We start from the raw sequence: 144,179 nt of genomic DNA, 5'->3' as shown, positions 1-144,179 counted from the left end.
TCAAGCCATTTGAGATATTTTTCTACTAGCTTAGTCGTTCAGACATAAATTCACCCTCCCGGTCGTAAACAGGCTCACACATGGCTGGGATTCGTCCGGGGTTAAATGGGTTATTAAAAGGTGCGGTCTGTGATATGTCCCTGTATATCCCTTAGTGGCAGGGCTCCCGATGGGCTGAAACACGAGTCTCAGATTGCAGCTTTAACGTCTGTGAGGTTAGTTATGTGAGGAGCAGTGAACTGAACATGCTACCTGCCTGCCTGTCTGGCTGCACGCACGCGTCCCCCCATTTATGATTCCATTGCTCCCCATTCTGTGTGGGTAGAATTCTGCCCGGGGAGGGTTCTCTTGTCTCACACGTCTGTTTGTCAGACAACATGACATTTGAAATGGCATTAAAAATCACCACATAATAATTACAATTGGGTGAGTGTCAATTCCATTTCAATTGCTGAATTGAATAAGAATTTAATCCGGAATAGAACTCAATTCCAGAACTGACTGGAATTTAGATGGAATTATTAACAGAGTCGTAACTGTTCCCCATTAGTAAACCATTAAGCATGAATGAGGGGTACTATTAGTCACTTATCACAACGTCATTACCCATCAGCCATCACTGCAACACCAACCACGCGTAAGGAAACAAGGAGTCCGCCTTCTGTTATTACTCTGGCAATAGACGAGGAGCAGTTTAGAGATGACGAACAGCTGGCTGCTCATTCATGTAATTATCTGTATTGAGTCAGGTTGGTGTGGCTCATCATAGCATACTTGTATCACCTCAACCTCTCAGAAAACCTCTGATTTTTGTAACAAATTTTACCCAATCTTTGCAGTGTAAAAAAAAGTTTCCATGTAGAGAACACAACATTAAATTTTAAATTGATCCAATGCTACATTATAAAAAAAAAGTTGAAATAATTTTAATCAGCTTATGCATCTTTTACACTGATTTATTTTCACCAAAGACCAGCTATAGTGATGACAGGATTTGGAATACAGGCAACAATAGTGATGACGGGATTAGAACACAGACAATAGTGATGACATGGTCTGGAATACAGACAACAATAGTGATGACGGGATTAGAACACAGACAATAGTGATGACATGGTCTGGAACACAGACAACAATAGCATAATAAGTGCTAGTTTGTTAAACAATGTGCTATTGTCTCTCTGTCTGGGGAGAGGGCAGCACTCAGAACGGTGATGATCTATTCAGTTAAACAGTTGTATTCACTGTGTCACCGTGGCCATTCAACCCTGCTAATTAGGTATCGTCCTTCTATGGGCTTGTTCGGTCTCTTTAGGCCACCCTGGCTCTGTGAAACGAACAAAAGCTGTCATTATTATAGAATAACTTTACCATTAAGGTTCGAGCCCTGAATGCTGATTGGTTGAAAGCCGTGGTACACCACGGGTATGACAAAACATGTTTTTTTACTGCTCTAATTACATTGGTAACCAGTTTATAATAGCAATAAGGCTCATCAGGGGGTTTGTGGTATATGGCCAATATACCACAGTTAAGGGCTGTATACAGGCACTCCATGTTACGTTGTGCATAAGAACAGCCCTTAGCCGTGGTATATTGGCCATATACCACACCCCCTTGTGCCTTATTGCTTAAATAGACCACATCACCCTCTGTCTACATGAAACTGTCAGGGGAAATAACGTTCCACTTAAGTGAAAAGATGAAGAAGTAGTGCCTCTCATATAAATATAGGCCTACCAGACAACCTTTATCCTTAGAGGTGCTCTAGGCTAACTACAGTAAAGGGCCTCTCTTTTAACAGGACTCCCCATTCCCCTACCCTTAAACACTATTAAAGTATGGCCTGTGTGGGGTTGTATAACAGTAACTGGTACTTTCATAACCCCTTTCTACCCCTAAACTCATGGAACACTGAGCAGAGAACTGGTAAAGACCCAGTGCAGTAAAGACTGTGATTTTCCTGTGTTTTATATAACTTTTCACACTATTAGGTTGTAATAATAATGTGAATTTTTAACAATAAAATAAGCTACTGTTGTTTCTTTTTTACCATTTTAATGGAAAACAATCACAGTAATGTACATAATTGTTACCCAGAAATGATTTGATATTGAGATAAAAAGGGCTGCATTGGTCCTTTAAAGCTGTTCTGTTCCAAGAAGCCAGTCAAGTGTAAGAGTTCGGGAATGCTGGAGCCTGAAATAACACACACAAGGATGTACAGGAGGGTACAATAGACAGACACACACACTCATGTGAGCACACACACACACACACACGTGAGCACACACACGCATGCACTCATGTGAGCACACACACGCACACACACACTCATGTGAGCACACACACACACACACACACACACACACACACACACACACACACACACACACACACACACACACACACACACACACACACACACACAGAGAGAGGTTTGAGAATCAGTCAGCACAAGCCCACCCTGACACAATCGGCCTTCTGATGTAAGCTGATTTTTGTGGTCACAGTTAATGTTTACTGCATTCATGACTTGGTTCATTGCAAAGATGATGCTCACTTATAATCAGTCCTTCTACTATACACTGACAGTTGAAGTTGATCCTTGGGAACGTTTCATATTTATACAGTATTCTGTGTAGATAACAAAATATCCATTACCTTCTTCAAAGGTCCCTTACATTTCACTTCTGGGTTTTGATTCGTCTTCTTCTTCGGTGGGGTTTATCGGCGGTTGGCATCCAAAGTTATGGTGCATTACCGCCACCTACTGTACTGTGGGCTAGAGACAGGGAGGAACAAAATCATACCGTTGCTCTTAAAAAAGATAACAAAATATTTGAGACTATATCTAATAATTCTACTCAATATACTCTTTAAACTAATTTCCTGTATCCCCTTACCAGATCCCTCATACCAGATCTCATCCTATCTCTTTCCCTCTGATACTGCCCACACTGCAGCGAGACATGCGTCCCCTGGGTTGATTGCGCACACCTGTTGAACTTCAGTGACATGTGCATAGGTTTATTGACCCGAGGGAGTTCTCCAAGTTTTGACGGACTGATTGACAATGGAGACTCCTCTCCACTTGACTATTGTTCTCAATTACCCGACCTCTATTTTACTACTCTTGATCGGCGGCTTTTCTCTTGGATCGTCCCCGACCACGTCAAATCTAGCTGACGAGTTTGGCGATTTTACTTTGTACCAACATGGCAATATCTTGTCACCCCTTCTGAAGGCGCTGACAGCACAGGGAGTTCCATGGCAAGACACGGCCCCAAGAATGAAACCTGATTCGAGATATGTTCGATACATGAAAAGACTGTACAGGATGTCTTCGAGACATGAGAGGAGTTTGGAAGGGAACAACCACCTGTACAACACAGTTCGACTTATAACCCCGCGGGGTGAGTGCCTGGAGCAAAGCAAAGGTGAGCTCTTAAGTTTTGGGTGAAACTTAATTTACATGGAAATGCAATGGCGTGAGTGAGGTCTGTTTTACATAGGGACACTAGTTCAAAACCGAGTGTACAAAATATTAGGAACACCTGCTCTTTCTATGACAAACTGACCAGATTAAAGTTATTATCCCTTATTGATATCACTTGTTAATTTCACATCAGTCAGTGTAGGTGAAGGACAGAAGACTGGTTCAAGGATTTTTAAGCCTTGAGACAATTGAGCCATGGATTGTGTATTCCATCAAGGCTGACTCTAGCGTTTTGGGGACCCTAAGCAAGATTTGTGCATGTGCCCGGAAGGTTTTCTGCCATGTTTACTACAAGTTTAGATAGCTGGCTTAACTAACAATCTGAAAATTGTTAGCTGAGCAATTTGAGTGACGGACAAAATAAATAAAAAAATTCTGATTCACAACCAAGTTTCTAACTTGCATCTTGTTTATTCTACTATACTAACTCTCAACAGGAAGTTGAGACCCCACTGAGTTAATAAAATTAAAAAAACCTAACCCTAACCCTTTTTTTGGGGGGGGGGGGGGGGTCGATGTCCCTAGCAGCCTGGGGTCCTAAGCGACTGCTTATGCCAGGAGTTGAGTGTGCCAAGAGGGTGAATGGGCAAGACAGATTATTTTAAGTTCCTTTGAACAGGGTGTGGTAGTAGGTGCCAGGCACACCAGTTTGAATTTGTCAGGAACTGCAATGCTGCTGGGTTGTTCACGCTCAACAGTTTCCTGTGTGTATCAAGAATGGTCCACCACCCAAAGGACATCCAGCCAACTTGACACAACTGTGTGAAAGCATTGGAGTCAACATGGGCCAGCATCCCTGTGGAATGCCTTGTAGAGTCCATGCCCTGATGAATTGAGACTGTTCTCATGGAGAAAAGGGGTGCAACTCAATATTATATTCCTAATGTTTTGTGAACTCAGTGTATTTGATGTAGCCTAGTTTTTAGAACTGAGCAAATAAACAGAAAGTGCTGACTTATTCCGACACATTTGGCCCCCCCCATGCATTAGCATCCCCATGCATTAGCATCCCCACGCATTAGCATCTGGGTCTGGTCTGCTTAGTTTATTGACTGTATATGAACCAGAAAAAATAAGCAAGTGAGGTGTCTCGCTTCCTCTTCAATCTCTGGTTCTTCATCTTAATTTCCAATGTTTCCTACAGAGTTCTTCATGCAACACCTCTCCTACAATCTGGACCGTGTCAGAGTCAAGGAGCAGCTCCTAAAGTCTGTCCTGCTGTTCTCCTTTGACCAAGAGCAGGCCTTGTCCATGACTACCCAATGTTACCTAGATGTGAAAGAGCAGGCTGCCCAGGATCAGTGTCTTCTCTGCCCCAGCACCCATCACTCAGTCAACTTCCTGTTCCACACGGACCGCAGGAGGAAGTGGGTTGAGGTGATTGATGATTTAGTTAAATCTAATTAAATGGAAACAACTATTTCTTCCCTTAGGGATATTGTATTAAGACTAAAAAGGGCTTTATTTGATCATTTCAAAGCACAATTCGACCACATATGTGGATACACTGCATTTACAATCACAGAGGATGTTAAACCACAATAATGTTAACCTATTTTCATTGTGGTGCTCAAGGTGGACATCACGGCGTTCCTCCAACCTCTCATCCAGTCCCACAAGAAGGACATCCATTTGCTGATCAACCTGACGTGTGTGGAGGGCAGAGGCAGGGAGGCTAAGGCTGGAGGAGAGGAGAGGAGCGGTAGGGGCCCCGTGGAGCTCCACCTAAGGTCTCCGTCCTTGCTCCTGTACCTCAATGACACCAGCGAGCTGGCACACCAAAGATGGCTGCCCACCAGGTCACAAGGTCATCCGAGGTCAGCCAATGAGATGGACACCTTTGAGAGCCTGGCGGAGTTCAAACCAGAGCGAAGGATCAGCCGGAGCAAGAGGAGAAGACTGAGGAGAGAATCTCCAGATCTGTTGACGAACAACGCACGAGGCAAAACGAGCCCGAAGACCATCCTCCCGGACCTCCTCCCGAGTTCTGACTTCCCTACGAGCGACTGTGCTTTGTACGACTTCAGAGTGAGCTTCAGTGAGCTCAAACTGAGCCATTGGATCATTTTCCCCCACAGGTACAACCCCAGGTACTGTAAAGGCACCTGTCCCAGGGCTGTGGGGTTCATCTACGGCTCCCCCAGACACACCTTCTTCCAGAACATGATCTACCACATACTGGACTCCTCCGTGCCACAGCCTTCCTGTGTTCCCTTGGAGTACATCCCCCTGAGTGTTTTAACCCTTGAAGGTGACTCCATTGCCTACAAGGAGTTAGATGAAATGATCGCTACGAGGTGCACATGTCGCTAAAGGCCCACCTCCAGGGTCCGGCTCAATTCCATTTGAACTTGGTGTAAAAACTGAACAATCTCAACTGAAATTCCAATTGTTCTCTATACTTTTCAATGTAAAAAAAAAATCCTCTCGCTCGGGCTGATCCTTCGTTCTGGAAATTGACTGAATTGAAATGGAATTGACCCCTACCTCACTGTTTTACCAGCCTCAACACTTTGACTGTTAACCTACCTTCTGCACCAACTGCCGCTAGACTTATTCCATCCTCCTCAAGCGCATGACTTTAGCAACCTTTGACTTTTTCACAATCGCCTATGTAACATCCTGGTCTGGGGACTTCATGTCAAGTCATCAGTGTCTTTGTCAAAACATTAGTGCGTGGAGTTAGAGATTTTTTTATATCTAGAACAGATGCATATCTAAATAGAAAATATGGCATTGATTTCCTTTGTTTACATGTTTATGTGATAGGCAGGAATGTTGTGAAGATGTCTTATCCCTGCACTTACTGTCTGGTTTGTTTGCTTTGTTTGTTTTTTTGCATTGCGTTGACACATGAGAACATGGATTGATTTTTAAGTTATTAATTTTGTTAATTTATTTTGGGTGTTCTGCCATCTTTAGTCTCTTCTTTCACAATAACTGGTACATTTTGTTCTGGACAAAATATTTAAAAAAAAGTGGTCCTATATACTCGTATCCAACACTTTCACGTTTCATTTTATTCCTGGGGATTGCAGGCTGTTGTTTCACAGACAAACTCTTCTTTCATACGGTCCAGAATGTAAGTTATATTTTATAGACAACTTGATTTGTGTGTGTATTTATTACCCTCTGGGTCATGAAATGACTGCATACCTAATATATTGACGAATTTAACTCAAATGCAAATGAAATGTACTGTACGGTTTTGTTCGGCTCACTGATTATCACAAAAAAGAATAAATGAATAATTAGCTAAATATTTCCTTGAAAAAAAATAAAGAGCATGCATAGATCCTTGAGTATTTATTCAATATAAGTTGTAAGTAAGTTGTATGGTTGTTTGTTCTGACATAAATACACATTTGACTGCTGAGACACACACCATTGTGTAGCGTAAAGTTTGTGCGTCTGCAATCATGTCAGAATTTGCTCCTATACTAGATGGAGAGTTTACACACTGCTTGACAAAACTTTATCAGCTTGATTTTTCTGCCTTGTGTGGGATCAGAAGTGCCATGCCCACAGGGGCACGTGTCCCCTCAGATTGGTCTGACTGCACTTTCAAAGTTCTTGCCATTTTCCAGATGGACTGACCTTCATGTCTTAAAGTAATGATGGGACTGTTGTTTCTCTTTGGCAGGAACAGCTCAAATAAACATAGTATGGACTTGGTCTTTTACCAAATAGTGCTATCTTCTGTATACCCCCCAACCTTGTCACAACACTGATTGGCTCAAAGTGCATTAAGAAGAAAATAAATTCCACAAATGAACTTTTAACAAGGCACACCTGTTTATTGAAATGCATTCCAGGTGACTATCTTATGAAGCTGGTTGAGAGAATGCCAAGAGGGTGCAAAGTTGTCATCAAGGCAAAGGGTGGCTACTTTAAAAAATCTCCAATATAAAATATATTTTGATTTGTTTAACACTTTTTTTGGTTACTATGTGATTCCACATGTGTTATTTAATAGTTTTGATGTCTTCACTATTATTCTAGAATGTAGAAAATAGTAAAAATAAAGAAAAAATCTTGAATGAGTAACTGTTCTAAAACTTTTGACCGGTACTGTAGATGATAAATACCTTAGTCAGAAATCCCAGGAGTGGTCAGTGCACGTCACCTGACCCGTATGGTAAATTTCAGGAAGGAGAAAAGCCTGTGGATATTATTGTTGTTGGAGGAGACACTACCTGAATATGTGAAGCTTGGATATGTGAGGTATGCATTGATACCATCTGTGTCCCAAACCATTACAGTGTGGGAATTGTAAAGGATATGGTCATGTGTCAAATGTTTGCAGACAGGAGAAGTATGATATTGAAGAATCTGTCAATGAAAATGTTACAACTGTGGTGGGGATCATACTCCAGACTTCCTTGGGTGCCCTGTTAGGGTAAAGGAGGTTGAGGTGTCAAGGATCAGATTTATACAGTTTATCTCCTATGTGGAGGTGGTGAAGAGAGTCGAAGGGGAAAGAGGAAACAGTGTTGAAGATATGGAGGTGGATGCATTGCAACCAGTTGATAATATTTTAAGTCAATCGGGTGATCTGGATACAAAGTGGATTTTGTGGTATTTATAGCTTTAGTGATTTATTGTACAGTACAAGTGTCTAAGAAGTCAAAGAAGCTGGATATATCTGCAGTCGAGAAGTTTTTGGGGCTGCAAAACTTCACGGCAGAAGCACTACAAGAACTTTTGTCGCAAGGAAATGTCCCGCCCTCACAGGACGCTTCTGAGCCTGTGTTGGGATCTGATTAAAATAAAACATTTTTACAAAAAAGCAGGTTGATTTTGTTTGGTTAACTTCTTTTTTTGGTAGTTAGTATGATATTTTATTTTTACCCACATTTTTTCAAATTTTTGGGATCCTTATTGTCAATCCGCGCAGTAGTTGGCGGAATGCACATATAATTGTTGCGAACGCCGTTATACCATAGAAGAAAAAGAACGGAAGTGACGTAAAGGCTTGCTTCCGCTGGACGTTGAACCAAACCAGAGCAAAGACGTCATAAACCGCTATTAATCTGGGTCTTGAGTAGCAGTACGGTAAGAGATACTGAAAGTTGAAGGTTTTGTGGTTAATTTTACAATTTGAATCACCTGTATACGTGTCATCTGTGTTTGTCTTGGGGATTTTACGAAATTTTAATTATTGGCGTGAATGTCAAGCAAGGTCTTCACGTTAGCTATGGAGGTTAGCTACTGGCTAACTTGTAGCAGGTTGGTCCCGTTTGCAATCACTTTTGTGCAATATTTTTCTAGGTAGCTAATTAGCTAGGTTGTATCGTCTTCATATTTTCTACTATCTGTCAGACACGAGTTTACGTGTTGTAATGTCACTGGCGAAATGACATGTCATCTAATGTTTGGTGTTGATGTTAACTTGGCTAACGTGGTAGTTAGCTATCAATCTAATTTAGCTCGTAACGTTAGTTAATGTAATGTTTGGTATCCAGTTATGCTTGGAAATAAAACGAAGGTATCACGTTCACATTTCTAATCCAGTCTATTGACAGTTACATTTTTACTAACAACCATAACCAATTTGTTCTTTTATAAATGTGATTACATGAAATGTCTATATTAGTCAGAATAGATTCCGACCCTATTCTTACTCAGAGCTGCACTGGGGTCGGACAGGCTTCCTGTTTAGGTTAAGACACTAAGGAGTCGGTACCGGATATGGCTCTGGAAACATACCTAAATCCAGGGATGAGAAATTGCGTTGTATTCAGAATTGTCCTATTATCCCAACACGTTTTAATAGCACTCCTTCAATATTCTCGGTGTAACAGTTGGAATAATGGGACAATACAACACCATTTCTCATCAATAGATTGAGGTACATTTTTAGAGCCATATCTCGCGCCAGCGCCGCTGTGTATTAATCTAAACAGAAAGCCTGTCTGACCCCAGTGCAGCTGTAAGTAAGTGAAGGGTGGTAATATATTCTGACTACTATTGTGGAAGACTGGCTGGTTGCCAATTCTTAAGAGGAGGAAATGCACGTTAGCCTGGCAACCCAAACTCCTTGCTCTGGGCCAAACGTTATGCCCACGGACCTTAGTTTCTTCTCCTCAATGAATCGGAGTACCGCCATGACGATTTTCTAGAACGCAAACATTCTTACTGTTCTGATTTGCCCCAGAAACCGATGGATTGGGCCAGAGCCAGAACACGTGGGTAAAGCTGCTTGACTTTGTTTTTGTAAAACATCTCAAATTTTTACTTCACCACAAACTAGGACTGACCCCATTTAGTCGATTGTTTGGTCAATAGGGTTGGTCGAATGAGATTACTTTAGATGAGCAGTAGCAAAAAAAAATCATGGTATACAAGACACCTGAGTGTCCATCCATTGTGGAGGCCGTGGGGATGTGATAATAAAATTGTATAAGGTTATTACGTAAGAACAATGGTGTAACACTAATAAAAAAAACATATTTTCTAACAAATGTGCTTTCTTCCGTGTTGGATAGTGTTTGCTGTCTGTGGTTCTGAAACACATCAGTGCGCTGTTGAATTGGTGCCTTTTCCCAAACCATGTTGCGAAGTTAACCAGCATATTTGTGTTGAGAACAATTCAGTGCAGGTAGCAGCAGAATGAGATGAGAACAGCCCTTGTCTTATTGTCCAAGAAAAGTGAGAACTGAAGAAACCCCATCTTAATTCTATAATCAATAACCTTAAAAAGACAGTGACTGACTAGCACCCCTTTCTCTCTCTCCTCCCTGTTGCAGCGACCACCACAGAACATCGGTGCTATTTTAACAATGCCGCAATTCTGAGCCCGGCCCAGTACGATCAAATCAATTGCTGATCGGACTCCCTCTAGTCATTTGTCTTAATTAATCAAGCTTAAAGTATCAGACAAGCTCAGTGCATATAGTTGATTTGATTAAAACACATAGGATGTGTTAATGTATGGAGGAATACACATTACATTTTTTGGGGGGGACTAATCAATTGTTCCAAAGAATGTGACTTTTGGTGGACCAGTATATTGTTAGTTGTGTGACGACTGCATTGCAACATCTAAACTACTGTACCTTTTTTCCTCATCGATACTCCTACCTTGTCATTTCAGATCTCTCTAGACACCATGGGTCGCCACTTTGGAGATTTGGCCAAGATCAGGCATGTGATCACCTACAGTCTGTCCCCCTTCGAGCAGAGGGCTTTCCCCAACTACTTCTCTAAAGGAATCCCCAACGTCTGGAGACGATTCACATCATCCGTCTTCAAAGTTGCTCCCCGTAAGTAATCCCAGAGTTTGGACGTTGGTTTTAGTGAAGAACCAGGCAGGATATTGTTAGTTATCAAACATCTCCAGACAAAGTCTGGATTTATTTCTGCTCTAGTCTTAATAAATATGGCCTCATAGCCCAATATTAGACCACTGATTAATTAATTAATAATATGAGGTCTAAGGGCAGTCCATAGCGACAACGATTGAAATGAGTCATGTTCCACTGACTACCTGGTAGCAGCATGTCCGATGTCCGGTGTCTACATCCATAATCAGTTCTCCGGTTGGAGAATCACCATTTGCATCGCTGGGCAGTGAACAAGAAACTATTAAATCCAGTTTAGATGCTACCATCCCCAAAATAAAACATGGAATTCATGTTTGATCTCACTTTGCGTGCACAACGGTCTGTTTCACACCGGTTTCTGTTAATCAGCCTCACCATATGGGCACCATGCTGCCTCAGACATGATGTAGATGAAACGTGTGCACGCAAAGCCAGAACAAAACATTGGCATCCATATTAGTTTTCGATTTGGGGAGGAGGTGGGGTAGCATCAACTGATTTAATAGTTTCTTGTTCACTGCCCGGTGACGCAAACTGTGATTCTCCAATCGGAACAGTTCTACTGATTTTATGGATGTAGCTTGGGACCTGGGACACATGCTGCGAGCAGGCAGTCATTGGCAGACCATGACACATCTCACATGTTCATCTCACTATGAAATGCCCTTAAACCTTTAAATTAATGAGAGGTGTAATATTGGCTGGGCCTCATGTAGATATTCTAAAAAGCCATGTCTGTTGTGACTTAGTCTACGCGAACGGTGCTCTGAGGCACACTGTAAAGACCTCTTTCGATACAATTTGTCTGCCCGTGTTAAAATCACTGACTCTTTGGATGTTTTTAAATAGCCTAACTCTACATTCATTGCTTCCTGTATATTTCAGTGTATGCCTCCCAAGCCACATCCCTGTTTTCAGTCGCTAACCGGTCTTCTCCTGTTCTTCTTTTCCAGCAATGATCTGCATGTACCTGACATACACCTGGGGCAACCATGTCCACTCAGAAGGAAAGAGGAAGGTTGCTGCAGACTACGAGAATGAAGAGTGAAACCTTCCATCTTGCTCTCTCTGTCTATTCCTGTTTAAACCTTCACTGTATGTTTTGTCAATAAAGACAATATTTATCTGAATGTTTTTCCTATAAATTTGATACCATCTCACCTGTATATTTGAAATGAATGGTTTGCCATCTTTCACATGACGGGACACTGCAGAGATGTATAAATAAGAACGATGTGTCACTTAGAGTAAAATTACAATGCAATATTACACCGCAATGAGGTTACTGCCCAATGCAACAGGTCTGTATACAGTATAGTATACTGTCTATACGGCAGGTAGCCTAGTGGTTAAAGCGTTGGGCCAGTAACGGAAAGGTTGCTGGATTGAATCCCAGAGCTGACAAGGTAAAAAATATTTTCTCCTGCCCCTGAACAAGGCGGTTAACTCACTGTCCCCTGTTAGGCTGTCATTGTAAATTAAAGGTTTGTTCTTAACTGACTTGCCTAGTTTACATTTTTTTAAATGTAATTATTTTAAGTAGTGGGCTAAGTCAGCCTATAACACCATAACCTTTCTAATAATGGAATTGTAATATCATGCAAGAAACAAGTTTAATGTCATTATGGTTCTAGACTACGATAACACCTTTCAAGAATGATTGAGTATTTCCTGAGTTAAATTAACCATAAAAATAATCTAATTCAATACATATTGTACCTTTGAATAATTTGTCACAAAAGGATCCAGAATGGTCCATATAATTAATTAATGGATTTGGCTATTTCAGCTCGTTACTGACGGGTGTATAAAGTTGCGCACACACAGCCATGCAAACCACAGACAAACATTGACAGAATGGCCTTACTGAAATCCGTCAGGAGAACACTACCTGCCTGAATGCATTGTGCCAACTGTAAAGTTTGGAGGAGGAATAAAGTTCTGGGGCTGTTTTTCATGGTTCAGGCTAGACCCCTTAGTTCCAGTGAAGGGAAATCTTAACTCTACAGCATACAAAAAATGATTCTGTGCTTTCAACTGTTTCAGCATGACAATTTATTTTACCTTTATTTAACTAGGCAAGTCAGTTAAGAACAAATTCTTATTTTCAATGACGGCCTGTTCAGGGGCAGAATGACAGATTTGTACCTTGTCAGCTCGGGGATTCGAACTTGCAACCTTTCGGTTACTAGTCCAACACTCTAACCACTAGGCTACCCTGCCCACAATGCCCCAGTGCACAAAGCGAGGTCCTTACAGAAATGGTTTGTTGAGATCGGTGTGGAAGAACTTGAATGGCCTTCACAGAGCCCTGACCTCAACCCCATCGGACACCTTTGGGATGAATTGGAAAGCAGACTGCGAGCCAGGCCTAATCGCCCAACGTCAGAGCACGACCTCACTAATGCTCTTGTGGCTGAATGGAGCAAGTCCCTACAGCAATGTTCCAAAATCTAGTGGAAATCCTTCCCAGAAGAGTGGAGGCTGTTATAGCAGCAAAGGGGGATGCAACTCCATATTAATGCCCAAGAGTTTGGAATGAAATGATCGACGACCAGGTGTCCACATACTTTTGGTCATGTAGTTTAACATGAACATGCCGTTCTTGTGCTGGTCTCTGTAGACATCCGCGTTGCTTCCAACAATTTTCAAATGCTTTGGCCCTAGTGTCTGGTTTTCGAGACTTGTGCAATCTTCATCATGGGACTTTTATACTGAAATCTATAATGTTGAGGTGTACAACGTGAGCTTGTTCGAAGGCATCAACAATTTGCCGGCAAGTAGCGCACTCAGTTGCATTTTCATGGAACTAGGGTGGGGATAATGAATTAAACCAGAACGTACATTCAGTTTGCGGTCTGGTCTGTCCTATTTAGGGAATTAACTGTAAGCCTACTTTGTGCTTTTCCATAGTATTATCTGTTTATTAAGTAACATTTTGCGAAGATGTCTGTGGTAGGATTCGACGTCGGGTTTCTGAACTGCTATGTTGCGGTAGCTAGAGCCGGAGGAATAGAAACTGTAGCCAATGAATACAGCGATCGATGTACACCGTAAGTGACACTTATATCTGTATGTATTGTAATTTTGAACATGTTTGCCTCCTAAAGTGATTTGAGAAACTAGAAGGATTGGAACACATTTTGTGGCCTTGGCAGCAAGACAGACAAGGGAGGTGCGCCAGCCGGCTAATATTAGCCGAGCCGCGTTGCAACACAGCATGTTCATGTTATTGCTATCTAGAGAGATCCACCCATGACTTGTAAAAACGAGCAATCCTTCTACTCTGTTAGCTATTTGACCAATTAAACGTTACGGCATTTGACTTGTGATACCTTAACTTACATTCCCCACGGGGGGGGGGGGGGGGGGGTCATTTGTTTTAATGAAGTATGAATGGATGCATGACTGGGAGGAGGCCTGCAATCTCTCGACATCAATGGACTTGTTCATAGGAATCATTTGTATACTGCTCTGTATTACTAGCCAGCTAATAAAACGCATTTAGATGGGCAATTTAATACTACTGTGTTTTATCTTAGCTGGCGCTGTTATCTTATTACGGAAAGCACGGTGAAAACTGACAAGCATTTTACTGATGTTTATTCCGCTGTCATTCTTTCAGAGCATGCGTGTCATTTGGACCACGGAATCGATCTATTGGTGCAGCTGCAAAAAGCCAGGTATGTTTTAATAGAGGACGCCCTCTACTTGATTATTTATTTGACTGGTGACACATTGAGGGTGTGAATCTTCTAGCAAGTTATATGGTTTTCTGCTTATGCATAGAAATAGGGATTTCATAACCAGGCCAATATTTGATTACCTGATGGAACTATTAAAAACAGAAGATAATAATTATGCATTCATGTCCTCAAAGGACCCCAAATAAAACCACAGGGTCAATTTAGTCAGTCTTTTATATCTAAAGTATTTGATTGGGGATTTAAGCTATTCCATAATTTTCATTAATGTGAGATAATTATTTATTTTGCATAATGCAGCATCATTTCCCTGCTAATCCCAAATCAGGTCGTCACAAACTGCAAGAACACAGTCCAAGGGTTCAAGAGATTTCATGGCCGGGCGTTTTCTGACCCGTACATCCAGCGTTTGAAATCCAGCCTTGTTTACGACTTAGCGCAGATGCCTTCGGGCACCACTGGCATCAAGGTAAGGAGAGATAACAGTGACGATTAGTTCTCCTTAAAAAGCTGGGGAATACATGAGTAGGCTTAATGGAGAGAGAGAGATTACTCATCATCCTAGTCTAATCTGTAATCAACATAGATATTGGTTGTCTATCTATCTGTCTGTCTTTGTCGCATAATATTTTCACGTGTTATTCTGTATTGTACTCTACCTGTGTGAACCCCAAAAGCAATCATTTACGATGACAACTGGTGTCTGTGTGTCCTTTAGGTGATGTACATGGAGGAGGAGAAGGTGTTCAGCATTGAGCAGGTCACTGCCATGCTTCTGACCAAGATGAAGGAGACAGCTGAGCATGCACTGAAGAAACCTGTGGCTGACTGCGTGGTCTCTGTGAGTATCAATCTGCAGCGTGCTAGGTGTGCACTGGGCGCTACACTTTGCTAGAAGGACCAGGAATTTGGTCACATGACTAAAAGACCGGATGCGGAAAAACAATTTCTAGGCCTGCTGGCTAATCTCAGCCTGTATCATCCTCCCCAGGTCCCCTGCTACTACACGGACGCCGAGAGGAGATCAGTGGTGGACGCAGCACAGATCGCTGGACTCAACTGTCTGAGGCTGATGAATGAGACAACTGCAGGTATAGAGAGAGCTGTGTTGACCCCTAACAAAGTTAGTGTAGCTATTTAACTCAACCACACCTTATTGTTTGATATTAAGGTGATTTGCTCTTTCATAATAAAGAATGATTATGCATATCTTCCGTCCAGTGGCGTTGGCGTATGGAATCTATAAGCAGGACCTCCCTGCTCCAGAGGAGAAGCCCAGGATTGTGGTGTTTGTAGACATTGGACACTCTGGATACCAGACCTCTGTCTGTGCCTTCAACAAGGGCAAGCTAAAGGTAGGTGTATTTAATCAGGAGACAGAGGAGGCTATGGGGGTCATGCTGATTCTACAAAATAACCGTTTTTATTGAAAACTGAAATGTCCACAAAGAATTTATAGACAACTTCAATAACCTTTTGGCTATTAAACAAAACAAGTGCTCTAGTGCCTAGAGTTGTTCTGGCCAGGTTACATGGGCTCAGGAAAAATAATAATTAGTTTTTGCTCATATTCATGTTTTTTTTAATACCATTTTCGTATCCCTCAGGTTCTGGCGACGGCCTGCGACCCGGAGTTGGGCGGGAAGGACTTTGACGAGATGCTGGTGAGACACTTCTGTGAGGAGTTTGGGAAGAAGTACAAGCTGGACGTGAAGACCAAGCCCAGGGCTCTGGTCAGGCTCTACCAGGAGTGTGAGAAACTCAAGAAGCTGATGAGCGCTAACTCCTCAGACCTGCCCCTCAACATCGAGTGCTTTATGAATGACATTGACGTCTCTGGAAAACTCAACAGGTATAGTGTTTTGTGAGTCTATGAGATTGTTTTCTCAACTGAACACCTCGGAATGCAAGGCCGTGGTCCTTGATATAAACAGGTCTTTCATGATCTATTAGATGAGTCCTTATTTTGGTCTGTGGTGCAATGACCACATGACGAAGTTATGCTGAACAAAAATATAAATGCAACATGAAACAATTTCAAAGAGTTTACCGACTTACTGATTTCCTTATGAACTGTGAATTGAAATAAATTAATTAGGCCCTAATCAATGGATTTCACATGACTGGGAATACAGAGTCTGTTGGTCACAGATACCTTAAAAGAAATTGGTCTCACAATGGGCCTCAGGATCTCATCACGGTATTTTTGTGCATGCAAATTGCTATTGATAAAATACAATTGTGTTCATTGTCCATAGTTTATGCCTACCCATACCATAACCCCACCGCCACCATGGGGCACTCTGTTTCAGTACTTTGACATCAGCAAACCGCTCGCCCACACGACATCATACACATGGTCTGCGGTTGTGAGGCCGGTTGGTTGTACTGCCAAATTCTCTAAAACGACGTTGGAGGCGGCTTATGGTAGAGATATGAACATTCAATTATTTGGCAACAGCTCTGGTGGACATTCCTGCAATCAGCATGCCAATTGCACGCTCCCTAAAAACATGAGACATGTGTGGCGTTGTGTTGTGACAAAACTGCACATTTTAGATCAGCCTTTAATTGCCCCCAGCACAAGGTGCACCTGTGTCATGATCATGCCATTTATTCAGCTTCTTGATATGCCACACCTGTCAGGTGGATGGATTATCTTGGCAAAGGAGAAATGCTCACTAACAGGGATGTAAACCAATTTGTGCACAACCTTTGAGAGAAATAAGCTTTTTGTGCGGATGGAACATTTCATGGATCTTTTACACTAGTTGCATTTTATACTGTTGTTCAGTGTATTATTGTAAGTATAGTGACACCATAGAACGCATGGTGGTCCTTGACATCTGGTAGTTTTATCAGAGAAATTGCATGTTGATGATGCATACACATATGTAGGATCTTATTTGACCAGTTTCTCACAGCAGGAAAATAATCTTGCAGCAACATTTATAATTAATGGACATTTTGGCAGGGTTTGATAGATTTTTTTTATTTAGGGGAAATCAAGTGTGACATTTTTAGGTGAAAATTCCCAACTCTTTAGGAGCCTTTTTAAACCTTTTCTACACTACACGTTTGCATTTCCTGCTGTGCAAGAAGTTGCAACAACAGGGTGATCAAATGAAGGTCCTGCATGTGTATTTTCTCTCTAGGGTTCAGTTTGAGGAGATGTGTGCTGACGTTCTGGGCAGAGTGGAGGCACCACTGCACAACCTGATGGAGCAAGCCAGTGAGTATCGTAGGTTTGCATGTAGCATTACAATTGAGCATTATCTGTGTAGGCATATTGTCTTTTTATAGTTTTGAGTTATGTCAGTTCTGATTGGTGCCTTCCTGATTCCTGTCCAATCAGAACTGAAGAAGGAGGACATCTATGCGGTGGAAATAGTGGGCGGGGCATCCCGTATTCCGTCTGTCAAAGAGAGGATCAGTAGATTCTTTGGGAAGGAGCTGAGCACCACCCTGAATGCTGATGAGGCCGTGGCCAGAGGATGTGCCCTGCAGGTCTGATGATCTCTGTTTCCCCACTCCTGACCTTAACATGACCTTTTGAACATCCAGGATTTGCTCAGCAAATTAGAAAAGGAAACGTAGCCTCCAAACGCTTCTGTTACTATACTATGTAGTAATGATCGGGATTACAACGTTTATAGATATCATTCTTACCAGTAAGACCTAATTCTACTGGAGTATGGTGATGGAATAATGGTTTGCCTCGCTGCTAAGAATATCCCCTGTCTGCCTCCTCAGTGTGCAATCCTGTCCCCTGCTTTCAAAGTGCGTGAGTTCTCCATCACAGACGCAGTTGCTTACCCAATCTCTCTGAAATGGAACTCTGCTGCAGAGGAAGGCTTGAGGTAAACTACAATACCTATCTGGATTTATTATCACCTTGATTTATAGATTATTTTTTTGTGTGATAGCTTCATTGTAGTTATTTTAGTGCTAACTAGACTGTTGTGTGTTGTCCATTGTAGTTATTATACTGCTAGTAAACTAGACTGTTGTGTGTTGTCCATTGTAGTTATTTTACTGCTAGTAAACTAGGCTGTTATGTGTTGTCCATTGTAGTTATTTTACTGCTAGTAAACTAGACTGTTGTGTGTTGTCCATTGTAGTTATTTTACTGCTAGTAAACTAGACTGTTGTATGTGTTGTCCATTGTAGTTATTTTACTGCTAGTAAACTAGACTGTTGTGTGTGTTGTCCCATTGTAGTTATTTTACTGCTAGTAAACTAGGCTGTTATGTGTTGTCCATTGTAGTTATTTTACTGCTAGTAAACTAGACTGTTGTGTGTTGTCCATTGTAGTTATTTTACTGCTAGTAAACTAGACTGTTGTATGTGTTGTCCATTGTAGTTATTTTACTGCTAGTAAACTAGACTGTTGTGTGTGTTGTCCCATTGTAGTTATTTTACTGCTAGTAAACTAGGCTGTTATGTGTTGTCCATTGTAGTTATTTTACTGCTAGTAAACTAGACTGTTGTGTGTGTTGTCCATTGTAGTTATTTTACTGCTAGTAAACTAGGCTGTTATGTGTTGTCCATTGTAGTTATTTTACTGCTAGTAAACTAGACTGTTGTGTGTGTTGTCCCATTGTAGTTATTTTACTGCTAGTAAACTAGGCTGTTGTGTGTGTTGTCCATTGTAGTTATTTTACTGCTAGTAAACTAGGCTGTTATGTGTTGTCCATTGTAGTTATTTTACTGCTAGTAAACTAGACTGTTATGTGTGTTGTCCATTGTAGTTATTTTACTGCTAGTAAACTAGGCTGTTATGTGTTGTCCATTGTAGTTATTTTACTGCTAGTAAACTAGACTGTTATGTGTTGTCCATTGTAGTTATTTTACTGCTAGTAAACTAGGCTGTTATGTGTGTTGTCCATTGTAGTTATTTTACTGCTAGTAAACTAGACTGTTATGTGTGTTGTCCATTGTAGCGATTGCGAGGTATTCCCAAAGAACCATGCTGCACCCTTCTCCAAAGTGTTGACTTTCTACCGGAGGGAGCCTTTCTCTCTGGAAGCCTACTACAACACCCCCAACGAGCTGCCGTACCCCGACCCCACCATAGGTATGTACACGGCGTTGACTCCACTATGAACAACGCTCCTGTGGGTCCTTTTCTGTCTGCCAACAGTGTCTTCTATAGAAACGTAGTCAGTTATGCATCATAGCAGCAATGGCCTGTTGACCACAGTTTGCAGTATGAAGCTTATCATCGACTTGCCCATTGATTTTTGTATATATTTATTTGTTGTTGTTTATAACTGTTTTTGTCAAGTGTCAGTAATGTAAGTTTCCCCCTAAGGGGACAATACATTATAGCTCAGTTTGTCATCAGCATTTCCTGTCACATGTACCGACTATGTGCCATTACCACCTTTTATTTCCTGTGTCCTTTCCTATAGGTCAGTTTGTGATCCAGAAGGTGGTGCCCCAGGCGTCTGGGGAGAGCTCCAAGGTCAAGGTGAAGGTGAGGGTCAACATCCACGGCATCTTCAGCGTCTCCTCAGCCTCGCTGGTGGAGGTCCAGAAGGCCGAGGAAGGAGAGGAGCCCATGGACACAGAACAGCAGGCAACACCAGAGAAGGAGGAAGAGAAGGAGGAAGAGGTGATTGTTAACACACCTATTCATTCACATTTTATGTTGCTTTTAAACATTTTTTTTTAAACCAAAGTGTCTTATTCAATATTCACTACACAGACAATTACAATTAACTTTCCAAACCAGAGTCCAATGAAAGCTAGGCCTACAAATGCGCTATTAAACCACACAACCTTTTGGAAGAGGGGATTCAGTTAGATACACTACTATATTTTGATGTTATGTGTGTCTGTCCAATCATTGGGCAGAGATGTGGCGTTAATGAAGTGACCTGCTCTCTCTGCAGGGCAACATGCAGACTGACCAGAATGAGACAAAGGCCCAAGGAGATGGACAGAAAGAGGCAGAAGAGGAGAAGACGACGCCGCCGGAGAATGAGGAGATGGAGGTTATATTGCATACGACACATTTGACATCTATGATCCTAACGTTTATGGTAGCATTCTGCACTTTCTGTCCCGGAGGACTGCAGTTTGTACAGACTTAGACAAAAGCAAGTAGCCTGGTCCCAGGTCAGTTTGTGTTGTCTTGCCAACGACCAGCTGACCAGACAGAACAAACCCATCTCAGGGGCAGGCTGAAAAACGCTCACCGGGAGTGAAGGGCACTACTTTATGGATATTTAGTCTTAATGATGCTGTTTCCCTCTCCTCTCTCCCCAGACCTCCCCAGAGGAGAGTAAGACCGAGAAGAAGTCTGACCTGCCTCCCCAGGCCAAGAAGCCCAAAGTTAAGACAAAAGTCTTGGAGCTTCCCATTGAGAACAGCCCTCAGTGGGAGCTGGCCGTCGACATGCTCAACCTCTTTGTAGAAAATGAGGTAATTCAACCGGACATCGCTGGATTGGTTTTTATGTTCAGCTGTTGTTTCTTCCTACCGCTATCCTCTCTTACTGCTATCCTCTCCTACTGCTATCCTCTCTTACTGCTATCCTCTCCTACTGCTATCCTCTCTTACTGCTATCCTCTCTTACTGCTATCCTCTCTTACTGCTATCCTCTCTTACTGCTATCCTCTCCTACTGCTATCCTCTCTTACTGCTATCCTCTCTTACTGCTATCCTCTCTTACTGCTATCCTCTCCTACTGCTATCCTCTCCTACTGCTATCCTCTCTTACTGCTATCCTCTCTTACTGCTATCCTCTCTTACTGCTATCCTCTCTTACTGCTATCCTCTCTTACTGCTATCCTCTCTTACTGCTATCCTCTCTTACTGCTATCCTCTCTTACTGCTATCCTCTCTTACTGCTATCCTCTCTTACCGCTATCCTCTCTTACCGCTACCCTCTCTTACCGCTACCCTCTCTTACCGCTATCCTCTCTTACTACCGCTATCCTCTCTTACCGCTATCCTCTCTTACCGCTATCCTCTCTTACCGCTATCCTCTCTTACCGCTACCCTCTCTTACCGCTATCCTCTCTTACCGCTATCCTCTCTTACCGCTATCCTCTCTTACCGCTATCCTCTCTTACCGCTATCCTCTCTTACCGCTACTTACCGCTATCCTCTCTTACCGCTATCCTCTCTTACCGCTATCCTCTCTTACCGCTATCCTCTCTTACTATCCTCTCTTACCGCTATCCTCTCTTACCGCTATCCTCTCTTACCGCTACTCCTCTCTTACCGCTACCCTCTCTTACCGCTACCCTCTCTTACCGCTACCCTCTCTTACCGCTACCCTCTCTTACCGCTACCCTCTCTTACCGCTACCCTCTCTTACCGCTACCCTCTCTTACCGCTATCCTCTCTTACCGCTACCCTCTCTTACCGCTATCCTCTCTTACCGCTATCCTCTCTTACCGCTATCCTCTCTTACCGCTATCCTCTCTTACCGCTATCCTCTCTTACCGCTATCCTCTCTTACCGCTATCCTCTCTTACCGCTATCCTCTCTTACCGCTATCCTCTCTTACCGCTATCCTCTCTTACGCTATCCTCTCTTACCGCTATCCTCTCTTACCGCTATCCTCTCTTACCGCTACCCTCTCTTACCGCTATCCTCTCTTACCGCTATCCTCTCTTACCGCTATCCTCTCTTACCGCTATCCTCTCTTACCGCTATCCTCTCTTACCGCTATCCTCTCTTACCGCTACCCTCTCTTACCGCTACCCTCTCTTACCGCTATCCTCTCTTACCGCTACCCTCTCTTACCGCTACCCTCTCTTACCGCTACCCTCTCTTACCGCTATCCTCTCTTACCGCTATCCTCTCTTACCGCTATCCTCTCTTACCGCTATCCTCTCTTACCGCTACCCTCTCTTACCGCTACCCTCTCTTACCGCTACCCTCTCTTACCGCTACCCTCTCTTACCGCTATCCTCTCTTACCGCTATCCTCTCTTACCGCTATCCTCTCTTACCGCTATCCTCTCTTACCGCTATCCTCTCTTACCGCTATCCTCTCTTACCGCTATCCTCTCTTACGCTATCCTCTCTTACCGCTATCCTCTCTTACCGCTATCCTCTCTTACCGCTACCCTCTCTTACCGCTACCCTCTCTTACCGCTATCCTCTCTTACCGCTATCCTCTCTACCGCTATCCTCTCTTACCGCTATCCTCTCTTACCGCTATCCTCTCTTACCGCTATCCTCTCTTACCGCTATCCTCTCTTACCGCTATCCTCTCTTACCGCTACCCTCTCTTACCGCCACCCTCTCTTACCGCCATCCTCTCTTACCGCCATCCTCTCTTACCGCTATCCTCTCTTACCGCTATCCTCTCTTACCGCCATCCTCTCTTACCGCCATCCTCTCTTACCGCCATCCTCTCTTACCGCTATCCTCTCTTACCGCCATCCTCTCTTACCGCCATCCTCTCTTACCGCTATCCTCTCTTACTGCCATCCTCTCTTACTGCCATCCTCTCTTGCCATCCTCTCTTACTGCCATCCTCTCTTACTGCCATCCTCTCTTACTGCCATCCTCTCTTACTGCTATCCTCTCTTACCGCTATCCTCTCTTACCGCTATCCTCTCTTACCGCTATCCTCTCTTACCGCTATCCTCTCTTACCGCTATCCTCTCTTACCGCTATCCTCTCTTACCGCTATCCTCTCTTACCGCTATCCTCTCTTACCGCTACCCTCTCTTACCGCTACCCTCTCTTACCGCTACCCTCTCTTACCGCTACCCTCTCTTACCGCTACCCTCTCTTACCGCTACCCTCTCTTACCGCTACCTCTCTTACCGCTACCCTCTCTTACCGCTACCCTCTCTTACTGCTACCCTCTCTTACCGCTATCCTCTCTTACCGCTACCCTCTCTTACCGCTATCCTCTCTTACCGCTATCCTCTCTTACCGCTACCCTCTCTTACCGCTATCCTCTCTTACCGCTATCCTCTCTTACCGCTATCCTCTCTTACCTGCTATCCTCTCCCTCTCTTACTGCTATCTCTACTGCTATCCTCTCTTACCGCTATCCTCTCTTACCGCTATCCTCTCTTACCGCTATCCTCTCTTACCGCTATCCTCTCTTACCGCTATCCTCTCTTACCGCTATCCTCTCTTACCGCTACTCTTACCGCTACCCTCTCTTACCGCTATCCTCTCTTACCGCTATCCTCTCTTACCGCTATCCTCTCTTACCGCTATCCTACCGCTACCCTCTCTTACCGCTACCCTCTCTTACTGCTACCGCTACCCTCTCTTACCGCTACCCTCTCTTACCGCTATCCTCTCTTACCGCTATCCTCTCTTACCGCTATCCTCTCTTACTGCTATCCTCTCTTACCGCTATCCTCTCTTACCGCTATCCTCCTCTCTCTTACCGCTATCCTCTCTTACCGCTATCCTCTCTTACCGCTACCGCTCCTCTCTTACCGCTATCCTCTCTTACCGCTATCCTCTCTTACCGCTATCCTCTCTTACCGCTATCCTCTCTTACCGCTATCCTCTCTTACCGCTATCCTCTCTTACCGCTATCCTCTCTTACTGCTATCCTCTCTTACTGCTATCCTCTCTTACTGCTATCCTCTCTTACTGCTATCCTCTCTTACTGCTATCCTCTCTTACCGCTACCCTCTCGCTACCGCTACCGCTACCCTCTCTTACCGCTATCCTCTCTTACCGCTATTCTCTCTTACCGCTACCCTCTCTACCGCTATCCTCTCTTACCGCTATCCTCTCTTACCGCTATCCTCTCTTACTGCTATCCTCTCTTACTGCTATCCTCTCTTACTGCTACCCTCTCTTACCGCTACCCTCTCTTACCGCTACCCTCTCTTACCGCTACCCTCTCTTACCGCTACCCTCTCTTACCGCTATCCTCTCTTACCGCTATCCTCTCTTACCGCTATCCTCTCTTACTGCTATCCTCTCTTACCGCTATCCTCTCTTACCGCTATCCTCTCTTACCGCTATCCTACCGCTATCCTCTTACTTACCGCTATCCTCTCTTACCGCTATCCTCTCTTACCGCTATCCTCTCTTACCGCTACCCTCTCTTACCGCTACCCTCTCTTACTGCTACCCTCTCTTACCGCTACCCTCTCTTACCGCTACCCTCTCTTACCGCTATCCTCCTCTCTACCGCTATCCTCTCTTACCGCTATCCTCCCTCTCTTACCGCTACCCTCTCTTACCGCCACCCTCTCTTACCGCCATCCTCTCTTACCGCCATCCTCTCTTACCGCCATCCTCTCTTACCGCTATCCTCTCTTACCGCTACCGCCATCCTCTCTTACCGCTACCGCCATCCTCTCTTACCGCCATCCTCTCTTACCGCCATCCTCTCTTACCGCTATCCTCTCTTACCGCTATCCTCTCTTACCGCTATCCTCTCTTACCGCTATCCTCTCTTACCGCTATCCTCTCTTACCGCTATCCTCTCTTACCGCTATCCTCTCTTACCGCTATCCTCTCTTACCGCTACCCTCTCTTACCGCTACCCTCTCTTACCGCTACCCTCTCTTACCGCTACCCTCTCTTACCGCTACCCTCTCTTACCGCTACCCTCTCTTACCGCTATCCTCTCTTACCGCTATCCTCTCTTACCGCTATCCTCTCTTACCGCTATCCTCTCTTACCGCTATCCTCTCTTACTGCTATCCTCTCTTACTGCTATCCTCTCTTACTGCTATCCTCTCTTACCGCTACCCTCTCTTACCGCTACCCTCTCTTACCGCTACCCTCTCTTACCGCTACCCTCTCTTACCGCTACCCTCTCTTACCGCTACCCTCTCTTACCGCTACCGCTATCCTCTCTTACCGCTACCGCTATCCTCTCTTACTGCTACCCTCTCTTACTGCTATCCTCTCTTACTGCTATCCTCTCTTACTGCTATCCTCTCTTACTGCTACCCTCTCTTACTGCTATCCTCTCTTACCGCTACCCTCTCTATCTTTGTTATCTTTCTGTCTGTTCTGTATTCTTCCGGCTGTTTCTATATACTTATATTTGACATGATTCTCTCTGTGTTTTGAGTCGTGCTTAAAGAGTGTTCTGTGGTAACTGGAAGTGGTTGATTTTGTCTGTTTCGACAGGGTAAAATGATCATGCAGGACAAGCTGGAGAAGGAGAGGAACGACGCTAAGAACTACGTGGAGGAGTATGTGTACGACATGAGGGACAAACTTCACGGCAGGCTGGAGAAATTCGTCAGTGAAGCTGTGAGTACTGTGTCTGACATTAGCTGCCCATGAAACACCCAGCAGGTTTCTTAATGGGATACGTTGGGACTGTGTCAGTGAAGCTGTGAGTACTGTGTCTGGCATTAGCTGCCCATGAAACACCCAGCAGGTTTCTTAAAGGGATACGTTGGGACTGTGTCAGTGAAGCTGTGAGTACTGTGTCTGGCATTAGCTGCCCATGAAACACCCAGCAGGTTTCTTAAAGGGATACGTTGGGACTGTGTCAGTGAAGCTTTGAGTACTGTGTCTGGCATTAGCTGCCCATGAAACACCCAGCAGGTTTCTTAAAGGGATACGTTGGGACTTTGTCAGTGAAGCCCTGTAACTACTTCCCTACAGTCAGATGACCTCATGGAAGTAGATAAATGACTTCTTTGCCAAAATCCTGAAGTATCCCTTTAGCAACAAGATATAAAGGACTTTATAATACTGTCTATCAGAATTGTATTCTTTGTAATATGTTTAAATGTCATCCATTGCGTACTGTATGTTAATGACAGTATGTTGAATTTGAATGGTGTAGGATGGGATAACCTGTCTTTAACTGAATGTTAATGCCTGTGGTGTAGGATGGGATACCCTGTCTTTAACTGAATGTTAATGCCTGTGGTGTAGGATCGGGATACCCTGTCTTTAACTGAATGTTAATGCCTGTGTTTTGACTGTGGTGTAGGACCGGGATATCCTGTCATTACAACTGGAGGACACAGAGAACTGGCTGTATGAAGACGGAGAGGACCAACCTAAACAACAGTACATCGACAAACTGGCCGTGCTGAAGGTAAAGCTTAGTGTTATACACTGTCACTGTGGTACAGTCTCCCACACCCTAATTAGTCCCAGGTAATGTTATATGTATTATAGTCACACCGGCATGCATTGTTTGAAGCTCAGTGTTAAATTAAAATCTCCCTACCATCATATCTAAGCCAGTATGACACCGACGTTGATGACAAATCAACTTGATTGGAGGTACACAACACACTCCCGTGCCTCTCGCCATGAGCCGTCCGGCCGTTAACCAAGAACCAGATACCTGATTTTTTTACAGGGTTGTTAGCAATTGAGTTTTCAGAGTATTTTCTGCGCCTACCTAGCTCAAATCCTAGACGTCCGATGACCACTAGGTTCCCTGCCGCCCGTTTTAAGAGCGTTGGACTAGTAACCGGAAGGTTGCAAGATCGAATCCCCGAGCTGACTAGGTAAAAATCTGTCGTTCTGCCCCTGAACAAGGCAGTTAACCCACCGTTCCTAGGCTGTCATTGAAAATGAGAAATTGTTCTTAACTGACTTGTAAAATAAAAAAAACGAGACTATAGCGTCCGTAAAGTGAAAATAATGTCGGATTGACTTAAGTTTGACGATGTAACAGTTTTTATTACATAATGTATCTCTCTCACGTGAACATTTCCGTCCATTAATAACCAACGATGTGCTACCTTTTTGTTGTTGTTGTAGCATTTCTGACAATGCTAACATTTCCAGCCGAGTTCTATCTAACAGGGTTGAGCAACTCTGTTGCTCGGCAACAACACAGCTGCTGCTGCCTGCAACAGGCTGCCAGTCATAAGAAGTGGCTAAGAACAAAACTAGGCTACTGATAACTTAAATACCACCATATAACTAGTTGAGGTTAATTAACAAATGCAAACATGTATATTTTGATTAGCTAGGTAGCTAGCCGACATTACCTACTCTGTTTTTACAATGTTTGAATGCTAAGCAATCGGCAAACACATTGTTTGAAGTACAATATACCAACATAGCTACTGTAGTAGGTCAAATCTGTGTGCTGGAAAACCTTGGTAGAGCGTGGGTGGAGTAGGCACTGTGCTCATGTGAAATGTCATTTTTCGGCTTCAGACCAATGACTACTTCTCACATAAAATGTTAGTTTTTAATTGTCATTATGAGTTAAAGTCCTGCCAAGTCAATTGTGTGTTCCGCAAATGTCTGTTATATTTCGACAAGCAGATGAAAGTAGCATCACCAAATTTTTAAAAAGGAGTTTAATTGCTATGAAAATGACTAGTTTCCTCCTCATTCTAGTTCAAACAGGTTGTATTATCAAGTGTTTCTGACGTAAGTGTTGTCTGCTGTCTCCAGAAACTGGGCCAGCCTATCCAGGAGAGGTACATGGAGTCTGAGGAAAGACCCAGAGCCTTTGATGACATGGGGAAACAGATCCAGATGTACATGAAGATCGTTGAAGCTTATAAAACCAAGGTACCGCTGCCCTTATACACCCAGGGTACCGCTGCCCTTATACACTCAGGGTACCGCTGCCCCAATACACCCGGGGTACCGCTGCCCTTATACACCCGGGGTACCGCTGCCCCTATACACCCGGGGTACCGCTGCCCCTATACACCCGGGGCACCGCTGCCCCAATACACCCGGGGCACCGCTGCCCCTATACACCCGGGGCACCGCTGCCCCAATACACCCGGGGCACCGCTGCCCCAATACACCCGGGGCACCGCTGCCCCAATACACCCGGGGCACCGCTGCCCCAGAGGTATAGAAGTAATGACACATTGGACTCATAATGCTCCATAGAAATACAACAATCATTCTTAAACTATTGCAAATATCAGAAGTTGACAATGGTTGCATTTCAGGAATGACCAAATGTGTTTTGTATTATGCTACTAAATGGACGTAATATACATAATTATTATGGGGCGGCAGGGAGCCTAGTGGTTAGAGGAGGCAGGGAGCCTAGTGGTTAGAGGAGGCAGGGAGCCTAGTGGTTAGAGGAGGCAGGGAGCCTAGTGGTTAGAGGAGGCAGGGAGCCTAGTGGTTAGAGGAGGCAGGGAGCCTAGTGGTTAGAGGAGGCAGGGAGCCTAGTGGTTAGAGGAGGCAGGGAGCCTAGTGGTTAGAGGAGGCAGGGAGCCTAGTGGTTAGAGCGTTGGACTAGCAACCGAAAAGTTGCTAGATTGAATCCCCGAGCTGACAAGGTAATCTTATTGGAGCACAATCGAACATTTCTGCAGAGACCTGAAAATAGCTGTGCAGCGACGCTCCCCATCCAACCTGACAGAGCTTGAGAGGATCTGTAGAGAAGAATGGGAGAAACTCCCCAAATACAGAAGTACCAAGCTTGTAGCGTCATACCCAAGAAGACTCGAGGCTGTAATCACTGTCAAAGGTGCTTCAACAAAGTACTGAGTAAAGGGTCTGGGTACTTATGTAAATGTGATTATTTTATTTATACATTTGCAGAAATGTCTTCCCCTGTTTTGCTTTGTTGTTATGGGGTATTGTGTGTAAATTGATGAGGGGGAAAATCCATTTTAGAATAAGGCTGTAACTTTACAAAATGTGGAATGAATCACATGGTCTGAATACTTTCAGAATGCACTGTATATTAGATGGTTCCTTTGCTTGTCTTTCCATTCCCCAGGAGGAGCAGTATGACCATCTGGACCAGGAAGAGATCAACAAGGTGGATAAGATGGTGAACGAAGCCATGATCTGGCTGAACAGCAAGATGAACCAGCAGAGTAAACTGAGCTTGACTGTGGAGCCTGCTGTTAGAGTCCGAGAGATACAGGACAAGACTAAGGTGGGACTTACTACCTACAGTACTGCTAACTACCTACAGTACTGGTAACTTACAACTAACTACAGTACTGCTAACAATTCCTTTACCGCTGGCTGTCTGCAGTGGCGCTGGCTGTCTGCAGCGGCGCTGGCTAACTGCTAATACTGTTAGTCAGAGAGATACAGGTTAGAACAGCTACAGTACTAACTGTTAGATGTTTTGATATTCTAACAAAAATATAAACTTGCGGTTACTGCTTATGAATTCAACATTGGTGTGTTATGAAGTCCTTATGTAGGAATCCTTCTAGTGAAGCGTTACCCAACCTTGCAACCAAGCTACAGTATACTGTCAATATTGCCTTTTGATCATGATTATCATTCTACTACTGTAATACTGCATGCCGGCATTCTGCTTATCCAACTTAACACTGCTTGTGTAACAGTATAGACTTTACGTCCGTCCCTTCGCCCCGACTTGGGCGCGAACCAGGAACGCTCTGCACACATCAATCAACAGTCACCCTCGAAGCATCGTTATCCATCGCTCCACAAAAGCCACGGCCCTTGCAAAGCAAAGGGGAACTACTACTTCAAGGGCTCAGAGCGAGTGACGTCACCGATTGAAACGCTACCAGCGCGCACCACCGCTAACTAGCTAGCCGTTTCACATCGGCTACACTTGCACAGTTATTTGTAACTTTCACTCTTCCTACTATTTCCTCTCAATAGGAGCTGTACTCTTCCTGCAACCCCATCGTGACCAAGCCCAAGCCCAAGGTGGAGCTGCCTAAAGACAACAAGGCAGGGGAACAGAATGGACCAGTCAACGGCCAGGAGAAAGCCCCAGCAGAGGGCACCGAGAAGGGGACCGCCGACAGCACAGGCAACCCCCCCTCCACGGAATCCACGGAACCTAGACCTGACATGGACCTTGACTAAGCGGACACAGACAGCAACCAGTGTCTCATCTCCCAGGGGCTGTGTGTTCATCTGAAAAGTGTCTCCTTTCATGTTTCCTTGTCACCTTCCCCTTTCAGACCTGATAGGACTGGATAGATGAGTTCAACTAAGCATTATGGGGGGGAAACAACCTCTACCTGAATGGTCTACCAAAAGGCATGCTGGATATATTAACTACAGTACTGTAGCACATTGCTCATGTCTTATCTATCTTGTCAGATCTGTTGAGATAAGGAAGGAATCAACCTAGGCAGCAAGGGAAGGAGGCATGGTGATGAGATTGAGACGCAGCCCAGAGCTACTAGTGGAGTGTCAACTATTTTGGCTTTGTCTGAAATGGCTCCCTATTTACTATATAGTGCACTACGTTTGACCAGTGTCCATATGGTCCTGGTCAAAAGTAGTGCACTATATAGGGAATAGGGTGCCATTTCAGATGTTGCCATTCACTCCACATGTCAATGCAGGCGGCGTACTGTAATTTCGGCACATTTACCCCTAGTACCTGATGAAAATGATGGTGTATTTCTGCTGCCAATAGCATGCCCATTATTTTATTGCTGATATAAAATGTAAAGAAGCCAACTGCAATAAGCCTGTTACAATGAGCGCTGCATGATGGTGTTTCTGTTGTGTGCTCTCCAACTGGTCCAGGTCATTGTTGCAATTTGGTTTTAATAAAGTTATTGAAAATTGCTTCATGTAGCCCTTATTTGAGCATTTTAGAGGAATGCCGTTTCGTTCTCAGGCTATATTTTGACAAGCCCAAAGGCCGGCAGATGGCGATATTGAGTCGTTTCAATTTCGCCATCTACCGGCCTGGCCTATATTTGGACGATGTATGGATATCTAGAGAATTATTTTTTCTTTTTTCTCCCCCCTGATTTATTAAACGTTACCAATGCATAAATGCAATGAAAAAGGTTTCACTCATCTGTCAAATAACGACTGCAGTTATTCAGTATAATACGCTACTTTAATTATAAGTAATTTTACAATTATATCTAAAACCTGCTCCGGCTATCACGTGCCGGCTATCACCCAGTTACTCAACCATGCACCTTAGAGGCTGCTCCCCTATATACTTTAATAAACATACTGCTTTACTCATTCCATGTTTACACTGTATTCTATTCCGCTGTATTTTAGTCTATGAAACTCAGACATTGCTCGTACTAATATTTATATATTAATTCCATAATTTAACTTTTTGATTTGTGTGTATTGTGAAGTGTTAGATTCTACTGCACTGTTGGAGCTAGGAACGCAAGCGTTTCCCTACACCCGCAATAGCATCTGCTAAATATGTGTGCGACCAATACAATTTAATTTGAAAAGAAGGCCTGCCTATTCATCCCGTTAAACGTTCAGCGTTCCTCAATCTGTAATCGAGGCTTCCAGCAAGAACTCCGCCCGCCTCTTCCTCGTGTCTGCAGCTGCGTCAGTCATATGACAGAGGTTCCTGCTTTCTTAAACAAAGTATTTTAAAGCGGAAAGGCGGATGCGGTAAGTTGATCAATGCGTTTGTTTTTAATTTACTTAATGCACAAAGTAAGACGCTAGTACAAACGTCATCAGCGGCCGATATTGGATATGCATGATACCGTTTTCAAGTACAGTGGATTCAACATTTGCATTTAATTCAAAGAGCTCTTCAATGCATTTTCGTATAGTTTGATTTGGTCTACTTCCCCCGTTAATTCGGGTAGGGATACTTTAGTACGTCTTCCTGCTGCAAGTCCTCATTTTATGGGTCTAAAGTCTGCTTGTTTTGGTGGAGAACAAATATTGCTTAAAGATCTGTTCCTTCTGATACAATAACATCTGTATTCACCATCCAAGTTTGGCTGTGATTTTAAAGCTTTTAATTTAGGACCATGAAGCTGATCATCCTGAATGATTATGACCAAGTTGGTGAGTGGGCTGCCAAGTACATCAGGAATAAAATCCTTCGCTTCAACCCTGGACCAGACAGATTCTTCATTCTAGGACTCCCCACAGGTAAGCGATCTGTTGATTCTACAGGGCACACCTTCCTTTCCATTTGTACAGGCAATGGTGCAATCATAATAATCATACTTCAAATGTGTCTACATAAAGACATTAACATAGATGTATTTGACGTGTAAAACTATAGGTATTTTGTTGAAAATAACAATAATTTCTCCCCAATGTACACCCCAGGAGGTACTCCTCTGGGATGCTATAAGAAGCTGATTGAGTTTTATAAGAAAGGAGAGATCTCTTTCAAGTATGTCAAAACGTTCAACATGGACGAGTATGTGGGTAAGCTTCACCTTTACAATACTTCTCTATTTCACCTATTTCTACACCATACAGTATCAACATTCTTCACAGCATGAGAAGCCATACAAAACTGTGATTACTGCTTTTAAAATCATGCAGGTATTCCTAGGGATCACCCAGAGAGCTACCATTCCTTCATGTGGAATAATCTCTTCAAGCACATTGACATCAAATCGGAGAACACCCATATTCTGGATGGCAATGCTGCCAACCTTGTAGAGGAGTGTGATTCCTTTGAGGAGGAGATCAAAGCAGCTGGAGGAATTGACCTCTTTGTTGGAGGTCAGTAGGGAGGGAGGAAGGTAGGGCAGGTAGGGAGGATATTGATACGATGGTATTAAGTATATTTATTATATTTACTCTGTTATACAGTGCGTTCGGAAAGTATCCCGGGCCCCTTGACTTTTCCAAATGTTACTTTACAGCCTTATTCTAAAATTGATTAAATCATTTTTTTCTCTCTCATCAATCTAAACACAATACCCCATAATGACAAATCAAAAACAGGTTTTTAGAAATGCGTGCAAATTTATTTATATATACCTTATTTACATAAGTTTTCAGACCCTTTGACATGAGACTCTAAATTGAGCTCAAATGCATCTTGTTTCCATTGATCGTCCTTGAGATGTTTCTACAACTTGATTGGAGTCCACTTGTGGTAAAATCAATTGATTGGATATGATTTGGAAAGGCACACACCTGTCTATATAAGGTCCCACAGTTGACAGTGCATGTCATAGCAAAAACCAAGCCATACTAAAATGTATAAAAACGTTTTTTGCTTTGTTATTATGGGGTATTGTGTGTAGATTAGAGGTATAAAAAAAACAATAATATATTTTAAAATAAATCTGTAATGTAACAAAGTGTGGAAAAGGTTAAGGGGTCTGAATACTTCCCGAATGCACTGTAAGGTCCCACAGTTGACAGTGCATGTCATAGCAAAAAACAAGCCATGAGGTCGAAGGAAATGTCCTTAGAGCTCCGAGACAGGATTGTGTCGAGGCACAGATCTGGGGAAGGGTACCAAAAAATGTCTGCAGCATTGAAGGTCCCAGCGAACAAAGTGGCCTCCATTATTCTTAAATGGAAGAAGTTTGGAACCACCAAGACTCTTCCTAGAGCTGGTCGCCCAGCCAAACTAAGCAATCAGGGGAAAAGGGCCTTGGTCAGGGAAGTGGCCACGAACCCGATGGTCACTCTGACAGAGATCCAGAGTTCCTCTGTGGCGATGGGAGATCCTTCCAGAAGGACAACCATCTCTGCATCACTCCACCAATCAGGCCTTTATGGTAGAGTGGCCAGACGGAAGCCACTCCTCAGTAAAAGGCACATGGCAGCCGACTTGGAGTTTGCCAAAAGGCACCTAAAGACTCTCAGACCATGAGAAACAAGATTCTCTGAACGGATGAAACCAAGATTGAACTCTTTAGTCTGAATGCCAAGCGCCACGTCTGGAGGAATCCTGGCATCATCTCTATGGTGTAGCACGGTGGTGGCAGCATCATGCTGTGGGGATATTTTTCCGCGGCAGGGACTGGGAGTCTAGTCAGAATCGAGGGAAAGATGAACGGAGCAAAGTACAGCGAGATCCTTGATGAAAACCTTCTCCAGTGCACTCAGGACCTCAGACTGGGGAGAAGGTTCACCTTCCAACAGGACAACGACCCTAAGCACACAGCCAAGACAATGCAGGAGTGGCTTCGGGACAAGTCTCTGAATATCCTTGAGTGGCCCAGCCAGACCCTGGACTTGAACCCGATCTAACGTCTCTGGAGAGACCTGAAAATAGCTGTGATTGGACACTCCCCATCCAACATGACAGAGCTTGGGAGGATCTGCAGAGAGGGGTGGGAGAAACTCCCCAAATACAGTTGTGCCAAGCTTGTAGCATCATACCCGATAAGACTCAAGGTTGTAATCGCTGCCAAAGGTGCTTCAACAAAGTACTGAGTAAAGGGTCTGAATACTTATGTACTCAGACTCTTTATGACGTTATGTATTAAGGGTCATAATGTATTAAGGGTCATAATGTATTAAGGGTCATAATGTATTAATTAAGGGTCATAATGTATTAATTAAGGGTCATAATGTATTAATTAAGGGTCATAGTGTATTAAGGGTCATAGTGTATTAAGGGTCATAGTGTATTAAGGGTCATAGTGTATTAAGGGTCATAGTGTATTAAGGGTCATCGTGTATTAAGGGTCATCGTGTATTAAGGGTCATAATGTATTAAGGGTCATAATGTATTAAGGGTCATAATGTATTAAGGGTCATAATGTATTAAGGGTCATAATGTACTAAGGGTCATAGTGTATTAAGGGTCATAGTGTATTAAGGGTCATAGTGTACTAAGGGTCATAGTGTACTAAGGGTCATAGTGTATTAAGGGTCATAGTGTATTAAGGGTCATAGTGTATTAAGGGTCATAATGTATTAAGGGTCATAATGTATTAAGGGTCATACATAGTGTATTAAGGGTCATAGTGTATTAAGGCTCATAGTGTATTAAGGGTCATAGTGTATTAAGGGTCATAGTGTATTAAGGGTCATAGTGTATTAAGGGTCATAATGTAGTAAGGGTCATAGTGTACTAAGGGTCATAGTGTACTAAGGGTCATAGTGTACTAAGGGTCATAGTGCACTAAGGGTCATAGTGTACTAAGGGTCATAATGTAAAAAATGCACACCACAAGCACAAACCAGTTCAGAAAACAACAGACATTGAAACGTCAATACCAAAATCCAACAAATGTAACCCACCCTGTCTGTTAGGTATTGGACCGGATGGCCACATTGCCTTCAACGAGCCAGGCTCCAGTCTATTGTCCAGGACCAGAGTGAAGACCCTGGCTCAGGACACCATCCTGGCCAACGCACGCTTCTTTGACGGAGATCTATCTAAAGTACCCACCATGGCTCTGACTGTGGGAGTGGCCACTGTCATGGACGCCAGAGAGGTTAAGAGCTGATTTCAAGATGTCTGTCTCTGCTTTATGTTTCTGGTCTGTCTTCTCTTGTAACTCATTTTGTTCATGGACAACTGGTCCCTTTACAGCTCCTATACTTATTCAATGATTATATAATGAGGCTGTTACACGTTGCCTTATGATGTCATTTTGCTGCTTCTTTGTTGTAACAATGTAATACTAGTCTATAAGAATGTAATGACAATCTATAACCATGTAATAACAGTTTATAGGATGCTGATGATGATATCTCCTTAATGTCTCCAGGTCATGATTCTCATCACGGGAGTACACAAAGCGTTTGCCCTGTACAAGGCCATAGAGGAAGGGGTGAACCACATGTGGACGGTGTCGGCCTTTCAGCAGCACCCTCAGACTGTGTTTGTGTGTGACGAGGATGCTACCCTGGAACTGAGGGTTAAAACTGTCAAGTACTTCCAAGGTGAGGGTCTACTTCCTTACTTAAAGGACTTGGTCCTCACAGTTCATTCCACGATTGTGCTGCGTGCGTGGCTTTACGAACAAGTGCTACATCAGTTTTCAAATTCATTGTGTTTTGTTTTATTATTGGCCCGGGAGGAATACATTATTTTCTTCAATAAAAACAGAATTGTGAATGAAGTGGAAATCTAACTCACTTGACCTATTGTTATTTCTCCTACAGGGATGATGCATGTGCACAACAAGTTGGTGGATCCACTGCCTCCCAACTAAGACGAGGGCGTTGCAAAAACATCGGGAAAACCTGCAATAACCAGGATGCCGGACCCTCCGGGATATGACAGTGGCCACGGGTGGAGGATCAACTGTGTGTGTTGTACTGTGTTTTACTTAAAGTTACATTTTATGTAACATAATAGTATGCCTACTTGTAGTAGGCTACATTTGATTATGTAATACATTTATCTTCGATAAAAAAAAACAGTTTTCTTAGTTCCATTGTTAAATTCGATACAAAACTTGACTTTGAATGTATTTTTAATGTGTTATTGTAATAAAAATAACTCTTGAGAATGACTCAAGAGTATTTGTTATAGCTGGGTACGTGGTGTTTTCATTATGCTGACGGTTCGGCGGGGTCACGTGACAGTGCAAGGGGCGGAACAACACACCAGACCTGGAAGGAAGGGGAGATGGCGGAGCTGTGCTACTTTCAATCTTAGCGTATCAATATTAGATTCAGCTCAGTTTGCCAAACAAGTGATCATTCTCAAACACTCAACGTCCATCCAGGAATGGCCGAGCAAATCAGCAACGTTAGATATCAGGAGGTAAGTTTTATTTTTTATTATAACCAATAAAATTCGCTTACGGCTCAACTAGACAGCATTGGAAAACGAAACGTCGTTGTGACTTTGGGCCCAGTTTTTCTAACGTTGTTGCTCATTTGTGTCTTCAACGTTTTAACTTGACAGTTACGGTTAACACGTTCGCTTGCTACCTCGTTTATGGTGGTTAAGTGTAGTTAGCTAGTTAGTATGACTCATTTAACTAACTACAGGGGGACGGGCCACAGGCCCATTTGTTATGACGACCTAACTGTTGACATGTCCCACCCTAATAGGCCGTGGACAGGCTAATCCGTGGAAAATAGTGTTGCCGCTAACATAGTTAAATACCTACCAGTATCTAGTTTAACTATATATAGTATCTAGTTTAACTAGATACCTTGCTAGCTACCTTAATCATAGTAGTGATGATAAAATATATCAAGATTGCACAAGAACACGCTACTAGCAGGCCTACATTCATTGATAGGTGTCGACAACCAATCTGCTAATGCCACAGAGGTATACCACAAAGCAGGATCAATTAGTTAGCCAGCTAACTCGCCTAAATATTCTGAAATAAGATTGTTTCGAGACAAGCAATGGTCTAATTGATTCAACAACCAAAAACGTATCCAGTGCCTTCAGAAAGTATTCACACCCCGTAATTGTCCCACATTTTGTTGTCAATGATCTACATAAAATACTTGCAACATTTGTAAAAAAAAATAAAAAAAATATTTGATTATTATTCAACCCCCTGAGTCAATACATGTTATATTCACCTTTGGCAGTGAGTACAGCTGTAAGTCTTTCTAGAGAAGTCTCTAAGACCTTTCCAAATCTGGATTGTACAATATTTGACCATTAATATTTTTTTAATTCTTCAAGCTCATTGCTAGACAGCCATTTTCAAGTCTTGCCATATATTTACTAGCAGATTCAAAACTGTCAAATAGGCCACCTGGTAACATTCAATGTTGTCATGTTAATAAGCAACTCCAGTGTATATTTGGCCATGTGCTTTAGGTTATTGTCCTACAGAAAAGTGAATTTGTCTCCAAGGGTTTGTTGGAAAGCAGACTGAAACAGGTTTTCCTCTAGGATTTTGCTTAGCTCTATTCTGTTTCTTTTTATCATAAAAATACACCTTAGTTCTTGCTGATGACAAGTAAACCCATAACATGATGTAGCCACCACCATGCTTGAAAAAACGAAGAGGTACTCAGTGATGTGTTGTTGGATTTGCCCCAAACATAATGCTTTGTTTTCAGGACATAAAATTAATTTCTTTGCCATTTTTTTTATTCCAGTTTTAGCCCTACTTTAGTGCCTTATTGCAAACAGGAGGCATGTTTTAGAATATTGTTTATGCTTTCTTTTCACTCTGTCAATTAGGTAAGTATTGTAGAGTAACTACAATGTTGATCCATACTCAGTTTTCTCCTATCACAGCCATTAAACTCTGTAACTGTTTTAAAGTCACCATTACCCTCATGGTTTCCTTCCTCTCCGGCAACTGAGTTAGGAAAGACGCCTGCACCTTTAATGACTGGGTGTATTGATACACCATCCAAAGTGTAGTTAATAACTTCACCATGTTCAAAGGGATATTCAATGCCTCTTTTTTATTTTATTTAGTTTTTTAATGTTTTTGTTTTTAACCATTTACCAATAGGTACCCTTCTTTGTGAGACATTGGAAAACCTCCCTGGTCTTTGTGGTTGAATCTGTGTTTGAAATTCACTGCTCGAATAAGGGACCCTAAAGATAATTGTATGTGTGGGGCACAGAAATGAGGTAGTCCTTCAAATATCATGTTTAGGGTTGCACATTTTGGGGAATATTCAGAGGTGGAAACTTTGTGGGAATTAACAGAAATATATGTAAATGAATATTAATGCCATTTAAATGGAGATGTTTTTTGTAATGGATATTCTTTCCATATCATATGGAGACAGAAACATAAACCTTTAACCTCATCATAAGTAGACATAATTGCAAATTATAAAATTATTCCAATAGAAAAATAAAATAATTTCAGTTACGAATTGAACCTGAATTAAATGAGTTGACTCTTCACACGGGGTGATTTCACTGAACAACAAAAGAAAGGGAATATTGAATGATCCATCGCATCTCCCAAAATCGTTTTCAACATACATCTGTAAAACGGAAGTCTAGAAACTAAAGCTTTGGTGGGCTTCCCCTCAGGCTTCCATGTCTTGTCCCTGAACCTCCTCAATGTCCACCTCATCTTCACTGTCACTTTCTGACCTTGTTGAGGATGGCTTGTCAGGCTCAAAAAGCCTCAAGTTTGCACGGATGGTCAAAAAAAAATCCAGCCCTTGTATTGGTCAGCCTGTGGCGTGCTTTGGTGTGTGTGTGTGTGTTCCCAAACAAGGTCTGGAGGATGATGGAGGCAACAGGGGAAAGAGCCTCAGATCCACAAAGTCCCTTCTACCAGGTGGCTGATGAGATATGTTGGCACGACTGCCATATTGCATCTCCATGCCAAAGCCCTTGCTTGGAAATGTACTTCGCCAGACTGCCAAGAACCTTGGCCTCATCCAGGCCAAGGTGGCGAGACACGGTAGTGATGACACCATAGGCCTTGTTGATCTCTGCACCAGACAGGATGCTCTTGCCAGCATACTTGGGGTCCAACATGTACGCTGCAGGGTGTATGGGCTTCAGGCAGAAGTCTTCACACTTTTTGATGTATTTCAGAACTACAGTTTCCTCTGTTTGGAGCAACAGTGAAGTGGGCAGGGCCGTACGGATTTCTTCTCTTACATCTGCAAGCAGAGTCTAATCATCAGACAGGATGCCATTGTCTCCCTCAATCCGTGCAATGGCTACTGCTATAAGTTTCAGGAGTTTCAGGATGCTTACCACTCTCTTCCAAAATACATCATCCAGGAGGATCCTCTTGATGGGGCTGTCCATATCGGTAGACTGTGATATGGCCATTTCTTGGAGAGACTCCTTCCCTTCCAGGAGACTGTTAAACATGATGACAACACCATCTCAACGGGTGTTGCTGGGAAGCTTCAACGTGGTGCTCTTATTCTTCTCACTTTGCTTGGTGAGGTAGATTGCTGCTGCTGATGACCCTTCATATACCTGACCATTTTCCTTGGCTCTCTTGTAGAATGTATCCATTGTTTTCAGTGCCATGATGTCCTTGAGGAGCAGATTCAATGCATGGGCAGCACAGCCAATGGGTGTGATGTGAGGGTAGGACTCCTCCACTTTAGACCAAGCAGCCTTCATGTTCGCAGCATTGTCTGTCAGCAGTGCAAATACCTTCTGTGGTCCAAGGTCATTGATGGCTGCCTTCAGCTCACCTGTAATGTAGAGACTGGTGTGTCTGTCTCTTTTCTGTGTTTTTTTAGAGTACTGGTTGAGGGACGGAGATGATGTAGTTAATTATTCCTTGCCCACAAACATTCAACCACCCATCAGAGATGATTGCAATACAGTCTGCTGTCGCTATGATTTGCTTGACCTTCACTTGAACTCTGTTGAACTCTGCATCCAGCAAACAGCAAATGAGTAGATAAATCATGTCTGGTTGGAGGGGTGTATGCTGGGCAAAAAACATTCAGAAATCTTTGTTGCATTCTTCACATATGATTTGGCACAGTATTTGCAAATGTATACAGCTTTTCCTTCTAAATTAGCTGCAGTGAAATGTCTCCACATATCAGAAAGTTTTCCTGTCAAGATTAGAAAAGAAATGGTAAAAAAATACAACTCCATGTACAGATAAATAGTTAAGCCGTTAGGTTAAACAACTCCTTTGTAAGATAATTGAAAAAAAATGATGAAACATGTATGGAAACAGGTGAATTAACACTACTCAGTTAGCAGGCTCAAGCCATGTAAAACCCACATGGTAGCAAAAACTAACTAGCAGAAATTGTTAAGTTAGAAATTATTTAAACACACTTTGTTGTAGGCTACTATTTAACAAAAAAATCACGTATGTCGTATAAAATATATTCAGCCCACCTGGTATTGTAATGAAAACTTAGCAGAAAGCATGTAGTCCTTGTCTCAGACAGTGTAGTAGTGTGGGCTCAATAGCATCTCATTAGTGTGCAAGATCATGAGAATCAGCTGTACATGTGATGGAAGAATGCACTGTGCATGCAGAGGGTTGCAATTCCATTGAATTGAGGATAGTTTAACCAAAATATGCCACAAGACCTAGAATTGCCTTATGTGTATCCCACATTTGTCTGACGGCCAGAATAGTGCAACATCAGCATCATCCCACTGTGTGTGTGTGTGTGTGTGTTGCATCCAGCTGGTGAATGAGGAGGAGCCAGCAGCAGCTCAACCCCCTCAGGAGGAGCCAGCAGCTGTCCTGGATGCCCCTCCCCCCTACAGCAGCATCTCAGCTGCCAATGCAGGTAATTGGCCTCTGTCCATCCATAGCACTACACACAGTAACTTGCAATATATTGACTCATCTCATATGGGGTTGAGGTCGGATTCAGATGCAAGTCAGGAATGTAATATTGTAATATAGTTATTCTAGTGCTGAAAAGAAAAGGCTACAGTGTCAAACTGGTGTTTTTAGTGAGCTCCCAACATTCACCTTGCTACTAGCCAACCGTAATGTGCTGCGTCACGTGTTCTGCACCTTTTCCCCTGCAGCGTTCTTCGACTACAAGGAGGATGCAGGCAGGTTCCCCAACCCCCCGTCCTACAACGTGGCTACCACACTGCCCTCCTATGATGAAGCAGAGAGGACCAAAGCGGAGACCGGTGTCCCTCTGGTCCCTGGCAGGGTCGTGGTATGTCTGTCCTCCTTTCACAGCGGTTTTCATTCATTCATTGTTCAGGCGTTGATAACTCCAGATTCCCTAGTATTTATCATTGTGAGAGCCTGCATCCTAAATAAACACATTTTGACCATCATCTTTGGAACGTGTCTGACAACCAAAACATTTCCTTTTTCTCCTGTCAGGAGGATGACTTTGACGATGCTGACCAGCTGCGCATAGGGAATGATGGCATCTTTATGCTCACCTTCTTCAGTAAGTCTTCTCTCTGTTTCCTGTACAGTGTAGTTGTTGTTCTGGACAGACGATGTCTGTCTGCATCTCGTGGGGTCATGGGTACACTAAACAAAGCAACGACATTAAGCCGAGCCAGGGACTGTCATAAGCCGAGCCAGGGACTGTCATGAGCCTAGCCAGGGACTGTCATGAGCCGAGCCAGGGACTGTCATGAGCCGAGCCAGGGACTGTCATGAGCCGAGCCAGGGACTGTCATGAGCCGAGCCAGGGACTGTCCTGAGCCGAGCCAGGGACTGTCATGAGCCTAGCCAGGGACTGTCATGAGCCGAGCCAGGGACTGTCATGAGCCGAGCCAGGGACTGTCATGAGCCGAGCCAGGGACTGTCATGAGCCGAGCCAGGGACTGTCATGAGCCTAGCCAGGGACTGTCATAAGCCGAGCCAGGGACTGTCATGAGCCGAGCCAGGGACTGTCATGAGCCGAGCCAGGGACTGTCCTGAGCCGAGCCAGGGACTGTCCTGAGCCGAGCCAGGGACTGTCCTGAGCCGAGCCAGGGACTGTCCTGAGCCGAGCCAGGGACTGTCCTGAGCCGAGCCAGGGACTGTCCTGAGCCGAGCCGAGCCAGGGACTGTCCTGAGCCGAGCCGAGCCAGGGACTGTCTTGAGCCGAGCCGAGCCAGGGACTGTCTTGAGCCGAGCCGAGCCAGGGACTGTCTTGAGCCGAGCCGAGCCAGGGACTGTCTTGAGCCGAGCCGAGCCAGGGACTGTCTTGAGCCGAGCCGAGCCAGGGACTGTCTTGAGCCGAGCCGAGCCAGGGACTGTCTTGAGCCGAGCCAGGGACTGTCTTAAGCCACGCCAGGGACTGTCTTAAGCCACGCCAGGGACTGTCATAAGCCAAGCCAGGGACTTGTCCAACCGGTTCATAAAGTGGAATTTTGTGCAATTAGAAAAGCTGTTGTATAATCTTTCACAAAGCCTCATGGTCTATGTGTGGTGAACGACAAGCATGTTAACTGATGAGCCTCTTCTTATTGGTGATCTATGATTGATTTATTGATTGGTTATTTGTCCTCTCCTCTCTCCAGTGGCATTCCTGTTCAACTGGATCGGTTTCTTCCTGTCCTTCTGTTTGACCACTTCTGCAGCCGGCCGCTACGGCGCCATCTCTGGGTTTGGCCTGTCTCTCATCAAATGGGTTCTCATAGTCCGGGTAAGATCAACACACATCGCCTCGGTGTTCTTTACTACACTGGTCCTGCAGTACTACGGGGAGTTCAGGCTTTTGTTCCAGCCCAGCCCTAAATGCTTTGGAATGCTACTGTGTGTACGACTGGTCCCCCTAATGTTATTTTACTGTCTTTTGAACGTTTCCAGTTTTCCACCTACTTCCCCGGCTACTTTGATGGTCAGTACTGGTTGTGGTGGGTGTTCCTGGCTTTAGGTAAGTGAAGCTTAAGTCTGAGCTCTTATTTGGATGAATGAATTAATGTGTATGAAATGTGTGAAAGATAATCACGGAACGGATGCTGTTGTCTTTTTTTTGTGACTCTCCAGGCTTCATGCTGTTCGTCAGAGGGTTCGTCAACTACTCCCGGGTTCGCAAAATGGCCGACCCTACTTACGCCACACTGCCCCGAACGAGAGTCCTGTTCATCTACTGAAGGTGAAGGGCCCTAATTCACACAACATTCCTGTGTTACAGCAGAATACGACCTTATCAAATCATAAGCCTGGTCCTCTATTAAGAAATACCAGTATTAGTAATCTATCAACTCATATAGATTTTCTCCACTCACTAGTTTCCTTCCAATGTAGTCTGGTTACCTGTAAATATACCATAAACAAACACTGTCCATAGTAAACCAGCCTTTCTCTACAGAGATGCTGATCTCCACCATTAACTTATCTCCTGTTTACTTTTCACAGCCGGTTTTTGAATAAACAAAACGTCCCCGAATCTGGATAGAGAATCCTGGTTGTTCAGCAGGAGTCTAAAACCAAACTACTCAGATAAGCATCACGACATGGCAGGATGGAGGGAAAAAAAAAACACCATCTTGATGACTACAACTCTTGTAACATTCAGGAATTAAATACACCAATTGTTTTGTTTTATTTTGAAAAAAATGTAATTAATGGATAATGATAGTATGTACATTAGTGGCGAATGTTAGTGCTATTTTACATTTTTCAGTCTGTAATGTATGTGTAATGCCTTATATCATTTGATGGTAGTGTACTAGCATGCATCTGCACCTCAAGGGATCAGTCTTATTTCACTAATGCTTTATTCAAAGCCCACAGGTGTAATGCATTACGATGCAGTCATAATGCATTATAAGCACTTGTCATAAGCACTTGTACCACCTTTATGTTCATAGTAGTCATGAGATGGGGGGAATATTAACGTATGGTTTTACAATTTCTGAGTTTGTAATAAAAACATTGGCATTTTATACATGCTTATCACAAGTAATAATGCGCTATGCCTGTTGGCTTCATCTATGAAGCATCGCCCTTATTTCTGGCCAGTAGAGGGCAGAGTTCGTTGCTAAAAATTTGTCATGAATTATTCCTATAAGACATAATCCTACCTTTTTATATGCACACCTACCTCAAACATAAGGTATCCTATGTGCACATCTTAAGGTAAAGATTTTTGTCCAAAGTGTTTTTTTTGTTGTACAAGTCATAGAGTTTTGTGTAGAAAAAGAACCATTACGTATGGAAAAACTATAATGCTATCAGAGAATGTAAGCAGGTGCACTTTTTAGAAACGTTCTAATAAAACGCCGGGGAGTTCCTCCCAATGAAATCAACAATACACGACCAAATGGTAGTACCTGTAGTTATTCAGTGAGTATAGAGCTTTCATAAGGGTGAAATGGCAATTTATAACTAGTCATAGGGGCGATATGGCAATTTATGACTGGTCTGTGACCGTACTAATTCGATTTAGTAAGAAGACGAGCAATTGTATTCGTCGATCTTTCTCTTTAGGAAATTGTTGGCATATTGTTAACTGCAAATGATCTCAAACATGCTCTGTTGCATCCCCCTGTATGCCAGCCAGTCTGTTTTAAACCAGTTGTTTAGATTTCTTGCTTCGCCCTTAATGTGGACTGGTACAGCACAGCTACAATCCAAACCCAGTCCTAGACACACATCTCTCTGATCCTCTGTGTGAAATAGTACAGCCGCATCCTTGGGATTTTATTATGAGATATTGTTTTAAACTGTAAAAAAGCTTCATGTCTAATAAATGTCACTTTCAAAAGCAAGATTGATCTCTGGTCCAGGTTTTGTGTGCAGGCTTTGCCAGAGATTTAAGGCTTTTTGTAAAATGTTGTGCAGCACTGACACCTTGTGGTTGAAAGACACAATGACGACACCAACTGCTACAGTTCCCATAGGTTTAAAAAATGGTTTTCAATGTACATTATGTGATATTTTCCATCAGCTTTCTATAACAATTGCCTGGTGAGAGACACTACTCATATTTCCATATATAGGCTACATATCATTGGTGTTGTCATGATTCAATATTACATTTAAATATATGCCATTTGGCAGACACATCTAAAAAGAATGACAGTAATGTGTGCATAAATTTTAAAGTCCGGCTGGTCCCAGGAATCGAACCCGCTATCCTGGCGTTGCAAACACCCTGCTCTACCAACTGAGCTACAGTGGGCAACAGTCATCAACAAAGATATACATTCTAGATGTCTAGTTAGCAGCATAAAGTAGATTGCAGTTATAGTGTGGAGTGGAATGCTTAATTTGGTTGAGTTTTAGCATGATTCTACCAGTCAGATGTCCATCACATAGCTTATAATAGTTTATACAGATGACAGCATCTATAACAGGTACGGCGAAAGCATAACTGCTGTTATAACCTGTAACACAAGCTTCAGTACTTAGTTTACATGTAAAATACTGTTTGATTAGCCTGTCTGTTTGCCTGCAATTTCCCACTGAGCACCTTGGAATGGATGTGTCTGAAATGGCACCCTATTCCCAATATAGTGTACTACATTTGGCCATTTCACATCCACCCCTGGCTTTACACCCTTCACTCCCCTGTGCCCTCCAATCGCCGTGGCAAGAAGAAGATGGCCTTCTGCCCTATGTGGGTTCTGGAGCCCAGTTTGGGTTTCCCGTTCTTCTTCAGTCCCACGTACCAACTCCTGTCTTGGTACTTCTGGGCCTGGTAGGTGTTGTAGTGGTTCACCTCAATCTTCTCCAGGAAATAACACTGATCAGTTACTATGGACTATATGGGAGAGACAGAAAGCCAGTCATCACAAACATATGCTGATTGTTGATTAGATTACCTGTGGGTGGTCAAAGGCTATAGGTAATCCAAAAACAGATTGGTAAGGTTCTGGGGGTCGGCTCCCGAGTGGTGCAGTGGTCTAAGGCACTGCATCTCAGTGCAAGAGGTGTCACTACAGTCCCTGGTTTGAATCCAGGCTATATCACATCTGTCTGTGATTGGGCGGCGCACAACTGGCCCAGCATCATCCGGGTTTGGCCAGGGTAGGCCGTCATTGTAAATAAGAATTTGTTCGAAACCGACTAGCCTAGGTAAATAAAGGTTACATTTTAAAAGGCTATAGGTAGTCCTAAACAGTTTGAATGATGTAAAATAATTATTTGAAGGATAATAATTGTGAATGTTTCCTATCACGATCCTAAATGAATGTGTTGACACCAATGTTAAAACAGCACTGTTTCTGTGACTTATGGCTAGGTTAGTTAGGGAGGGTATCCTAAATGAATGTGTTGACACCAATGTTAAAACAGCACTGTTTCTGTGACTTATGGCTAGGTTAGTTAGGGAGGGTATCCTAAATGAATGTGTTGACACCAATGTTAAAACAGCACTGTTTCTGTGACTTATGGCTAGGTTAGTTAGGGAGGGTATCCTAAATGAATGTGTTGACACCAATGTTAAAACAGCACTGTTTCTGTGACTTATGGCTAGGTTAGTTAGGGAGGGTGAAGAGGTCATCATGACAACGGGGTCATACAGACAGTTTAATACTCACTGAACTGTAGAGCTTTCCTTCACTGCTCATGGCCAAGTAGCGTCCTGCCTCTGTCCCCTGGATGACAACCACACCACGGTCCACAGATTTCACCCGCAGGACCGCTAAGGAACGGGTACAAGGCAACGTCAGATTGACAAAGACAGAGCCCCCCACACACAGGAGGACAAACTAACAAAATAAGTTCAAGACAAGCATTCCAACCACGCTTAAAAATAAAATTCCACACGATAACAAATAGACACAAACTAGAAGGACAAACCGAAATTAAGTGACATAGACAAGCATGCTGGAATTTGGTTACTATTTCAAACACGGGTTAGCTACCTTTGTTGTCGTCGAGATTTGGTTATCATGTCATTGTGCAACATTCAGAGACTTTGCTTTGTGAAAAAGGTCATCTCAATAGCCTCAGTATGAATGCTAGATGTTATGCAACTGGGAGCGTGTAATAACTGTAACGTATTACTTATAACATTGTCTGCAAATCTGCAAGAGTATTTCTGAAGTGTTCTCTGTCAGCATATTTTCAGACAGCGCATGCATAAACAGCTGTGTTGTTACAGTCCAAATATATCCCACACATTCCGATCACGATACAGATCGGATTTCAGTCATTCACACCCACACTGTCCTTGATATTGAGCCATACAATTATTATGGAAAATTCTTAGTGTGGGAGACTGATGATTATCTTTACTGTAGTTTAACAGCCTGGAAATGTCCATTATTTTAGGTCGATTGTGAACTTTTGCAAACCATTACAGCATGCATCAACATAAATGTATTACAGTTGAATATAAAGTTAATTATGCAGATAAATACAAAACTTCTTGAATGGATGAACAATTCAATAAACTAAATAATAGCCGAATTAATAACAGATGTTTGTATTATTTACATACAGTAGTATTTTTGTTCATTTGATAAACAAAATCCACTGAAATATTATAGTATTTCTGTTTTTACTGTGAATGTCATTCTCGTCCCTCTTGCCTTCCACGGTCCCATCCGGGAGAATCTGCAGATGATGTCCGCCATTCATGCAGTATAGGCGGGTCAGCTTTTTATTGTCGAGCAGGTTACTCCCGAATCTCTCATTATCCTGCCCCACCGGTAAAAACGTTATTTCTGCATCCGTCATTTTTGGAAAAGCTCTCAATTAAAATAGCGACGGTGGGTCAGACCACCTGACATTAACCACTTGATGCGCTCTGCGGCAAGAACGAAAACAACCCGTTAGTAAAATCGCCGTTTGATGGCAAACAGGAACATGTTTGGACTTTATAGTCACCCGTAGAAACAACAATGATCTGTGGTCACGCGCGTTTTGGTCGCGGGGGAGCTGAGCACTGACCACCAAAGAAGTACATGTAGCCTACATTTTTTCGCACCCAGGATGTGGAGGATTAAAATTAGAAACACACTATTAGGATACAACAGTGACACCTGTTACACATACACCTGCTGGCAGTTCCTGTTATCTTGAACCAGGGCCTGTAAACTATTCATGAAGCATCAGAGTAAGAGTGCTGATCTAGGATCAGGTCCCTCCTGTCCCTATGATGTTATTCATTATGATCTCTCAAGACAAAGGAGATGATTGTGGACTGCAGGAAAAAGAGGACCGAGCACGCCCCCATTCTCATCGACGGGGCTGCAGTGGAGCAGGTTGAGAGCTTCCTTGGTGTCCACATCACCAACAAACGAACATGGTCCAAGCACACCATGACAGTCGTAAAGCGAGCACGACAAAACCTATTCCCCCTCAGGAGACTGAAAAGATTTGTCATTGGTCCTCAGATCCTCAAAAGGTTCTACAGCTGCACCATCGAGTGGTTGCATCACTGCCTGGTATGGTAACTGCTCGGCCTCCGACTGCAAGGCACTACAGAGGGTAGTGTGTACGGCCCAGTACATCACTGGGGCTAAGCTTCCTGCTATCCAGGACCTCTATACCAGGCGGTGTCAGAGGAAGGCCCGAAAAATTGTCAAACTCCAGCCACCCTAGTCATAGACTGTGCTCTCTTCTACCACACGGTAAGCGGTACCGGAGTGACAAGTCTAGGTCCAAGAGGCTTCTAAACAGCTTCTACCCCCAAGCCATAAGATTCCTGAACATCTAATCAAATGGCTACCTAGACTATTTACATTGCCCCCCCTCCCCTCTCCACACCACCGCCACTCTCTGTTGTTATCTATGCGTGGTCACTTTAATTAACTACATGTACATACTACCTCAACTAAGCGGTGCCCCCGCACATTGACTCTGTACCGGCACCCCCCTGTATATATTGTTATATTTTTACTGCTGCTCTTTAATTACTTGTTACTTTTATCTCTTATTTTTTATCCATATTTTTTTAAAACTGCACTGTTGGTTAGGGGTTCCTAAGTAAGCATTTCACTGTAAGGTCTCTACACCTGTTGTATTCGGAGCATGTGACTAATAAAATTTGATTTGAAAAGGCTAAACTGATCTGAGATTACCACTCCTGCTGTTAGAGAATACAGGCCCTCGCCTCTTTATCCAAAGAGATTTGAATCACAATGAGACTAATCTGAGCAAATAAATGAATGTTTCATTCAAACCTATTCTAACAAGAGAAATCATGGCTACTAGGCTACAAGGTAAAATTATCCATCCCAGTTCACAGGAATCCTTGGGGGCCTCATCTTTCACCATACTGTTGTAGCCTACAACAATAATAAATAATACTTAATTGAATGGAACCCTTAAACAAAGTAATACAACAAAGACTACACCCTTACAAAATACATTTAGGACAACATTGGCAAGAAAAAGTCATTTGGGAACCAGTAAGTAGGATACACATTCCTGTTGTGTCGTTGACTATCATTAAATGTGAAGACTGTATATTATCAAATCAATTCTCTATGTGTAATTTAATTACGCGATTAAACTAATCATGCAACTTTAATTAACTAGGAAGTCGGGGCACCACGGGAACATGTTGTTTATAGTGTCAATTTCCTGATATTTTCTTATCTCATCAAAGCAGCCACTTATTAATGAATTTGACCTCATCAGTCTCATTACTGAACGTCGCAAACCCTTGGATATCTGCAGGAACCCTAACATAGAATCATGAATCAGCGATATACAAATTGGCTTAATTATTTATTCACTTACTAACTTAATCAATCACAGAATTAAATAAACACACACACACACACTAGGTCATACGTTGGTTACTACATGATACAAAGAAAAAGTCGCTAGCATACAAAACCGATATGACAGCTTGGTAGACAAAGGAAAGGGGTGGGGCAGTTCAAGAACGGGAAACTCAAGAGTGGATTCACTACATAAATAGAAATTGCTAATATTTTGAACATGAAAACACACTAATTTGAAAATAAATTGCAGTTTTACATATTTACGAGTCTCTGCCTTTGTTGTCCCTCTCTGTGATTGCCAGTCCATCTGCTGGATAGTCAGTCGACAGAGAGCCTCTGGTTTGTCCACTAGAGATCACGGGGGCATGGCCACTGACTAGTTAAAACTTTGTATCTATATATATATATATATATATATATATATATATATATATATATATATTAGATATTTTATACCACATTCAGACGCAAACCCAATAATTGAGAAGTGTACACAACCAAAGACACAGTGATGTGTGTGTCCTCTCCTTCATGAGATGAAATGAAACACACTCGACATGACTGACCTTTAAGTGTCCACGGACCATTCCCACATTCTCAAAAATAGAAATATTGTTTAATTCTTCCATTTTGGGGATTAGGAGTTTTGTTTCCCATAGACTCTCTCCCTCCATACTGAGACTTTCTACCAGGAATTTATGACCTCACTCTCCCACGTCAGGTTTTTCAATGACCATTGTAAAACCTGACGTGGGAGAGTGAGGCTCACAATCTACACCCAAAAAGGCCACATTGTGACATTCCTGAGGTGGGAGCCAATCTCCCCTGACAACCAGGATATGACTTGAGAGTTTGCGTGACATCAGGGTCAGTCAACTGTCCATCCAGAAAACCCTCTACAACAGTCTCACTAGAGACCATCAGGAATCTGGTGTAGGGGCTACAGCATTGTAGCTTGGTCCAAGATCTGGAATCTGGTGTAGGGGCTACAGCCTTGTAGCCTGGTCCAAGATCTGGAATCTGGTGTAGGGGCTACTTTCTTGTAGCTTGGTCCAAGATCTAGAATCTGGTGTAGGGGCTACAGCCTTGTAGCCTGGTCCAAGATCTAGAATCTGGTGTAGGGGCTACAGCCTTGTAGCCTGGTCCAAGATCTGTTTGGTATGCACACAACCATAGTAGTTGGCCAAACAGTACAAACATATCTGGGATCAGCCTATGGGGCCTCAATAAGGAACAACAAGCTATTTTCTCCCAACATTATCACTGGCTTTGGTGCATCAAGTGTGGTCATAGAAATTCTGTGTAGAAATGCTGAGACCAAGAGACTAGCAGTAGCAATATTAGACTGACATGAAAGTGGAGGTTGGTGTAGGAGCTTCTTTCAGTGCCAAGATATTCAAAGTCCATTTCATAAACTAGAATAGGTCTCCTGGCAGCTAGCCAAGGAAATCATTTGATCTAGTCCTTGGGCTCCCGAGTGGTGCAGCGGTCTAAGGCGTCACTACAAATCAAATCAAATCAAATCAAATTTATTTATATAGCCCTTCGTACATCAGCTGATATCTCAAAGTGCTGTACAGAAACCCAGCCTAAAACCCCAAACAGCAAGCAATGCAGGTGTAGAAGCACGGTGGCTAGGAAAAACTCCCTAGAAAGGCCAAAACCTAGGAAGAAACCTAGAGAGGAACCAGGCTATGTGGGGTGGCCAGTCCTCTTCTGGCTGTGCCGGGTGGAGATTATAACAAAACATGGTCAAGATGTTCAAATGTTCATAGATGACCAGCATGGTCGAATAATAATAAGGCAGAATAGTTGAAACTGGAGCAGCAGCACAGTCAGGTGGACTGGGGACAGCAAGGAGTCATCATGTCAGGTATTCCTGGGGCATGGTCCTAGGGCTCAGGTCCTCCGAGAGAGAGAAAGAAAGAGAGAATTAGAGAGAGCATATGTGGGATGGCCAGTCCTCTTCTGGCTGTGCCGGGTGGAGATTATAACAGAACATGGCCAAGATGTTTAAATGTTCATAAATGACCAGCATGGTCGAATAATAATAAGGCAGAACAGTTGAAACTGGAGCAGCAGCACAGCCAGGTGGACTGGGGACAGCAAGGAGTCATCATTTCAGGTAGTCCTGGGGCATGGTCCTAGGGCTCAGGTCCTCCGAGAGAGAGAAAGAGAGAAGGAGAGAATTAGAGAACGCACACTTAGATTCACACAGGACACCGAATAGGACAGGAGAAGTACTCCAGATATAACAAACTGACCCTAGCCCCCCGACACATAAACTACTGCAGCATAAATACTGGAGGCTGAGACAGGAGGGGTCAGGAGACACTGTGGCCCACTCCGAGGACACCCCCGGACAGGGCCAAACAGGAAGGATATAACCCCACCCACTTTGCCAAAGCACAGCCCCCACACCACTAGAGGGATATCTTCAACCACCAACTTACCATCCTGAGACAAGGCTGAGTATAGCCCACAAAGACCTCCGCCACGGCACAACCCAAGGGGGGGGGCGCCAACCCAGACAGGATGACCACATCAGTGACTCAACCCACTCAGGTGACGCACCCCCTCCAGGGACGGCATGAGAGAGCCCCAGTAAAGCCAGTGACTCAGCCCCTGTAATAGGGTTAGAGGCAGAGAATCCCAGTGGAAAGAGGGGAACCGGCCAGGCAGAGACAGCAAGGGCGGTTCGTTGCTCCAGAGCCTTTCCGTTCACCCTCCCACTCCTGGGCCAGACTACACTCAATCATATGACCCACTGAAGAGATGAGTCTTCAGTAGAGACTTAAAGGTTGAGACCGAGTTTGCGTCTCTGACATGGGTAGGCAGACCGTTCCATAAAAATGGAGCTCTATAGGAGAAAGCCCTGCCTCCAGCTGTTTGCTTAAAAATTCTAGGGACAATTAGGAGGCCTGCGTCTTGTGACCGTAGCGTACGTGTAGGTATGTACGGCAGGACCAAATCAGAGAGATAGGTAGGAGCAAGCCCATGTAATGCTTTGTAGGTTAGCAGTAAAACCTTGAAATCAGCCCTTGCTTTGACAGGAAGCCAGTGTAGAGAGGCTAGCACTGGAGTAATATGATAAAAATGTTTGGTTCTAGTCAGGATTCTAGCAGCCGTATTTAGCACTAACTGAAGTTTATTTAGTGCTTTATCCGGGTAGCCGGAAAGTAGAGCATTGCAGTAGTCTAACCTGGAAGTGACAAAAGCATGGATTAATTTTTCTGCATCATTTTTGGACAGAAAGTTTCTGATTTTTGCAATGTTACGTAGATGGAAAAAAGCTGTCCTTGAAATGGTCTTGATATGTTCTTCAAAAGAGAGATCAGGGTCCAGAGTAACGCCAAGGTCCTTCACAGTTTTATTTGAGACGACTGTACAACCATTAAGATTAATTGTCAGATTCAACAGAAGATCTCTTTGTTTCTTGGGACCTAGAACAAGCATCTCTGTTTTGTCCGAGTTTAAAAGTAGAAAGTTTGCAGCCATCCACTTCCTTATGTCTGAAACACATTCTTCTAGCAAGGGCAATTTTGGGGCTTCACCATGTTTAATTGAAATGTACAGCTGTGTGTCATCCGCATAGCAGTGAAAGTTAACATTATGTTTTCGAATAACATCCCCAAGAGGTAAAATATATAGTGAAAACAATAGTGGTCCTAAAACGGAACCTTGAGGAACACCGAAATTTACAGTTGATTTGTCAGAGGACAAACCATTCACAGAGACAAACTGATATCTTTCCGACAGATAAGATCTAAACCAGGCCAGAACTTGTCCGTGTAGACCAATTTGGGTTTCCAATCTCTCCAAAAGAATGTGGTGATCGATGGTATCAAAAGCAGCACTAAGGTCTAGGAGCACGAGGACAGATGCAGAGCCTCGGTCCGATGCCATTAAAATGTCATTTACCACCTTCACAAGTGCCGTCTCAGTGCTATGATGGGGTCTAAAACCAGACTGAAGCATTTCGTATACATTGTTTGTCTTCAGGAAGGCAGTGAGTTGTTGCGCAACAGCCTTTTCTAAAATTTTTGAGAGGAATGGAAGATTCGATATAGGCCGATAGTTTTTTATATTTTCTGGGTCAAGGTTTGGCTTTTTCAAGAGAGGCTTTATTACTGCCACTTTTAGTGAGTTTGGTACACATCCGGTGGATAGAGAGCCGTTTATTATGTTCAACATAGGAGGGCCAAGCACAGGAAGCAGCTCTTTCAGTAGTTTAGTTGGAATAGGGTCCAGTATGCAGCTTGAAGGTTTAGAGGCCATGATTATTTTCATCATTGTGTCAAGAGATATAGTACTAAAACACTTGAGCGTCTCTCTTGATCCTAGGTCCTGGCAGAGTTGTGCAGACTCAGGACAACTGAGCTTTGAAGGAATACGCAGATTTAAGGAGGAGTCCGTAATTTGCTTTCTAATAATCATAATCTTTTCCTCAAAGAAGTTCATGAATTTATCACTGCTAAAGTGAAAGTCATCCTCTCTTGGGGAATGCTGCTTTTTAGTTAGCTTTGCGACAGTATCAAACAGGAATTTCGGATTGTTCTTATTTTCCTCAATTAAGTTAGAAAAATAGGATGATCGAGCAGCAGTAAGGGCTCTTCGGTACTGCACAGTACTGTCTTTCCAAGCTAGTCGGAAGACTTCCAGTTTGGTGTGGCGCCATTTCCGTTCCAATTTTCTGGAAGCTTGCTTCAGAGCTCGGGTATTTTCTGTGTACCAGGGAGCTAGTTTCTTATGAGAAATGTTTTTAGTTTTTAGGGGTGCAACTGCATCTAGGGTATTGCGCAAGGTTAAGTTGAGTTCCTCAGTTAGGTGGTTAACTGATTTTTGCCCTCTGGCGTCCTTGACCCTGGTTCAAATCCAGGCTGTATCACAACCGGCCGTGATTGGCCCAGCGTCGCCCGGGTTTGGCCGGTGTAGGCCGTCATTGTAAATAAGAATTTGCTCTTAACTGACTCGCCGAGTTAAATAAAGGTTAAATAAAGGTTAAAGAATAATAAAAAGGTCATACAAACCAAACCAATAAGCCCCAGAAAGGAAAAGCCACTTTATTGGATGAACCCGTGCTTATCGTCATCATGTGATTATTAAAAGTATATCTGACAACAAGGTGACTTTTTTCATTATTCAGATAAAAAGTGAGTTAACATGATCAATCTAATCTGCATACAATTATTATTAATTTTTTTTGTTTGAATTTTACCCCTTTTTCTCCCCAATTTGGTGGTATCCAATTGTTGTAGTAGCTACTATCTTGTCTCATCGCTACAACTCCCGTACGGGCTCGGGAGAGACGAAGGTTGAAAGTCATGCGTCCTCCGATACACAACACAACCAAGCCGCACTGCTTCTTAACACAGCGCACATCCAACCCGGAAGCCAGCCGCACCAATGCGCCGGAGGAAACACCGTGCACCTGGCCACCTTGGTTAGCGTACACTGCGCCCAGCCCGCCACAGGAGTCGCTGGTGCGCGATGAGACAAGGACACCCCTACCGATCAAGCCCTCCCTAACCCGGACGACGCTAGGCCAATTGTGCGTCGCCCCACGGTCCTCCCGGTCGCGGCCGGTTACGACAGAGCCTGGGCGCGAACCCAGGGACTCTGATGTGCATACAATTTCTTGTTTTGAAAAAAGGTACCACACACAACGAAGACGTAGTTCAACATTTAATGGAAGGAAAAGCATCAACATGACCTACTACAGATGAGCAATAATACAGATATAGAAAATTATTATTATTTGTGGGAGTAATACAACACATTGTTTTTCTTTACATTGGGTTATATGTACATAATTGAAATAGTCTATAAGCTAAACAAGTCATCTTCAAAGGAAAGCATATACCAGATCATCATCATCATCATCATCATTCTGCCCTTGATAATACGTTTCAAAAGTGAACGTCTGTTTTTATACAAAATAGAATTTCAAAATAATATTTGGGGTAGTGCAAATTGTCAGGTTCAAAGCTGGTTGATTACTTTCACAAACAGTTTGTGTGAAGTTTTTTTTTGACTGACTACTATATTCATAATATTAGTACACACAAAAATACATATAAAATGTGTTCTAGGACAGTCCTGTACGTCTGTCGTTCCAAGAGCTACTGAAACTACAGGGAAACTTTGAGTCTGGATTAGCTTTGGCCACCTGTTAGACAATCTAATATACTGGAACTCTGGCTAAATCAAAAATGGTATATATTGACACTTGAAAGTGTTCCTGAAAATCTGTCCTGCAGAGTTCATTCACTAAAGTGAACATTTTCTGTCTAAAATAGCTTATATTGGAAAAGAAAGAAAATAAAATGACAGTACATGTCTATAATCTCTGTTTAGAGCAACACATGTAACTCAGGTATTTGTCATTTCTATTTGCATATTTTCAGATTTTCTTGTAAAAAAAAAAGAGAAAAAAGTACTGCACAATACAATTCCACAGAGACCAATACATTTTTGGATAAGGGGAGGTGAGTAGTTTGTGGTTTCATACCGGTTATATGAAAGGCAACAGCAGAGAATGATTTACAGCCACACTGAATGTGAAAGTAACCCATAGGAAATCCACAAGCAGTTTAAAAATGGGGAGAATTCATTTACTAATTTTATCGAACTACTTTTGTATCACCATTGAAAGAAAATAAATGTTTTCCTTTAGGATAGATTGGGAAGTTAACGATGGTTAATCAAGTAGTGTGAAAAATCTAAATGATTTTGGCATGTCCAGTATGCATAAAACTAACGTACCTGAACGGCCAGGAGAGCTTTTATTTAACCTGACTGTTAATTCGTTGTCAGAAAAACACACTCCGGGAATCAAAACTGAAAAATATTTGGTTTTAAACAGTTTCATCAGTGAACATAGATGACCACATACACTTTTAACCAATGACAACAACCTGAGTATGGTATAGTTGTTCTTAAGAATCACTAACGTAGAGCTTCTTATTAGATGTTGGCATCATGTATGAAAAATCTGAAAATAAGAGTAGTCAGTTTTCCAACATGTAAATAGACCCAATAACAACAAACAAATAACTAGCATGGCATTTTTTTAAACGCAGGTTAGCTAAGTTAGAACACATCCCACCTTCTCAATGGCTTCAGGTCTCGGGTTAACAATTCTCACAAATTCCTTTCAAATGTACGGAATGTGACAACCCCAATTACATTACAATGAAAACATGTTTTTTTTTTTAGAAGAAAACCATTTCTCCTTAGAACAGGGGTGGGAAACCCCAGTCCTCTGTTGCCGGGTCAAAATATATCCTGGTTTATGTCTCTCCCCTCCTCATCCACTAAGCTACAGACTACGGTCTGAAATAGCACCCTATTCCCTATTTTGTGCACTACTTTGGACCAGAGCCTTGCCCTGGTCAAAAGTAACACACTTCAAAGGGAACAGGGAGTAATTTGTGACGTGCTCACAGTTTGAGTGAGAAACAAGATGACAGAGAACGAAGTTAGTACTAAGTGCTTTACTGGAAAACCTTTGTGTCACGCACACGCGCAAGCACACACACACACACACAGAGTGCGAGAGAGAAACAATAAGAGCTGAGATGTTGTAAGCAAGATGCCTGGGTGGGTAAGGGGTTGTTGTGTGAGCAGCAATGGGAGGTTGTCCTAGAGAAGGGTCCATCAGTGTCCACCTCTCCAGAACCCCCTGTGCATTGCTGGTTTTCATCTCATAAAATTGTCTAATTGTCTGATATGTCAGTGATATGTCAGTGATATGTCAGTGATATGTCAGTGATATGTCACTGTTGCCAGAATGTAAGCGATATAAGGAAGAATAATGACAAGTTACCCATGTTTCATTCACACACACACACCACTCTACTATCCATTCAAACACCAGTGTGTTCATACAGAAACCAGCATGTAGAGTATTGAGGGTCAACACTGTTGTGGTGGAATCTGCACTCTCCATTTTTGATTGGCTGACGCATCGCTCTCTCAGACACATTCCAATAATGTCAAATGGGCAAAAAACAACAACTAGCAAAACAACAGTTAAAACAAAAGCAACAGGAAGAGGGTATTAGTTCATCGATGGACAAAAGTACTTTTGCTGACAAAAATAAGCTCAAAAAGGTGACAATTAATAGCTTCCTTTTACAAACATTAACAGAGTTAAAGCCATGTTCTTTACTATGTACTTTCACATTCTCTCATAATGGTAGGGGGGGTCATTATACTAAAATTGTATTTAGAAATGAGACGTGTACAAGAGATCAGGTGAATACTGAATGCAGATTGGGAGTATTATTTAAATCTACTGATCTTATTGTTATAGTTCACACCGAGGAGCCATAACGGAGCTACAATAGCAGCAGACTAACACGGCAGCCATTTTACAAAGGAAAACTGACTGCAACGGCATGTAATAGAAACAAAACCATCCCATGAGGGTCAACCGTGATGGTGAAAGAAGAACATCATCGGACAGTCAGAGAGAGAACGGCTAAAACCAGACTTTAAGCTAAAAAAAAGGCACTTCCCCCCCTACCCCCTTTTCCCTTTTTCTGATCGACGGTGTGTGTGTAAACCTGGCAGCCAGCAGGTAGCTTAACGTACACAAAGATAGCTCTGTGAACTGTGTACTGTACGCTTTCATTATATAAAACAATTTCATCACGTTAAGCCTGACTGAATGCAACATGCGTTAGGGAAATGACAGTGACGAAGAACACAAAACGTCATGTGATTTTGAATAATGAACTCTGTTACAACAACGTCCTAAAAACAGCAAAAGGTAGAGGACTACACAGTGGGTTAACCTGTTGACTAACATTACAAGATAGTTATAGTGTTACCTTTGCCGAGGTAAGAAAATGAGCTGTATAATAAACTGTATATACTGTGGCAGCAGAAACGTAAGACATCTTCATCATCTTAATAATCTGTATATAGATACTTATTTCATCTAGATATTGTTAAGTTCTGCGGGTCATACACCTGAGAAAACACAAAGGGTTAGTTTAGTTCATTCCTTGATTATACTTCAACTTATGAAAACATGTATTCTATTAACTGGATCAGAGACCATTGATGTTAAACAAAACAAAAATCCTCTGCTCTCTCCGTCTCGTCTTCTGCCTCTTGACAAATCTCTCCTTCCTCCTTGATGGCGCTCGTTTCATCCCCCAAAATCAGCAAACCCCTGTACATTGTATCATTTCTCCCAAAACAGCCTCTCTTCTTCCCTGTCTCCCTCTGTCAGGGGAAGGTGAGGGGATTTTAAGGCATTGTGTCTCGGTGGTGGACACGGCCACACAGTCATTTCTGGTGGAAGAGGAGGGGCTTGACGCTCCCGGCTTTGAATTTTGGTAACTGGTTGCTGATGATCTCTGCTAACATTTCTGGAAACTCCACCGACAGTGACTTGTTGACGAACGTGTAGAAGCAGAAATCCAGCAGCCCACCAACCATCTAGAGGGAAGCAGAACATTTGACATGTCTATTTATAGCCCACCAACCATCTAGAGGGAAGCAGAACATTTGACATGTCTATTTATAGCCCACCAACCATCTAGAGGGAAGCAGAACATTTGACATGTCTATTTATAGCCCACCAACCATCTAGAGGGAAGCAGAACATTTGACATGTCTATTTATAGCCCACCAACCATCTAGAGGGAAGCAGAACATTTGACATGTCTATTTATAGCCCACCAACCATCTAGAGGGAAGCAGAACATTTCACATGTCTATTTATAGCCCACCAACCATCTAGAGGGAAGCAGAACATTTCACATGTCTATCTATTGTGTTGGTCACAGAAATGTTCTTAGTGTAGATCGGAGAGAAAAGGCACTAAAACAAACATAATAATGACAGGACAGGACAACACATCGTGTCCCAACATCTGCAACATTATTGTCACCATTTCTCATATCATTGTTCACAACCCACTCATACTCCTACATTAATCTTATATCTAGCTGTATGCCATGTGTACAGAAACATGAATCTTATATGTACTGAGCTCCAGACCACCAGGAGGCAGCATTGAGCTCCAGACCACCAGGAGGCAGCATTGAGCTCCAGACCACCAGGAGGCAGCATTGAGCTCCAGACCACCGGGAGGCAGCATTGAGCTCCAGACCAGCAGGAGGCAGCATTGTGCTCCAGACCACCAGGAGGCAGCATGCTTTGAGACAGGCTTGAATAAGTTAAGTAGCCAATAGGTAGAGTGTAAGAGGGTAGCATAATTTGTCTGATTCTCTGTAAAAAAAAAAAATGGTATGGGAATAATAATGATTTTATTTTGTGGTTTATTGCAAAAAAACAACATTTTCAGTCACCTCCTTGTCTGAAGGACAAGTGAATAAACAGGTTCATGTCAAGCCCTGCATGATTTTTTTCTAAAGTCTCATGGAATGTCGGCCTACATTGAACACCACACATTGTCTGCTACTGCAGGCTGAACAACAGAACAGATATTTCCATGTTTTAATGTTGTGGGATTTATTTTATTCCATTGTTTTTGATGGTAGGCCACTCTGATAGAACTACATTATGATCAAATAGCCACAGTAGTCTACCTGACCACTGTTCAATCTAACTTAAAGCGGGCACAGCCTCAGTGTTCACAGTAAACGCACGGGGGAAATGAATGTGTGGCTTTCGCAAATATATCTATTTTCCTAAACAGACCTGTTCCGAATGGACCGGAGGACAGTCAGACGTGTTACGAAAAGACTGATGGAAAAAGAAAACCGAACCAGCACGGGTCTGTTTTTCACTTTCCTAAAACAATAACTGTCCACCTCACGGTTCAGCTGTCGGAGATATGAGTACTAAACGCGTCAGGCACTACGTGACAAACTATGTGGTGGACACCTTCTTGTCCAACATTTCATTCCACAATCAGAGGCATTAACATGGAGTTGGTCCTCCCCTTTGCTGCAATAACAGCCTCCACTCTTCTGGGAAGGATTTCCACTGTTGGAACATCGTGGCAGTGACTTGCTTCCATTCAGCCACAAGAGCATTAGTGAGGTTGGGCACTGATGTTGGGCGATTAGGCCTGGCTCGCAGTCGGCATTCCAATTCATCCCAAAGGTGTTCGATGGGGTTGAGGTCAGGGTTCTGTGCAGGCCAGTCAAGTTCTTTCACACCGATCTATACCAACTATTTCTGTATGGACCTCGCTTTGTACATTGTGGCATTGTCATGAAGAAACAGGAAAGGGCCTACCCCAAAACATGAAAAACAGCCCCAGACCATTATTCCTCTTCCACCAAACTTTACAGTTGGTACTATGCATTGGGGCAGGTAGCGTTCTCCTGATATCTGCCAAATCCAGATTCATCCATCGGACTGCCAGATGGCAAAACGTGATTCATCACTCCAGAGAACGCGTTTCCACTGGTCCAGAGTCTAATGGCGGCGGGCTTTACACCACTCAAGCTGACGCTTGGCATTGCGCATGGTGATGTTAGGCTTGTGTGCGGCTGCTCGGCCATGGAAACCCATTTCATGAAGCCCCCGACAAACAGTTCTTGTGCTGACACTGCTTCCAGAGACCTTTTGGAACTCGGTAGTGAGTGTTGCAACCAAGAACATTATATTTTTTTTACACGCAAGACGCTTCAACACGTCCCGTTCTGTGAGATTGTGTGGCCTAGCACTTCGTGGCTGAGCTATTGTTGCTCCTAGACGCTTCTACTTCACAAAAACAGCACTTACGGTTGACCGGAGAAGCTCTAGCAGGGCAGAAGTTTGACGAACTGACTTGTTGGAAAGGTGGCATCCTATGACGGTGCCAAGTTGAAAGTCACTGAGCTCTTCAGTAAGGCCATTCTACTGTCAATGTTTGTCTATGGAGATCGCATACCCGTGTGCTTAATTGTATACTCCCATCAGCAACGAGTGTGACTGAAATAGCCGAATAGACCAATGTGAAGGGGTGTTCTCATACTTTTGTATATATATATATATATATATATATATATATATATATATATATATATATATATATATATATATATATATATATATATATATAGTGTATTAATATATTTGTATTATATATAAAGGAAGAGAAGCCAGCCCTAAAGAGACAGAGCCATGCTTCCCGACATCAACATGCATTACTTTATACAGTGCTTTCAGAAATGATTTCTCACCCATCTACACACAATACCCCCATAATGACAAAGTGAAAACATGTTTCTAGAAATGTTTGCAAATGTATTGAAAATTAAATACAGAAATATCTCATTTACATAAGTACTCACACCCCCCCGAGTCAATACCTTGTAGAAGCACCTGCGGCAGCGATTACAGCTGTGCGTCTTTCTGCGTCTCTAAGAGATTTCCACACCTGGATTGTGTAACATTTGCCCATTATTCTTTTCAAAATGCTTCAAGCTCTGTCAAAATGGTTGTTGATCATCGCTAGACAACCATTTTCTGGTCTTGCCATAGATTTTCAAGTAGATTTAAGTCGAAACTAACATGGTCACTCAGGAACATTCACCGTCTTCTTACTAAGCAAATTCAGTATAGACTTGGCCTTGTGTTTTATGTTATTGTCCTGCTGAATGGTGACATTGTCTCCCAGTGTCTGGTGGAAAGCAGACAACCAGGTTTTCCTCCAGGATTTTGCTTAGCTCTATTACGTTTCTTTTTTTTATCCTGAAAAACTCTCCAGTCCTTAATGATAACAAGCATACCCATAACGTGATGCAGCCACCAACCATGCTTGAAAATATGGAGAGTGGTACTCAAAAATGTGTTGTATTGTATTTTCCCCAAACTTAACGCTTTGTATTCAGGACAAAAAGTTAATTGCTTTGCCACATTTTTTGCATTATTACTTTAGTTCCTTGTTGCAAACAGGATGCATGTTTTGGAATATTGTTTATGTACAGGCATCCTTCTTTTCACTCTGCCAATTAAGTTAGTATTGCGGAGTAACTACAATGTTGTTGATCCATCCTGAGTTTTCTCCTATCACAGCCATTAAACTTGAACTGTTTTAAAGTCACCATTGGCCTCATGGTGAAATCCCTGAGCAGTTTCCTTCCTCTCCGGCAACTGAGTTAGGAAGGACGCTTGTATCTTTGTAATGACTGGGTGTATTGATACACCATCCACATTGTAAATTATAACTTCACCATATTCAAAGGGATATTCAATGTCTGTATATAGCAATAGGTGCTCTTTGTTTGCGAGGCATTGGAACACCTCCCTGGTCTTTGTGGTTGAATCTGTGTTTGAAATTCACTGCTGGACTGAGGAACCTTCCAGATAATTGTATGTGTGGGGTACAGAGATGAGGTCGTCATTAAAACATCATGTTAAACAGTATTATTACAGAGTGAGTCCATATAACTTATTATGTGACTTGTTAAGCAAATATTTACTACTGAACTTATTTAGGCTTGTCATAACAAATGGGTTGAATACTATGACACACGACATTTCAGCATTTCCTTTTCACTTTAATTATAATTCCACTTTGACATTATGGGGTATTGTGTGTAGGCCAGTGACAAAAATATATCAATTGAATCCATTTAACATTCAAGCTGTAGCACAACAAAATGTGGAAAAAGTCAAAGTGTGTGAATACTTTCTGAAGGCTCTGTACTTGTCAGAAGAGGGCACGACAACACCTTTTCCCCCTCAGGAGACTGGACTGAAAAGATTTGGCATGGGTCCCCAGATCCTCAAAAAGTGCTACAGCTGCACCATCGAGAGCATCCTGACCGGTTGCATTACCCAGGTCATAGACCCTGAGCGCCAAGTTTTAGGTCCAAAAGGCTCCTTAACAGATTCTACCCCCCAAGCCATAAGGCTGCGCTAAACAATTAATCAAATGGCCACCCGGACTATTTGTATTGACCCCCCCACCCCTCTTTGTTTTTACACTGCTGCTACTCGCTGTTTGTTACCTATACATAGTCACTTTACCCCTACCTACATATTACCTCGACTAACCTGTACCCCCGCACATTTACTCAGTACCGGTACCCTCTCATTATTGTTATTTTAATTGTATAACTTTTTTGTATTTCATTTTTTATTTTTTATTTAGTAAATATTTTCGCAGCTATTATTTTTCTTAAAACTACATTGTTGGTTAAGGGCTTGTAAGTAAGAATCTCACGGTAAGGTCTAAACCTGTTGTATTCAGAGCATGTGACAAATAAAAATGAGATTTGATAAACAGCTATACAGATAGGTATACAGGAGGAGGCTAATTTGTACATTTTGGATCAGATTTCTGTTTTTATAAAGAGAAGTATTATACTGTTAGATTAAAGCAGTAACTCTGTTAGGCCTAAAACATCTTCTGCAGTAGCTAAACCAAATAATAGCCAAAGAGTAAGTCATTGTTTATATGGAAAATACAAACAGGTTATCATGTGGCGTCATTAAGTTTTACATCTCACCCTCATCCTCTTGTTTTTTTCCTTTTCATGGTTTGAGTGCGAGTAGCCCTAAGACCAGCAGCATATCACTGCTGGCTTTCTTCTGAAGCTAAGCAGGGTTGGTCCTGGTCCTGGTCCTGGTCAGTCCCTGGACCAGATGCTGCTGGAAGTGGTGTTGGAGGGCCAGTAGGATGCACTCTTTCCTCTGGTCTAAATAATATCCCAATGCCCCAGGGCAGTGATTGGGGACACTACCCTGTGTAGGGTGCCGTCTTTCGGATGGGACGTTAAACGGGTGTCCTGACTCTCTGAGGTCATTAAAGATCCCATGGCACTTATCGTAAGAGTAGGGGTGTTAACCCCGGTGTCCTGGCTAAATTCCCAATCTGGCCCTCAAACCATCACGGTCACCTAATAATCCCCAGTTTACAATTGGCTCATTCATCCCCCTCCTCTCCCCTGTAACTATTCCCCAGGTCGTTGCTGCAAATGAGAACGTGTTCTCAGTCAACTTACCTGGTAACAAATAAATAAAGAGACTACTGGTAACTGTATTATATTGCGGCAGACAACAATAAAGTTGGAACTTAATTTGACCAAAGGAAACAAAACAGTTCTTACATATTTAAAGAACTGGTTTAAACCTTGAACAGGCCTATATTGCAGCAATTACCAACAAAAGGTGAGTGCCTACCCAACATAGGATAATGCTATTTATTTTACAAGAGGCCTAGTTTTAACCCATCTTAAACTAAATATGGCCCACAAAACTAAAAAGAAAGAACTTAATTTAGCCAACGAAAAAGTCTTAACAAAATGAAACAAAACTTTTTTTTGCATATTTAAAGAACTGGTTTAGATTATTAAATAGGCCTACAATAATAATAATAATAATAATAATAATAATGACGATAAAATAAGTGATAACAAATATACGAAAAATAAATAAATAAAAGCGAGGAAATTGAAGAAGTATAATGTGTACCTCGTGCATGGAGTCAAGAAGCTTGGTGAGCTGGTAGAAGCGTTGCCAGTTCTGGCTGGAGTTTTCCTCCCTCTTGACGATGGCCTTCCCCAACTCCTTGATGTAGGACATCCTGATCTCATCAAACACTGCCTGACTCTTCAGACCATCCTTTGGCACTGTGGGGGACAGGACAACATAATATATCAACCTCTGTGTGTCTTACTCCAGACCATCCTTTGGCACTGTGGGGGACAGGACAACATAATATATCAACCTCTGTGTGTCTGACTCTCCAGACCATCCTTTGGCACTGTGGGGGACAGGACAAAATAATATATCAACCTCTGTGTGTCTGACTCTCCAGACCATCCTTTGGCACTGTGGGGGACAGGACAAAATAATATATCAACCTCTGTGTGTCTGACTCTCCAGACCATCCTTTGGCACTGTGGGGGGGGGGGACAACATACTATATCAACCTCTGTGTGTCTTACTCCAGACCATCCTTTGGCACCAAAGGGAAACATAACAGGAAATGTGTTCAATAACCCAGTAAATGAGAACGTGTTCTCAACTAGCCTACCTGGTTAAATAAAGGTGAGAATTTTTAATAAAAAAAATATATATATTAAAAAGTCATGCCTATGCACTTCCCCTTCTATTATATGTTGAAAATGTAGAGCGAAAATACAATAAGATGAAATTAGAAACTTTTGTTTTGACGTCCCAATGCTATGATCAACAACAACAAATAACAGTCAATCAGGAAATAGGTTGTCATATTGTTATGGACTCAAGTGGGCCAGGTCAAAGGAAAAGCGGAGCTGAGACTCACCGGTGCTGAGCAGCAGCAGAACCTTCATACACAGATACTCGTCATGAGACACCTGCAGTCTGACAAACTCACTGGAGATCTTCAACATCTGTTCACACTGGTCTGCCATGTAGGGCAGCTTCATACGGTCCCTGATGAGGAGAGAGAGAGGCATGTTAATGATGACGTCACACTGGTCTGCCATGTAGGGCAGCTTCATACGGTCCCTGATGAGGAGAGAGAGAGGCATGTTAATGATGACGTCACACTGGTCTGCCATGTAGGGCAGCTTCATACGGTCCCTGATGAGGAGAGAGAGAGACATGTTAGTGATGATGTCACACTGGTCTGCCATGTAGGGCAGCTTCATACGGTCCCTGATGAGGAGAGAGAGAGACATGTTAGTGATGATGTCACACTGGTCTGCCATGTAGGGCAGCTTCATACGGTCCCTGATGAGGAGAGAGAGAGACATGTTAGTGATGATGTCACACTGGTCTGCCATGTAGGGCAGCTTCATACGGTCCCTGATGAGGAGAGAGAGAGACATGTTAGTGATGATGTCACACTGGTCTGCCATGTAGGGCAGCTTCATACGGTCCCTGATGAGGACAGAGAGACAGGCATGTTAGGGATTAGACAGATAGTCCAAAACATATTGAAGACAGATACTATATATATATATATATTTTTTTTTTTTATTAAAAGAGAGAAAAATAAAAAAAGAGAAAGAGAGAGATTTAATATGTTTTGAAACTTCTGTATGTGTAATGTTAAGTGTTAATTTTTATTGTTTATTTCACTTTTGTATATTATCTACCTCACTTGCTTTGGCAATGTTAACACATGTTTCCCATGCCTTGAATTGAGAGAGAGAGAGAGACATACTGGTTGATGACGAGGTCTGGAGCGAAGCAGAGCATATTCCCGTCACACTGTTGGTAGGACCTCCAGCCCAGGCCGAAGGACATGAGGAACAACCAGGAACACTGCAGCAGAGTCATCTGGTCGTCCAGGTGAAGGTTCCGGAACCCTGCAAGGGAAGATAACAGAACACTAAATTACTAAAGGTTCCATTTCCCAGATGATACTGTAGTACTGCTATCTATGGTAGGTACTGTGCAGATTTCCAACAGTGTATTTTAGAGACAGCAGTACCTGGCAGGGCCTTGGCCCACTTCACGGCTGATACCACCTGTCGTCCCCCCAGCCTGTTGAGGGTGGTCATGATGCGGGTGGAGGTGTCTGGCAGGGTGCCGTCGTAGCCAGAGTAGATGGTGTCTGGCTCGATGGCCTTTAGTAGGGACAGCATGGTGGGGGTGAGCTGGGGCATGGACTTGGGGACCAGCGACCTGGCCTCTGGGAGAGGATGGGGGGTCAGCTCGGCAGTGGTGGGCTGCTGCACCCCCTTCAAACGGTTCAGCTTCTTGGTTTTACGAGCTGTGGCGAAGGACAGAGCAAGGGAGGCGGTAGATTGAGTGACCATGATCTCAAAAACAAGTCAAACTAATATATCTACTTGTATCTGGTATTTGAGGTGGTAGTAGCTTGTAGTCAGACTGAGTTGTACACCAATTTACATCAAAACTAGAATCTGCACAATAAAACAAGGTAAAATAGTTCAGCTCCAGGTTCATCTTAACCAATTGTGCTACTGTGTGTGTTTTTTCACGTTATTTGTAACTTATTTTGTTTATAATGTTTCTGCCACCATCTATTATGATCGGAAAGAGCTTCTGGATATCAGAACAGCGATTACTCACCTCGTACAGGACAAAGATTATTTTCTTTAACAAGTCTTACGCAAAGGATTTACTTCAGAAACCGGACAAAGCCCAAATCCCAGTAATTCGCATGAAGAAGAAAAGGAGATATAGGGGTCGTAGGTCGGCGTGCCTTGTAAGAATCCGACGGCGAGTGGGTAACCCGCCTCTACCATCAGTCCTATTAGCCAACGTACAATCATTGGATAATAAACTGGATGGGCTCCGAATAATAAGTCTATACTACCAACGGGACATTAAAATCTGTACTATATTGTGTTTCACCGAGTCGTGGCTGAACGATGACATGGATAACATACAGCTGGCTGGGTTTACGCTGCATCGGCAAGACAGTACAGCTGCCTCTGGTAAGACAAGCGGTGGGGGTTTGTGTCTACTTGTAAATAACAGCTGGTGCGCAATGTCAAATATTAAAGAAGTCTCGAGGTAGTCCTCGTCTGAGGTAGAGTATCTCATGATAAACTCTTGATAGATTGTGTGGTCTACAGTTTATCTATATTTTTCATAGCCGTCTATTTACCACCACAAACCGATTCTGGCACTAAGACCGCACTCAACAAGCTGTACAAGGCCATGAGCAAACAAGAACATGCTCATCCATAAAGCAGCGCTCCTAGTGGCCGGGGACTTTAATGCAGGCAAACTTAAATCTGTTTGACCTAATTTCTACCAGCATGTTAAATGTGCAACCAGAGAAAAACAACTCAAGGCCCACCTTTACTCCACACACAGAGATGTACAAAGCTCTCCCTCGCCCTCTATTTGGCAAATCTGACCACAATTATATCCTCCTGATTCCTACTTACAAGCAAAAAACTTAACCAGGAAGTACCGGTCAATAAGGAAGTGGTCAGATGAAGCAGATGCTAAGCTACAGGACTGTTTTGCTATCACAGTCTGGAACATGTTCTGGGATTCTTCCGATGGCATTGAGGAATACACCACATCAGTCACTGGCTTCATCAATAAGTGCATCGATGACATCGTCCCCACAGTGACCGTACGTACATATCCCAACCAGAAGCCATGGATTACAGGCAACCTCCGCACTGAGCTAAATGGTATAGCTGCTGCTTTCAAGGAGCAGGACTCTAACCCGGACGCTTATAAGAAATCCCGCTACGCCCTCAGACGAACCATCAAACAGGCAAAACGACAATACAGGACTAAGACTGAATCGTACTACACCGGCTCTGACGCTCGTCGGGTGTGGCAGGGCTTGCAAACTATTACAGATTACAAAAGGGAAGCACAGCCGCGAGCTGCCCAGTGACACGAGCCTACCAGACGAGCTAAGAAACATTAATTTGTTGGAAATTTCAATTGCAAACCATTTCAAATGGTTTGCATAGTCAACTCACACACATCTCTGACATACACATTTACCCCACCAGACATGCCACCAGGAGTTTTTTCACAGTCCCCAGGTCCAGGACAAATTCAAGAAAAGGTACAGTATTAAACAGAACCATGAATGCATGGAACCCCCTTCCATCTAATACACATATAAACATGCAGCGTAAGTGAACAGTAAAACCTGGATTCAAAAACAAATAAAGCAACGCCTCACGGCACAACGCCTCACGGCACAACGCCTCTCCACCATGTGACCTACTTGCTGTGTATATGAACTAACATGTGATCTACTGGTTGTGTGTCTGAACTGACATGTGATCTACTTGTTGTGTGTCTGAACTGACATGTGATCTACTTGTTGTGTGTATGAACTGACATGTGACCTACTTGTTGTGTGTCTGAACTGACATGTGATCTACTTGTTGTGTGTCTGAACTGACATGTGATCTACTTGTTGTGTGTCTGAACTGACATGTGATCTACTTGTTGTGTGTATGAACTGACATGTGATCTACTTGTTGTGTGTATGAACTGACATGTGATCTACTGGTTGTGTGTATGAACTGACATGTGACCTACTGGTTGTGTGTATGAACTGACATGTGATCTACTTGCTGTGTGTATGTACTGACATGTGATCTACTTGTTGTGTGTATGAACTGACATGTGATCTACTTGTTGTGTGTATGAACTGACATGTGATCTACTTGCTGTGTGTATGTACTGACATGTGATCTACTTGTTGTGTGTATGAACTGACATGTGATCTACTTGTTGTGTGTATGTACTGACATGTGGAACTGTTAGATACATTTAAAACATGAACATATAGTGTATGTAAATTGTAAAGTATTTTGTCTGTAATGTATTATTTGTTATGTGTCGGACCCCAGTAAGACTAGCTGTCACCATCGGGGTTGGCTAATGAGGATCCTAACAAATCAAAATCATCGCTGCCATGAGACAATGAAACAAGGTAAAAGAGTGTACCTTCTAGGTTCATCCCTGCCATGAGACAATAAAATAAGGTAAAATAGTGTACCTTCCAGGTTCATCCCTGCCAGGAGACAATAAAACAAGGTAAAAGAGTGTACCTTCTAGGTTCATCCCTGCCATGAGACAATAAAATAAGGTAAAATAGTGTACCTTCCAGGTTCATCCCTGCCAGGAGACAATAAAACAAGGTAAAAGAGTGTACCTTCTAGGTTCATCCCTGCCATGAGACAATAAAATAAGGTAAAATAGTGTACCTTCCAGGTTCATCCCTGCCAGGAGACAATAAAACAAGGTAAAAGAGTGTACCTTCCAGGTTCATCCCTGCCAGGAGACAATAAAACAAGGTAAAATAGTGTACCTTCTAGGTTCATCCCTGCCAGGAGACAATAAAACAAGGTAAAAGAGTGTACCTTCCAGGTTCATCCCTGCCAGGAGACAATAAAACAAGGTAAAAGAGTGTACCTTCCAGGTTCATCCCTGCCATGAGACAATAAAACAAGGTAAAATAGTGTACCTTCCAGGTTCATCCCTACCAGGAGACAATAAAACAAGGTAAAATAGTGTACCTTCTAGGTTCATCCCTGCCAGGAGACAATAAAACAAGGTAAAATAGTGTACCTTCTAGGTTCATCCCTGCCATGAGACAATAAAACAAGGTAAAATAGTGTACCTTCTAGGTTCATCCCTGCCAGGAGACAATAAAACAAGGTAAAATAGTGTACCTTCTAGGCTCATCCCTGCCAGGAGACAATAAAACAAGGTAAAAAAGTGTACCTTCTAGGTTCATCCCTGCCAGGAGACAATAAAACAAGGTAAAATAGTGTACCTTCTAGGTTCATCCCTGCCATGAGACAATAAAACAAGGTAAAATAGTGTACCTTCCAGGCTCATCCCTGCCAGGAGACAATAAAACAAGGTAAAAGAGTGTACCTTCCAGGTTCATCCCTGCCAGGAGACACTTGCGGAAGCGGCAGGCTGGACAGTTCTTCCTTCTGATCTTATCGATGATGCAGTCGTTCCTCCCAGCACACAGGTAGTTGTGTTGCCCTGAGAGACAAGAAAAAAATCATTTAAATGACAAAAAAAATTTAATAAAAGTACTATATTCTTGACAGCATTTCCCCCTTGCATCATACTGGATCAGCAAGCCTCCCACTGGCAAATAAAATTAGCATTTTCTTTATAACAGGCACAGACAAGTACAGTATTATTTATGATATGCATAACGAATACCATTCCATGGTACCAAAGGTGTGCCCGTATCAGTTGTCCTACCATCTCACCCCTTACCATCCTTTTGGGGCTCCTGAGTGGCGCAGCAGTCTAAGGCACTGCATCTCAGTGCTAGAGGTGTCACTACAGACCTGGTTCAATTCCAGGCTGTATCACAACCGGCCGTGATTGGGAGTCCCATAGAGCGGCGCTCCGTCATTGTAAATAAGATGTTTTTTTTCTTAACTGACTTGTCTAGTTAAATAAAGGTTAACTAAAACATGATACATTTCCTGGATGGCAGGAAGCTCTGGGCTATACTGGGCTGTCCACATCAACATCTGTTGCGCCTTGCGGTCAAGGGCGGTGCAATTGCCATACCAAGCTGTGATGCAGCCAGTGAAGACGCTCTCGATGGTGCAGCTGTAGAACGTTTTGAGGATCTGAGGGCCCATGCCAAATCTTTTCAGCCTGTTGAAGGGGAAGAGGCGCTGCCATTCCCTCTTCACGACCGTGGGGGTGCGTGTGGACCATGTTAAGTCCTTCGTGATGTGGACGCCAAGGAACTTAAAGCTATCGACCTGCTCAAAAAACAGCCCTGTCGATGTGCATGGGGGGGTGTGTCAGATCCTTGATCTTACTGACGTTGAGGGAGAGGTTGATGTCCTGGCACCACACTGCTAAGTCTCTGACCTCCTCCCTGTAAGCAGACTCATTGATTTTATGTCACTGGCCTACACAAATCCTACCTCGTCAGTATCTACCGTAAACAAACATCGTTCCATGACACCACAGTACAAGGTGTCTTACCATCTCAGTCATTGCCACAGGCAAGTATGATGATACATAAACCACACATCATTTCATGACATCACCAGTGGTAGCCCAGTTCCAGATCCGTTTCTGCCAACTTGGCAAGATCGTAAAAACAGATCTGGGACCAGACCATATGAGTTGTCCTAGCATCTCACCCCTTGGCAAGATATTAAAAACAGATCTGGGACCAGACCATATGAGTTGTCCTAGCATCTCACCCCTTGCCCCTGTACCTTCCACGGCTCTCTTGAAGAACACCTTGCAGCTTCCGCAGGTGAGCACCCCGTAGTGACAGCCAGACGCCTCATCTGAACACACCAGACAGACCTTATGGGTGGTCCCGGCCTTGCCCTGGGTTGTACATGACGCAGCGCCACCACCATGCTTGGAGGTAGAACTGCATTGAGAGGAGAGCAGGGAAGAGGAGAGGGAAGAGAGGAGAGCAGGGAAGAGAGGAGAGCAAGGGAGAGAGGAGAGGGAAGAGAGGAGAACAGGGAAGAGAGGAGAGCAGGGAAGAGAGGAGAGGGAAGAGAGGAGAGAGGGAGGAGAGCAGGGAAGAGAGGTGACCAAGGAAGAGAGGAGAGGAGAGGGAAAAGAGGAGAACAGGGAAGAGAGGAGAGCAGAGAGGGAGGAGAGCAGGGAAGGGAGGAGAGCAGGGAAGAGAGGAGAGCAAGGGAGAGAGGAGAGGAGAGGGAAGAGAGGAGAGGGAAGAGAGGAGAGAGGGAGGAGAGCAGGGAAGAGAGGTGACCAAGGAAGAGAGGAGAGCAGGGAAGAGAGGAGAGCAGGGAAGAGAGGAGAGCAGGGAAGAGAGGAGAGAGGGAGGAGAGCAGGGAAGGGAGGAGAGCAGGGAAGAGAGGAGAGCAGGGAAGAGAGGAGAGCAGGGAAGAGGAGAGCAGGGAAGAGAGGAGAGAGGAGAGGAGGAGAGCAGGGAAGGGAGGAGAGCAGGGAAGAGAGGAGAGCAGGGAAGAGAGGAGAGGGAAGAGAGGAGAGAGGGAGGAGAGGAGAGAGGGAGGAGAGGAGAGAGGGAGGAGAGCAGGGAAGGGAGGAGAGCAGGGAAGAGAGGAGAGCAGGGAAGAGAGGAGAGGGAAGAGAGGAGAGCAGGGAAGAGAGCAGGGAAGAGAGGAGAGCAAGGAAGAGAGGAGAGCAAGGAAGAGAGGAGAGCAGGGAAGAGAGGAGAGCAGGGAAGAGAGGAGAGCAGGGAAGAGAGGAGAGCAGGGAAGAGAGGAGAGCAGGGAAGAGAGGAGAGCAGGGAAGAGAGGAGAGCAGGGAAGAGAGGAGAGCAGGGAAGAGAGGAGAGCAGGGAAGAGAGGAGTGCAGGGAAGAGAGGAGAGCAGGGAAGAGAGGAGAGCAGGGAAGAGAGAGGGAGGAGGAGGGACAGTCAATAACAAGTGTGATTTTCTGTATGAATACAAAATAATAACTTTGCAATAAGTTCCAAATACACACTGATGATGCTCCTGGGATTCTGAAAACATTCCCACAGAGGCAGAGCAGAGTCTCTTAACTATGGACCAGCTCACCTAGAAGCATGTGGCCCTCTCACTTTCTGTGAGCTGGAACACTGTAACAGCAGGGGACCTCAACATATGTACTCCCCTCTGCTCTTGAAAAGCATCCCTTCTACATTTTCACAACACGCCTAGGGTTATATTAGTTTACAAACAACATACTGTATGTGAGCTAAACAAACACGTATTCCAAACAGGGCAGGGGCTTTGGCACGTCTATTGTTACACTTCCTACAGTTGAGATCAGATCCACTACATTTACTCTGGAGCTTACAACAATACCTGTGTGCTTGGGTGAGTTTCCTTTTTCTGAAATACATTTTCCTTTAAGATCCAAAGAACAAACATATAAACTGTGGTTCAACCATTTCTTCTATGGCCCCCACACCAGTCCAGTGGTAGGATCACCATACCTGATGTCAGCAGGTAGCCTGGTGGTTAGAGCGGTGGGCCAGTAACCAACAGGTAGCCTGGTGGTTAGAGCGTTGGGCCAGTAACCAACAGGTAGCCTGGTGGTTAGAGCGTTGGGCCAGTAACCAACAGGTAGCCTGGTGGTTAGAGCGTTGGGCCAGTAACCAACAGGTAGCCTGGTGGTTAGAGCGTTGGGCCAGTAACCAACAGGTAGCCTAGTGGTTAGAGCGTTGGGCCAGTAACCAGCAGGTAGCCTAGTGGTTAGAGCGTTGGGCCAGTAACCAGCAGGTAGCCTGGTGGTTAGAGCGGTGGGCCAGTAACCAACAGGTAGCCTGGTGGTTAGAGCGGTGGGCCAGTAACCAACAGGTAGCCTGGTGGTTAGAGCGTTGGGCCAGTAACCAACAGGTAGCCTGGTGGTTAGAGCGTTGGGCCAGTAACCAACAGGTAGCCTAGTGGTTAGAGCGTTGGGCCAGTAACCAACAGGTAGCCTAGTGGTTAGAGCGTTGTGCCAGTAACCAACAGGTAGCCTGGTGGTTAGAGCGTTGGGCCAGTAACCAACAGGTAGCCTAGTGGTTAGAGCGTTGGGCCAGTAACCAACAGGTAGCCTGGTGGTTAGAGCGTTGGGCCAGTAACCAACAGGTAGCCTAGTGGTTAGAGCGTTGGGCCAGTAACCAGCAGGTAGCCTAGTGGTTAGAGCGTTGGGCCAGTAACCAACAGGTAGCCTAGTGGTTAGAGCGTTGGGCCAGTAACCAACAGGTAGCCTGGTGGTTAGAGCGGTGGGCCAGTAACCAACAGGTAGCCTGGTGGTTAGAGCGGTGGGCCAGTAACCAACAGGTAGCCTGGTGGTTAGAGCGTTGGGCCAGTAACCAACAGGTAGCCTGGTGGTTAGAGCGTTGGGCCAGTAACCAACAGGTAGCCTAGTGGTTAGAGCGTTGGGCCAGTAACCAACAGGTAGCCTAGTGGTTAGAGCGTTGGGCCAGTAACCAACAGGTAGCCTGGTGGTTAGAGCGTTGGGCCAGTAACCAACAGGTAGCCTAGTGGTTAGAGCGTTGGGCCAGTAACCAGCAGGTAGCCTAGTGGTTAGAGCGTTGGGCCAGTAACCAGCAGGTAGCCTGGTGGTTAGAGCGGTGGGCCAGTAACCAACAGGTAGCCTGGTGGTTAGAGCGGTGGGCCAGTAACCAACAGGTAGCCTGGTGGTTAGAGCGTTGGGCCAGTAACCAACAGGTAGCCTGGTGGTTAGAGCGTTGGGCCAGTAACCAACAGGTAGCCTAGTGGTTAGAGCGTTGGGCCAGTAACCAACAGGTAGCCTAGTGGTTAGAGCGTTGGGCCAGTAACCAACAGGTAGCCTAGTGGTTAGAGCGGTGGGCCAGTAACAAAAAGGTAGCCTGGTGGTTAGAGTGTTGGGCCAGTAACCAACAGGTAGCCTGGTGGTTAGAGTGTTGGGCCAGTAACCAACAGGTAGCCTGGCGGTTAGAGCGTTGGGCCAGTAACCAACAGGTAGCCTAGTGGTTAGAGCGTTGGGCCAGTAACCAACAGGTAGCCTAGTGGTTAGAGCGTTGGGCCAATAACCAACAGGTAGCCTAGTGGTTAGAGCGTTGGGCCAGTAACCAACAGGTAGCCTAATGGTTAGAGCGTTGGGCCAGTAATCAACAGGTAGCCTAATGGTTAAAGCTTTGGGCCAGTAACCAACAGGTAGCCTAGTGGTTAGAGCGTTGGGCCAGTAACCAACAGGTAGCCTGGTGGTTAGAGCGTTGGGCCAGTAACCAACAGGTAGCCTAGTGGTTAGAGCGTTGGGCCAGTAACCAACAGGTAGCCTAATGGTTAGAGCGTTGGGCCAGTAACCAACAGGTAGCCTAATGGTTAGAGCTTTGGGCCAGTAACCAACAGGTAGCCTAATGGTTAGAGCATTGGGCCAGTAACCAACAGGTAGCCTAGTGGTTAGAGCGTTGGGCCAGTAACCAACAGGTAGCCTAATGGTTAGAGCGTTGGGCCAGTAACCAACAGGTAGCCTAGTGGTTAGAGCATTGGGCCAGTAACCAACAGGTAGCCTAGTGGTTAGAGCGTTGGGCCAGTAACCAACAGGCAGCCTAGTGGTTAGAGCGTTGGGCCAGTAACCAACAGGTAGCCTATTGGTTAGAGCGTTGGGCCAGTAACCAACAGGTAGCCTAGTGGTTAGAGCGTTGGGCCAGTAACCAACAGGTAGCCTGGTGGTTAGAGCGGTGGGCCAGTAACCAGCAGGTAGCCTAGTGGTTAGAGCGGTGGGCCAGTAACCAACAGGTAGCCTAGTGGTTAGAGCGGTGGGCCAGTAACCAGCAGGTAGCCTAGTGGTTAGAGCGTTGGGCCAGTAACCAACAGGTAGCCTGGTGGTTAGAGCGGTGGGCCAGTAACCAGCAGGTAGCCTAGTGGTTAGAGCGGTGGGCCAGTAACCAACAGGTAGCCTAGTGGTTAGAGCGTTGGGCCAGTAACCAGCAGGTAGCCTAGTGGTTAGAGCGGTGGGCCAGTAACCAGCAGGTAGCCTAGTGGTTAGAGCGATGGGCCAGTAACCAACAGGTAGCCTAGTGGTTAGAGCGTTGGGCCAGTAACCAACAGGTAGCCTGGTGGTTAGAGCGGTGGGCCAGTGACCAGCAGGTAGCCTAGTGGTTAGAGCGGTGGGCCAGTAACCAACAGGTAGCCTGGTGGTTAGAGCGGTGGGCCAGTAACCAGCAGTTAGCCTAGTGGTTAGAGCGGTGGGCCAGTAACCAGCATAACAGTTCCTAGAATCACACAGTTCTTTGAATTCTATCTAAAGCACACAGAATGTTGCAGATAGAAAAGAGCTACCATGATCACTTTCTCTACAAGTCAGAGAGGCCTGTCTGTTCTATATAATTCATTTCTATCTGACTTTGAAGGTTTCTCAACATGTAATATGTTTGAGGTGCCCTTTCCCACTAGGTGGAGCAGTGCCTTGCTGCAGTAATGTGCTGCTACTTCCTCTGCTGTAGTCTCAGCCCCCTCCCCACCCCCCACCGACTCCTGTTTACTGCTAAGCCCCAGCCAGCCACAGCAGGAGCAGCAGCTACGCCCACTGTAGTGAGCCAGAGCAACACAGACTCAGAGCTGTACTGAGAGGAAATGGCCTACGCGGCAGCAAACCTCAACCGTCTGCCACAACACAAACATCTGGTCTATCTTCATCTGATCAGAGACTTTTAGAAGTCACCGGCTGCTTCTCAAACGACACGATTAGGAGACTGCTGCTGAGACAGAGGCACTCAGAGCATACAGTAACAACTACACCTCATTACAGACTGCTGCTGCTGCTACTACTACTACTACTACACTACTACTACTACTACTACTACTGCTGCTGCTACTACTACTCCTGCTACAACTACTGCTGCTGCCACTACTACTAGTACTACTACTACTACTACTGCTGCTACTACTACTGCCACTACTACTACTACTACTGTTGCTACTACTACTGCTACTACTACTACTACTGCCACTACTACTACTGCTGCTGCTACTACTACTACTACTGCTACTACCAATACTGCTGCTGCTACTACTACTACAACAACTACTGCTACTACTACTACTACTACTACAACTACTGCTGCTGCCACTACTACTACTGCTGCTACTACTGCTGCTGCTACTACTAGTACTACTGCTACTACTGCTGCTGCTACTACTACAACTACTGCTGCTGCCACTACTACTACTACTAGTACTACTGCTGCTACTACTGCTACTACTGCTACTAGTAATACTGCTGCTACCACTACTACTACTACTACTACTGCTGCTACTACTACTACTGCTGCTACTACTACAACTACTGCTGCTGCTGCCACTACTACTACTGCTGCTACTACTACTGCTACTACTGCTGCTACTACTACTAGTACTACTGCTACTACTAGTACTACTAGCTACTACTAGCTACTACTCCTGCTACTACTAGCTACTACTGCTGCTACTACTAGTACTACTGCTGCTACTACTAGTACTACTGCTGCTACTACTAGTACTGCTGCTACTACTACTACTGCTACTACTACTACTGCTACTACTACTACTACTGCTGCTACTACTAGTACTACTGCTGCTACTACTAGTACTACTGCTGCTACTACTACTACTGCTGCTACTAGCTACTACTACTACTACTGCTGCTACTACTACTACTGCTACTACTACTACTACTGCTGCTGCTACTACTACTACTGCTGCTACTACTGCTACTACTACTACTACTACTATTACTACTGCTGCTGCTACTAGTACTACTACTGCTACTACTACTACTACTACTACTACTACTACTACTACTACTGCTGCTACTACTACTACTGCTGCTACTACTACTGCTACTGCTGCTACTACTACTACTTGTACTACTATTGCTACTACTACTACTACTACTACTATTGCTGCTGCTACTACTACTGCTGCTACTAGTACTACTGCTACTAGTACTACTGCTGCTGCTACTAGTACTACTGCTGCTACTACTAGTACTACTACTACTGCTGCTACTACTAATACTACTACTACTACTACTACTACTACTACTACTACTACTACTACTATGCACTGAGCTGGCCAACAAACCTGTCTGTCTACTTCCCATATATAGTGCACCTTCTGCACCATGGTTGACCAGTAAGGGCACTACAGCACATTCGGAAAGTATTCAGACCCCTTGACTTTTTCAAAATGTTGGTACATTACAGCCTTATTCTAAAATTGATTAAATTCCCTCCCCTCAATCTACACCCCCCCCCCCCCCCCCCTAATGACAAACCAAAAACTGTTTTTTGGAAATATCACATCTACATAAGTATTCAGACACTTTACTCAGTACTTTGTTGAAGCACCTTTAGCAGCAATCGAGCCTCGAGTCTTCTTGGGTATGACGCTACAAGCTTGGCACACCTGTAATTGGGGACTTTCTCCGATACTTCTCTGCAAATCATCTCAAGCTCTGTCAGGTTGGATGGGGAGCATCGCTGCATAGCTATTTTTAGGTCTCTCCAGAGATGTTCAATCGGGTTCAAGTCCGGGCTCTGGCTGGGCCACTCAAGGAAATTCAGAGAATTGTCCGGAAGCCCCTCCTGCATTGCCTTGGCTGTGTGCATAGGGTCGTTATCCTGTTAGAAGGTGAACCTTCGCCCCAGTCTGAGGTCCTGAGCGTTATGGAGCAGGTTTTCATCAAGGATCTCTCTGTACTTCACTCCGTTCATCTTTCCCTTGATCCTGACTAGTCTCCATGTCACTGAAAAACATCCCCACAGCATGATGCTGCCACCACCATGCTTCACCAGGTTTCATCCAGACATGACGCTTGGCATTCAGGCAAAATAGTTCAATCTTGCTTTCACCAAACCAGATAATCTTGTCTCTCATGGTCTGAGAGTCTTTAGGTGCCTTTTGGCAAACTGCAAGCGGGCTGTCATGTGCCTTTTACTCAGGAGTGGCTTCTATCTGGCCACTCTACCAGAAAGGCCTGATCGGTGGTGAGCTGCAGCGATGGTTGTCCTTCTGAAAGGTTCTCCCATCTCCACAGAGGAACTCTGGAGGAACCAACGGGTTCTTGGTCACCTCTCTGACCAAGGCCCTTCTAACCCCATTGGTCGGTTTGGCTGGGCGGCCAGCTCTAGGAAGAGTCTTGGTGGTTCCAAACAGCTTTCATTTAAGAATGTGCCTCGACCTAATCATGTGTCAGAGCTCTACGGACAATTCCTTCCACCTCATGGCTTGATTTGATCTGACATGCACTGTCAACTGTGGGACCTTATATAGACAGGTGTGTGCCTTTCCAAATCATGTCCAATCAATTGAATTTAACACAGGTGGACTCCAATCAAGTTGTAGAAACATCAAAGATGATCAATGGAAACAAGATGCACCTGAGCTCAATTTCGAGTCTCATAGAAAAGGGTCTGACATATGTAAATACATTTTAATTTAAAAAATAAATAAATTTGCAAACATTTCCTAAAAAACTGTTTTCACTTTGTCATTATGGGGTATTGTGTGTAGATGTATGAGGAGAAAAACACATTTGATCCATTTTAGAATAAGACTAACGTAAACTAAAATAAAATGAGTTAAAAGTCTTGGTCTGAACACTTTCAGAATGCATATGGAGGAACGGTGAGCCATTTAAGACGCAGGTCTAGTCTCGGGTGGTTTAAAACATCCACAGTTACTTAGCCCTGAGACATGGCTTGTAGACTGTAGAGTAGGCCCGAGCCATCAAAGTGTAAAATGCTACCAGTTAAATCAAGTGGAGGTAGGTTGTTACCATCATCATTAGGGCCAACCCACTCAGCCAAGGGAGTCCGAATCATTTGGGTCTGAGGAGCAAAGGAATGACTACAGTCCAGCAACACTCAACCAGTCAGCAGTATAAATAACCAGTCCAGCAACACTCAACCAGTCAGCAGTATAAATAACCAGTCCAGCAACACTCAACCAGTCAGCAGTATAAATAACCAGTCCAGCAACACTCAACCAGCCAGCAGTATAAATAACCAGTCCAGCAACACTCAACCAGTCAGCAGTATATATAACCAGTCCAGCAACACTCAACCAGTCCAACAACACTCAACCAGTCAGCAGTATAAATAACCAGTCCAGCAACACTCAACCAGTCAGCAGTATAAATAACCAGTCCAGCAACACTCAACCTGTCCAACAACACTCAACCAGTCAGCAGTATAAATAACCAGTCCAACAACACTCAACCAGTCCAACAACACTCAACCAGTCCAGCAACACTCAACCAGTCAGCAGCATATTTAACCAGTAAGAGTAGGGTGGAGTAGGGTCTGTCTGTCTGTACAGGTCTGTCTGTCTGTATAGGTCTGTCTGTCTGTATAGGTCTGTCTGTCTGTCTGTATAGGTCTGTCTGTCTGTCTGTCTGTCTGTCTGTATAGGTCTGTCTGTCTGTCTAGGTCTGTCTGTCTGTCTGTAGGTCTGTCTGTCTAGGTCTGTCTGTCTAGGTCTGTCTGTCTAGGTCTGTCTGTCTGTCTGTATAGGTCTGTCTGTCTGTATAGGTCCGTCTTTCTGTATAGGTCTGTCTGTCTGTATAGGTCTGTCTGTATACGTCTGTCTGTCTGTATACGTCTGTCTGTCTGTATACGTCCGTCTGTCTGTATAGGTCCGTCTGTCTGTATAGGTCTGTCTGTTTGTATAGGTCTGTCTGTATAGGTCTGTCTGACCCGGACCTTGTTCACACTATTACCCTTTACACACTGCTGAGCCAAACGGATGTATACTGGACGGGCTGGATGAGCAGACGACCTGAACTCTGCTGCTGCCAGTCCCAACCAGAACAGAGCCATCATGATCCTGCTCAGAACCGCTGTGGTGTGACACTTTATTACCCTTTACACACTGTTGAGCCGACCTATACAGGGCTGACCTGACTACGCATCCGCCATACAGTGGGCTTGACCTTGGCTATGTCCCAAACAACCCCGAAAAATGTCATTTCTGGCTTCTCATCGCTTGTGTTCCAAATAGGATACTATTTCCTATGGGTCCTCGTCACAAGTAGTGCACTGTACAGTAAATAGTATGACATTTGGAACACAGCCTATATGAAGACAGAATGTGAAATATGAATGTGACATATGAAATGTGTTTTTCCGGGTTGGCAGCGCTACATAGATCAGGGTTGCATGACAAAGAGGGGAGACACAATTTCCTCTGTGAAAGCAAATGCTGCTCAGAGCAGAGCTTCAAGGCTACAGGAAGCTATTCCATTCCCTCACATAGTCTTCGATAGGACAAGAAAGAGAAGACGACAGAGGAAGTCAAACTCTTTCAAACTCCCTGCACCAAGCAAAAAAATATTAGGCTAATTGTAAGGAGATTTTCTGCAGTGTTCGCTATGAGGTTTACTCTGTAAAGCCTTACTCCCTACAGGCTTTTACAGACGCTCCCCTACCCGTGGCTTTCTAATTTAGTGTAAATTAGTGTACCGTCTGGGCACAACCCATGTGGAATTCTGAGTCTCCGGCAGCGTTTGGAACTGCTGATCTGTGGCTGGGAACGCTGGGTTAAATCTCAGCCTACGCTGCCCTTCAGTCAGTAGACTTCTTGTCCCTGACGGAGACATGGATCCTCCCAGAGAACACTGCTACTCCAGCTGCTCTCTCTTCATCTGACTGCGTTTTTTCCCTCATAGTCCGAGAGCATCTGGTCGTCGTGGTGATGGCACAGGGCTACTCATTTCTCCTGACTGGAGATTTTCTATATTCTCCCTCACTTACCTGTCCAGCTCCTGATTGGAATTCCATGTTGTCACTGTTCCCTTGTCCACTCAAAATTAACATGGTCAACTTTCAACCCACCAGGTGCCTTTAAAGAGTTCCCTTAAATGAGCTTGACCTTGATAAGCTATACTGAATAAAAATATAAACGTAACATTCAACAATGTCAAAGACTTTCCTGAGTTACACTTCATATCAGGAAATCAGTCAATTTAAATAAATTCACTAGGCCCTAATTTATGGATTTCATATGACTGTGAATACAGATACGCACGCATCTGTTGGTCAGAGATACATTTATAAAATAAAAAGGTAGGGGTGTGGATCAGAAAACCAGTCAGTATCTGGTGTGACCACCATTTGCCTCATGAAGGCACGACACATCTCCTTCGCATAGAGTTGATCAGGCTGTTGATTGTGGCCTGTGGAATGTTGACCCACTCCTCTTCAATGGCTGTGTGAAGTTGCTGGATATTGGCGGGAACTGGAACACGCTGTCGTACACATCGATCCAGAGCATCCCAAAGAGGCTGAATGGGTGACATGTCTGGTGAGTATACAGGCCATGGAAGAACTGGGACATTTTCATGTTCCAGGAATTGTGTACAGATCCTTGCGACATGGGGCCGTGCATCATCATGCTGAAACCTGAGGTGATGGCGGTGGATGAATGGCACGTAAATGGGTCTCAGGATCTCGTCACGGTGTCTCTGTACATTCAAATTGCCATCGATAAAATGCAAGTGTGTTCATTGTCCGTAGCTTATGCATGTCCATACCCCCACCCCACCATGGGGCACTGTTCACAACGTTGACATTAGCAAACCGCTCGTCCACACAACGCCACACACACCGTCTAACCGGGACAGTTGAAACCGGGTTTCATTCGTGAAGAGGACACTTCTCCAGCGTACCAGTGGTCAGCGAAGGTGAACATCTGGCCACTGAAGTCAGTTACGGTGCCGAACTGCAGTCAGGAAAAGACCCTGGTGTGGACGACGAGCAGATGAACTTCCCTGAGACGGTTTCTGACAGTTTGTTCATAAATTCTTTGGTTGTGCAAACCCACAGTTTCATCAGATGTCCGGGTGGCTGGTCTCAGACGATCCCGCAGGTGAAGAAGATGGATGTGGAGGTACTGGGTTGTCATGGTTACACTTGGTCTGCGGTTGTGAGGGCAGTTGGACATACTGACGAATTCTCTAAAACGACGTTGGAGGCGGCTTATGGTAGAGAAAATAAAAGTATCTGGCAACAGCTCAGGTGGACATTGCTGCAGTCAGCATGCCAATTGCACACTCCCTCAAAACTTGAGACAGGTGTGGCATTGTGCTGTGTGACAAAACTGCACATTTTAGAGTGGCCTTTTATTGTGCCCTTGGTATGCCACACCTGTCAGGTGGAAGGATTATCTTGGCAAAGTTTAAATACTCACTGACAGGGATGTAAACAAAATTGCGCACAAACAGAGAATGAAGCTTTTTGTGCGGATGGAAAATGTCAGATCTTTTAACGCTTTACATGTTGCGTTTATATTTTTGTTCAGTATAATATCATGGCTCAACGCTCTTCGTACTGGGCTACTTCAACCTCCTGACGTCTATATTCGATTCAATTATTTTCAACTTTTTCATTCCCCTCCTTGCCTATTTTGACCTCACTCATTCCCAGTCCCCTCCCACTCACAAGGCAGACAATATGCTGGACCTCATCTTTACTAGAGGCTGTTCTCCTACTAATCTCACTGTAACCCCTTAACCAGGTCTCTATTCTACTAATCTCACTGTAGCCCCCCTCCAGGTCTCTATTCTACTAATCTCACTGTAACCCCCCTCCAGGTCTCTATTCTACTAATCTCACTGTAACCCCTTAACCAGGTCTCTATTCTACTAATCTCACTGCAGCCCCCCTCCAGGTCTCTATTCTACTAATCTCACTGCAGCCCCCCTCCAGGTCTCTATTCTACTAATCTCACTGTAGCCCCCCTCCAGGTCTCTATTCTACTAATCTTACTGCAGCCCCCCTCCAGGTCTCTATTCTACTAATCTCACTGCAGCCCCCCTCCAGGTCTCTATTCTACTAATCTCACTGCAACCCCCCTCCAGGTCTCTATTCTACTAATCTCACTGTAGCCCCCCTCCAGGTCTCTGTTCTACTAATCTCACTGCAGCCCCCCTCCAGGTCTCTATTCTACTAATCTCCCTGCAGCCCCCCTCCAGGTCTCTATTCTACTAATCTCACTGCAACCCCCCTCCAGGTCTCTATTCTACTAATCTCACTGCAGCCCCCCTCCAGGTCTCTATTCTACTAATCTCACTGCAGCCCCCCTCCAGGTCTCTATTCTACTAATCTCCCTGCAGCCCCCCTCCAGGTCTCTATTCTACTAATCTCCCTGCAGCCCCCCTCCAGGTCTCTATTCTACTAATCTCCCTGCAGCCCCCCTCCAGGTCTCTATTCTACTAATCTCCCTGCAGCCCCCCTCCAGGTCTCTATTCTACTAATCTCCCTGCAGCCCCCCTCCAGGTCTCTATTCTACTAATCTCCCTGCAGCCCCCCTCCAGGTCTCTATTCTACTAATCTCCCTGCAGCCCCCCTCCAGGTCTCTGATCACTACTTTGTTTCCTTTTCTTTCTCCCTTTCCTCCAACCCTAGCCATTTAGTCTTCGATCTCTCTCTCCTATCATCTCTGCCTTCTGCTAAATCCTTCTCCCTCCTGTCTCCTGACTCTGCCTCTTTCAGCCATACTCTCCTGCCTTTCCACGTCCTATGACTCACACATTCTCCCCTTTCTTCCCGGTCGGCTTGGCACTCCACTCCTGCCCCATGGCTGAATGACTCATTGGGAGCTTACAGAAGAGGGCTGAGGGCAGCTGAGTGAAAATGAAGGAAAACCCAACTAACTCTAACATCCGGAGGACCCATCATCCTTTCACTTCCTCCTCTCTACCTTCTCTTCCTCGGTCTCCGCTGCTAAATCTACTTTCTATCAGTCTAAATTTCCTAACCAGAGGAAAAGCTTTTCCTCCCACCTTAATTCTTCACCCCCCCCTCCAATCCTCCCTCTCAGCAGACAACTTTGTTAACCCCTTTGAAAAGAAATAGATGACATCTGCTTCTCATTCACTCAGCCTATTGAGTCCACTGGTCCCCACACACAGAACTACCCTTAACGCCTTGACCTCTTTCTCAAGATGAAATCCTGTGAGTAGTGAGGTCTGGCCCGACAAACCCGGCTTGCTCAAACCTGTTTCGTTATCATCTGAAACTATTTGCTTCTCCTCTCTTGAACGTCATAGCTTTATTTTGTGATCTCCCAAAATAAATGGAATCTCTTTGTTTGACGAGACCTTCAGTCAGTGAATCAGGCTGCCTGCTTAGTAAGTTGAGGCTTTTTGCCATACATGCATTCAAACTACAGTAAAAACCCTTAATTATGCCCTTTACTAGAAGCCGGCCGATTAATCAGCATGGCCGATTAATTAGGGCCGATTTCATAACACTCGGTAATGGGCCTTTTTGGACACCAATTATGGACAATTACATTGCAATCCACGAGGAAACTGCGTGGCAGGCTGACCACCTGTTACTAGAGAGCAGCGTCAGAAGGACCTTGTGTCTGCAAGGAGCCACGGTAAGGCGCTAGCTAGCATTAAACTTATCTTATAAAAAACAATCAATCTTCACATAATCACTAGTTAACTACACATGGTTGATGATATTACTAGGTTAACTAGTATAACATTGAAGGTTGTGTAATGTAACAGCAATATTTAGACTTAGGGTTGCGGAACGGAACGATTCCGTATTTCACCGAAAAAATAACCATTTTTTTTCGAAATGTTCCCGGATTTGATCATATTAATCCCCAAAGGCTCGTATTTCTGTGTGTTATTATACTATAATTAAGTGTATGATTTGATATTTGATAGAGTAGTCGGACTGAGCGGTGGAAGGCAGCAGCAGGCTCGTAAGCATTCATTCAAACAGCACTTTACTGCGTTTGCCAGCAGCTCTTCGCAATGCTTGAAACACAGCGCTGTTTATGACTTCAAGCCTATCAACTCCTGAGATTAGGCTGGCAATACTATAGTGCCTATAAGAACATCCAATAGTCAAAGGTCTATGAAATACAAATGGTATAGAGAGAAATAGTCGATGCTTCATAATTCCTATTATAACTATAACCTAAGACTTCTTAACTGGGAATATTGAACCACCAGCTTTCACATGTTCTCGTGTTCTCAGCAAGAAACTTAAATATTAGCTTTTTCTTTTACATGGCACATATTGCACTTTTACTTTCTTCTCCAACACTGTGTTTTTGCATTATTTAAACCAAATTGAACATGTTTCATTACTTATTAGAGACTAAATAGAATTGTATTTATGTATTATATTAAGTTAAAATAATAAAAGTGTTCATTGTTCATTCAGTATTGTTGTAATTGTCATTATTACAAATATATATATAAAAAATGGCCGATTAATCTGTATCGACTTTTTTTTGGTCCTCCAATAAATCGGTATCGGTGTTGAAAAATCATAACTGGTCAACCTCTATCCCTTACCTAAGGAAAACGTTTGACAGGGAATTATTCCTCAACGCTTAAGGTATTTTAACTGGGCCAAGATACTACAGGGGACAGAACGAGGAGAGGGCAACAGGAAGTCAAACCTTTTCAAACTCGCTGCACCAAGTAGAAATATCACTATCCCAGTAATGCTGGCCAGATGTTGGAATCTAATCTGCAGTGTTTACCCTACAACGTCTGCTGCCTGAGAGATAGCCTAGTTTACACAGTGAAGTAGGTGAACGACCTAGCTCCATAGTAAAAAACCGGCCTTGCCCTAATTACTTATAGAGGCTCAGAGCTGTGGGCTACTTACATAACACTGTGAGACAGTGGTGACCAAGCGGTCCCAAGGCATTCCTAATCAATCACCCAAAACGTGTGTCGAAAAGCCAACGCTCCTTTTCTTTGTCTTTGCGCTGCTGGCAGTAGGTGCACTTGATTCAGACGCCCCAAACTCCTCCTACCCCGGCGATCTGTGGCGGGGGGTGGCAGGTGGCTTTGTCTTTGCGCTGCTGGCAGTAGGTGCACTTGATTCAGACGCCCCAAACTCCTCCTACCCCGGCGATCTGTGGCGGGGGGTGGCAGGTGGCTTTGTCTTTGCGCTGCTGGCAGTAGGTGCACTTGATTCAGACGCCCCGGTGGGCAAAGTGTTGCCATTTTGAAACCATTTCAATTTGTCTGAAAAGTCAAACTCCTCCTACCCCGGCGATCTGTGGCGGGGGGGTGGCAGGTGGCGGGTGGCGGGTGTGGGGTGGCGGGTGCTGGGTGGCACGGGGGGGCTGGCAGGTGGGGGGTGCCAGGACACAATGCAAATAGTCCGGGTAGCCGATGTGCGGGTTGGTTCGGGATAATTGAGGCAATATGTACATAACTTGAATGAACATTCTGCATTACCATGGAAAGGGGGGTGTTGGCAAACGAAGATTTGCAACAACAACAACAACAACAACAACAACAACTTGCTTGTTTCAGCAAGAAACAACAACGTTTCATCACGTTGTTAAGAGTCCATGTTACAGCGAAAACCGTACGAATGTCCAGCCGTCCGGGGCTTCAGCCAGCTGTTCATTTTCATGCATTTATTTTTGGGTTATTTTATCCATAACCGGCAGTTACAAGGGCATAAGGTAATTGTGTCAACCCTTTAGGGAATAGGGGCCCATTTGGGATCCAGCCTATGCCTCAACTCACACTGTGGTGCAGGAAGAGGCTCTGCTTTGCAACGCTCTACCTGACTGACATGGAAACAGAGAGGAGAGCTGTTAGTAGAGGGGGAGAAATACATTCTTCACTGAGCTGAAATCCACTAAAAGAGAAGAAGAACATCTTCACACAACACAACACAACCACACACACACACACCACAACCACATACACACTACAGCTTTGATCACTGGCAAAACACCTGCCTGTTAAAGCCCACTTAATATACATTGTTACTATCATTATATAACCAAGCTTTAGTGAGGAGAAAAACACTTCACATCATTCATTATTAATATGGAAACAACATGGGGGGGGGGGGCTGTGATTTGGATTAGGGCCTAAGCCTTTATCAACCGAACGGTAACCAGCCAACCACCCACCCACCGATCTCTCTACTCATGTAAGAAAAGGAATTAGGCCATTACCATTAGTTGAGCTAGACAGCATAGGGAGTTCAATTTCTACCACGATTAACCCAGTGGGATTCTCTCCTCCTACCACGATTAACCCAGTGGGATTCTCTCTTCCTACCACGATTAACCCAGTGGGATTCTCTCCTCCTACCACGATTAACCCAGTGGGATTCTCTCTTTCTACCACGATTAACCCAGTGGGATTCTCTCCTCCTACCACGATTAACCCAGTGGGATTCTCTCCTCCTACCACGATTAACCCAGTGGGATTCTCTCCTCCTACCACGATTAACCCAGTGGGATTCTCTCCTCCTACCACGATTAACCCAGTGGGATTCTCTCCTCCTACCACGATTAACCCAGTGGGATTCTCTCCTCCTACCACGATTAACCCAGTGGGATTCTCTCCTGCTACCACGATTAACCCAGATTAACCCAGTGGGATTCCTACCACGATTAACCCAGTGGGATCCTACCACGATTAACCCAGTGGGATTCTCTATTCCTACCACGATTAACCCAGTGGGATTCTCTCTTCCTACCACGATTAACCCAGTGGGATTCTCTATTCTACCACGATTAACCCAGTGGGATTCTCTCTTCCTACCACGATTAAACCAGTGGGATTCTCTCTTCCTACCACGATTAACCCAGTGGGATTCTCTCCTCCTACCACGATTAACCCAGTGGGATTCTCTCTTCCTACCACGATTAACCCAGTGGGATTCTCTCCTCCTACCACGATTAACCCAGTGGGATTCTCTCTTCCTACCACGATTAACCCTGTGGGATTCTCTCTTCCTACCACGATTAACCCTGTGGGATTCTCTCCTCCTACCACGATTAACCCTGTGGGATTCTCTCCTCCTACCACGATTAACCCTGTGGGATTCTCTCCTCCTACCACGATTAACCCAGTGGGATTCTCTCTTCCTACCACGATTAAACCAGTGGGATTCTCTCTTCCTACCACGATTAACCCAGTGGGATTCTCTCTTCCTACCACGATTAACCCTGTGGGATTCTCTCCTCCTACCACAATTAACCCAGAGGGATTCTCTCTTCCTACCACGATTAAACCAGTGGGATTCTCTCTTCCTACCACGATTAACCCAGTGGGATTCTCTCTTCCTACCACGATTAACCCAGTGGGATTCTCTCCTCCTACCACGATTAACCCAGTGGGATTCTCTCTTTCTCCCTCGGTCTCAGTGGGATTCACTCTTCCTACCAAAATGGGATTCTCTATTCTACCACAATTCTCTCTATTCCCTACCACGTAACCCAGTGGGATTCTCTCTACGTCTCTCACGATTAACCCAGTGGGTCTCTCCTACCACGATTAACCCATGGGATTGACTTTGATACCCAGTGGGATTGGTTGTCCTACCACGATTAACCCAGTGGGATGTCCTACCACGATTAACCCAACGGGATTCAGACTCCTACCACGATTAACCCAGGGGTGCTCAATTCCTACCACGATTAACCCATTAATTTTATTCCTAACCACGATTAACCCAGTGGGAACACCTTTATTTAACCAGATTAACCCAGTGGGAACACCTTCCTACCACGATTAACCAGTGGGCTAGTCCTGACGAACCCAGTGGGATTTATTTACCACCATTAGGCCAGTGGGAACACCTTTATTTAACCAGGTAGGCCAGTTGAGAACACCTTTATTAAACCAGGTAGGCAAGTTCCTACCTTTATTAAACCAGGTAGGCTAGTTGAGAACAGTGGGATTCTCTCCTCCTACCAGTGGGATTCTCGACCTTTATTTAACCAGGTAGGCAAGTTGAGAACACCTTTATTTAACCAGGTAGGCTAGTTGAGAACACCTTTATTTAACCAGGTAGGCTAGTTGAGAACACCTTTATTTAACCAGGTAGGCTAGTTGAGAACACCTTTACGATTAACCAGGTAGGCTAGTTGAGAACACCTTTATTTAACCCAGGTAGGCTAGTTGAGAACACCTTTATTTAGCACCAGGTAGGCTAGATTGGTTGAACACCATTTTGATGTCAGCACAAACAACGGTATCATGGCGGTATCAGACTGAAAGTACGGCGTGCTCAATTTGATTTATTTATTAATTTTTATTTCCCCTTTATTTAACCAGGTAGGCAAGTTGAGAACAGGTTCTCATTTACAATTGCGACCTGGCCAAGATAAAGCAAAGCAGTTCGACACATACAACGCCACAGAGTTACACATGGAGTAAAACAAACATACAGTCAATAATACAGTAGAAAAATAAGTCTATATACAATGTGAGCAAATGAGGTGAGATAAGGGAGGTAAAGGCAAAAAAAGGCCATGGTGGCAAAGTAGATACAATATAGCAAGTAAAACACTGGAATGGTAGATTTGCAATGGAAGAATGTGCAAAGTAGAAATAAAAATAATGGGGTGCAAAGGAGCAAAAATAAATAAATACAGTAGTTGAAGAGGTAGTTGTTTGGGCTAAATTATAGATGGGCTATGTACAGGTGCAGAAATCTGTGAGCTGCTCTGACAGCTGGTGCTTAAAGCTAGTGAGGGAGATAAGTGTTTCCAGTTTCAGATAAATGGCTGCAGAATTCAATTCAGGGTGAGTGGTCAGGCAAGGTGTTGCCAGGAGCCAACACCATACTACACCCATCTGCTCCTGACAACCAGCTCAGCTATCTGTCAGAACCACGTAGACTAGACGTGTCGCCCAAATGGCACCCCTATTCCCTGATTAGTGCACTACTTTTGACCAGGGATAATAGGGCTCTGGTCACAAGTAGCGCACTACGTAGGGCAAAAGGGTGCCATTTGGGACACAGCCTCGTGTGCAATCTTGGTATTTATGTAAGAGACAGTCCCAATCAATCATAACATTCTTTAAATTCCTACAGACGCTCTGTTTGAGGGCTCACATGCAATTGTTGTCCTCCTAAGCCACTAACAGCACAACATAAGACTCTACCAGGAACCCATAGCACCTTCAATTCACATTTTCATATGGGGAGAAATGTATTCAAAGGATTCCAACTTCCTATCCAGACAGGAAACAACAGTCTCATACATGTCTGCTGCATTGGAGAGATCTAGATTCTGCTTTCGTGCTGACTGAAGGTTAGAGGCTAGACAACATGACTGGGCATCCAGCCATGACAGCAAAAAAGTATGGTCTGAGTGAATGAGAAATCTTTGAATTAAACCCCCAAAAAACATACATTGTCTGCCCCCCCCCCCCACCCCCCAAATGATGAAGTGATCTTGCGAGACATAGCATCACTCTGAGAAGTGGCAGAGCGTTCAGCTGCGCACCGGCAACACTACACCCCTGATAACAACGGTTGGATGTGTAGGAGTTTCACATAACCACAGGTGTGTGAACTAAGTGGCGCATTCAGTTGACTAAATTGTTTTTACACCATGGCAGCTGCGCAAAAAAGTGTCGAGGCTGAACCAAAATCATTTGGATCTGACAGATCCTGGTGACGTCCATGACTTTCGCTCTAAAGGATGACCGCGGGAAGACGCCTAGAGGAGTCTACATTTAAACTAAATTAATAAAGGAGTTGCCGAGCAGACAATTCAATCACTTCCTTTGTCAACGTCATGTTTGTGTCTCACGTGAGTTCACAATGAGGGAGTGTATTTCGTGAGAAAAGGAGACGAAATAAGATGGGGATAGTAACCTTTCATTCACCACACAACCCAAAAGTTCACAATGAGGGAGTGGCTTTCACAAGAGAAGGAAGAGACAATGGCAGTTGACCCATCACTAACCTTCCAAACGGAACCACATGTGCCAAGCACACATCAAGCTGCTGCCTCTGCATTACTCTTTGGGGTTTCAGTATCTTTAAAGCACTTTGTGACAATCAAGAGGTCTCAATAACATAGGAAAGATATTTTTTTAAACACAGAAAAAATATCTTGTTGAGTTTGTAAACTCCTGAGTGGATCAGCGGTCTAAGGCACCGCATCTCAGTGTCAGAGGCGTCACTACAGACCCTGGATCAGCGGTCTAGGGCACTGCATCTCAGTGCTAGTGGCGTCACTACAGACCCTGGTTCAGCAGTCTAGGGCACTGCATCTCAGTGTTAGAGGCGTCACTACAGACCCTGGATCAGCGGTCTAAGACACTGCATCTCAGTGCTAGTGGCGTCACTACAGACCCTGGATCAGCGGTCTAAGGCACAAACCAGATACAGATTAATCGGACGATTTTTATATATATATATTTGTAATAATGACAATTACAACAATACTGAATGAACAATGAACAGTTTTAACTTAATATAATACATAAATGAAATCAATTTAGCCTCAAATAAATAATGAAACATTTTCAACTTGGTTTAAATAACGCAACAAAACAAAGTGTTGGAGAAGAAAGTAAAAGTGCAATATGTGCCATGTAAGAAAGCTAACGTTTAAGTTTCTTGCTCAGAACATGAGAACATATGAAAGCTGGTGGCTCCTTTTAACATGAGTCTTCAATATTCCCAGTTAATAAGTTTTAGGTTGTAGTTATTATAGGAATTATAGGACTATTTCTCTCTATACCATTTGTATTTCATATACCTTTGACTATTGGATGTTCTTATAGGTACTTTAGTATTGCCAGCCTAATCTCGGAAGTTGATAGGCTTGAAGTCATAAACAGCGCTGTGCTTCAAGCATTGCGAAAAGCTGCTGGCAAATGCAGGAAAGTGCTGTTTGAATGAATGCTTACGAGCCTGCTGCTACCTACCACCGCTCAGTCAGACTGCTCTATCAAATATCAAATCATACACTTAATTATACCATAATAGCACACAGAAACACGTCGAATCCGGAAACTATCGCCTCGAACACAAAACGTTTATTCTTTCAGTGAAATATGGAACCGTTCCGTATTTTATCTAACGGGTGGCATCCATCAGTCTAAATATTCCTGTTACATTGTACAACCTTCAATGTTATGTCACAATTACATCAAATTCTGGCAACTTAGTTCACAGTTTGCAACGAGCCAGGCGGCCCAAACTGCTGCATATACCCTGACTCTGTTGCACAGAACGCAAAAGAAGTGACACAATTTCCCTAGTTAAAATAAATTCATGTTAGCAGGCAATATTAACTAAATATGCAGGTTTAAAAATATATACTTGTGTATTGATTTTAAGAAAGGCGTTGATGTTTATGGTTAGGTACACATTGGTGCCACAACAGTGATTTTTTTGTGAATGCGCTTGTTAAATCACCCGTTTGGCAAAGTAGCCTGTGATTCAATGATACATTAACCACATCGATTATATGCAACGCAGGACAAGCTAGATAAACGAGTAATATCATCAACCATGTGTAGTTAACTAGTGATTATGTTAAGATTGATTGTTTTTTATAAGATAAGTTTAATGCTAGCTAGCACCTTACCATGGCTCCTTGTTGCACTAGCATAACAGGTAGTCAGCCTGCCATGCAGTCTCCTCGTGGAGTGCAATGTAATCGGCCATGATCGGTGTCCAAAAATGCCCATTACCGATTTGTTATGAAAACGTGAAATCGGCCATTCCGATTAATCGGTCGACCTCTACTAGAAACCCTAGTCAATTCCAGGCTGTATCACAAACCGGCCGTGATCGGGAGTCCCATAGGGCGGCGCACAATTGGGCCAGTATCGTCGGGGTTATGGTTTGGCCAGGGTAGGCCGTCATTGTAAATAAAAATGTGTTCTTAACTGACCTACCTAGTTAAATAAAGGATAAATAAATCATTATTCTTATTGTAATTTCTGCTGGGCGTCAGTCACGGTTCGCTCCAAATCACGACTGTAAAAGGACACATTTTGGTCTTCCCCACTCGGATGAGATATATTTTCCCTCGTCTTGACCAATCAAACTCCCGCATTCACTGAGCAGGCGTTGGATCAGCAGACATCTATCCTCTGACTGATGTACGTTTGCCTTGAGTGTAGTTGTTCTCCGGTAGCAAGTTAAAAAGCTGCATTGGGCTAAGCTGAAGCAAAACATTAGGAAATGTAGCTGGCTACCTGCTTTCTATGATGGACATGCAAAGTCTCTGGAAAAAATACAAAAACATTTGACTTTCCATATAAAACGCAGGTGAAATGGCGTTTAAAAAAAGTCTGCATTTTGAAAATGCTCATTGCTGAAAGCTAATGTGACCCATTGCCGCTGATGTAGAAATAGCTTTTAGAAGGGTCCAAAGTAGTGCACTGTATAAGGAGCCCTTTCAGACAGCTGAGTCGTGGGTTATAAGGGTGAGGCATGAAATCATTTCACTGGTAGGTAAAGAATAAAAAACAGAGCTGAGAGACAAGCGTGTCTAAGCGTGTCTAAGCGTGTGTAAGTATTAGTGCCAGCTTGTAATGGCTAACGACAGACACCTAGGAACAACACCAAACCCTGAGGCCAAACACCAAATTGAGAATCTGCACGCAGAATTCTGCAAAAATATCCTCCGTGTACAACGTAGAACACCAAATAATGCATGCAGAGCAGAATTAGGCCGATACCCACTAATTATAAAAATCCAGAAAAGAGACGTTAAATTCTATAACCACCTAAAAGGAAGCGATTCCCAAACCTTCCACAACAAAGCCATCACCTACAGAGAGATGAACCTGGAGAAGAGTCCCCTAAGCAAGCTGGTCCTGGGGCTCTGTTCACAAACACACCCCACAGAGCCCCAGGACAGCAGCACAATTAGACCCAACCAAATCATGAAAAAACAAAAAGATAATTACTTGACACATTGGAAAGAATGAACAAAAAAACAGAGCAAACTAGAATGCTATTTGGCCCTACACAGAGAGTACACAGCGGCAGAATACCTGACCACTGTGACTGACCCAAAATTAAGGAAAGCTTTGACTATGTACAGACTCAGTGAGCATAGCCTTGCTATTGAGAAAGGCCGCCGTAGGCAGACATGGCTCTCAAGAGAAGACAGGCTATGTGCTCACTGCCCACACAATGAGGTGGAAACTGAGCTGCACTTCCTAACCTCCTGCCCAATGTATGACCATATTAGAGATACATATTTCCCTCAGATTACACAGATCCACAAAGAATTCGAAAACAAATCCAATTTTGAAAAACTCCCATATCTACTGGGTGAAATACCACAGTGTGCCATCACAGCAGCAAGATTTGTGACCTGTTGCCACGAGAAAACCAGTGAAGAACACACAAATACAACCCATATTTATGCTTATTTATTTTATCTTGTGTCCTTTAACCATTTGTACATTGTTAAAACACTGTATATATATATATATATAATATGACATTTGTAATGTCTTTATTGTTTTGAAACTTCTGTATGTGTAATGTTTACTGTTAATTTTAATTGTTTATTTCACTTTATATATTCACTTCATATTTTATCTACCTCACTTGCTTTGCCAATGTTAACACGTTTCCCATGCCAATAAAGCCCTTGAATTGAATTGAGAGAGCCAGACAGAGAGCAAGAGAGACAGAGAGCGTGAGACAGAGAGCGATATGACCTGGGGTCAAGCTTGGAGGGAGAGGGCTTCGGCTCAGCTAACGGCAAGCCGCTAAATGTCACACAGGTTGAGACGCACGTCACCGCAGGCAGAAATGAAACCATACTCACTCCCACTCATCAGATACACAGACAGCCACACACAAACACACACGCGTGATTGGCTCTCTCTCTCTGTGATTACATCCGGGTCCAATCACGCGTGTGTGTTTGTGTGTGGCTGTCTGTGTATCTGATGAGTGGGAGTGAGTATGGTTTCATTTTTGTGCCCGTCTGCCTGCGGTGATGTGTGTCTCAACCTGTGTGACATTTATCGAGACCTCTTGTTCTCATCCATCTGTTCCTAGTTAGAGCTGCTGTCACTAGGCTTGGGCGGTATACTGTATACCGGGGTATTTGGAAATAGCCACGGGATGGTTTTTCAATACCTTCAAAGCTATTTCTTAGAAGTTTTTCAATAAATGCTACTTTGTAAGTAAATACCAGCTGTCAACTTGAGCAATACGTTAGGAGATGAATCAGATTGTGTTCTGCATTTCACCTGTCACATTATTTACATCATGAAGTTTATCGTAGTTCTCCAGAACAGTTGAGACAGTCACGTTATTTACATGGTGAAGTTTACCGTAGTTTTCCAGAACAGTTGAGACAGTCACGTTATTTACATGGTGAAGTTTACTGTAGTTCTCCAGAACAGTTGAGACAGTCACGTTATTTACATGGTGAAGTTTACTGTAGTTCTCCAGAACAGTTGAGACAGTCACGTAATTTACATCATGAAGTTTACTGTAGTTCTCCAGAACAGTTGAGCCAGTCAAGTTATTTACATCATGAAGTTTACTGTAGTTCTCCAGAACAGTTGAGCCTGTCACATTATTTACATCATGAAGTTTACTGTAGTTCTCCAGAACAGTTGAGCCAGTCACGTTATTTACATCATGAAGTTTACTGTAGTTCTCCAGAACAGTTGAGACAGTCACATTATTTACATCATGAAGTTTACTGTAGTTCTCCAGAACAGTTGAGCCAGTCACGTTATTTACATAATGAAGTTTACTGTAGTTCTCCAGAACAGTTGAGCCAGTCACGTGTTTGTTGGTAAACAGCACAACATTATTTATATCGTGAAGTTTACCGTAGTTCTCCAGAACAGTTGAGATAGTTGTTGTGAATTGACTAACATTCATCTGAAGACTAATTTAACTAATTAACTAAGTATTTTCAAATTGTTACACAATTAAATTAAATAATGTAACAATGAACTAAATTAGGATCTGGGGCACCACAAGAGAGGTTATTTAAAAAGAGTTACCATCTCCCATTTAACCTTTTAGAGGGTTGTTTTTACCCATCACATCTACAGTTGAAGTCGGAAGTTTACATACACCTTAGCCAAATACATTTGAACCTTAGCCAAATCAGTTTTTCACAATTCCTGACATTTAATCCTTGTAAAAATTCCCTGTTTTAGGTCAGTTAGGATCACAACTTTATTTTAAGAATGTGAAATTAGTATTTGGTAGCATTGCCTTTAACTTTTTTAATTTGGGTCAAATGTTTCGGGTAGCCTTCCACAAGCTTCCCACAATAAGTTGGGTGAATTTTGGTCCATTCCTCCTGACAGAGCTGGAGTAACTGAGTCAGGTTCGGAGGCCGCCTTGCTCGCACACGCTTTTTCAGTTCTGCCCACATATTTTCTATATGATTGAGGTCAGGGCTTTGTGATGGCCACTCCAATACCTTGACTTTGTTGTCCTTAAGCCATTTTGCCACAACTTTGGAAGTATGCTTGGGGTCATTGTCCATTTGGAAGACCCATCTGCGACCAAGCTTTAACTTCCTGATGTCTTGAGATGTTGCTTAAAAATATCCACATAATTTCCCTCCTCATGATGCCATCTATTTTGAAGTGCACCAGTCCCACCTGCAGCAAAGCACCCCCACTGTTTCCTCCAGCACCTTCACAAGGTCCTTTGCTGTTGTTCGCATCTCCTTATTGAGCGGTATGACGGCTGCGTGGCCCCATGGTGGTTATACTTGCGTACTAATGTTTGTACAGATGAACGTGGTACCTTCAGGAGTTTGGAAATTGCTCCCAAGGATGAACCAGACTTGAGGAGGTCTACAATTCTTTTTCCAGAGGTCTTGACTGATTTCTTTTGATTTTCCCATGATGTCAAGCAAAGAGGCATTGAGTTTGAAGGTTTTGTTATTGACCAAATACTTATTTTCCACCATAATTTGCAAATAAATTCATTAAAAATCCTACAATGTGATTTTCTGGAATTGTTTTCTCATTTTGTCTGTCATACTTGAAGTGTACCTATGATGAAAATTACAGGCCTTTCTCATCTTTTTAAGTGGGAGAACTTGCACAATTGGTGGCTGACTAAATACTTTTTTGCCCCACTGTATGTATGTATATAAAATAATAAAAAATAGAAATCGGCAAATCGGCGCCCTAAATACCGATTTCCGATTGTTATGAAAACTTGAAATCGGCCCTAATTAATCGGCCATTCCGATTAATCGGTCGACCTCTAGTCCTAACCGACTTGCCAAAACAAAAGTTTTTTAACAAGAAATTTGTGGAGTGGTTGAAAAACTAATTTAATTGACTTCAACATAAGTGTATGTAAACTTCCGACTTCAACTATAAAAACAGTCAACTCATTAATCATAACCTCATATCACCATTCTGAACAGTCGTAACCTCCTTGCATCTGCAAAAAACCCAAGCCTTACATATGATTCAGGACTACACAAATTGGTTGAATATATATTTTTTACTAGCTAATTAAGTGGGAACACAGGATAAACACACACACTCTGCACCGGTTCTTGAATGGAGACGTAATACACTGAAAACAGGTCTCTAGCGGACTGACAACAACATGGCTGCTTGTTAAAGAAGAGATGGAGTAGGATAGAGACACTTAACATTGCCACATTCAGAAACTACTCTCACCTACAGTAACCATATACCTTTACACACGAACCGCCGCCCGCTTTGAGTAAGAAATCATGAATGCATTTACGTGAAATGCCTGGGTTCGCCAGGGATCTCTCGGTGAACGGCCAGCTTTGGAAAGGCAGATTGGGCATTTTCGTGGCATGATTGTAAAGCTCTGATTGTCCAAAATGGTTCCAACTATTCTACTGTTGTCCTTCTTCGTAGTTATCCGGTGTCGTGTAGTCCTGAACAGAACTACAAAGTCGACTTTCCTTCCATTTGCTCTTGAAGAGGCTTCTTTGAAGATAGGCTAGCCAGCTGTATCGATGGTTCCCCAAATGGGGTGATGAGAGTATCGTAATACAATGATTTGAGCAGAGTAACAGGATGGCCCTACTTAAAATGTGCTTTCTAAGATACTTTACTTAGGACAGCTAATCAGCCGTACCGGGAGGTGAGTTTATCGTCTCCAACTCGTGTTGAGATTCAAAATTCAAACCATTTTAAAACGTGTTGCTGCCACTTCACGCTTTTCCTGGGTCAATGTGTTTTTTCCTTTATCCATAATTTTTATAATTAGCTCAAAAAGGGGCGGTTCCGGCAGGCTGGCACATTCCCTGACCTCACACTGACATTCCCTGACCTCACAAAGCTATGGAAAACAATTATCTCTTATAGCTTCTCAAATCACATCCCTCTCTTAATAAAAACATGTTCATCATACTTCATATTACAAGCACAACCCATAGTATGGAAACTTCAGCTATGTAATGTGTGTACTTTCCCAGTTACAGTATTTCCTTTTTAAAAAATGTTTTATGACATCACAAAATGACAGTGTTCTTTAGACCGCCCACGTTCTAAGTTCAAATGATCTTTCCAGCATTGGCTTTTCAACGTGTTAGCAGAAAAAAAGGTCTGTTGAGACAAAGCACATTCCTTTAGTGAATTTGAGCACAGGCCTGGATCTTCTCCCTTGAATTACAACAGGATGTGAGTGTCAATCACCGCTAGTTCTTTCCTCCCCCCTTTACGGGTGACAGGGGGTCTGATTGAAGTTATTCATTGCAAACCTGATCTGACCTATTTGGATTCTCGTGGTCAGTCACGTGTTTGCTTGGAAATAGCAAAATGCGAAAAAGTGGAAGCAGTTGAGTCCAGCTGTGTATTATTGACAGGGTTTGTGTTTTATATTGAAAGTCACATGTTTTTTTTGCTTCAATCGAGTGGTCAGGGGCAGGCAACTATAGTTTTACTGCACAGAAAACACATTCAGCAGAAAATAGCTTCATTTTCATCAGATGACAACACTGCCCACATCAACAACATCATCCCAGACACCCTGGACCCACACCAGTTATCATACCACCCCAACAAACCCACTGATGACAAAACCTCTATTGCACTCCACAATTCTCTCTCTCTCTCTCTCTCTACTGCCCTCTCCCACCTGGACAAGAAGAAACACCTATGTGAGAATGATGTTCATTGGACTACACAGGACCCTTGGACTGAACACCTCCCACTGCAACTGGATCCTGGACTTCCTGACGGGCTGCCCCCAAGTGGTGAGGGTAGGCAACAACACGCTTGCCACGCTGACCCTCAACACGGGGTCACCTCAGAGGTGCGTGCTTAGTCCCCTCCTGTACTCCCTGTTCACTCATGACTGCACCGCCAGGCACGACTCCAACACCATCATTACGTTTGCTAAAAGACACGTCAGTGGTTGGCCTGATCACCGACGAAGATGAGACAGCCTATAGGGAGAAGGTCAGTGACCTGGCAGTGTGGTGCCAGGACAACAACCTCTCAACCAAGAAGACAAATCGTGGACTACAGGAAACGGAGGGCAGAGCAAGTCCCCATGCACATCGACGGGGCTGTAGTGGAGCGGGTGGAGAGAGTCAAGTTCCTCGGTCTCCACATCACTAAGGACTTAACATGGTCCGCAACGCCTCCACAGAAGGCAGAAAAGATTACGCCCTCAGTTCCTCAAAAAGTTCTACAGCTGCACCATTGAGAGCATTTAAAACCCTGGCTGCATCAATGCTTGGCATGGCAACTATTTGGTATCCATCCACAAGACGCTACAGAGAGTAGTGCGTATGGCCCAGTGCATCACTGGGACCAAGCTTCCTGCCATCCAGAACCTCTATACCAAATGGTGTCAGAGGAAGGCCCTAAAAATTGTCAAAGATCCCAGCCACCCAAATCAGAGACCGTACCAATGCACCAAGTCTGGAACCAACAGGACCCTAAACAGCTTCTACCCCCAGGCCATAATAAGACTGCTAAATAGTTAACCAACCTTCTGATTCATCACATACTCTGCTGCTACTGTTTATTGTCTTTCCTGTAGCCTAGCTTTATCCATAACTACAGTAGCAGTCTAAAGTTTGGACACACCTACTCATGTCAGGGTTTTTCTTGATTTTTACTATTTTGTATACAATAAATAGTCTATACTACACTGAACAAAAATAAACATTCAACAATGTCAAAGATTTTACTGAGTTACACTTCATATAAGGAAATCAGTCAATTGAAATAAATTCACTAGGCCCTTATTTATGGATTTCATATGACTGTGAATACAGATACGCATCTGTTGGTCAGAGATACATTTATAAAATAAAAAGGTAGGGGTGTGGATCAGAGAACCAGTCAGTATCTGGTGTGACCACCATTTGCCTCATGAAGGCACGACACATCTCCTTCGCATAGAGTTGATCAGGTTGTTGATTGTGGCTTGAGGAATGTTGACCCACTCCTCTTCAATGGTTGTGTGAAGTTGCTGGATATTGGTGGGAACTGGAACACGCTGTCTTACACGTCCATCGAGAGCATCCCACAGCCTACAGTAGCAGTTAATGTGTGGTGTTCAATGTTGGCCTACATTCCATAAGACTTTGGAAGAAAAAAAACATGCAGGGCTTGACAACATGCAGGGCTTGACAACATGCAAGGCTTGACATGAACCTGTTCATCCACTTGTCCTCCAGACAAAGAGGTGACAGAAACTGTTGTTCTTGATGAAAAAAAAAACACTTCACAAAATAAAATGCATCATTATTCCCATTCCATTATTACAGAGAATCAGACAAATTATGCTACCCTCTGCCTATTGGCTACTTAACTTATTCAAGCCTGTCTTAAAATACAACACTGCCCCTTTAAGACATAAAACAGCTCTTTAGCTGACTCGCTTTTCAAAGATGTCAAAAATGTACATTTGTGTTCTTGTAGGACGCAACCACTGCCCCATCACGCTTTTCCTGACTAGAAATGAACTATAACTGGGCTAATAACTCGCTAACTAGCAAAAGATATGAACAAAATGTGCACACGTGGCTACATGCAGCTCTCGCTTTGATTTCAAAACAAGCGCATCTTCTCATGACCGCTCATCCTGTAAACACAGTCCAGTTCAAAGTGAATGACACAGATCCATATATGGCAATGGTCTATTTACATATAGGCCTACTGCAGCTATGGCGCACCGGTCTGTATAGAGTACAGGCCTGAGTCGTGCCTGCCAACGCAATAGAATCCTACTCCGCGTTCTCCATACAACAAAATATTTTTGCATAGTTTTACATACTAAGTCTTGTTTGTTTTGTTTCGATATGTTGCATTGAAAGTAGCTAATATTACAATAAGAATGTCCACAGTAAAGGGAAACGTTGACTGTGTTAACTAAGGGGGAGACCATAGAAAGTTGAGTATGGAACATTTCTGGGATCTTATATTTCAGCTCAGGAAACATGAGACCAACACTTTACAAGTTGCTTTGATATTTTTGTTCAGTGCCGTATAGCTGTAGACCTAACTAGTCTATACTAGTATAGCTGTAGACCTAACTAGTCTATACTAGTATAGCTGTAGACCTAACTAGTCTACACTAGTATAGCTGTAGACCTAACTAGTCTACACTAGTATAGCTGTAGACCTAACTAGTCTATACTAGTATAGCTGTAGACCTAACTAGTATAGCTGTAGACCTAAATAGTCTATACTAGTATAGCTGTAGACCTAACTAGTCTATACTAGTATAGCTGTAGACCTAACTAGTCTATACTAGTATAGCTGTAGACCTAACTAGTCTATACTAGTATAGCTGTAGACCTAACTAGTCTATACTAGTATAGCTGTAGACCTAACTAGTCTATACTAGTATAGCTGTAGACCTAACTAGTCTATACTAGTATAGCTGTAGACCTAACTAGTCTATACTAGTATAGCTGTAGACCTAACTAGTCTATACTAGTATAGCTGTAGACCTAACTAGTCTATACTAGTATAGCTGTAGACCTAACTAGTCTATACTAGTATAGCTGTATATACTAACTAGTCTATACTAGTATAGCTGTAGACCTAACTAGTCTATACTAGTATAGCTGTAGACCTAACTAGTCTATACTAGTATAGCTGTAGACCTAACTAGTCTATACTAGTATAGCTGTAGACCTAACTAGTCTATACTAGTATAGCTGTATATACTAACTAGTCTATACTAGTTAGTATAGCTGTATATACTAACTAGTCTATACTAGTATAGCTGTATATACTAACTAGTCTATACTAGTATAGCTGTAGACCTAACTAGTCTATACTAGTATAGCTGTAGACCTAACTAGTCTATACTAGTATAGCTGTAGACCTAACTAGTCTATACTAGTATAGCTGTAGACCTAACTAGTCTATACTAGTATAGCTGTAGACCTAACTAGTCTATACTAGTATAGCTGTAGACCTAACTAGTCTATACTAGTATAGCTGTAGACCTAACTAGTCTATACTAGTATAGCTGTAGACCTAACTAGTCTATACTAGTATAGCTGTAGACCTAACTAGTCTATACTAGTATAGCTGTATATACTAACTAGTCTATACTAGTATAGCTGTAGACCTAACTAGTCTATACTAGTATAGCTGTAGACCTAACTAGTCTATACTAGTATAGCTGTAGACCTAACTAGTCTATACTAGTATAGCTGTAGACCTAACTAGTCTATACTAGTATAGTTGTATATACTAACTAGTCTATACTAGTATAGCTGTAGACCTAACTAGTCTACACTAGTATAGCTGTAGACCTAACTAGTCTACACTAGTATAGCTGTAGACCTAACTAGTCTACACTAGTATAGCTGTAGACCTAACTAGTCTATACTAGTATAGCTGTAGACCTAACTAGTCTACACTAGTATAGCTGTAGACCTAACTAGTCTATACTAGTATAGCTGTAGACCTAACTAGTCTATACTAGTATAGCTGTAGACCTAACTAGTCTACACTAGTATAGCTGTAGACCTAACTAGTCTATACTAGTATAGCTGTAGACCTAACTAGTCTATACTAGTATAGCTGTAGACCTAACTAGTCTACACTAGTATAGCTGTAGACCTAACTAGTCTACACTAGTATAGCTGTAGACCTAATTAGTCTATACTAGTATAGCTGTAGACCTAACTAGTCTATACTAGTATAGCTGTAGACCTAACTAGTCTATACTAGTATAGCTGTAGACCTAACTAGTCTATACTAGTATAGCTGTAGACCTAACTAGTCTATACTAGTATAGCTGTAGACCTAACTAGTCTATACTAGTATAGCTGTAGACCTAACTAGTCTACACTAGTATAGCTGTAGACCTAACTAGTCTATACTAGTATAGCTGTAGACCTAACTAGTCTATACTAGTATAGCTGTAGACCTAACTAGTCTATACTAGTATAGCTGTAGACCTAACTAGTCTACACTAGTATAGCTGTAGACCTAACTAGTCTATACTAGTATAGCTGTATATACTAACTAGTCTATACTAGTATAGCTGTAGACCTAACTAGTCTACACTAGTATAGCTGTAGACCTAACTAGTCTACACTAGTATAGCTGTAGACCTAACTAGTCTATACTAGTATAGCTGTAGACCTAACTAGTCTATACTAGTATAGCTGTAGACCTAACTAGTCTACACTAGTATAGCTGTAGACCTAACTAGTCTACACTAGTATAGCTGTAGACCTAACTAGTCTACACTAGTATAGCTGTAGACCTAACTAGTCTATACTAGTATAGCTGTAGACCTAACTAGTCTATACTAGTATAGCTGTACACCTAACTAGTCTACACTAGTATAGCTGTAGACCTAACTAGTCTACACTAGTATAGCTGTAGACCTAACTAGTCTACACTAGTATAGCTGTAGACCTAACTAGTCTACACTAGTATAGCTGTAGACCTAACTAGTCTACACTAGTATAGCTGTAGACCTAACTAGTCTACACTAGTATAGCTGTAGACCTAACTAGTCTATACTAGTATAGCTGTAGACCTAACTAGTCTATACTAGTATAGCTGTAGACCTAACTAGTCTATACTAGTATAGCTGTATATACTAACTAGTCTATACTAGTATAGCTGTATATACTAACAAGTCTACACTAGTATAGCTGTAGACCTAACTAGTCTATACTAGTATAGCTGTAGACCTAACTAGTCTATACTAGTATAGCTGTAGACCTAACTAGTCTATACTAGTATAGCTGTAGACCTAACTAGTCTATACTAGTATAGCTGTATATACTAACTAGTCTATACTAGTATAGCTGTAGACCTAACTAGTCTATACTAGTATAGCTGTAGACCTAACTAGTCTACACTAGTATAGCTGTAGACCTAACTAGTCTACACTAGTATAGCTGTAGACCTAACTAGTCTACACTAGCATAGCTGTATATACTAACTAGTCTACACTAGTATAGCTGTAGACCTAACTAGTCTACACTAGCATAGCTGTAGACGTAACTAGTCTATACTAGTATAGCTGTAGACCTAACTAGTCTACACTAGTATAGCTGTATATACTAACTAGTCTACACAAGTATAGCTGTAGACCAAACTAGTCTATACTAGTATAGCTGTAGATCTAACTAGTCTACACTAGCATAGCTGTAGACCTAACTAGTCTATACTAGTATAGCTGTAGACCTAACTAGTCTATACTAGTATAGCTGTAGACCTAACTAGTCTATACTAGTATAGCTGTAGACCTAACTAGTCTACACTAGTATAGCTGTAGACCTAACTAGTCTACACTAGTATAGCTGTAGACCTAACTAGTCTATACTAGTATAGCTGTAGACCTAACTAGTCTACACTAGTATAGCTGTAGACCTAACTAGTCTATACTAGTATAGCTGTAGACCTAACTAGTCTATACTAGTATAGCTGTAGACCTAACTAGTCTATACTAGTATAGCTGTAGACCTAACTAGTCTATACTAGTATAGCTGTAGACCTAACTAGTCTATACTAGTATAGCTGTAGACCTAACTAGTCTATACTAGTATAGCTGTAGACCTAACTAGTCTATACTAGTATAGCTGTATATACTAACAAGTCTATACTAGTATAGCTGTAGACCTAACTAGGCTATACTAGTATAGCTGTAGACCTAACTAGTCTATACTAGTATAGCTGTAGACCTAACTAGTCTATACTAGTATAGCTGTAGACCTAACTAGTCTATACTAGTATAGCTGTAGACCTAACTAGTCTATACTAGTATAGCTGTAGACCTAACTAGTCTATACTAGTATAGCTGTAGACCTAACTAGTCTATACTAGTATAGCTGTAGACCTAACTAGTCTATACTAGTATAGCTGTAGACCTAACTAGTCTACACTAGTATAGCTGTAGACCTAACTAGTCTATACTAGTATGGCTGTATATACTAACTAGTCTACACTAGTATAGCTGTAGACCTAACTAGTCTATACAGGTATAGCTGTAGACCTAACTAGTTTACACTAGTATAGCTGTAGACCTAACTAGTCTATACTAGTATAGCTGTAGACCTAACTAGTCTATACTAGTATAGCTGTAGACCTAACTAGTCTACACTAGTATAGCTGTAGACCTAACTAGTCTACACTAGTATAGCTGTAGACCTAACTAGTCTACACTAGTATAGCTGTAGACCTAACTAGTCTATACTAGTATAGCTGTAGACCTAACTAGTCTATACTAGTATAGCTGTAGACCTAACTAGTCTATACTAGTATAGCTGTAGACCTAACTAGTCTATACTAGTATAGCTGTATATACTAACTAGTCTATACTAGTATAGCTGTAGACCTAACTAGTTTACACTAGTATAGCTCTAGACCTAACTAGTCTATACTAGTATAGCTGTAGACCTAACTAGTCTATACTAGTATAGCTGTAGACCTAACTAGTTTACACTAGTATAGCTCTAGACCTAACTAGTCTATACTAGTATAGCTGTAGACCTAACTAGTCTATACTAGTATAGCTGTAGACCTAACTAGTCTATACTAGTATAGCTGTATATACTAACTAGTCTATACTAGTATAGCTGTAGACCTAACTAGTTTACACTAGTATAGCTGTAGACCTAACTAGTTTACACTAGTATAGCTGTAGACCTAACTAGTCTATACTAGTATAGCTGTAGACCTAACTAGTCTATACTAGTATAGCTGTAGACCTAACTAGTCTATACTAGTATAGCTGTAGACCTAACTAGTCTATACTAGTATAGCTGTATATACTAACTAGTCTATACTAGTATAGCTGTAGACCTAACTAGTTTACACTAGTATAGCTGTAGACCTAACTAGTCTATACTAGTATAGCTGTAGACCTAACTAGTCTATACTAGTATAGCTGTAGACCTAACTAGTCTATACTAGTATAGCTGTAGACCTAACTAGTCTATACTAGTATAGCTGTAGACCTAACTAGTCTATACTAGTATAGCTGTAGACCTAACTAGTTTACACTAGTATAGCTGTATATACTAACTAGTCTACACTAGCATAGCTGTAGACCTAACTAGTTTACACTAGTATAGCTGTATATACTAACTAGTCTACACTAGCATAGCTGTAGACCTAACTAGTTTACACTAGTATAGCTGTATATACTAACTAGTCTACACTAGCATAGCTGTAGACCTAACTAGTCTATACTAGTATAGCTGTAGACCTAACTAGTCTATACTAGTATAGCTGTAGACCTAACTAGTCTATACTAGTATAGCTGTATATACTAACTAGTCTATACTAGTATAGCTGTAGACCTAACTAGTTTACACTAGTATAGCTGTATATACTAACTAGTCTACACTAGCATAGCTGTAGACCTAACTAGTCTATACTAGTATAGCTGTAGACCTAACTAGTCTATACTAGTATAGCTGTATATACTAACTAGTCTATACTAGTATAGCTGTATATACTAACTAGTCTACACTAGTATAGCTGTAGACCTAACTAGTCTATACTAGTATAGCTGTATATAGGTCTATACTAGTATAGCTGTAGACCTAACTAGTCTATACTAGTATAGCTGTATATACTAACTAGTCTATACTAGTATAGCTGTATATACTAACTAGTCTACACTAGTATAGCTGTAGACCTAACTAGTATATACTAGTATAGCTGTATATACTAACTAGTCTACACTAGTATAGCTGTAGACCTAACTAGTCTATACTAGTATAGCTGTATATACTAACTAGTCTACACTAGCATAGCTGTAGACCTAACTAGTCTACACTAGTATAGCTGTAGACCTAACTAGTTTACACTAGTATAGCTGTATATACTAACTAGTCTACACTAGCATAGCTGTATATACTAACTAGTCTACACTAGTATAGCTGTAGACCTAACTGTACACAATAACTAGTCTATACTAGTGTAGCTGTAGACATAACTGTACACAATAACTAGTCTATACTAGTGTAGCTGTAGACCTAACTGTACACAATAACTAGTCTATAGTAGTATAGCTGTATATACTAATTGTTTACACTAGTATAGCTGTAGGCCTAACTGTACACAATAACTAGTCTATAGAGGTGTAGCTGTACAGTTGAAGTCGGAAGTTTACATACACTTTGGTTGGAGTCATTAAAATTTGTTTTTCAACCACGCCAAGTAATTTTTCCAACAATTGTTTACAGACAGATTATTTTACTTATAATTCAGTTTCACAATTCCAGTGGGTCAGAAGTTTACCTACACTAAGTTGACTGTGCCTTTAAACAGCTTGGAAATTTATGAAAATGATGTCATGGCTTTAGAAGCTTCTGATAGGCTAATTGACATAATTTGAGTGAATTGGAGGTGTACCTGTGGATGTATTTCAAGGCCTACCTTCGAACTCAGTGCCTCTCTGCATGACATCATGGGAAAAGAAAATAAATCAGCCTGGTTCATCCTTGGGAGCAATTTCCAAACGCCTGAAGGTACCACGTTCATCTGTACAAACATTAGTACGCAAGTATAAACACCATAGGACCACACAGACGTCATACCGCTCAGGAAGGAGACGCATTCTGTCTCATAGAGATGAACGTACTAGAGGTAGACAGATTAATCGGAATGGCCGATTTAATTAGGACAGATTGATAATATCATATTCATGTGGGTCCACTTCCGGCAGAGATAAATTTACTTCGTCAGGTGTTGTGAGGTCAGCTGTAGTAAAGACGGTCTGGAACGCACCCTTTATGTAAGTTTGGCCTCAGGGTTTGGTCTGTTCCTCTGTCGGTCATGAGGCTGATGATCTGCACACCTGTAGTAAAGACGGTCTGGAACGCACCCTTTATGTAAGTTTGGCCTCAGGGTTTGGTGTTGTTCCTAGGTGTCTGTCGTTAGCCATTACAAGCTGGCACTAATACTTACACACGCTTAGACACGCTTAGACATGCTTGTCTCTCAGCTCTGTTTTTGATTCTTTACCTGCCAGTGAAATGATTTCATGCCTCACCCTTATAACCCACGACTCAGCTGTCTGAAAGGGCTCCTTATACAGTGCACTACTTTGGACCCTTTCCAAAAGCTATTTCTACATCAGCGGCAATGGGTCACATTAGCTTTCAGCAATGAGCATTTTCAAAATGCAGACTTTTTTTAAACGCCATTTCACCTGCGTTTTATATTGAAAGTCAACTGTTGTTTTTTTATTCAGTAGAGTGATCCTTCACGTGCAACTATAGTTTTTCTTCACGCAACATAAATGAATGCAGCACTTTCGGCAGAAAATAGCTTCGTGTTTCATTAGATGGCAGCAGAAGTTCAAGGCTATTTGGCTAACAGAACAGACAAGCATAAGTCAATTAGCTTACAATGAATTATTTTATTCATTGTTTTATTTTTTATTTATACGGATTTGACCAAATTAATCACCTAAGGCTCTTATTACTGTGTGCTATTATGGTATAATTAAGTCTATGAACTGATATTTGATAGAGCAGTCTGACTGAGCGGTGGTAGGCAGCAGCAGTCTCGTAAGCATTCATTCAAACAGCACTGTCATTCGTTTGCCAGCAGCTCTTCGCAATGCTTCGCATTGCGTTGTTTATGACTTCAAGCCTATCAACTCCCGAGAATAGGGTGGTGTAACCGATGTGAAATGGCTAACTAGTTAGCAGGGTGCGCGCTAATAGAGTTGGCAATACTAAAGTGCCTATAAGAACATCCAATAGTCAAAGGTATATGAAATGCAAATGGTATAGAGAAAAATAGTCCTATAATTCCTATAATAACCTCAACCTAAAACTTCTTAACTGGGAATATTGAAGACTCATGTTAAAAGGAACCACCAGCTTTCATATGTTCTCATGTTCTGAGCAAGGAACTTAAACGTTAGCTTTCTTACATGGCACATATTGAACTTTTACTTTCTTCTCCAACACTTTGTTTTTGCATTATTTAAACCAAATTGAACATGTTTAATTATTTATTTGAGGCTAAATTTAATTGATTGATGTATTTATATTAAGTTAAAATAAAAGTGTTCACTCAGTATTGTTGTAATTGTCATTATCGGCTTTCTTTGGTCCTCCAATAATCGGTATCGGTGTTGAAAAATCATAAATCGGTCGACCTCTAGAACGTACTTTGGTGCGAAAAGTGCAAATCAATCACAGAACAACGGCAAAGGAACTTGTGAAGATGCTGAAGGAAACAGGTACAAAAGTATCTATATCCAGAGCAAAACGAGTCCTATATCGACATAACCTGAAAGGCCACTCAGCAAGGAAGAAGCCACTGCTCCAAAACCTCCATAAAAAAGCCAGACTACGGTTTGCAACTGCACATGGGGACAAATATCATACTTTTTGGAGAAATGTCCTCTGGTCTGATGAAACAAAAATAGAACTGTTTGGCCAGAATTACCATCGTTATGTTTGGAAGAAAAAGGGAGATGCTTGCAAGCCGAAGAACTCCATCCCAACCGTGAAGCAAGGGGGTGGCAGCATCATGTTGTGGGAGTGCTTTGCGGCGCACGTGTATTCGGCGCACGTGACAAATAAACGTTGATTTGATATACTAGTATAGCTCTCTATACTAACTAGTCTATACTAGTATAGCTCTCTATACTAACTAGTCTATTCTAGTATAGCTCTCTATACTAACTAGTCTATTCTAGTATAGCTCTATATACTAACTAGTCTATACAAGTATAGCTCTCTATACTAACTAGTCTATTCTAGTATAGCTCTCTATATTAACTAGTCTATTCTAGTATAGCTCTCTATATTAACTAGTCTATTCTAGTATAGCTCTCTATATTAACTAGTCTATTCTAGTATAGCTCTCTATACTAACTAGTCAATTCTATTATAGCTCTATACACTAACTAGTCTATACTAGTATAGCTCTATACGCTAACTAGTCTACACTAGTATAGCTCTATACGCTAACTAGTCTATACTAGTATAGCTCTCTATACTAACTAGTCTATTCTATTATAGCTCTATACACTAACTAGTCTATACTAGTATAGCTCTATACGCTAACTAGTCTACACTAGTATAGCTCTATACGCTAACTAGTCTACACTAGTATAGCTCTATACGCTAACTAGTCTACACTAGTATAGCTCTATACGCTAACTAGTCTATACTAGTATAGCTCTCTATACTAACTAGTCTATTCTATTATAGCTCTATACACTAACTAGTCTATACTAGTATAGCTCTATACGCTAACTAGTCTACACTAGTATAGCTCTATACGCTAACTAGTCTACACTAGTATAGCTCTATACGCTAACTAGTCTACACTAGTATAGCTCTATACGCTAACTAGTCTACACTAGTATAGCTCTATACACTAACTAGTATATTCTAGTATAGCTCTATATACTAACTAGTCTATACTAGTATAGCTCCATACACTAACTAGTCTATACTAGTATATCTCTATACACTAACTAGTCTACACTAGTATAGCTCTATACACTAACTAGTCTATACTAGTATAGCTCTCTATACTAACTAGTCTATCTCTCTATACTAACTAGTCTATACTAATATAGCTCTCTATACTAACGAGTCTATACTAGTATAGCTCTATACACTAACTAGTCTATACTAGTATAGCTCTATATACTAACTAGTCTATACTAGTATAGCTCTCTACACTAACTAGTCTATACTAGTATAGCTCTCTATACTAACTAGTCTATCTCTCTATACTAACTAGTCTATACTAGTATAGCTCTCTATACTAACTAGTCTATACTAGTATAGCTCTATACACTAACTAGTCTATACTAGTATAGCTCTATACACTAACTAGTCTATACTAGTATAGCTCTATACTCTAACTAGTCTATACTAGTATAGCTCTATACTAACTAGTCTATACTAGTATAGCTCTATACTAACTAGTCTATACTAGTATAGCTCTATACTAACTAGTCTATACTAGTATAGCTCTATACTAACTAGTCTATCTCTCTATACTAACTAGTCTATACTAGTATAGCTCCATACACTAACTAGTCTATACTAGTATAGCTCTATACACTAACTAGTCTATACTAGTATAGCTCTATACACTAACTAGTCTATACTAGTATAGCTCTATACTAACAAGTCTATACTAGTATAGCTCTATACTAACTAGTCTATACTAGTATAGCTGTAGCTGTAATTTAAAAAACAGAGAGTTGGCAGACAAAGCACTGTGTTGTAGAACAGGTCCGTAGATGTTCTGACAATGACATGTCTCTGAGGTTAAAGTGGAATTCCCCGAGCCAGGCCTACATAGAACAGATTGTTGCCTCTATTCCCCAGAGCTCTGTAGGGCAGTGGTCTACTGTTCCGGAACTATAGGTGTGTCCCAAATAGCTCTCTATTGCCTATATAGTGCATTACTTTACTTTGGACCAGAACATAAAAACTCTGGAATAGGGTGCCATTTGGGACCGCACAACCTGTGAGGTGTGGTAATTGTTTAGCAAACATTTCTAAAAACGCCTGAAGTAAGACACCATTATGGTATCAGAGAACACATGACCCACTTCCTACTATCCTAGTTGGTGAAAGGGGCTACACTATTAGTCTGTGATATTTCACTCCCCTGCACAGTTGACACAAAGTGATTTAAGGCATGTCGATACAAGCAAGAGGAGAAAAATAAATCATGTTCAAAAAAATGTAAAAAAGTTTAAACACTAGGATAATCTCTAACCCTTTTCAATTCAGTTTCAAACTAACCAACTGACTGGACCAAGTTGTCTTTACATGTTTACAAACCAAGAGCCCTGCTGTCAGTCCTATTCCACAGTTCTCTACATAGCAATGTGACACCAGCCTCACCCTCTCACTGCAGCAGACTGGCCATACCACCACCACCTGACCAACTACAGGACTGTTCTCTATTAGCCACATTCCTTCAGTTCTCCTCCTTACCTGGCATAGCTGCTGGAGAAAGCGGAGGTAGGGCTGGAGAGGCCTTGCATTCCAGAAGCTCCATCCCCATAGCTAATGTTGTTCCAGGCCTCTCCTACTGTCACCAGCGGAGGATACAGGCTGAACACCGAGGGCTTCTGGTCCTTCTGCGGAGAAGCTCCACTGGTAGTGGAAGCCAAGGGGGTGTTAATGCTGCTGTTGCCTCCAAAGTGGTAGCTCTGTACTCCAGAGGTGCTCACCCCACAGATGGAGATGGGGCTGAGGCTGGACAGCTCTGAGGGGGAGGAGGAAGTGGAGCCGCCGGTACTACCACTCATCTGGCAGGAGGAGCTAAGCATGGCCGACGTCTTCTCCTGTTTGATCACCCCTGGAGTACACAGCTGGATGAAGCCAGATTCCTTCTCCATCTTCACCATGGGGAAAGTGGCGGTGGTTGTCATAGAGGTGCTGGAGTTGGACTCATCCTGACATGCTAGTAGACTGCTACCATTCAATGTGGTGGTGTTGGAACCGCTAAAACTACCACTATTGGTCATAGTAGCAGCTGGCTTGGAGGTGGAGTTGGAGACCCCACGATCCTGGCTCTCATCCCCCAGGAGAGTGTCATCAGCCAGGGAGGAGAGGAAGGCGTCGTCCCCTACGTAAAAGTCTGAGGGGGAGCCTGTCAACTCAAAGTCCTGGAGGAGATCCAGAGTGTTGTCGCTGAACAGTTTCTGGTCTTTTCCAACGTACCCTTCCTGGTCCATATCCATAGGGTTCTGGACCCGGGAGAAGGCTGTCTCTGTCCTCATGGACATGGGGAACAGGTTGGGGTCTGAGTCCCCGATTAGGGAGTCCATGCTGTGTGTGGAGCGGTGGAAGTCAGCTGTTTTCCAGGCAGGAGTAGGTCTCCCCGAGGATGAAGAGTCAGATTCTCAGGAACATGTAGGTATGCTGGGTCTGGGCTCTCTGGTCCTTTGTACAAACCTAAGATTAGATAAGAAGAAATACTGTTTTAGTATCAGATGGGAAATCATTGTAAAGGGGGGAAAAAAGGAAAGAAGATCTGTAAATTCAGGAAGTAACCTGACATCTCAATAGTTAATAATAATAATAATAATAGTTCTCTATGAGAAAAAAATCCTGCATTACTGAACTGGAATGGCATTGACCCTTTCCTAAATTGAATTTGTCTCATGGTTTGTACACAACAGTGAAATGCTGTTTTCTACGAAGTGAAACACTTACTTACGGATCCTTTTCCAACAATGCAGAGTTAAAGAGAAGATTAAAAAAAAGATATTGAAAATGATGAAACGAGGAATAAATACACAGTGAATAACGAATAAAAATAATGAGTAGAAAATAACATGGCTATAGACAGAGAGTAGTAAATAACATGGCTATATACAGGAAGTAGAACATAACATGGCTATATATAGGGAGTAAAAAATAACATGGCTATATATAGGAAGTAGAACATAACATGGCTACATACAGGAAGTAGAACATAACATGGCTATAGACAGACAGTAGAAAATAACATGGCTATAGACAGACAGTAGAAAATAACATGGCTACATACAGGAAGTAGAACATAACATGGCTACATACAGGAAGTAGAACATAACATGGCTACATACAGGAAGTAGAACATAACATGGCTATAGACAGACAGTAGAAAATAACATGGCTATATACAGACAGTAGAAAATAACATGGCTATATACAGACAGTAGAAAATAACATGGCTACATACAGGAAGTAGAAAATAACATGGCTACATACAGGAAGTAGAAAATAACATGGCTATATACAGGAAGTAGAAAAGAGTCCAGCGTAGGTAACCCACCTTTACCATCCATTCTTTTGGCCAACGTGCAATCACCGGAGAATAAACTGGATGAGCTCCGTTCGAGACTATCCTACCAACGGGACATTAAAAACTGTAATATATTGTTTCACTGAGTCGTGGCTGAACAAAGACACGGATAATATACAGTTGGCTGGGTTTTCCATATATCGGCAGGACAGAACAGCTACGTCTGGTAAGACGAGCAGTGGGGTCTGTGACCATTTGTCAATAACAGGTGGTGCACAATGTCTAATATTAAAGAAGTCTCGAGGTAGTCCTCGTCTGAGGTAGAGTATCTCATGATAAACTGTAGACCACACAATCTATCAAGAGTTTATCTATATTTTTCATAGCCGTCTATTTACCACCACAAACCGATTCTGGCACTAAGACCGCACTCAACAAGCTGTACAAGGCCATGAGCAAACAAGAACATGCTCATCCATAAAGCAGCGCTCCTAGTGGCCGGGGACTTTAATGCAGGCAAACTAAAATCTGTTTTACCGCATTTCTACCAGCATGTCACATGTGCAACCAGAGGAAAACCTACTCCAGATCACCTTTACTCCACACACAGAGACACATACAAAGCTCTCCCTCACCCACCATTTGGTAAATCTGACCAAAATTGTATCCTCCTGATTCCTGCTAAAATCAAAAAACGGAAGCAGGAAGTACCAGTGACTCGATCAATACGGAAGTGGTAAGATGACGTGGATGCTACACTACAGGACTGTTTTGCTATAGCACAGACTGGAATATGTTCCGGGATTCACCAAGTGGCATCGAGGAGTATACCACCTCAGTCACCGGCTTCATCAATAAGTGCATCGATGACATCATCCCCACAGTGCCCGTACGTGCATATCCCAACCAGAAGCCATAGATAAAAGACAACAAAAAAGACAGCACCGAGCTAAAGGCTAGAGCTGCCGCTTTCAAGGAGCGGGATAACTAATCGGGACGCTTATAAGAAATTCTGCTACACCCTCAGACGAACCATCAAACAGGCAAAGCGTCAATACAGGATTAAGATTAAATCCTACTACACCGGCTCTGATGCTCGTCGGATGTGGCAGGGCTTGAAAACTATTACGGACTACAAAGGGAAACCCAGACGTGAGGTGCCCAGTGACCGTAGCCTACCAGACGAGCTACATGCCTTTTATGCTCGCTTCGAGGCAAGCAACACTGAAGCATGCATGAGAGCACCAGCTCTTATTTGATTTGAGTCCAGAGTGTGTGTGTGGGGGGGTAGAGTCCAGAGTGTGTGGGTAGAGACCAGAGAGTGTGGGTAGAGACCAGAGTGTGTGAGTAGAGTCCAGCGTGTGTGGGTAGAGACCAGAGTGTGTGGGTAGAGACCAGAGTGTGTGGGTAGAGACCAGAGTGTGTGGGTAGAGACCAGAGTGTGTGGGTAGAGACCAGAGGGTGTGGGTAGAGACCAGAGGGTGTGGGTAGAGACCAGAGGGTGTGGGTAGAGTCCAGAGTGTGTGGGTAGAGTCCAGCATGTGTGGGTAGAGACCAGAGTGTGTGGGTAGAGACCAGAGTGTGTGGGTAGAGACCAGAGTGTGTGGGCAGTACCTTTGTGGCGGGAGGCTCTGGGTATTCCAGGTAGAGGCCCACGGAGCGGTGGCGGAGGCTGAGGTAAGGTCTGTTACTGGTTCCGCTGGGCACGTCACCTGGTTGCATCAGTTGGCTGGATCGAAGGAACAAGGCGCAATGGTGGTTTCCAAGGCAACGGACATGTTGGGAGCGTAGTTGAGAAGGGTTCCCTCTGAGGGGTTTTCTATCACACGACGCCTAACTCTGCTGTTGTTTTTGTTACTCCTGCTCTTCACTCCTCCTTGACCCATCTTACAATCCTGGGTAGAGAGGGGGAAGGGAGTAGATAATGTCATTAGCATGGATTCTAGGGTGTATTCATTATGTCTCGAAATGGAAACCGTTTACCATTTTAAGTATCTAATGGAAGCTAACAGAACAAAGCGGGGAGGGACCTACCTGAATTTGTCCAAAATAGTTCATTACAAAACATTTTGCAACAGAATCGGCATAATGAATATACCCCTGGTGAGGCACTAGATTGGTGTCTGCCACATGTAGGCTAATATAAACCTGCATGGACATGTACCAAATAGCCTGCCTGAGTGTATAGACACAAACATACTACACACGTGGCAAGTTAGACCTAGTAGCTGTATCTAAAACATTTTCCCAACTATTATGTTCTCAATGAATAAATAGCTACTTTTAAATGGGGTTGCTGAGTGGCGCAGTGGTCTAAGGCATTGTATCTCAGTGCAATCCCTGGTTCGAATCAGTTGGGTGGCGCACAACTGGCCCAGCGTCGTCCGGGTCTGGCCCGGGGTAAACAGTCATTGTAAATAAGAATCTGTTCTTAACTGACTCTCCTAGTTAAATAAAGGTTCAATAAATAAATAAATACTGAATTCTCCAAAGGTGCCTGCTGCTGGGGCGCGCATTTTGTTATTAGATATTAGCTAGTTTACTACCTAGTTAACGTTAAGTGGCTAACTATTCCCTTCCTTGACTTAATTATTTGAAAACCACAACAAAAAGTTATAATTGAATGCCATATTTATTGAAATAAGTGTTTATGCAACCTAACTAATTAACCCGCGTGTTCTTCTATTTTGTAACAGCGAGCCAGCCAGCCAGCCAAGTAACTTCGCTCCCGTTAAATTAGTTAGCAAACGTTCGCGCCTGTAAATGCGCCTCCCCCCAAACATCTCGTTGAGTGACATGTTGAGCTGGCTAGTAGCTAACAATTCATATCTAGTTATTAATTCCAAATGAATGTATGGCACATTGTATTACTTTAAAAAATCTATTTAATCTCTAAATCTAAAGCGTTTGCCTACCCCTCAGGCGTTTGGTAGCTGGATGTGACTCCATGCATCGTCTGACATTGTTGTTCTTGTTTTGGTGTTATTTTGCTCGCAAATGGGCCAGAAACACGAAAACATCTGATTGCGTTCTCCTTGCGAATCGTAGCAGGACACGAATAAGCAAGTCATTAATCGGATCATCCAATCCAATGTGTTAGGTATAAAAGTGCACCCGAAAATCACGGAATTAGCTGTGTCGTTCACAGCCAAAAATGAAAGTAAGCGCTAACCTCTAGGAAAAAACACACAAAATGGAGATCTCACTGTTTACAACACGCAGTGCAACCTGTTGGCGAAGACGAGGTACTGCAACTTGTGTATCACTTACAGTAGCTATGCACAGCCAGAGGTCATCATTGGCCAACGGTAGCCTTCTTCTTCTATGGTATATTGCCGATCACACAATTGGATGTGCATCCCGCCGCCAACTTGTGCGGGATGGAAACAGGATTATCAAAAAACGACCAATAAATAAATAAACAAAACAAATTTTTCTGTAATTTTTATTTTATTTTTTAAAACAGAGATCTGATCCCTAGAACAGGTTCAAGAGGAGCCTGGGAGGGCGGGTTTCCCGGCGCCAGTACCCCTTGCAAGTATTCAGATGTGAAGTCATTGGCTGCATTTCAAAGTCAAAGTAGACAGCCCTCGGCCCTAAACCCTCAGCCTTATGCCCTTGGGGGAATCATCCCCACGGCCATATCTCATATCTGTAGTTGGTCCAAATGATTAAGATCCCCACCATATCTGGCATTACTCATCTCATATGTATGTATATACTGTTTTCTATACTATTCTACAGTATCTCATTCACTTAATAATGTTAACATATCTGTCATTACTCATCTCATATGTATATACTGTTTTCTATACTATTCTACAGTATCTCATTCACTTAATAATGTTAACATATCTGGCATTACTCATCTCATACAGTGGGGCAAAAAAGTATTTAGTCAGCCACCAATTGTGCAAGTTCTCCCACTTAAAAAGATGAGAGAGGCCTGTAATTTTCATCATAGGTACACTTCAACTATGACAGACAAAAAGAGAAAAAAAAATACAGAAAATCACATTGTAGGATTTTTTATGAATTTATTTGTAAATTATGGTGGAAAATAAGTATTTGGTCAATAACAAAAGTTTATCTCAATACTTTGTTATATACACTTTGTTGGCAATGACAGAGGTCAAACGTTTTCTGTAAGTCTTCACAAAGTTTTCACACACTGTTGCTGGTATTTTGGCCCATTCCTCCATGCAGATCTCCTCTAGAGCAATGATGTTTTGGGGCTGTTGCTGGGCAACACTCCCTCCAAAGATTTCTATGGGGTTGAGATCTGGAGACTGGTTAGGCCACTCCAGGACCTTGAAATGCTTCTTACGAAGGCACTCCTTCGTTGCCCGGGCGGTGTGTATGGGATCATTGTCATGCTGAAAGACCCAGCCACGTTTCATCTTCAATGCCCTTGCTGATGGAAGGAGGTTTTCACTCAAAATCTCACGATACATGGCCCTATTCATTCTTTCCTTTACACGGATCAGTCGTCCTGGTCCCTTTGCAGAAAAACATCCCCAAAGCATGATGTTTTCACCCCCATGCTTCCCAGTAGGTATGGTGTTCTTTGGATGCAACTCAGCATTCTTTGTACTCCAAACACAACGAGTTGAGTTTTTACCAAAAAGTTATATTTTGGTTTCATCTGACCATATGACATTATCCTAATCTTCATCTGGATCATCCAAATGCTCTCTAGCAAACTTCAGACGGGCCTGGACATGTACTGGCTTAAGCAGGGGGACACATCTGGCACTGCAGGATTTGAGTCCCTGGTGGCGTAGTGTGTTACTGATGGTAGGCTTTGCTACTTTGGTCCCAGCTCTCTGCAGGTCATTCACTAGGTCCCCCCGTGTGGTTCTGGGATTTTTGCTCACCGTTCTTGTGATAATTTTGACCCCACGGGGTGAGATCTTGCACAGATCGAGGGAGATTATCAGTGGTCTTGTATGTCTTCCATTTCCTAATAATTGCTCCCACAGTTGATTTCTTCAAACCAAGCTGCTTACCTATTGCAGATTCAGTCTTCCCAGCCTGGAGCAAGTCTACAATTGTGTTTCTGGTGTCCTTTGACAGCTCTTTGGTCTTGGCCATAGTGGAGTTTGGAGTGTGCCTGTTTGAGGTTGTGGACGGGTGTCTTTTATACTTATAACAAGTTCAAACAGGTGCCATTAATACAGGTAACGAGTGGAGGACAGAGGAGCCTCTTAAAGAAGAAGTTACAGGTCTGTGAGAGCCAGAAATCTTGCTTGTTTGTAGGTGACCAAATACTTATTTTCCACCATAATTTGCAAATAAATTCATAAAAAATCCTACAATGTGATTTTCTGGATTTTATTTTCTCATTTTGTCTGTCATAGTTGAAGTGTACCTATGATGAAAATTACAGGCCTCTCTCATCTTTTTAAGTGGGAGAACTTGCACAATTGGTGGCTGACTAAATACTTTTTTGCCCCACTGTATGTATATACTGTTTTCTATACTATATCTTAGTCCGTTCTGCTCTGACATCATTCGTCCATATGTGTATAGTCTTAATTACTACTTAGATTTGTGTGTATTGGGTATATGTTATGTAATTTGTTAGATATTACTGCACTGTCGGAGCTAGAAGCACAAGCATTTCACTACACCCACAATAACATCTGCTAATGTGTATGTGATCAATACATTTTGATTCGTCCTTCTACACAGCGTTCTTCAGTATTCTCTATCCGTTTGCACACACTTGAAACATGGCCAAATCCTTTAAAATTCTTACACTGCAGTGGTTTGGGGATGAAAGCTCTTGTAGTAAATCTTACATAATCAAGCCTCACATGCGTAGGTATTTGCTCTTTATCAAAAAAACAACTGTGCCGACAGACTTTCTTCTTTCTCTCCATTCACCCAGCGGGTCAGACGCCGGGCTCCAACCACACCAGGAATTCTCTTCAGGTATTCAACTTTTAACATCTGTCGTCACGCCTGAGAACTCCTTTGACGGGTGTTCTACTCCAAAGTTCAAAACACTAAACTTCTGTAGTCCGGCTTCTTTTGAGGCCCACTGCAATTTTCCTCTGTTCTTCAGAAATACAATGAATCAAATTTAAGACCACTCAAATCAAATATATTTATAAAGCCCTTTTTACATCAGCCAATGTCACAAAGTGCTGTACAGAAACCTAGTCTAAAACCACAAACAGTAAGCAATGCAGATGTAGAAGCACGGTGACTAGGAAAAACTCCCTAGAAAGGCAGGAACCTAGGAAGAAATCTATAGAGGAACCATGCTCGGAGGGGTGGCCAGTCCTCTTCTGGCTGTGCTGGGTAGAGATTATAAGAGGACATTGTTCTCCAAGCTGTTCAAATGTTCATAGATTACCAACAAGGTCAAATAATAATCACAGTGGTTGTAGAGGGTGAAACAGGTCAGTACATCAGGAGTAAATGTCAGTTGGCTTTTCATAGCCGAGCATTCAGAGGTCGAGCCAGCAGGTGCGGTAGAGCGGGAGAGAGTCGAAAACAGCAGGTCCGGAACAAGGTAGCAAGTCTGGTGAACAAGTCAGGATTCCATAGCCGCAGGCAGAACAGTTGAAACTGGAGCAGCAGCATGACCAGGTGGACTGGGGACAGCCAGGAGACGATGCATTGTCCTAGGGCTCAGGTCCTCCAGGCAGGTAGGGAGACGGAGAGAGAGAGAATAAGAGGGAGCATACTTAAATTCACACAGGACACCACCCAGCTAGCACAGTGGATCTGGGCCGATTCCGGCTGAGAGTTGGGGCACTCGGCGTAGAGTCAGACATGGCAGAATACATGTTTCCAGTATTACATTATGGCTAGGATGTGGGGATTGAGCTCGGGCCGATTCCGGTGAGAGTTATCTGGCCTCTATTACCTGGGGCTCGGGCCGATTGGGGCTACTCTCTGGCAGATGATTACACAGGTTGCTTTAGATAATTAACATTTCATTATTTATTTTTCCATATTTTCTTCTCATTGTTTCTGTGATCAAAAAAATACAATTAACATTTAATTACATTCTTTAAGAGTCCTGTTTTTGATACTTTGTTCAATTGAAGGCAATTGATAAGCATAAAAAAAGTTTGTGAATGGAGCCTCCCGAGTGGCGCAAATAAATAAATGAGGCCTTAATCTATGCATTTCACATGACTGGGAATACAGTAAATATACTGAACAAAAATATAAACGCAACATCCCAGCAATTTCAAAGATTTTACTGAGTTACAGTTCTACAATGTAGAAAATAGTAAAAATCAAGAAAAACCCTTGAATGAGTAAGTGTTCTACAACTTTTGACCGGTAGTGGAGGTAAGTATCAACAATAAAAGTATGAATCATTTAAAATTCCTTATATTAAGCAAACCAGATGGCACAATTTGTTTTTTTTTTTTTTTTTTTACAGATAGCCAGGGTCACACTCCAACACTTGTGTTTAGTGAGTCCACCAGATCAGAGGCAGTAGGGGTGACCAGGGATGTTCTCTTGATAAGTGTGCGAATTAGATCATTTTCTGTCCTGCTAAGCATTCAACATGTAATGAGTACTTTTGGGTGTCAGGTAAAATGTATGGACGGAAAAGTTACTATTTTTATTTTGGAATGTAGTGAAGTAAAAGTAAAAATTGTCAAAAAATATAGAAAGTAAAGATACTCCAATAAATACACTTGAGTGTCTCCCTTGATCCTAGGTGCTGGCAGAGTTGTACAGACTCAGGACAACTGAGCTTTGGAGGAATTCGCAGATTCAAAGAGGAATCCATAATTTGCTTTCTAATGATCATGATCTTTTTGTCAAAGAAGTTAATGAATTCATCACTGCTGAAGTGAAAGCCATCCTCTCGTGGGGAATGCTGCTTTTTAGTTGGTTTTGCGACAGTATCAGAAATACATTTAGGATTGTTCTTACTCTCTTAAGTTGGAAAAATAGGATGATTCGAGCAGCAGTAAGGGCTCTTCGATACTGCACGGTACGGTCTTTCCAAGCTGGTCGGAAGACTTCTAGTTTGGTGTAGCGCCATTTCTGTTCCAATGTTCTGGAAGCTTCAGAGCTCGGGTATTTTCTGTAGACCAGGGAGCTAGTTTCTTAGGACAATTTATTTTTGTTTTTAGGCGTGCGACTACATCTAGGGTATTGCGGAAGGTTAAATTGAGTTCCTCAGTTAGGTGGTTAAGTGATTTTTGTCCTCTGATGTCCTTGGGTAGGTGGAGGGAGTCTGGAAGGGCATCTAGGAATCGTTGGGTTGTCCGAGAATTTATAGCACGGCTTTAGATGATCCCGGGCTTGATCAGATTATTTGTTGCGATTGCAAACGTAATAAAATGGTGGTCCGATAGTCCAGGATGATGAGGAAAAACATTTAGATCCACAATGTTCCTGTTCACACTCCTGGTCACTCTGACAGACTCCTCTTGTCCCATTTCACCATTTGACACCTCAAATGCATCTCCCACATATGCATCCATACTCAACAAACACATCCCAACAAGAAGCGATTCATCATCATTCATACACGTATCCTCAACTCCCCAATTTTAAACCCACGTATCCTCAACTCCCCAATTTTAAACCATTTCCTTTTTGTTCCAGCTTTCAATACGACTGTTGTCCATTCAGAACATTTGTCTTTCCCAACTTTGCTCGACGCGGTGCTTGATTCAAACTCAGCATCCACTTCCTCCATCTTTCCCCAGTGGTAGCCTGGATGTACAGTAGCTAAATATACTGAACAAAAAATATAAAACGCAACATCCCAGCAATTTCAAAGATTACAGTTCATATGAAGAAATCAGTCAATTTAAATAAATAAATTAGGCCTTAATCTATGGATTTCACATGACTGGAAATACAGATTTGTATCTGTTGGTCATAGATACCTTTAAAAAAAAAATGGGCCTCACAATGGGCCTCAGGATCTCATCACGGTATTTCTGTGCATTCAAATTGCCATTGATAAAATACAAATCTGTTCGTTGTCTGTAGCTCATGTCTGCTCCTACCAGAACCCCAACACCACCATGAGGCACTCTGTTTACAACGTTGACATCAGCAAACCGCTCGCCCACACGACACCATACACACGGTCTGCTGTTGTGAGGTGGTTGGACATACTGCCAAATCCTCTAAAATGACGTTGGAGGCAGATTATGGTAGAGAAATTAACATTCAATTCTCTGGCAACAGCTCTGGGGGACATTCCTGCAGTCAGCATGCCACTTGCATGCCCCCGCAAAACATGAGACATCTGTGGCATTGTGTTGTGTGACAAAACCTCACATTTTGGTCGCCTTTTATTGTCCCCAGGACAAGGTGTACCTGTGTAATGATCATGCTGTTTAATCAGCTTCTTGATATTCCACACCTGTCAGGTGGATGGATTATCTTGGCAAAGGAGAAATGCTCACCAACAGGGATGTAAACCAATTTGTGCTCAAAATTTGACAGAAATAAGATTTTTGTGCATTTGGAACATTTCTGGGATCTTTTATTTCAGCTCATGAAACATGGAACCAATACTTTACATTTTGGGTTTTTATTTTTTGTTAGGTATAGTATATCGAATCGTAGGCTATCTTCAGCCAGGTAAGATTAACACACAGGACAAAACTGGTAATTTTCAAGAATTATGTGAAAATAGATGTTTGTCTGTTCCAAGAATTGGGATCAAAGTCCTGGTTAAAACATGGCCACTGCATTTAACTTGGAAAGTCCATTTAAGATATAATATGAAGAGGTAAGAAGATGTGTTTACACACTAGACCTATGTATCAATCAGAATATGTAGCTATGCATCACATTTGAATGTACCAGCTTGTCCAATCGGCGGCAGTAGCCTAGTGGTTAGAGCGTTGGACTAGTAACTGGAAGGTTGCAAGTTCAAATCTCTGAGCTGACAGCTGTCCAATCTCTCCCCATTTGAATGTACCAGCTTGTCCCATTTGAATGTACCAGCTTGTCCCATCCCGCCCCATTTGAATGTTCCAGCTTGTCCCATCCTGCCCCATTTGAATGTACCAGCTTGTCCCATCCCGCCCCATTTGAATGTACCAGCTTGTCTCATCCTGCCCCATTTGAATGTACCAGCTTGTCCCATCCCGCCCCATTTGAATGTACCAGCTTGTCCTGTCTCGCCCCATTTGAATGTACCAGGTTGTCCCATCCTGCCCCATTTGAATGTACCAGCTTGTCCCATCCTGCCCCATTTGAATGTACCAGCTTGTCCTGTCTCACCCGATTTGAATGTACCAGCTTGTCCCATCCCGCCCCATTTGAATGTACCAGCTTGTCCCGTCTCGCCCCATTTGAATGTACCAGCTTGTCCTGTCTCGCCCCATTTGAATGTACCAGGTTGTCCCATCCTGCCCCATTTGAATGTACCAGCTTGTCCCATCCTGCCCCATTTGAATGTACCAGCTTGTCCTGTCTCACCCCATTTGAATGTACCAGCTTGTCCCGTCCCGCCCCATTTGAATGTACCAGCTTGTCCCGTCTCACCCCATTTGAATGTACCAGCTTGTCCCGTCCCGCCCCATTTGAATGTACCAGCTTGTCCCGTCCCGCCCCATTTTAATGTACCAGCTTGTCCCGTCCCGCCCCATTTTAATGTACCAGCTTGTCCCGTCCCGCCCCATTTGAATGTACCAGTTGTCCCGTCCCGCCCCATTTGAATGTACCAGTTGTCCCGTCCCGCCCCATTTGAATGTACCAGTTGTCCCGTCCCGCCCCATTTGAATGTACCAGCTTGTCCCGTCCCGCCCCATTTGAATGTACCAGTTGTCCCGTCCCGCCCCATTTGAATGTACCAGTTGTCCCGTCCCGCCCCATTTGAATGTACCAGTTGTCCCGTCCCGCCCCATTTGAATGTACCAGTTGTCCCGTCCCGCCCCATTTGAATGTACCAGTTGTCCCGTCCCGCCCCATTTGAATGTACCAGTTGTCCCGTCCCGCCCCATTTGAATGTACCAGTTGTCCCGTCCCGCCCCATTTGAATGTACCAGTTGTCCCGTCCCGCCCCATTTGAATGTACCAGTTGTCCCGTCCCGCCCCATTTGAATGTACCAGTTGTCCCGTCCCGCCCCATTTGAATGTACCAGTTGTCCCGTCCCGCCCCATTTGAATGTACCAGTTGTCCCGTCTCGCCCCATTTGAATGTACCAGTTGTCCCGTCCCGCCCCATTTGAATGTACCAGTTGTCCCGTCCCGCCCCATTTGAATGTACCAGTTGTCCCGTCCCGCCCCATTTGAATGTACCAGTTGTCCCGTCTCGCCCCATTTGAATGTACCAGTTGTCCCGTCCCGCCCCATTTGAATGTACCAGTTGTCCCGTCCCGCCCCATTTGAATGTACCAGTTGTCCCATCTCGCCCCATTTGAATGTACCAGTTGTCCCATCCCGCCCCATTTGAATGTACCAGTTGTCCCATCCCGCCCCATTTGAATGTACCAGCTTGTCCCATTTGAATGTACCAGTTGTCCCATCCCGCCCCATTTGAATGTACCAGCTTGTCCCATCCCGCCCCATTTGAATGTACCAGCTTGTCCTGTCCCATTTGAATGTACCAGTTGTCCCGTCCCGCCCCATTTGAATGTACCAGTTGTCCCATCCCGCCCCATTTGAATGTACCAGTTGTCCCGTCCCGCCCCATTTGAATGTACCAGTTGTCCCGTCCCGCCCCATTTGAATGTACCAGTTGTCCCGTCCCGCCCCATTTGAATGTACCAGTTGTCCCGTCCCGCCCCATTTGAATGTACCAGTTGTCCCGTCCCGCCCCATTTGAATGTACCAGTTGTGCCATCCCGCCCCATTTGAATGTACCAGTTGTCCCATCCCGCCCCATTTGAATGTACCAGTTGTCCCATCCCGCCCCATTTGAATGTACCAGTTGTCCCATCCCGCCCCATTTGAATGTACCAGTTGTCCCGTCCCGCCCCATTTGAATGTACCAGTTGTCCCGTCCCGCCCCATTTGAATGTACCAGTTGTCCCGTCCCGCCCCATTTGAATGTACCAGTTGTCCCGTCCCGCCCCATTTGAATGTACCAGTTGTCCCGTCTCGCCCCATTTGAATGTACCAGTTGTCCCATCTCGCCCCATTTGAATGTACCAGTTGTCCCATCCCGCCCCATTTGAATGTACCAGTTGTCCCATCCCGCCCCATTTGAATGTACCAGCTTGTCCCATTTGAATGTACCAGTTGTCCCATCCCGCCCCATTTGAATGTACCAGCTTGTCCCATCCCGCCCCATTTGAATGTACCAGCTTGTCCTGTCCCGCCCCATTTGAATGTACCAGTTGTCTCATCCCGCCCCATTTGAATGTACCAGCTTGTCCTGTCTCGCCCCATTTGAATGTACCAGTTGTCCCATCCCGCCCCATTTGAATGTACCAGCTTGTCCCATTTGAATGTACCAGTTGTCCCATCCCGCCCCATTTGAATGTACCAGCTTGTCCCGTCCCGCCCCATTTGAATGTACCAGTTGTCCCATCCCGCCCCATTTGAATGTACCAGTTGTCCCATCCCGCCCCATTTGAATGTACCAGATTGTCCCATTCCGCCCCATTTGAATGTACCAGTTGTCCCGTCCCGCCCCATTTGAATGTACCAGTTGTCCCGTCCCGCCCCATTTGAATGTACCAGTTGTCCCGTCCCGCCCCATTTGAATGTACCAGCTTGTCCCGTCCCGCCCCATTTGAATGTACCAGTTGTCCCGTCCCGCCCCATTTGAATGTACCGCTTGTCCCGTCCCGCCCCATTTGAATGTACCGCTTGTCCCGTCCCGCCCCATTTGAATGTACCAGCTTGTCCCGTCCCGCCCCATTTTAATGTACCAGCTTGTCCCGTCCCGCCCCATTTGAATGTACCAGTTGTCCCGTCCCGCCCCATTTGAATGTACCAGTTGTCCCGTCCCGCCCCATTTGAATGTACCAGTTGTCCCGTCCCGCCCCATTTGAATGTACCAGTTGTCCCATCCCGCCCCATTTGAATGTACCAGTTGTCCCATCTCGCCCCATTTGAATGTACCAGTTGTCCCATCTCGCCCCATTTGAATGTACCAGTTGTCCCATCCCGCCCCATTTGAATGTACCAGTTGTCCCATCCCGCCCCATTTGAATGTACCAGTTGTCCCATCCCGCCCCATTTGAATGTACCAGTTGTCCCGTCCCGCCCCATTTGAATGTACCAGTTGTCCCATCCCGCCCCATTTGAATGTACCAGTTGTCCCGTCCCGCCCCATTTGAATGTACCAGTTGTCCCATCTCGCCCCATTTGAATGTACCAGTTGTCCCATCCCGCCCCATTTGAATGTACCAGTTGTCCCATCCCGCCCCATTTGAATGTACCAGCTTGTCCCATTTGAATGTACCAGTTGTCCCATCCCGCCCCATTTGAATGTACCAGCTTGTCCCATCCCGCCCCATTTGAATCTACCAGCTTGTCCTGTCCCGCCCCATTTGAATGTACCAGTTGTCTCATCCCGCCCCATTTGAATGTACCAGCTTGTCCTGTCTCGCCCCATTTGAATGTACCAGTTGTCCCATCCCGCCCCATTTGAATGTACCAGCTTGTCCCATTTGAATGTACCAGTTGTCCCATCCCGCCCCATTTGAATGTACCAGCTTGTCCTGTCCCGCCCCATTTGAATGTACCAGTTGTCCCATCCCGCCCCATTTGAATGTACCAGTTGTCCCATCCCGCCCCATTTGAATGTACCAGCTTGTCCCATCCCGCCCCATTTGAATGTACCAGTTGTCCCATCCCGCCCCATTTGAATGTACCAGTTGTCCCATCCCGCCCCATTTGAATGTACCAGTTGTCCCATCCCGCCCCATTTGAATGTACCAGTTGTCCCATCCCGCCCCATTTGAATGTACCAGTTGTCCCATCCCGCCCCATTTGAATGTACCAGTTGTCCCATCCCGCCCCATTTGAATGTACCAGTTGTCCCATCCCGCCCCATTTGAATGTACCAGCTTGTCCCATCCCGCCCCATTTGAATGTACCAGCTTGTCCCATCCCGCCCCATTTGAATGTACCAGTTGTCCCATCCCGCCCCATTTGAATGTACCAGTTGTCCCGTCCCGCCCCATTTGAATGTACCAGTTGTCCTGTCCCGCCCCATTTGAATGTACCAGTTGTCCTGTCCCGCCCCATTTGAATGTATCAGTTGTCCCATCCCGCCCCATTTGAATGTACCAGTTGTCCCGCCCCATTTGAATGTACCAGCTTGTCCCATCCCGCCCCATTTGAATGTACCAGTTGTCCCATCCCGCCCCATTTGAATGTACCAGTTGTCCCGCCCCATTTGAATGTACCAGTTGTCCCATCCCGCCCCATTTGAATGTACCAGTTGTCCCGCCCCATTTGAATGTACCAGTTGTCCCGCCCCATTTGAATGTACCAGTTGTCCCATCCCGCCCCATTTGAATGTACCAGTTGTCCCGCCCCATTTGAATGTACCAGTTGTCCCATCCCGCCCCATTTGAATGTACCAGTTGTCCCATCCCGCCCCATTTGAATATACCAGTTGTCCCATCCCGCCCCATTTGAATGTACCAGTTGTCCCGCCCCATTTGAATGTACCAGTTGTCCCATTAGTGGTACCAGCATATGTATTTTTGTTTGGAGTGATTTTACATGCCTACCTTGTTCTCATCTGCCGAAACATGCACACGTCACCAGTCCACAAGACGCAGCACTATGAGTAGGGCTGGAGGAGTAGTAGCCAGGAGTTGGCCTGGCTGTAGGCTGTGAAACATACACATGTTGTATCTGAAAGCAATCGATCTTCTGGGTTAAAACCCACATACAAATCCAACAGGACTTGTACAAATGGGTTAGCCATTGAAATCTACCTACAACTCTTGATGAAATGAAAGTTGACAGCAAAATATTTTGAATGAATAACAGCTACAAATGATGTCACTGTAGGCCTAAACTCGCATTTGTTTTTCCTACAATCACATACAATAGCCTACATGTTTTGCAGGATGCCAGCTTTTTGTTGTTGCATTGGACGAGGTCTAGCTGTTTGTTCCCAATGGTTTTTCCCTGATGTTGATGCTTCATTACAGTCAATGTGACATTGATGAGAGTTATTTAAGGAGTCATTCAGCTCTGATTATGATTCAGTGTTGTTGACAGTTGTTCCTGAGTCCTGGCTGTATCCTCAAATCAACAATTAGTCCTCATTTAGACACACAGACAGATCTGTACTCTATCATCACATTTTCATTATTCATTTGCATCTCAAATATGCATCTACATTGTTGTCATTGCAGCTCCAGCAACAACAACTTCACAGCCCAGTGCCAACCTACAAGAGAAAATATATTTTAGCTCCATTCCACAGTTCTGTAATGGAACAAGCATTTTGCGACATCCGTAATAACAAATCAAATCAAATCAAATCAATGTAATAACATCTGCTAAACATGTGTATGTGACAAATAAAATTAGATTTGATTTAATGCTCCATTTCCTACCCAACACCCCCCTCTAGTGGCTGACATTGGTACTGTTCATAATGAATGGAATTGATTGAATACTGTAGCAAAGACAGTACAGAATGGAGATAGGCAGAACATGCTTCTCCAGAAGGCGATGTCGGCTATCTAAGCCCACACGTCATCGGGTCCAACGGTTGTCTCGTGCCGAACTACTCATGTGTGTGCTGTCAAAATCAAATGTTATTAGTCAATGCACCGAATACAACAGGTGCAACAGGTATACAACAGTTGCATTTCACCTTACAGTGAAATGCTTACTTACGAGCCCCTAACCAACAATGCAGTTTAAAAAAATATGGATAAGAATAAGAGATAAAAGTAACAAGTAATTAAAGAGCAGCATTAAAAAATAACAATATATACAGGGGGGTGCCGGTACAGAGTCAATGTGTGGGGGCACCGTAGTATGAGTTAATTAATGTGACTACGCATAGATGACAACAAGAGTGGTGTGGAGAGGGGGGGGAGGGGGGGGGGGGGGGGGGGCAATACCAATAGTCTGGGTAGCCATTTGACTAGATGTTCAGGAGTCTTATGGCTTGGGGGTAGAAGCTGTTTAGAAGCCTCTTGGACCTAGAGTCTGCGCTCCAGTACTGCTTGCCGTGTGGTAGAAGAGAGAACAGTCTATGACTAGGGTGGCTGGAGTCCTTGACAATTTTTAGGGCCTTCCCCTGACACCGCCCGGTATAGAGGAAGCTTGGCCCCAGTGATGTACTGGGCTGTTCGCACTACCCTCTGTAGTGCCTTGCGGTCGGAGGCTGAGCAGTTGCCATACCAGGCAGTGATGCAACCAGTCAGGATGCTCTCGATGGCGCAGCTGTAGAACCTTTTGAGGATCTGAGGACTCATGCCAAATCTTTTCAGTATCCTGGTTTTGTCGTGCCCTCTTCACGACTGTCATGGTGTGCTTGGACCATGCTAGTTTGTTGGTGATGTGGACACCAAGGAACTTGAAGCTCTCAACCTGCTCCACTGCAGCCCCGTCGATGAGAATGGGGGCGTGGCTCGGTCCTCTTTTTCCTGCAGTCCACAATCATCTCCTTTGTCTTGATCACGTTGAGGGAGAGGTTGTGGCACCACACGGCCAGGTCTCTGACCTCCTCCTTATAGGCTGTCTCGTTGTTGTTGGTGATCAGGCCTACCACTGTTGTGTCATCGGCAAATTTAATGATGGTGTTGGAGTTGTGCCTGGACGTGCAGTCATGAGTGAACAGGGAGTACAGGAGGGGGGGCTGAGCACGTACCCCCTAAGGGGCCCCTGTGTTGAGGATCAGCATGTGTTGTTACCTACCCTTACTACAAAACAAATGCACTCCTGCGATATAAAGGGTGCGTTTGTAAATTTACTCTGGCCTATTGACTCCGATTTCAGAGCCCTCTCGACGGAGTGTGCCAGAGCGCAGAGTAACTGATGCATTTTTACAAATGCAATACCCAGTTGAATATCACCGGTGTCAGTAAACGTTGGCAAAAAAACAAACATAATTCAATTGTTTCCAGCAGCACAGTTACAACAGCAGCACAGTTACAACAGCAGCAGTTACAACAGCAGCACAGTTACAACAGCAGCACAGTTACAACAGCAGCACAGTTACAACAGCAGCACTGTCACCAACGCTCTGGATAACACGAAAACAGCCTAACCAGCTCTGCTATAGGGCAAGTAAAATGGTCATAGTGAGGTGTTCTCTCATTTGTGTCTGGAAGTAGCTAGCAAGCTCGACAATTTTACCAAGTTAGTGTGGGTGCAGGACTGCCGTTGTGAGGTCAGAGCACTCGGATCAACCCTATTCCTCGGCCAGAGCGTCCAGTGTACCTCTGAATGCTCTGAGAGTGAAAAGCTCTGAATTTACGAATGGACAATCTGACAACACTCAATTTAAGAATGCCCAGATATAAATATAAATATATATAAACTTAACATGCAACAATTTCAAAGATTTTACTATGTTACAGTTCAAATAAGGAAATCAGTCCATTTAAATACATAAACGAGGCCCTAATCAATGGATTTCACATGACTGGGCAGGGGTGTAGCCACCCACTGGGGGAGCCAGGCCCAGCCAATCAGACTGAGTGTTCCCTACATAAGGGATTTATTACAAACAGAAATACTCCCTCCCCCCATGAAATATGGGAAAAACAATTTATAGGTTGCATTTATATTTTTGTTCAGTGTAGATGGCACTTTTTAGATTTGGAGAAATTTTGTAACCTAAGGAATACATTTTTCACTTCTCTCATTGACTTCTCAAACCCCAAACTCCGGCCTGGTCTGCTTGGTTTATTTTGTCAAGCGTTCCTGGAAGTCTCGTGATGTTGCGCATCTGGGTTTAGAAATTCTATGACTGTTTGTCAAAGAGCAGTGTAGGCAACAATCTCAGCACACAGCTACCCATGGTCACAAGCCATTCGTTCATCTCAAGCCGTCATTGTGCCTGACACAATGCATCATTGTTGGACAAGATCTAATAATCTGGGACCCATTAGCAGTGGAACACTGACAGTTGGATAATTGAAGCCAAAGCCTAATTTGATTCCATCGTAGGCTTTTTGGGAAAGCAAGTATTTATAATTGGTGTAAACATTACCTGGGTGAAAACAAAAACACACAGTCATTAAAAAACATGGAATCTCTCTCTTCCAAACAGGGAAGAGTGATAGCAGATATTTCACATTGGCTTCCTGGGTAACAATGTGAACCAATGAAGCCTCATCACCAAAGAGAAAGGATATTACATTACATGTAGTTTACTAATCTAATTCTAAACTGCAAAGGAAAAAAAATATCCATTTCATTTCTCAAGATATGCAGATTTACATAAATATCTCTCTCTCTCGTGATGAAATGAGTGGATGAGTAGTGTGTAAGAGAAGAGATCATTTAGGTCAGTGTAATGCTGTGCTGTGTGGATAGAGATAATTTAGGTCAGTGTAATGCTGTGCTGTGTGGATAGAGATAATTTAGGTCAGTGTAATGCTGTGCTGTGTGGATAGAGATAATTTAGGTCAGTGTAATGCTGTGCTGTGTGGATAGAGATCATTTAGGTCAGTGTAATGCTGTGCTGTGTGGATAGAGATAATTTAGGTCAGTGTAATGCTGTGCTGTGTGGATAGAGATCATTTAGGTCAGTGTAATGCTGTGCTGTGTGGATAGAGATAATTTAGGTCAGTGTAATGCTGTGCTGTGTGGATAGAGATAATTTAGGTCAGTGTAATGCTGTGCTGTGTGGATAGAGATAATTTAGGTCAGTGTAATGCTGTGCTGTGTGGATAGAGGTAATTTAGGTCAGTGTAATGCTGTGCTGTGTGGATAGAGATAATTTAGGTCAGTGTAATGCTGTGCTGTGTGGATAGAGAGAATTTAGGTCAGTGTAATGCTGTGCTGTGTGGATAGAGATAATTTAGGTCAGTGTAATGCTGTGCTGTGTGGATAGAGATAATTTAGGTCAGTGTAATGCTGTGCTGTGTGGATAGAGATAATTTAGGTCAGTGTAATGCTGTGCTGTGTGGATAGAGATAATTTAGGTCAGTGTAATGCTGTGCTGTGTGGATAGAGATAATTTAGGTCAGTGTAATGCTGTGCTGTGTGGATAGAGATAATTTAGGTCAGTGTAATGCTGTGCTGTGTGGATAGAGATAATTTAGGTCAGTGTAATGCTGTGCTGTGTGGATAGAGATAATTTAGGTCAGTGTAATGCTGTGCTGTGTGGATAGAGATAATTTAGGTCAGTGTAATGCTGTGCTGTGTGGATAGAGATAATTTAGGTCAGTGTAATGCTGTGCTGTGTGGATAGAGGTAATAACCCATATAGCCAGCGACTGAAGTGTTTGGACTTCAGCATGCCTGTTTGGCACTGTCTAGGGGTATCATCGGATGGGGCCACAGTGTCTCCTGACCCCGCATGTCTCAGCCTCCAGTATTTATGCTGCAGTAGTTTATCGGGGGGCTAGGGTCAGTCTGTTATATCTGGAGTATTTCTCCTGTCTTATCTGGTGTCCTGTGTGAATTTAAGTATGCTCTCTCTAATTCTCTCTTTCTTTCTCTCTCTCTCAGAGGACCTGAGCCCTAGGACCATGCCTCAGGACTACCTGGCCTAATGACTCCTTGCTGTCCCCAGTCCACCTGGTCGTGCTGCTGCTCCAGTTTCAACTGTTCTGCCTGAGGCTATGGAACTCTGACCTGTTCACCGGACGTGCTACCTGTCCCAGACCTGCTGTTTTCAACTCTCTAGAGACAGCAGGAGCGGTAGAGATACTCTCAATGATTGGCTATGAAAAGCCAACTGACATTTACTCCTGAGGTGCTGACCTGTTGCATCCTCTACAACCACTGTGATTATTATTATTTGACCATGCTGGTCATTTATGAACATTTGAACATCTTGGCCATGTTCTGTTATAATCTCCACCCGGCACAGCCAGAAGAGGACTGGCCACCCCTCATAGCCTGGTTCCTCTCTAGGTTTCTTCCTAGGTTTTGGCCTTTCTAGGGAGTTTTTCCTAGCCACCGTGCTTCTACACCTGCATTGCTTGCTGTTTGGGGTTTTAGGCTGGGTTTCTGTACAGCACTTTGAGATATCAGCTGATGTAAGAAGGGCTTTATAAATACATTTGATTTGATATTATTGCCTAGATAACTGCCAGGCTTCTACACTGCCTTATCAACACACCACCAAGACTCAGCTGCCAGGCTGCTACACTGCCTTACCAACACACCACCAAGACTCAGCTGCCAGGCTGCTACACTGCCTTACCAACACACCACCAAGACTCAGCTGCCAGGCTGCTACACTGCCTTACCAACACACCACCAAGACTCAGCTGAGAGGCTGCTACACTGCCTTACCAACACACCACCAAGACTCAGCTGAGAGGCTGCTACACTGCCTTACCAACACACCACCAAGACTCAGCTGAGAGGCTGCTACACTGCCTTACCAACACACCACCAAGACTCAGCTGAGAGGCTGCTACACTGCCTTACCAACACACCACCAAGACTCAGCTGAGAGGCTGCTACACTGCCTTACCAACACACCACCAAGACTCAGCTGAGAGGCTTCTACACTGCCTTACCAACACACCACCAAGACTCAGCTGAGAGGCTGCTACACTGCCTTACCAACACACCACCAAGACTCAGCTGAGAGGCTTCTACACTGCCTTACCAACACACCACCAAGACTCAGCTGAGAGGCTGCTACACTGCCTTACCAACACACCACCAAGACTCAGCTGAGAGGCTTCTACACTGCCTTACCAACACACCACCAAGACTCAGCTTTCAATTTAGAGAGGAGCTAAGAGGAGATAAGAGATTAGATAAGATAGTAGAGATACTGTCAATAACCTTAGATGTGATTTGTCTTAGAGACACAGGGTCTGGAACTCAAGTGAATCCACCAAAGCAATATGTTTATGTACTTATTCAATATGTCTGACATATTTGTTAGTTTAAGGATGAAATGTTTTGTACATTGTCTTTACCACATTTCTTACCACTTCTTTGTTTGGGGGGCATTGTTGGCTTTTCCAGTCAGATTTAACTTCAGATTTCAACAACGAGAGCTCTCAAATATTACAAATGATAAAGTTGATGGAACTTCTAGAATGTCTTACATCACTCTCAGCTGGAGACTCATATTGTCTTAGATTATTCATGCTGAACTGGCATGAAATTCAACCCCTCCTAAGAGAGAGAGATGCAGAGAGAGAGAGAGAGAGGCAGAGAGAGAGAGAGAGGCAGAGAGGCAGAGAGAGAGAGAGAGAGAGAGGCAGAGAGAGAGAGAGAGAGAGAGAGAGAGGGGCAGAGAGAGAGAGAGAGGCAGAGAGAGAGAGAGAGAGAGAGGCAGAGAGAGAGAGAGAGGGGCAGAGAGAGAGAGAGAGGGGCAGAGAGAGAGAGAGGCAGAGAGAGAGAGAGAGGGGCAGAGAGAGAGAGAGAGGGGCAGAGAGAGAGAGAGGCAGAGAGAGAGAGAGAGGGGCAGAGAGAGAGAGAGGCAGAGAGAGAGAGAGAGCGGCAGAGGCAGAGAGAGAGGCAGAGAGAGAGGCAGAGAGAGAGAGAGAGGCAGAGAGAGAGAGAGAGAGAGGCAGAGAGAGAGAGAGAGGCAGAGAGAGAGAGAGAGGCAGAGAGAGAGAGAGAGAGAGGGGCAGAGAGAGAGAGAGGCAGAGAGAGAGAGAGAGGCAGAGAGAGAGAGAGAGGCAGAGAGAGAGAGAGAGGCAGAGAGGCAGAGAGAGAGAGAGAGAGAGAGGCAGAGAGAGAGAGAGAGAGAGAGAGAGGGGCAGAGAGAGAGAGAGAGAGAGAGCGAGAGAGAGAGAGAGAGTGAGAGAGAGAGAGAGAGGCAGAGAGAGAGAGAGAGAGAGAGGCAGAGAGAGAGAGAGAGGGGCAGAGAGAGAGAGAGAGGGGCAGAGAGAGAGAGAGAGGGGCAGAGAGAGAGAGAGGCAGAGAGAGAGAGAGAGGGGCAGAGAGAGAGAGAGGCAGAGAGAGAGAGAGAGCGGCAGAGGCAGAGAGAGAGGCAGAGAGAGAGGCAGAGAGAGAGAGAGAGGCAGAGAGAGAGAGAGAGAGAGGCAGAGAGAGAGAGAGAGGCAGAGAGAGAGAGAGAGGCAGAGAGAGAGAGAGAGAGAGGGGCAGAGAGAGAGAGAGGCAGAGAGAGAGAGAGAGGCAGAGAGAGAGAGAGAGGCAGAGAGAGAGAGAGAGGCAGAGAGAGAGAGAGAGGCAGAGAGAGAGGCAGAGAGAGAGAGAGAGAGAGAGAGAGAGAGAGAGAGGCAGAGAGAGAGGCAGAGAGAGAGAGAGAGGCAGAGAGAGAGAGAGAGGCAGAGAGAGAGAGAGAGGCAGAGAGAGAGAGAGAGGCAGAGAGAGAGAGAGGCAGAGAGAGAGGCAGAGAGAGAGAGAGAGGCAGAGAGAGAGAGAGGCAGAGAGAGAGAGAGGCAGAGAGAGAGAGAGGCAGAGAGAGAGGCAGAGAGAGAGGCAGAGAGAGAGGCAGAGAGAGAGAGAGAGAGAGAGAGTATTATAAAAAACATTAAAGTATAGCAGTGTGTTTGTTTGCACAGGAACAGCTTGGTTTAAAAACAGGAACTAAGGACTCTATGGAGGATTAATGGCATCTGTTGTTGTCATTAGTCAGCAGTCCAACTCACTCTGAAATGTTTCATCCATTTGGATTTGTTTGTTTCCAAAAAAGGTAAAATACATTATGAAATGGGTTGAATAACCACAACACTCACCCACGTGTTGCCCAAGCCACAGACGTTTTCTAGAGGGGAAATTAAAATCTCACATTAAAGGGAAAAAAAGAAGCTTGCTGAAAGAATCAACAACAACAGTGGCACACAGTTTTCAATCCCTTCTGCTTGAATCCCACTCACTGAAGCTGCCCCCACCCCTCCCCCCATGCGGCTGCTTAGCAACCCCTCTCCAGCACAATACAGTGAATTAACATGCAGGGTAAAGCATGACCAGTGTTGGCTTCTCACATCCCAGAATCAGAATCACCTTTATTCACCAAATACATTTGAATGTACAGTAATTTGACTTGGTGAAATGATCCACCAGTCAGGGAGAAAATCACTCCACACTGACTCAAAACCACCAATGTCCTATCAGAGAGACCAGGGAGAAAATCACTCCACACTGACTCAAAACCACCAATGTCCTATCAGAGAGACCAGGGAGAAAATCACTCCACACTGACTCAAAACCACCAATGTCCTATCAGAGAGACCAGGGAGAAAATCACTCCACACTGACTCAAAACCACCAATGTCCTATCAGAGAGACCAGGGAGAAAATCACTCCACACTGACTCAAAACCACCAATGTCCTATCAGAGAGACCAGGGAGAAAATCACTCCACACTGACTCAAAACCACCGATGTCCTATCAGAGAGACCAGGGAGAAAATCACTCCACACTGACTCAAAACCACCGATGTCCTATCAGAGAGACCAGGGAGAAAATCACTCCACACTGACTCAAAACCACCGATGTCCTATCAGAGAGACCAGGGAGAAAATCACTCCACACTGACTCAAAACCACCAATGTCCTATCAGAAAGACCAGGGAGAAAATCACTCCACACTGACTCAAAACCACCAATGTCCTATCAGAGAGACCAGGGAGAAAATCACTCCACACTGACTCAAAACCACCAATGTCCTATCAGAGAGACCAGGGAGAAAATCACTCCACACTGACTCAAACCCACCAATGTCCTATCAGAGAGACCAGGGAGAAAATCACTCCACACTGACTCAAAACCACCAATGTCCTATCAGAGAGACCAGGGAGAAAATCACTCCACACTGACTCAAACCCACCAATGTCCTATCAGAGAGACCAGGGAGAAAATCACTCCACACTGACTCAAACCCACCAATGTCCTATCAGAGAGACCAGGGAGAAAATCACTCCACACTGACTCAAACCCACCAATGTCCTATCAGAGAGACCAGGGAGAAAATCACTCCACACTGACTCAAAACCACCAATGTCCTATCAGAGAGACCAGGGAGAAAATCACTCCACACTGACTCAAACCCACCAATGTCCTATCAGAGAGACCAGGGAGAAAATCACTCCACACTGACTCAAACCCACCAATGTCCTATCAGAGAGACCAGGGAGAAAATCACTCCACACTGACTCAAACCCACCAATGTCCTATCAGAGAGACCAGGGAGAAAATCACTCCACACTGACTCAAACCCACCAATGTCCTATCAGAGAGACCAGGGAGAAAATCACTCCACACTGACTCAAAACCACCAATGTCCTATCAGAGAGACCAGGGAGAAAATCACTCCACACTGACTCAAAACCACCAATGTCCTATCAGAGAGACCAGGGAGAAAATCACTCCACACTGACTCAAAACCACCAATGTCCTATCAGAGAGACCAGGGAGAAAATCACTCCACACTGACTCAAAACCACCAATGTCCTATCAGAGAGACCAGGGAGAAAATCACTCCACACTGACTCAAAACCACCAATGTCCTATCAGAGAGACCAGGGAGAAAATCACTCCACACTGACTCAAAACTACCAATGTCCTATCAGAGAGACCAGGGAGGAAGAGTTTATATTACTTCAAAAGATTTAACAGCTTTCACTGCTTTTTTCTATAGGTCTACTAAAGAGTACAGGCCCTACTAAAGAGTACAGGCCCTACTAAAGAGTACAGACCCTACTAAAGAGTACAGACCCTACTAAAGAGTACAGACCCTACTAAAGAGTACAGACCCTACTAAAGAGTACAGACCCTACTAAAGAGTACAGGCCCTACTAAAGAGTACAGGCCCTACTAAAGAGTACAGGCCCTACTAAAGAGTACAGGCCCTACTAAAGAGTACAGGCCCTACTAAAGAGTACAGGCCCTACTAAAGAGTACAGACCCTACTAAAGAGTACAGACCCTACTAAAGAGTACAGACCTACTAAAGAGTACAGGCCCTACTAAAGAGTACAGGCCCTACTAAAGAGTACAGGCCCTACTAAAGAGTACAGACCCTACTAAAGAGTACAGGCCCTACTAAAGAGTACAGGCCCTACTAAAGAGTACAGACCCTACTAAAGAGTACAGGCCCTACTAAAGAGTACAGGCCCTACTAAAGAGTACAGGCCCTACTAAAGAGTACAGGCCCTACTAAAGAGTACAGACCCTACTAAAGAGTACAGACCCTACTAAAGAGTACAGACCCTACTAAAGAGTACAGGCCCTACTAAAGAGTACAGGCCCTACTAAAGAGTACAGGCCCTACTAAAGAGTACAGGCCCTACTAAAGAGTACAGACCCTACTAAAGAGTACAGACCCTACTAAAGAGTACAGGCCCTACTAAAGAGTACAGGCCCTACTAAAGAGTACAGGCCCTACTAAAGAGTACAGGCCCTACTAAAGAGTACAGGCCCTACTAAAGAGTACAGGCCCTACTAAAGAGTACAGGCCCTACTAAAGAGTACAGGCCCTACTAAAGAGTACAGACCCTACTAAAGAGTACAGACCTACTAAAGAGTACAGGCCCTACTAAAGAGTACAGGCCCTACTAAAGAGTACAGGCCCTACTAAAGAGTACAGACCCTACTAAAGAGTACAGGCCTACTAAAGAGTACAGGCCCTACTAAAGAGTACAGGCCCTACTAAAGAGTACAGGCCCTACTAAAGAGTACAGGCCTACTAAAGAGTACAGGCCCTACTAAAGAGTACAGGCCCTACTAAAGAGTACAGGCCCTACTAAAGAGTACAGGCCCTACTAAAGAGTACAGGCCCTACTAAAGAGTACAGGCCCTACTAAAGAGTACAGACCCTACTAAAGAGTACAGACCCTACTAAAGAGTACAGACCCTACTAAAGAGTACAGACCCTACTAAAGAGTATAGCCCCTACTAAAGAGTACAGGCCTACTAAAGAGTACAGGCCCTACTAAAGAGTACAGGCCTACTAAAGAGTACAGGCCCTACTAAAGAGTACAGGCCTACTAAAGAGTACAGGCCCTACTAAAGAGTACAGCCCTACTAAAGAGTACAGGCCCTACTAAAGAGTACAGGCCCTACTAAAGAGTACAGACCCTACTAAAGAGTACAGACCCTACTAAAGAGTACAGACCCTACTAAAGAGTACAGGCCCTACTAAAGAGTACAGGCCCTACTAAAGAGTACAGGCCCTACTAAAGAGTACAGGCCCTACTAAAGAGTACAGGCCCTACTAAAGAGTACAGGCCCTACTAAAGAGTACAGGCCCTACTAAAGAGTACAGACCCTACTAAAGAGTACAGACCCTACTAAAGAGTACAGGCCTACTAAAGAGTACAGACCCTACTAAAGAGTACAGGCCCTACTAAAGAGTACAGGCCTACTAAAGAGTACAGACCCTACTAAAGAGTACAGGCCTACTAAAGAGTACAGGCCCTACTAAAGAGTACAGGCCCTACTAAAGAGTACAGGCCCTACTAAAGAGTACAGACCCTACTAAAGAGTACAGACCCTACTAAAGAGTACAGACCCTACTAAAGAGTATAGCCCTACTAAAGAGTACAGACCCTACTAAAGAGTACAGACCCTACTAAAGAGTACAGACCCTACTAAAGAGTACAGACCCTACTAAAGAGTACAGACCCTACTAAAGAGTACAGACCCTACTAAAGAGTACAGGCCTACTAAAGAGTACAGGCCTACTAAAGAGTACAGGCCTACTAAAGAGTACAGGCCTACTAAAGAGTACAGGCCCTACTAAAGAGTACAGACCCTACTAAAGAGTACAGACCCTACTAAAGAGTACAGACCCTACTAAAGAGTACAGACCTACTAAAGAGTACAGGCCCTACTAAAGAGTACAGACCCTACTAAAGAGTACAGACCCTACTAAAGAGTATAGCCCTACTAAAGAGTACAGACCCTACTAAAGAGTACAGGCCCTACTAAAGAGTACAGACCCTACTAAAGAGTACAGACCTACTAAAGAGTACAGGCCCTACTAAAGAGTACAGACCCTACTAAAGAGTACAGACCCTACTAAAGAGTATAGCCCTACTAAAGAGTACAGACCCTACTAAAGAGTACAGGCCCTACTAAAGAGAATACAGACCTACTGAAGAGTAAAAAAAACAAGAGCATAGGCTACTATTTACAAGCATATGACTATATACGACTGAGAAAAAATTGCCATACAAGCCGTCCTTAAAAGAACAAACAAGACAATATGTTAATATGCATTGCAACATAGGAGTTATTTAAAGATAGTTACTGTGACAAGTAGGCCTTAAGTACTCACTCATCGCCACCATCATGGATAGTAAACCGACGCATGCGCAGCAGATGGGCTAAAGTATGAGTCAAAAGAACCTTAAAAAAACCTAGCAGTCAAACAAGTAAATCGTTCCAATTGTGGCACCCTACAGAGCCCCACAGTGGAGGTGTCATAATACCCATGAAACCTAGCGGTTAAATAGGGAAATGGTTCCAATTGTTTTTCCTCCATTCATTTTCCCAATAGGGGATTTTAGAAACGCTTAAAATAAGGGCTGTGTTTCATGCATTCTTTTCCCTGGCGTGATGTAAATCTCTCTCTAGGACGAGGTGACGTTTATCACTATATTTGCATGCATATAACCCCCCCACAAACAAATGTAATACTAATTAGCTGTGCAAGTTTAAAATGGACACAATACCTGTTAGCAAAGCTTACAGGGATTTGTAGTTTTGCATGATGTCTACTTTGATGCTAATTAACATTTTCGAATCTGAGAGTAAATAGAGACTAATACATTGATAAACGTCACCTTGTCTGAGAGAGATTTACATGGTAATTAAAACGTCACGTCAGGAAGAAGACACGAAACACAGCCCTTATTTTAAGTGTTTTAAAAATTTAATTTATGGGGGGAAACGATTGGAACCATTTCTCTGTTTGACCTCTAGGTTTTATGGGTATTATGACATCTCCACTGAGGGGCTCTGTGGCCACTTGCAGCCGAACGGTACCTTTCCATGGTGTTGAAGTGACGCCCACTCACAGTCCAATCACTGTACCATAGCGCATCACAACCTCCCAGCTTGAAATAGCTGGTGATAGACAATGAAGACATTATTCATCAGCATAGATCAATCCTGGGAAGCAACAAAAACGAATAGTGGGGTTATTTAGTTTTTTGCTAATTATATCATACACAGTTTTTAATTAGTCACCTGATATGTTTCAGCATATGGAAATCCCCAAATTAAATTCAAACTCAAATGTTATTATAGCCTATTAGGCTACTTTGAAGAATGTTAATATATTTTCTATGGAATGTCATTCAGAATGTAGGCTATTCTACGCTACGTCTTACGTTTTCAAACGTAATTTTCCTTTAAGATGATGATGTAAGACGTTACTCCCCATT

At 43.5% G+C, this 144,179-nt stretch overlaps 7 protein-coding genes across 13 annotated transcripts; 5 read left to right on the top strand and 2 right to left on the bottom strand.

Moving 5' to 3' along the window:
• Positions 1-3,076: 3,076 nt before the first annotated feature.
• On the top strand, positions 3,077-6,161 carry LOC139366087 (growth/differentiation factor 9-like). The gene is made up of 3 exons (XM_071103179.1): positions 3,077-3,440; positions 4,644-4,876; positions 5,075-6,161. Exons 1-3 carry the CDS (start codon positions 3,077-3,079, stop codon positions 5,810-5,812), a joined length of 1,335 nt encoding a protein of 444 aa, XP_070959280.1. The 3' UTR covers positions 5,813-6,161.
• Positions 6,162-10,601: 4,440 nt separating this feature from the next.
• Positions 10,602-12,320, top strand: LOC139366086 (cytochrome b-c1 complex subunit 8-like). The gene is made up of 2 exons (XM_071103178.1): positions 10,602-10,764; positions 11,778-12,320. The coding sequence occupies exons 1-2, from the start codon at positions 10,611-10,613 to the stop codon at positions 11,870-11,872; spliced, it is 249 nt and encodes an 82-aa protein (XP_070959279.1). The 5' UTR covers positions 10,602-10,610; the 3' UTR covers positions 11,873-12,320.
• Positions 12,321-13,570: 1,250 nt separating this feature from the next.
• On the top strand, positions 13,571-30,970 carry LOC139366533 (heat shock 70 kDa protein 4-like). 4 transcript variants are annotated; one of them, XM_071104140.1, is made up of 19 exons: positions 13,571-13,877; positions 14,450-14,507; positions 14,857-14,997; positions 15,247-15,369; positions 15,520-15,619; positions 15,750-15,883; positions 16,136-16,380; positions 17,684-17,760; positions 17,884-18,035; positions 18,282-18,388; positions 19,472-19,605; positions 19,943-20,145; positions 20,426-20,527; positions 20,802-20,957; positions 25,619-25,744; positions 26,439-26,546; positions 27,872-27,991; positions 29,172-29,333; positions 30,044-30,970. In XM_071104140.1, the coding sequence occupies exons 1-19, from the start codon at positions 13,771-13,773 to the stop codon at positions 30,251-30,253; spliced, it is 2,565 nt and encodes an 854-aa protein (XP_070960241.1). In that variant the 5' UTR covers positions 13,571-13,770; the 3' UTR covers positions 30,254-30,970. The 4 variants fall into 4 exon arrangements, with proteins under 4 accessions (XP_070960241.1, XP_070960243.1, XP_070960240.1 ...); XM_071104142.1 differs by having other exon boundaries at positions 13,589-13,877; positions 20,438-20,527; XM_071104139.1 differs by having other exon boundaries at positions 13,589-13,877; positions 17,684-17,769.
• Positions 30,971-31,667: 697 nt separating this feature from the next.
• Positions 31,668-36,592, top strand: LOC139366084 (glucosamine-6-phosphate isomerase 1-like). 3 transcript variants are annotated; one of them, XM_071103175.1, is made up of 7 exons: positions 31,668-31,780; positions 32,136-32,275; positions 32,459-32,560; positions 32,681-32,863; positions 35,363-35,547; positions 35,824-35,998; positions 36,221-36,592. In XM_071103175.1, the coding sequence occupies exons 2-7, from the start codon at positions 32,152-32,154 to the stop codon at positions 36,268-36,270; spliced, it is 819 nt and encodes a 272-aa protein (XP_070959276.1). In that variant the 5' UTR covers positions 31,668-31,780; positions 32,136-32,151; the 3' UTR covers positions 36,271-36,592. The 3 variants fall into 3 exon arrangements, with proteins under 3 accessions (XP_070959276.1, XP_070959277.1, XP_070959278.1); XM_071103176.1 differs by having other exon boundaries at positions 31,766-31,979; positions 36,221-36,590; XM_071103177.1 differs by lacking the exon at positions 31,668-31,780 and adding an exon at positions 31,795-31,887 and having other exon boundaries at positions 36,221-36,590.
• Positions 36,593-36,640: 48 nt separating this feature from the next.
• Positions 36,641-45,137, top strand: LOC139366531 (NEDD4 family-interacting protein 1-like). Its single transcript, XM_071104137.1, has 8 exons — positions 36,641-36,827; positions 41,140-41,245; positions 41,493-41,632; positions 41,806-41,875; positions 42,942-43,066; positions 43,231-43,297; positions 43,411-43,519; positions 43,783-45,137. The coding sequence occupies exons 1-7, from the start codon at positions 36,792-36,794 to the stop codon at positions 43,515-43,517; spliced, it is 651 nt and encodes a 216-aa protein (XP_070960238.1). The 5' UTR covers positions 36,641-36,791; the 3' UTR covers positions 43,518-43,519; positions 43,783-45,137.
• Positions 45,138-45,257: 120 nt separating this feature from the next.
• Positions 45,258-48,177, bottom strand: LOC139366532 (putative fibroblast growth factor 1). The gene is made up of 3 exons (XM_071104138.1): positions 47,880-48,177; positions 46,911-47,014; positions 45,258-46,132 (listed from the first exon to the last, which is right to left on the bottom strand). The coding sequence occupies exons 1-3, from the start codon at positions 48,052-48,054 to the stop codon at positions 45,932-45,934; spliced, it is 480 nt and encodes a 159-aa protein (XP_070960239.1). The 5' UTR covers positions 48,055-48,177; the 3' UTR covers positions 45,258-45,931.
• Positions 48,178-55,723: 7,546 nt separating this feature from the next.
• LOC139366530 (nuclear receptor subfamily 3, group C, member 1 (glucocorticoid receptor)) lies at positions 55,724-119,016 on the bottom strand. 2 transcript variants are annotated; one of them, XM_071104135.1, is made up of 10 exons: positions 118,709-119,016; positions 117,408-117,688; positions 113,993-114,958; positions 72,623-72,801; positions 71,307-71,423; positions 67,399-67,680; positions 67,129-67,273; positions 66,262-66,392; positions 65,445-65,602; positions 55,724-59,504 (listed from the first exon to the last, which is right to left on the bottom strand). In XM_071104135.1, the coding sequence occupies exons 3-10, from the start codon at positions 114,829-114,831 to the stop codon at positions 59,352-59,354; spliced, it is 2,004 nt and encodes a 667-aa protein (XP_070960236.1). In that variant the 5' UTR covers positions 114,832-114,958; positions 117,408-117,688; positions 118,709-119,016; the 3' UTR covers positions 55,724-59,351. The 2 variants fall into 2 exon arrangements, with proteins under 2 accessions (XP_070960236.1, XP_070960237.1); XM_071104136.1 differs by having other exon boundaries at positions 72,638-72,801; positions 118,709-118,988.
• Positions 119,017-144,179: the final 25,163 nt, after the last annotated feature.

This window comes from Oncorhynchus clarkii, chromosome 14, assembly GCF_045791955.1.
Source record: "Oncorhynchus clarkii lewisi isolate Uvic-CL-2024 chromosome 14, UVic_Ocla_1.0, whole genome shotgun sequence".
NCBI lineage: Eukaryota > Metazoa > Chordata > Actinopteri > Salmoniformes > Salmonidae > Oncorhynchus > Oncorhynchus clarkii.
The sequence above is the reverse complement of the archived record's forward strand: the minus strand, read 5'-3'. Positions and strand labels throughout refer to the sequence as shown.

Excerpts from the sequence above, each read along its gene's own strand:
- LOC139366087 (XM_071103179.1), top strand. The coding sequence starts at position 3,077 with ATGGAGACTCCTCTCCACTTGACTATTGTTCTCAATTACCCGACCTCT. Across the intron at positions 3,441-4,643 it reads GTGCCTGGAGCAAAGCAAAG|AGTTCTTCATGCAACACCTC; the intron begins GTGAGCTCTTAA and ends TGTTTCCTACAG. Across the intron at positions 4,877-5,074 it reads GCAGGAGGAAGTGGGTTGAG|GTGGACATCACGGCGTTCCT; the intron begins GTGATTGATGAT and ends GTGGTGCTCAAG.
- LOC139366086 (XM_071103178.1), top strand. The coding sequence starts at position 10,611 with ATGGGTCGCCACTTTGGAGATTTGGCCAAGATCAGGCATGTGATCACC. Across the intron at positions 10,765-11,777 it reads CGTCTTCAAAGTTGCTCCCC|CAATGATCTGCATGTACCTG; the intron begins GTAAGTAATCCC and ends CTTCTTTTCCAG.
- LOC139366533 (XM_071104139.1), top strand. The coding sequence starts at position 13,771 with ATGTCTGTGGTAGGATTCGACGTCGGGTTTCTGAACTGCTATGTTGCG. Across the intron at positions 13,878-14,449 it reads TACAGCGATCGATGTACACC|AGCATGCGTGTCATTTGGAC; the intron begins GTAAGTGACACT and ends TCATTCTTTCAG. Across the intron at positions 15,370-15,519 it reads TGGCTGACTGCGTGGTCTCT|GTCCCCTGCTACTACACGGA; the intron begins GTGAGTATCAAT and ends CATCCTCCCCAG.
- LOC139366084 (XM_071103175.1), top strand. The coding sequence starts at position 32,152 with ATGAAGCTGATCATCCTGAATGATTATGACCAAGTTGGTGAGTGGGCT. Across the intron at positions 32,276-32,458 it reads CATTCTAGGACTCCCCACAG|GAGGTACTCCTCTGGGATGC; the intron begins GTAAGCGATCTG and ends TGTACACCCCAG. Across the intron at positions 32,561-32,680 it reads CAACATGGACGAGTATGTGG|GTATTCCTAGGGATCACCCA; the intron begins GTAAGCTTCACC and ends AAAATCATGCAG.
- LOC139366531 (XM_071104137.1), top strand. The coding sequence starts at position 36,792 with ATGGCCGAGCAAATCAGCAACGTTAGATATCAGGAG. Across the intron at positions 41,246-41,492 it reads CATCTCAGCTGCCAATGCAG|CGTTCTTCGACTACAAGGAG; the intron begins GTAATTGGCCTC and ends TTTCCCCTGCAG. Across the intron at positions 43,298-43,410 it reads GTGGGTGTTCCTGGCTTTAG|GCTTCATGCTGTTCGTCAGA; the intron begins GTAAGTGAAGCT and ends GTGACTCTCCAG.
- LOC139366532 (XM_071104138.1), bottom strand. The coding sequence starts at position 48,054 with ATGACGGATGCAGAAATAACGTTTTTACCGGTGGGGCAGGATAATGAG. Across the intron at positions 47,015-47,879 it reads GGACGAGAATGACATTCACA|CGGTCCTGCGGGTGAAATCT; the intron begins GTAAAAACAGAA and ends CCCGTTCCTTAG. Across the intron at positions 46,133-46,910 it reads AAGGAAAGCTCTACAGTTCA|TCCATAGTAACTGATCAGTG; the intron begins GTGAGTATTAAA and ends TCTCCCATATAG.
- LOC139366530 (XM_071104135.1), bottom strand. The coding sequence starts at position 114,831 with ATGGACTCCCTAATCGGGGACTCAGACCCCAACCTGTTCCCCATGTCC. Across the intron at positions 66,393-67,128 it reads CCAGACCTCGTCATCAACCA|GGACCGTATGAAGCTGCCCT; the intron begins GTATGTCTCTCT and ends TCTCCTCATCAG. Across the intron at positions 59,505-65,444 it reads TTCTTGACTCCATGCACGAG|ATGGTTGGTGGGCTGCTGGA; the intron begins GTACACATTATA and ends GCTTCCCTCTAG.